The following is a 137,355-nucleotide window of genomic DNA, read 5'->3' on the forward strand; positions in this document are numbered from 1 at the left end:
GATTAGAAAAAAAGGAGTATCATCCCACTCACCAATCAGAGCAATATGTTATCTCTTGGATTCCCAGCCTCAGACTACTGAGGAATCACTAGGGATCAAACTGTTGACCTCTCAGTGACAGGATTAAAGCTTAGACACACAGCACTCCAAAAAAAACCATTAATGTTTATTTGTCATCGTTTGCTTAAAATTGACTTCTAATAAAAAGAAATGGTACACTCTTAAAAGTAATCAATGGGTTTTTTGAGTGATGCTATAGAAGAACCATTGTGTTCCATGAAGAACCATGTTTTTAAAGAGATATATGAGTATGATATCCTTTTAAAGGATAAGAAACTTTTAAAGGTTTAAAAGTACATCACTCTATCTTAAGGTTCTTTACCTATTTAAAGGTATTAAAAAACTGGTTCTTTATGAAACCAAAAGTGTTTCTTCCATGGCATTACTCAAAGAATCATTTGAAGCACCAACATTTTTAAGACTGTATGAAACCAGTGTGAACACTGCACACCTCTCTGTGTGATTTATCAATCCATAGTGTCCCTGTGTTTTTGGGAAGTGGCTTTGGAAGAAGGGTTGAATGTAGGGGGAGGGACCTTTTGTTTGGAATTGGTTTAAATTTACTGATTTTCAGAAAATCACCCCAACTTTAAACAAAACCCGTTGTTACAAAACAGTAACACTCACCGTAATTGGGTGGGTTTTGGTACTTGTCTGCCAATAAATAACACACATAAAAACATGTTTTAGTGTAGTTTCTTCTATTAATGTAATTCAACAAAGAATACACTAAATAAAATAAATAAATATGCATATTTAATATATATATATATATATATATATATATATATATATATATATATATATATATATATATATATATATATTTATTTATTTATATATAATATATAAATAGAATAAAATCTGGAGACTCCTCCGTATATGGATATGATGTATTGCTTACTTCTGGTTTAAGAGCAGCATGCGTGCACATGCGCATATGCATGTTTGTGTGTGTATGTGTTTATGAACAGCATGCTCCACTCTCTGAGATAATTGAAGGGTTGTGCATCGACTGTGTGAAAAGGCCACTGTGGAAATATTTCTCATTAAGGAGTTGGCATTTCAAATGACATTTTTGAACCAGCTTTCTCTAATTTGTCTGCACAGGCTGCAAAGATAACAGCTATTACAGCTATCTATTAAAAAAGGTTCAAACCAAGTCCTAATAAACAATTACATTTCAAAACTATTTACGCTTCTATAGGTCACAAAGCGAGAAACCATTCTAGTAAGAAAACGATATGTTCTGTATATTTATTATTACATTACTAACACTCCTCTTTTAATATTGTGGCTGTTTATTAACTTCTATATACTACGGTCCCACTATAACACTATTACAAATACATTATTCTGAAATATTTGTTTATTAATATTGCTTAAAAAAACAGGAGAAAACAAGAACAAACTTATACATTAAGGAGCGATAAAGAGATACATTTTGTATTCACTTTGGAGCATTTCTATTTGGTCTCTTCCTCATCAAAGTTTAACACAGTATTTAAGAACATCTGCTGTGTTCAAATGATGTAGAAAATAAAATTTGGGGGGAAATGTATTAAGTTTTTTACATTAATCTTACAATTGTATAATTACAATATCTAAACAGAGACTTCTTGGTTTTCTTTTTCCAATTTTCAGCTTCTTTTATTTAGGCTACACACATAAACTGCTTCCTGTTTTCCTGTACATTTTTTACATTGTATCCAAAAATATAAAAACCATTCCTCTTGGTATTAGAAGTATTTCATCCAGCAGAACTGGAAGTACTCACTCTGGCATCTGAAGATCAGTTAAGTTCCTGGGAGATTTGCAGGACTCATCCTTACACACGCTGTGAAAAAAGCAACCATATGCATCAGTGAACTAGACATCATTGTCCAAAAACATAAATGCAAAACAGTAACTTTGCTTGAGAAAGCAAATTTTCTCACATTATAATGGACAGTAATAATAAAGGGTATTTTCCTCAAATAATTTTAGAGCATTTCCTTTAATCCTTTCAACATGAAATCTTCCTGCAACCTAAGTGGCTACTTTATAATAATGTGGAATATTTGTGTGTTGAACTGGATAATAATTTGCATGATATTAATGCATGCATCTTGCACATTCATAACTCACACACTGCACTTTATTGTACATTCAGTAGAATAACATATAATGGGCATGCTGCACTTATTTATACAACACAAAACGAATAATGCACAATGCTGCAGATGATAGTAAATTATCCACTTATTCATCATTGAAAGTCCCTACCATGACTAATCTACTGACTATTGTCTATTGCTCATCCTGTGCTGCCAATAATGTCTTAAGTTTTGTAATAAAATCTTTTAACATAGATGTCAATTGAAATTTTATGTTTTTTCCCTCTCCTGTAAAGTTATAAAGCTATTTTGGAGATACATTTTTTTAATTGGAGAGCGATAATATTTTGTTTTGTCTGTCACAGAAAAAAAAAAGGACTGCCAGCCAAGCTTGCTAACTGCAAGAAATGTACAGTGTACATGTATAAACCTTGAATTTTAAGCTTTGAACCTTCAATTTCTCCAATTATTTACTCCAATTCTCCAATGTTTTCTTGTCTTTAGTAAGTGATTGAGGGAAATTATCTGACAGATATATTATTGGCAGATAATTTTGCTCTTTCTGAGAAAAATAAGTGAGAATATTGGACTTGAAAAATGAAATATGGAACAAATTAAATAATGTTAAAAGTATCATAGTATTTTAGCTATATTGACTGGTATTGTGTATTATGTATATTTTATTGCCATGACATAATTTCCTGCAGGGTGTCTGTAACATTGACAGTCTTTTTCTCTGCATTTTTCTTCCACATTATTTCACAGTTGCTAAATTATCCCTATGAAATACACTCAAGCACTTCCTCTGAAACTAAAAGGAATGAGAAAAAAAATCCTTATTGTCATTTTTATTGATAACTACACCTTGGCAGCAACAAACTTTCTCAGCCACATCATTTACATGTCAGAAACCCCATACTACACCAAATGCAGTTCTGTGGGGCTTTTGAAGAAATTCTTTAAAAACATTTATTTCTTGGTAATTACCTTTGGCCAATATCATTAAAATGTAGAAAATGTAGAAAGTGTTAAGAGTGTTACTGCATGTGTTTTTACCGTTTATAAAGACCCAGCAGAAGATTTTGGGTGATATATTAACAAAACTTAGGAGTCCTTGGATAACAGCCAATTGTGAATAGCCAGTGGTAAACATATTGAATATATTGTACCGGCCAAGGTCATTTCTCTGTTAAAATCTAAGTAAGAATGTCACTCACACAGCTTTGTACTTACAATGTAGAGTTGGAAGAGTTGCTCATTGAGTTTATTGGATCAGGATGTATATTATCACCATCACCTCTAAATGGAAAGAAGCACAAATCTTTTACATATGTTTTGGTTTAGGATTCTTCTACACACTTCTGCAACTTAAAACCTTTAGTGATTTGGAAGAAAGGCTTAGAAACACATGGTGCATTTATCCTAATTGGCTGAGGTGTCAGTTTTCATTGGCTGAAATGTAAAAACCTTGAAGGTTGCAGCTACATGTTTACTTGAGATTTTGGTGTATCAAGCTAAGATTTTATTTATTTTTTTCATTATATAATACTATAGATTTCATATTAGGAAGATAAGGAAGCCATAGTAAATAGCCGATAATAAACAGTAAAACATATTGTACTGGCCAAGGTCATCTGTCTGTAATTATCCAAGCATGGATGTAACTCGCAGAGCTCTGTACTTACACAGTAGAGCTGGAAGAGTTGTTTTTTGGGTCTACTGTATCGGTAGGTAAATTATCATCACTACTACAGGAAAGAATAAAAAACATAGACTAACTTTAATCAGGTCATGCTCCAAAATACAAACCCCAGAGATATGTAGTATTATGCAGGTATTATTGTATCTACTGGAGTCTTACCTTGTACTGCTCTGGGTCTGATTACGGTGGAAGGGCGATCCAAGAACAGAGCCCAGGAGCAGCAGGCTAACAGACCAGGCGGGCAGCATGCTGGACACTTGGAAAAGAAATGAGATTGGATCAGACAACTGCAATCCATTTATACACTATTATTACTCCCTAATTTCAACAATGCCTTCTTATCTCCTTTGCTTAAGTTTGACGTTGAGGGCCATCTAAGGGGATGGTTCTCACAGATTTGGTTTGTGTTTTTATTATAGATACAGTAAGAGACAAGGACAAAAAAACATTAGGCCAGATAAATCAATCTGGTTGTGTTGTGGACATTCTTGGTCACTCACAATGAGAGCAGTATGCAATAAATCATGTCCAGTGCCTCACTGTTAAACAGCTATATAAACACATACACACATAGGGTTCAAGTGTGTTCCTTTCCTGCTCTGTGTGAATGGCCTTGGTCTCTTGTTGCTTTTGCTGTTGAGATATATCCCACTTTCCAAAAAATAAAAAATAAAAGAAGCAGTTGTTCCTGTGACTTTGTTCTCTCAGATTACAGCTTTCATGTTTCATGTGGAGTTTTACTTATTCAGAGAACACACTCTAAAACACTGCGTTTTTACTAGTGAGAACAGTCACTTGTACTGGAAGATGGGTGATCCAAGAGGGTGATTGAGTATACAAAGCTAGATAGAGAAGCCTAAATCCATACTCAAGTAAGACTAGCAGAAAATAAGCAAATAAATTATAGTGCCTACTTTGAAGCATTTCCTCATCAACATACTTAAGTAGAAATAAAATATTACCATTTTAAAATAAGTGTATTTAATGGTATTAATATTAAATGTCCAAATGTGTTAAAAGTCCTACCCCAAGTAGGATATTTTGTCAGTTACTAAACATGTCTACTATTGGCTGGCTGTTGTTACTATTGGTTGACAGACACATCCTCAGTAGGTCAGTGGAACTCTTTTTGCTGGAGTGATGGAGCACAATTCAGTGCCTTCAGGATGATTTAAAGGTGTTTCCAGGATTAATTATTCACCATCAGTATCTGACCTCACTAATGCTGTCATGGCTAAATGCCATCAGATCTTCAGTACAATCTACCAACTTATAATATTAAGACTTTGCAGAACTGGAAGCTGTTGCCACAATGAATGCATTACCACTTAATACACATAATTCCATAATAATTGATAGTGTTTCACAGATTTTAGTTTTTGTGTTAAAGCACGGAGACACCAAAATATGTAGGAAAGAAGTCTTCAGGAAACATAAATGTAGGGTGACCAGAAGTCCTCTTTTACCCGGACATGTGCTCTTTTTTAGACTTAAAAAAATGTCCGGGAAGTTCGAGAAGTGTTTCGTTCACAAACTAGTCCCGCCCCCCTACTCCGATTGGTTCGCTTGAGTGAGAAGGGGCGTGTGAAGTTGCCTAAAACCTTCTGACTGTAGAGCTACCGTTATTGGTCGATAACCTTCTCATTTAATTGGTCAGTCTGCACGTCAGTAGTCCTTGTTTACGTCAGGCAAAGCTCATATACCTACCCTCATCTCGAGCAGCTATGCCGAAACGCAAATGTAAGTTCTCGGATTAATTAAAAAAGAAATGCCCATGTTTTGTGTAGCAAATAAAGATGTAAAGGACCTGAAAGCACACATAGGTTCAGCTAAGCATACAACGGCGTGACCAGTCTTTGTTCATTTATGTACTCTATTAGTTTATGTGCCATATTATATGTTTTTCGTACCCACCTTACTGACCACGGATAATCCACAGATGTGGACCACTAAAGCAAAATGTGGCAGGTAACATTCACTTTTAGCACACATACAGTATAATAGCGTTCCCTTCCAAGATAGACATTACATCAAACGTTTTGAGTTCTATAAAGTGCATTACTATCATGCATGTTGCTTCTGTTTGTGACTTTAATCCTGGACATGGTTCGAAAATGCTTTCAAATTTAAACAACCACTAAACCCTTTTGTCTTGACACAGATTAGGCTTAATGACTTTAACAACACTTATATTCGATTAAAAATGTTACAGTACCCAATCCTATATTTAAAGCTCTGCTAGCGTTGTACAAATTGTTGAATCACAAAGTTCCCAAACTAAGTTTGTGCAACAGTGAGTAATATACATGTGACCCTCACACAATCTGTCTAGTTATTTCCAGGAAAGTCTGGCGCCTACATACATAATTTTACAGAAAGAGACATTCCTCCTAGCTTGTTTTTCTTTATGTATTTTTTAATGCCATTATCTGGTTGGTATCCACCAAGGGCATTATCCTGATTAGTTAGCGTGGTGTATGGTATTTGTATTATGTTATGTGTAAAATCACTTGATAATTAGTTTCTTTGTATGTTTTTACTTGGTTTTCCTCCAATTTGTAATCACTGCCAATTCCACACGCTACTGCTTTCTTCCCAAACACACAATGCTCTTTCCTCCGAGACATGTGTGTCATTACTTCAGGCTGTTATAATGCTACTCGACACCCTCTTACTGAGGAGGACTCTTAACAGTTGAGTTCTGTTATGTTAGGCAACAGACACTGACATGGGCTAGCATCATGTTGAGTAATGGGGAAACAGCAAGGCCAGAGAGAGTTGTGCAATGTTTGTGGCAACGCTGAGTACAAACTGTTTTCTCAATGATAGTGTTAGATGCCTGTTAGAGTCTGAGGCCCTGTAATTATTGTATACACATATACTGTAATATTTCATATGAATATAAACCATAAAACAATAGCAGGAGAACAGATTTGATTATTCTTTAATGTACATGGGAAAACGTCCTTGTAGTTCCCAACAAATAAGTTAACACACAATTGTTTGAACAGAAAGCCAGTTTGCATTGTTACTCAAAATAAAATGACACTTTATGCATCATTATAATAGTACTATTATTACAGCACTTTCATATTTAAAAATAACTAATTTAAATCTAGGGGTTATATTTAATCAATGAGGAATGTTCATTGTGCATAATATAAACGTACACAACTTTACATATTTCATTCAAATAATTCAATAATAAACAGGAATAAACATCAAGAGAAAAATTACAACTCAATCACAGAATCAAAAGGTGAGCATTGGTAAATATATTTCCGTTCTTCAAACATATGACAGAGACGATGAATAACATTCACAATAACAACACTTACACAAGTATTCAAGACGTAACCTAGCTCAAGCAAGGTGTGGGAGAGGAACCCAGTGAAAACCAACAGATTATCATCTGCTTGTTAATCAGGTGCCTGATAACAGCAAATATATCCACCAAGCTCCCTCAGCTTTCCCCTTCCACGAGGGAACCAAAGACTCTGGCTTTATCGGAAATCGTCTGCAGAGAACATGCCCTTAGCTCTGCGCAGGATGGAGTCCTTGGAGGCATCATATGGATGCTCTTTGGAGGGGATTTCCAGCACAGCTGGGATGGACTGCATATGAGCATCAATGGCATGGCGAATCATCTCTGCAATGAACTGGTTAATGAGGATGATCCCGATGTCACTCCGAGCCAGGAAACTCCTGTTTCAATGAACAAAAAAAAAAAAAAAGACTTCAGACATAAAACCCACACAAAGACTAAAAGATCTTAAATCTTAGACCAGCATTTCACATAGTTTTATGATTTTTTTTTTTTTTTGGTCATATACACTTGTCAACAAAAGTAAGCATCTAGAGGGAATATCTGATCATTCTTATATGCCAGATCCTTATTCAAATTTCCATTCTGCTCTAAATGGTGCAGCATTTTATTCTGGCCCTTATGAGACGATAAGCCCAACAAAAGGTCAGTGTCATCTTTGCAAATTATTAAGTCTATAATGATTTCTGATCAAGTTTCGTGTGTTCTCCCCGTGGGTTTCCTCCGGGTGTTCCGGTCTCCTCCCACGGTCCAAAAACACATGCTGGGAAGTGGATTGCTGACTCAAAAGTGTCCGTAGGTGTGAGTGTGTGTCACCCAGTAATGGACTGACGCCTTCATGGTGTCCCCCCACCTTGCGCACAGTGATTCCGGGTAGGTTCTGGACTCACTGTGTGTGTGTGTATAGTGTTTTTATGTTCCACCATTCGTTCTGGATAGTGATAACATAGCTGTACGTTTAGACACTCATATTGTGATCTCTGGTTCCTATTACCGAGACACTGTAAGGATATTCAATTCTGCATATTTCTGTACATCAAACCACTCTGAGTGACCCGGGTTACGAAATTAGGTGCAATTCCTTTTTTAAGGAAGTCTAGTGTGAAGCAGCCTCTTTCGCTCTGAGGGGGCTGCGCTGAGACTGTGGCCATTTTATATTTAAACCACTACTCTTCTGCCAAGTATACTGTCGACGCACGCTGCAGTGTTTTCCTAACGGCTCGTATGTGTGTGTTCGGTTAGCTAATACTATGAGAGGAAAGGCCTTTATGTATAAGTCCTGCTCTGTACCCACAGTAAAGCCGCGCTAGCCTCGCTGACTGACTTGCGAGTCATCCGAGGAGATTAACAGTTGAAAATCACGACGCTTAGGTTACACTTTGTCTAAGATCCGTGTGTTTGTGTGTAGTGGGAAGCACGTACTTGAAGGTCTCCTCAATCTCTGTGACGCTGGTGTCCTTCTCCACCACTAAGAAGTTGGGTTTTCGGTTCTTGTTGAGTTCCCCGATTCCCCCGAGCAGGAACCCGGTACAGGTGTCTTCATCTCCGATCACGGCGATCAGCTTCCCCCGGCCCGCCATCGACCCCAAGTTTAGGCTAAACACACAAATGTTACACACAAATGCCAAAAGAAGCAGTGGCTGATCTGTTTCTGTCTCCTCTCCGGGTCACATGCTCCTGTCAGCTGAGCTCCTCTCAGGCCTGAGTTAGGGCTCTGTTCCAAATCACTTCACGTACCCTACACACTACACCGCGGAGGGAATTAAACTGCAGCTTCTGCAACCGCATTTGGCCCAGTTTCCGGGTATAAACATGCAGGTGTATGGCTGACGGTAAATGACCTTATGTTCGACATTTAGCTCAGTGTCTTGGGCATAGAAGCCGCACTTCCCTGAGAGTGCACTACAGAGGGAGCAAGGAGCCGTTTGAGCCTTACCCTCGAGGAATGTATTTCTCCCGGTGACTGACTCTAACGCTGATCGTGAGTGCTCCTTCTGCTGGATTATTTAAGCACTCAATTACTCAACTGTGTGTGTAAAAATAATATACGGTATTTATATAGTATTCATATATCTATCTCAAAGGGCAGAAATTGAAAAATTGCCTAGAATATAGATAAAAAAATTATGAAATAAGGATGAATGGATTTAACTATCTTTTTCACCGTCATTATTATTACTCTCAGTCAGCAGATGGCGCTGTGGTTATTCTCGGTTGTAGAAGAGAGCTCTACCATCACGTGAGGGATACAGCTCAAAGTAATCAGTAAAGGCTTTTCTTCGTCTCAGCCGCAGAGAGCAGATAAAATGGTATGTATTTTACTCTTTATGTACTTCATTCTGTGACTGTCACTGGGCAGGGGTCCGTGAATTCTCTGGGCTCAAAGTGCTTTCGACTGTGTATCAGATGTATTGTGTGATGTTTCAGCTGCTCGTTGTGAACATTTTATTAACTCCAGGAGGGTATTTCACAAAGAATTTCTCATTTAGCCAGATAAGTTAAGATCAACGTCCACATTTCTATTGGACAGTCCTCAACTTAGCTCTTAAGTTACATTAAATGAGAAGTCCCACTTTTTTATGGAATACTATTTGTACTTTATGTCTTTAGTTAACCTATTCAGTGTCTTCCTGTTCCTAAGTTAAATCTTCTGAAGTTTAAGCTCTTGATAAATGTGTTAGAGCCCATAAAGTACAACAAAAACCAGAATGCCCATGGTCTACGTCTCTCTCTCTCTCTCTCTCTGCCTCTCACTCACTCACACACAAATTATCTGTCGCTCTCCTCTTTTTTCCTCATGGAAGACCACAGCCCTTACACAGGGTTTGGAGAGGATCCCTGATCAGATTGGATACCTGGTAATCAGTGAGGATGGAGTGCTTGCAGTAAGTGTTTACTCTTTACAGCCTTGTATATCTAAATGGGTACAGAGCAAACATGGGGTGCAAGGTTACAAGTATAATAATGGGACAGGGCTTGTTTTTAGAATTACTTTTGTAGAATTTGAATTCTGAGAATTCACAGGTGGTTCTTTGTGTTGTCGGCCAGTCTTCAGGAGAGCTGGAGAATGATGAACACACTGCAGGAGTGATCATGCAGATGGTTCGTACAGCTTGTCGCTTTAGGCTTCATGGTGCAGCAGAGCCACCCTTCAAACGCATGTCAGGTAAGAGATTGTGTCTCCAGAGGGACCACTTTTACCTTTAGGGGTGAAAAAAGGGATATATTTTTAGTCCTCCAGTTTACAATGTAAATATACCCTAAAAGTACAAAGCTGATTTTCATGTCCATCATTGTGTTATAAATGTATACAGATAATGTATACATTATCCTTCACATATGTAAAAAGTTAAAACATGCTCTTTTAACAACTTTTAGATTTTTTTCAAATATAAAATATTCAATATTCACCCTGCAGTAACACAAGCCGATATATCTTCTGATCAGTTATATTGTTGTGGGTTTTTTTTTTTTTTGGTCTGTACAAAGGTAAACAAATAATAACAATGATATTTGTTTAATTTTGTCCACAGTGATGTTTGAGGACTATGTTTATGCAGTGACGATCTCTGGTCAGAAAGTATTTGTAGTGAAACGGCAGAACAACCAACGGGAACCTGTGAATGTCTAACAATGTCATGGAATTACACATTAATGGACTATGCGCAATCTAATAAACACCCTGATTAGAGTGCTCCCGCCTTGCATTCAGTGATTCTGGGTAGGGTCCGGACCCACCCCTGAACTGGATACACAGTTACAGATAATGAAAAGGAATGACAAATAAATTAACTTTTTTTTTTGTGGGGACTTTTTAATATTTGATATCACATTTTGCTAATTGATCATTTTTGAGTTAAGCATTATTGTAAATGCAAATAGCTAGCTGGAAGAAGTAAGCATGTTACAAGTTTATCCTAAGAGAGTCAGTACTAGAAGCACCTGTGATGTGTTTAATTAACTGTACTGAGCCCATGCGCAGGGAGGTTGGTTTGGAATTATGTTGAATAAATATTTAATATATAAACAAATTTGCATAATTGTTGGACTGTTTTTGACCTTGTCATGCTAAGCATTTTTTGTGATATATCCCAGACAAAAGGCTTCTTTCTCAAAACTTTCAAAATTACATTTTAGGATGCATTCTCAACACTGATGATATACACTGCACCAATAGGCAGCAAAATATATTGATCAATAATATCCTGTTTCACTTTCCTGTCTTTTTTGTAAAGGAAACTAAATTTAAATCAGTTCAGAAGCACATGATATGACAACATTGATTTAAGTGGGGTTTAATATAATCACACAATATAATCACTAGAGTAGAAGAGTGTAGTCAGATGTGAAGTACTCGCAGCATGCAAACCAGCATATTTTTTAAATGTAAGGCCAAGACTCATAATAGTGGCATAACAAACTCAGTTAAGGGCCATCTGTCAGGAGTGGCACTGGGGCAGTATGTAGAGGAAGAAAAGAGGAAGGTATGTAGTTGAAATGTTTCAGAACAGGAACTGGTTAGAACCAACAGACTTATTCAAATTAAACGGTTTTCTGAAAATGAAATAATTTTCCTGTGTTATTCTTCCGCTTGTTTCCTTTTTGAATCTCTGAATAGTTTTTCCCCTCTCTAGTACTGTGCTTCTGGTGTTTCTCCCATTTTACCATTTACTGGTTCAGTCACTCATAGACCGGAGTGATTCAGACTCATAGAGTCTAGCATAAGGCCTGAACAGTTCAATCCAATAAACTCAAAGACAATCTCTTAACTACCATTGACATTAATAATTGACAGCATTTTGTTACATAAATAGATGGTGTCTTAATACCTTGATAGCATGCTAGTAAAATACATTGAACAATCACTAAATTAGGAACACCTACCTTGCATCTCCGCTGAGAATGATCCACCACCAAAATCATACCTGCTCAGTGGTGGTCCTGACCATTGAAGAACAGAATGAAATAGGGATATAAAAGTATGCAGAGAAACAGATGGAGAACAGTCACAAAATGAACAATGAAAGTAGGTGTTCCTAATCCAGAGATCATTCAGTGTGCATAATACAAATACGTTTTTATTGTTGACAACTAGAAATATTGATTGGTACAAGAAACATTGTGATTCAATCTCTCTTAATCTCTTAAATATGCTGTTTTTCCACACATCTTTAAGACATATGTCAACAGTCTGTCCTAATAGGATGCTTTTTACGCAGTCTGGATGTGTTCTATTTATATTATAGGTTTGGTTTTTGCACTGACACAAATATTCAAAGCAAACTGAAAATATACAATTTATCAAAAGAATACAGTTCATACTGAAATAAACAAGAATATGGAGATACCTCTTTTAAACCCTCAAATAGGTCTTGACTGGGATTGAACATTCAGAAAAGATTAATTTCATTGATTTAATTTTATGCTAATACATATGCAGAACAAAACAACACCTTCATTGTCTCTACAGTCACTGTACTCTCTCTCAGCTCCACTGAATATGCAAGAGTATTTTTTAGTTCTACAGACTTAACACTGATGTGGTGGTGTGTTAATAATTTTTGTGCTTTTACAAGTGGATCAAATAGCAGGACTGGACATTTTAAATCCCTCATTGTCACTGCTGAGTCCACCAGCCTAAAATATCCGGCCAACAGCATCAAGTGACCACTAATAAAGGATTAGGATGACCAACACAGGCAACAGATTAGCTACCGTCTCTGATTGACATCTACAAAGTGGACCAACGAGGTAGGTGTTGAACAGAGTGGACAGTGTCTGGACACATTCTTTAAAAACTCCAGCAACACTGACCACTGCTGATCGACAAGTTCCAGTGTAATGCACAATAGCACACCACCACCACCACCATGTCAGAGTTACTGCAGCACTGAGACTGAGCCACCACCCTAATCATGCTCTGTGATGGTCCTGTGGGTGTAAGTCACTCAGATTTGGACAGAACCGCAGAGAAACACATTAGGGACTGATGTGCTTTTCATTAGATCCCATGACCAAAATGTCAATTTGGCTAACCAATTTTAACAGTCTTTAACTCCTCATTTCCATGGCCACAAGTGTGTGGCACCTAGACATTCAGAATGCTTCTACAAACATTTGTAAAAGAATGGGTCCAAATGGGTTACCATGATAAGATGCCACCTGTGCAAGTTGTGCATCTGTCCAGCTGTGAAATTTCCTCAATACTAAATATTCCACAGTCAACTGTCAGTGGTATTATAACACTGTGGAAGCGACTGGGAATGACAGAAGCTGAGAAATTAAGTGGTAGGCTGCATAAAATGACTGAGAGGGGTCAGCGGATGCTGAGGCACATATTGCGCAGAGGATGCCAACTTTCTGCAGAGTCAATTGCTACAGACCTCCAATTGTAATGTGGCCCTCATATTAGCATAGAGAGCTTCATGGAATGGGTTTCCATGGCTGAGCAGCTAGCCTTACATCAGCAAACACAATTAAAAGCGAAAACATGTTCTCTGGGGTGACAAATCACACTTCTCCATCTGGCAATCTGATGGACGTGTCTGGGTTTGGCGTTTGCCTGGAGAGTGGTATTTCTCTGACTGCATTTTGTCAAGTGTAAAGTTTGTTGGAGACGGGAATATGGTGTGGGGTTATCCTGCTCCTAACTTTGTGGGAACAGTTTGTGGATGGTCCCTTCCTGTTCCAACATGAGTGCACTCCAGTGCACAAAATAATCCAGTGCACAAAAATACTTTTGGCAATATAGTGTAGATAGACTACAGTCTGTAACTGTAGAACTACAAAGTGCTTCTGCCCTGTCATTGGAATTAAGAGAATGAACAGTGACAGTAAACAATTGTAAATAGTTTTATTATGGCTGAGCAGTGTACATTGGGAATTAAGAATTAATTACGTTGGCTTGAAAATAATTAACACATGGCCTGTGTTAATTAAAAAAAATTTGTGGTAACCTATGATATACCAAGAACTCTTTTAATTTGTGGCATTTATCACAAAGCCTGTACCTCAAACCATACTTTTATTTTGCTACCTACCGTTTTGATCGTTAGAATCAAGAATCGTTTGGAAAATAATCATTGGATCGACTCCCCTGGTCTCATTACGGAATGGAGTCGACTCCTGTATTCATGGAGTCAAGCAGCCCTAATGTTTACATACAGTCCTGACCAAGGCTAAGGAATGAAAATGCGTGTACTTATACTTTGTTACGAGTCTTTGTGGTTGATTTAGCCCAGTTTATTCAGGGGAGACGAAGGCAGTCGATTATTGATATAAACTGTGTTGGGGCAGTGGCGTACGTCACGTCCTGTGGGAGTGAGAGAGAAGCAGGAAGAGACGATGAGGAGGATGGCGATGACACGTAGCTGACAGACTTTCAATTTTCAGGTACAGATGGAGCGGGTGCAATGTGTTTAAACAACAGAGTACTCTACAGGACATGTCTACCGTTCGGCGGTTGTGTTTGTGAGGGGTGCTGTTGGGCTGAGCTGTGCTGAGGGCCTGTTATCTTTCCCGGTCGGTTTGTTTTTAGCTGCAGCTTCATTGCTGTTCAGCAGCAGATTTATACCACGCATAAGTCTGCAGTAACCAGTTAACAACCAACTCTGGTAATAACAGTCACAGTAAGGTGTTAGGTAAACAGCTCGGTGGCGGTTAACAGTTTGAGCATAGTCTGCCATATTCAGTTTGAAAAGCACATACTCCGCATTATTATGGCGAGGTCCCATTGCGAGTACCAAAACCATCCTGACGGTATTTTAACCTGATACATTTTCTCTCTTCATCTCCTTAAACTGTTGTTTTTGATGTCTTTAAACACCCAAGTGTTGTACATAGTTAACGTTTTTATTTTTTGCCAGAAGATGTATCATGAGTGAAATAAGCAATGGCTAAGTTGAAACTGCAGTGTTCCAAAGACTGTTTCAGACGAGCACATTCAGAGAATCCGAGGGTTTATTACATCACAAACCTTGGGAGCCAGTCCCATTAATTTGCGGGGCAGGGTATCTAAGTAGTTTTTTTTTTTTTTTTTTCCGGAAGAGGATTTATGTATGTATGTATGTATGTGTGTGTGTGTGTGTGTGTGTATATATAAACGTGCTCTTCTAATAGGACGTTGTGTATTCTAAACTTTTCAAATAGTTAGTAGTTAAGTGAAGTTAATAATAGCATTAACTTCACTTAACTTGAGGAACTAAATTCAACTTTAGGCTGAAAAGGATCTGTGGATCTGTGCAATGTTTCAGTGCCTAACCTGTATATATTTAGTCATGCAGTTTACACTGGCTTCTTGTTACTTTCTTCATAGATGACAATGTTCTGTTTATGATGTTTAAAACTCTTAATGTCTTAGCACTAACCTTACTGATTGTCTGAAGCGTTTATGCCTATCCAGACCAATTGATGCAGACTAACTGCAAACATCCAGCCTCTCAGCTAGTGGAAGACCATTGTCTCATAGGATACAGGTTATAAAGAGCATTTCAGAAAATATTAGGTGTTTGGGGCTTTTACGCCTAGTATAAATATTTGTTGGTTTTAGTTGCTAATTGTCCAATGTGGCTAATTTTTGTAATTTTGCTGTTATTTTCATATAATACTGTTTATATCTTTCTTATATTTTAGTTAATTTTAATGAAAATCTATTGGCCATTTTGTTACTTAAACAATAACATATAAATAAAGCCAGTGAAACTCAATTTAGTTTTTATTTTAAGGGAACACACTAAATTGTGCATAGATTCTCTGTGAAAAAGACTGAACCACATATTTAAAGCATTTATTCTAACAGTGACCAAACTTTTAGAAGTCTCTGTTGTAACAACCAGCATTGTGGTTACTGAAACATTTTCACTTCCTTTTCTACAACTTTTTTTGTAGGTTTGACTTTGAAACCACTGTAAGGTTGTCCTCACCATGGAGAAGTTTGGTATGAGCTTTGGTGGAGGCCCAAGCAAGAAAGAACTGCTTGATACTATAGAGGCCCAGAAGAAGGAGCTCATCAAATATCAGACACGATTTAAAGATGTAGTACGAGCCTATAAAAGTTTACTGAAGGAGAAAGAAGCATTGGAAGCGAGTCTAAAAGTCCTCACTGTGTCTCAGGAGGTGGATTTAACATTGCATAGCAATGATCCATCTTCTGTTGGGTTCACAAACCAAGCAGAGTGCACTATGCCCAGTGACCTCGCGGATGATCATTGTTCCCTTCATAGTGAGGACAGCTTGGATACTGCAGTTTCTGTTGACACACCTACGAGCGTGACCAGTAGCAGCACAAAAGGAGACCCTGCAGAAGAGGATCAGAGTGGATCTGGAGAGGGAGTTTTGCCAGGGTCTGCAGGGCCTAATGTAGGTCACCGTTCAGAGGAAGCAAATGGCTCAGAAAGTGGTATTAGTTCTAGCAGCAGTACTGGCATGGAGCAACCCTTGGCTTCAGCAATAGCTGAAGCAGACCGCCGAATATTTCAACTCAAGACCCAATTGTCTACTTTGACCAACTCCTTGGCTACAGTCACTCAGGAAAAGTCTAGAATGGAGGCTTCCTTCCAAGCAGACAAGCGTAAAATGAAGCAGGAGCTTGAGGAGTTGCAGGGGAAGATGGAGGACGCACACAGGCAGCACCAGAATGAGCTCCAAGCTATACAGGAGCAGCTTGCTGAGGCTAAGGCCCGTGTCATCACACAGCAGCACGAACGAGAACAGGAGCAAGGTGACCATGCCCACATGCTCCGTGAGCTTCAAAAACTCCTGCAGGAGGAGAGGAACCAGAGGCAAGATGCTGAACTCAAGCTGGAGGATGCGAGAGAAGCACTGGTTGAGACCATGCAAGCTGCCGACCGGGGTCTTGATTATGAGGAGCAGGTGAAGAAGATGGCTGAGGAGTGTGAGATGCTGAGGAAAAGTTTGCAAGCCTCAGAGACTGAGAGGAGTAAACCTGATCCACGGGTCGAGGAACTGCAACAAGAGATTGCTGACCTCAGAGCACTCTTTAACCAGCAGATTCAGCAGGAGGTTAAGAAGGTATTGGCTTAAAATATTTTTATTTAATAGTTATTATGTACTCATTTTGGACCTCATTAAAAAACTAAACTAGTTTGATTTTTAACTAAATAAGTTTTAATCACCAGCTAAAAATGTGCTTAAATTAGTGATATGGCCATATATTAAATATACATTTTTTTATGCCTTACGTATCACTGATATTGTCAGCACATTAAATATTGAAATAACTGTGTCATTATGAAGAGAACATAATCATAAAGTTTAGATGTATTTAATATAACATGGTATTTGATATGCAGAATCATGTTATGTACAGTTGTATTTCTCCATTTTTACACATAGAATCTTCTTTCTGTTCTACATAAATTGAGAACGGCAATGTAACTTAAAGATGTATGCAGCAACATTTTATATTTACACTTATGTCTGCAGGTTGCTCATGCAGAAGTGTGTTTGCGAGAGCAGGCACAGTTGGAGGAGGGTCGAGTAGCCAGTCTAGAGGAAAGGGTTTCTGAGCTATCAGAACTGCTGGGTGCTTGTGAGAAAGCCAGGCAAAAGGAACTACAGAATGCTCAGAGACTACGGGAGCGCATCCTTCAGCTGGACACAGAGAACAAGACTCTTGCCATCGCAGCGAGCTCTAGAACCGGCACCTCAGAGCTTGGAATCGATGAAACAAATTTGGATGTGAACGTGTTAAAAGACAAGCTGGAGAAAGTGAAGAAGCTGCTACAGTTGGCAGCACAGAGGTCTCAGGACCAAAGTTTGGAGATTGAGAAACTGATGCAGGGAGACTCAGGGCAGGGAGGTGAAGTTTCAGATGGAGAGAAGGCCTCTGTGCTGTACTATCAACAAGAGCTGCGTCAGCTGAAAGAGGAGTTTGAGCGATACAAAGTACGGGCACAGGTGGTACTGAAAAACAAGAACACAAAAGATGGAAATCAGGCCAAAGAACTTGAGGAAGCCCGCGACCAACTGGCCGAACTAAAAGAGAAATACATCAACCTGCGCATTCACTCAGATGAGGCAGAGGCCCAGCACAAGCGTGAGTTTGAGGATCGTCAGCAGGCTTTTATTGCCGTTCAGCAGAGCCACAAACAGGAGCTTGAGAAATTGGAGGCTCAGCACAGAGAGGACTTCTTGCGTATGGAGGAGGAGATGCACAAGCAAAGGGACCGCACCATGGCCTTGCTCGCAGAGAAGGACCTTGAGTTGGAACAACTCAGAGCCGCAGCAATGATTGGCCTCCAAAGGCAGAGTGTAAGTGATACCACAGCAGAGAGGGGGAGTGGAGTGGATGGAGAGAATGTAGAAGGTGGTGGTTCTGCATACGAAGAAAGTGAGATCATTGCACAGGCGCTAAGGCTCGCTGGCCCAAATGAGCCTACTTTATTGCTGTATGCTGAACAGCTGGCCCGGAAGGAGGTGGAGATTTCTGCTTTGCGCAAACAGAAGCATCGGCTGGAGGAAGACATACATCACTTACAAGAAAAAATAATCGCTAATGGTGAGAGGCATGAGGAGGAAGTGGGTGAGCTACGAGCCCAGCTGGAAAAGCGTATTCGTGACCAAGGCAGGGATGGAGCCAACCTGGAATATCTTAAGAATGTCATCTACAGGTTCCTCACACTCCAGGACTCTAGAGGGCGTCAGCAAACACTCACAGCCATCCTTACAATCCTTCATTTCAGCCCACAAGAAAAACAGGCTGTGGTGAAGCAACAAGCACAGAGTTGGTGGACACCTGGAAGGAGATGATGAATAAATATACTAAACTGTGGATTTCTTTATTTTGAAAAAAGACACATTATGTTTTTCAGGGTTTCTGTTGTCTGTTTTAAAATTAAACCAAATTGTGTTAATTAGCTGCATTACCCTGAATGTCACTTTGTTCTTTCTAAAACTCAAAGTTTGTGTTGCTTCTTACGTTCCCTGTGAATCCCTGTTTATAGCTTAGTCCTAACTGGGGAAAGACTTAATAGGATGCCTATGCAAGACTTGGCCTCTTGTTCCAGAGCCGTGCACTCCAAAAAAAGTTAAACAAGAAAACACTACACTATGATTAAAAAAAAGTGTTTTAATTTAACAATATTAAGCAATACCAAAGAAAGCTTTGAAGCGTGTGAATGTTTGCAGTAACCCATGAGCCTCCCATAAATAAAAACCTACCCAGAGAATCTGTGTTAGACTTGCTAACCTTGTAGAAAGAGTCATTAAATTTGCATGTAACACAGTGATTTCCCCCCATTCTTGTTTATACTCATTAGTGAGGGGTGAGCAATACGACTATTATATCATCATTCATTATCTGTAACCGCTTATTCAGTTCAGGGTCGCGGTGGGTCCAGAGCCTACCTGGAATCATTGGGCGCAAGGTGGGAATACACACTGGAGGGGGCGCCAGTCCTTCACAGGGCAACACAGACACACACACATTCACTCACACCTACGAACACTTTTGAGTCGCCAATCCACCTACTAACGTGTGTTTTTGGACTGTGGAAGGAAACCGGAGCACCCGGAGGAAACCCACACGGACACGGGGAGAACACACCAACTCCTCACAGACAGTCACCCGGAGTGGGAATCAAACCCACAACCTCCAGGTCCCTGGAGCTCTGTGACACTACCTGCTGCGCCACCGTGCTGCCCTATTATATCATCACAATTCTTTTTTTTAAGCATATTGTGTATGTCATTAGTTTTTAAGAGCATAGACCAACTGAATTTTCTATTGCAATGAAGTATAATTTGTCCTGTTTAATTGGATTTAGTGCAATATGTTGAAAGGAAGGGGAAAAAAAAGGCATTGTCTGTTTTTACTTCTAGTCAATAAGATTTTACTTGTGTAAAAATACTGGGTATTGTGATCGTATTTTTACCTACCCACTATTAGTCATAATATAATTGTTATTCTATGACCCTCAGTTGCGCTTGCACCTGCTCAAACATTTTTGAAAGCATCGGTTAATTATCGGACTGTATAACATTACACAAAAAACAAACACTAAGTGTCAGTGGTGTGATTCTCCATATCTGCTGTTAGACTTTATAATTTTCTTGTTCATAATTTCTTCAGTAATTCCATCAACATGACTGTCAGCATTTAAACAACTGTCACAATTACAGTGCTGCACCTTCTGTATCTAAATGTAATTATAAACTAGGTTTTGTGCTGTTTGATTTTTTACTTAAAATTGTTAAGTGTAACTTATCAAATGTATATTTTGAATTCTTAAATTAAAACTATTTTTCTCTGCAAGGCATTGCTGTGCATTCACTCATGAGATGCCTGTATGGTGCAGCTTGCATATGTTCCTTGCAGGTTTTCAAATGTGACAAACTGACACCAGGATCAGTAACACTTTTATTCTACCACATTTTCATAAAGCACATTCATACAGCCATACAATAAAATCCAAACAAGCTCATTTTCCATTTCTGGTGACATTCATAAAGAAAACACAAAATGAATAATTTTAATACATTAGTAATAAAAGCCAGATGTGAGCTGGATAACTTTCAAATGAGTCAGTCAAAACATGTAAGTATAATACTGGGAACTTAGTATTAAGTAATACACCAGAACTCTATTGACATTTTATTTGATTACCCAGATACTACTTCTCCCTACATTTCATTCAGATAGAAAGGTAGTCTATAATTTGGCATACCACACCACATACAAATACATAAAATACAGGGTGCACAAAATTAGATAAAAGACGTTTAATGACATGAGGTACCATATGAAGTTTGAATTTCTATTTCTATAAACTGGCACAGCTGCAGCGGTCAAATCTTTCAAGACCTGGTTCCCAGATATCCAAATAAGGCAATCACTTAAGCAGGCAGACCAACACTCAACTTATACAAAGCAATATTTACAAAAGTTTCAAGTAGCTTACTGTGAAGGTGGTTTTCTTTGTGTGACAACAATAATCATAATCGACTGAATAAATAACCTAGAATCCATAAAGTAATGTAATTTATTCATTCACAATTAAACTCTAGCAGCTTGTAGGTGGCATTTCTATGCTATATCAGTGAAACAGTGTATGCTCTAAAATAATAATAAAATCATAAAGTTACCCTTGAGGGTTGTGGCGTCAATAAAAAATACAATTAAACTGCAAAAAACAAAAGAATGGAATAGCCATTAAAAAAAAGATACATAGTAACAAAGTAATATTTCATTGTTATGGCCATGATGAGATTCTTCAAAGACTGAAGCATCATCAAGGGAGGTCACTATTGCATCACTACTGCATTGAATGGTATTTTTTCTTGTTTGTATTACTGGCTTGCTGCTGGTCACTTGCTGGCCTGTATTAAGAAAGGTATTTACCAAGAGTTCAGAGACATCTCTGAACTTTTTTCCTCACTATGGCAGGATCTACATCTACTGATGATGAGTTCCCATGACATAAGCCTATAATAGTCAAACTAAACGCTACTGTAGCTGTATTTTCTTTATGAGATAAAGTCGACACATTCATGCCTAAAAGGTATGGATCAGATTACAAGCCTATTAGGGCTGACTAATAGTGTGAATGACTGCTGCTGTGGTTCTAACCACAGTAAAATGTGGAGTGGAAACATACTCCGGTTCTCCAAACAGAAGAAGAACACTGAAACAACTCTGTTAATAAGACTTACTTAATCAATAACTGAAATATACAACTTCAGAGCAGAAAAGAGAAGATGCTAATTTATATTTTTATTTGCCTAATTTAAAGCAGCTTTTCTATGCTGTTTGATACATTTCAAATGGCAACTGATATTTCATATGGCCTGACATAACATACACATGTAGGAACTACTTTGACCAATAATAAATATTTGGTATTGCATTGTGGCAATTTCCTCAATTATCAAGGAACCCCTAAATTCTTTAGTCCATGCAATATTAATATCTGCACTCTTATTTGAGCTATGTTATGAGGAGGCAAAATTAAAATATTTCTGCCATAGGTTTAGTCCAGAAACTTTCCATATAGTTTATTTTCAGCCTAAAACATCCCAACCCACCTTCATCTAGGTCAATATTACTTGTGGATCTCCCAAGATTTTTGAACAATTTAATGTATATAATGCAGCATGATGTTCAAATATAATCCCTTTTTTTTGAGGTACCATATGAATCACTGTGGTGAAATTAGGATATAGCTGCATCATAACCTCCGTTTTAGCAAACAGAACAGGTGTTAGACTTAACATAAGACTTGATTAGAGACTAACTCAAATTGCAACTGTTTAAATCAAATATGAGAACTCAATTTTTACAGGACTGAACAGAGAACATCACCTTCAGAAGATCCCTCTTGATTTATCACAACAATACAAAGATTTTTACATCTTGCAATCTTGTGTGGCACTTGTAAATCAAACAAATGTTACCTGTTCACTTTTTCAGGTGCTTTGCTGGTATGGGTTTACGTCAGCTTTGTAGTGTGTGGTTTTGTTGATTCGCTTCCTGGTAACTGTACAGTTGATGGGCCATTGTTCGTATGTGTTTGCAAGTCTCCTTGTCAGTGTTTGTGCAATACTGTCTGCAGATCCTCAGGCAGAGAGTTGATCACAATCTGAATGTAGTTCTCCAATTTCTCCAGCAGCTCCTCCTTCATGGGAAGATGATGCTTACGAGCTCTTGACTGGAGCAAGGGAAGAAAAAAAAAAAGACAAATGGAAAGAGAAAGTTAGCTCCAACCTCAAAAATAGTAATATAAACAATATATAATTAGCAAATAGCTAAGATACTAATAAAAATAAATAAATAAATTAAATTAAAAAAAAAACAAATTTAGCACAGCTAAATTTGCCAAACATCTAGATTTCAGTGAATGAATGCAAAGGTTATAACAAAGGATTATCATTAATAGTAATAATTTGGGGAAAGTAGCTCAAAATACCACAATAACAATTTCACAAACAAATTCAGTTTAAACAGATAATCATATGATGAAACAGGCTACAGTACAAGAATTGGTTAAGCAGGCCATAACACAGGCTATAATCCAAGTGTAGATATTTTTAACATTAATTTATCAAAAAAAAAAGTGATAGAAAAAAGAATAATATCAGCCTCATTATAAAGAAAGCTGATCAGAAGCAATGAGACATGGGCTCAAAAGGAGTGAATAAAAGAGATACAAGTCTGGCAGCGCTCATTCGATGAAATGTCTATTTTGTCATAGTAATTTCAAAATCTTTAAAAAACTGTATAATGTAATCTGTATGATGTAATAATGTAAACTGTATAATTTTATCACTAACCAATTTTTCCCGTAATTTTAAAATGAGGTCTACAATCTCCACTTCTGACTTGTCTTTGGTCCAACTTAGCAGATCCTGAAAAGAATGAAAAGGAATGTTTCAGTTACAATAATAATACATATGAAAATATACAGCACTCTATAACAGTGTTCTGGCATATGTGAACATTAATAAACATGTATTTGTAAAAAGGAAACCAACCCGAAAAAAAAAATCATACAAATGTACAATATACTGTGATTTGATATTTAGGAAGTTGTTAGCAGGATCACTACTCATGAATTTACAGTTACAAAATAATACTGGCTTCAGTTAATCAGTTAGTCTTTCATTAAATACTACTGGATGTTGAATTGTAGTGTTCATGCTAATATTTTGTTTTACCACACTGACACTCAAGATATATATTTAACAACACTAAGGACACATTACTTTGGGTTCAGTACTCACAGCGTCACAGATAGCTTCTAAATGAAGACATTCAACTTTCTGTGTCATTTCCCTGTGTCTGAGACGATACCAACCATCAAAGTTAGGAGACCGGAAGAAACGCCTAAACGAAATACAACACACATACTAACACTTAATTAACACTTACTCGGGCAATTCAACTGCACAGCACTCTAATGAAATAATAAACACTGTCTGTAAGAAAAGATCAATATTCAAAGAAGTGCTACATAGTTAATATTTTGAGAATCTAAAACAATGCTATGTTACTTGTAAAGGCCCATCCAGTCCCCTTTGAGCATGGAAGTGAGTTGTGGCCCAGCATGATCCAAAGTGGCCATGAACTCATCCTGACTGAAGGGTCGGACCTGAGGAGGGGTCTAAGGGATTCATACAAACAGTGTCATCATTGATTTCAGTGTTCTATCTTTAGTGTTCTATCTATCTTTCTATTATAGACTGACTGTTATAGCTCATATAATAATTGGGTTGTATAATTTTTAGACTATGTGCTCCATCAGCTAACCTTCCATGGGGTCACAGATCTCTGCAGCGGCATCAAACTGGCCAAGTATCGCTCCTGCAAACCAAGACAAGTGTGTATCAGACGACAAGGCAATAATCTAACCAATAATTAGAAGAGATGCAAAATTATATCAGAATTGTAATGGTTTTAGCAGATGACCACTTAAAGATTTCAGACATGTTTAGACATGTTAAAATAAATACTTGATTATTTATATATTGCATGGTGTGTGTTAATGTGGACTATTACAGGTCTGCTATGTTATACCGTAATATACCATATATATGCATTCTATTTTATTTATAACCCTATAGGAATACATGTTCCATTTTTCCATAAGGCTAAGCAAGATAATCCAAATCTTTACATTTTATAAATATTTAGTAACGGCATGTGAAGACGTGTCATAAAAAAATACTGATACAAAAAAAAAGTCTTATTTCTGTATCTGTAGTATTTATATAGTGTTCTCCATTACATCCTTATTTAACAAGAAACCTGCGTGAAAGAACAAAAAGTAACAAAAGTGTCCTCACCAGAGGAATAATGAAGCTTTGTGTCAGTTCTAATAGATGACGCCTCAAGATGGCGCTCTGGACTTCTGAAGGCCTTTTCCTCTGTATTCCCTACAAAGTCAGTACAAATCACTAAGTAAGATGACAAGGAAAACTGCTGTTAATTTATTCTTTATTATCCATAGTGCTACAACTACCTTTAAGAGTCTCTTGATGAGTGCTTTGTCTTTATGGAGAAATGTTTTGTAGGCTGTGTATAGACCTTGATGTTTAAAAAAACAAGAAGAATGATAAAGACATGAGCAGGTATACATTACATACCCAATGTTTGTAAAATTAAACCACATCCTTATGCATTAAGGTCAGCCCCATGCTGAGCTTAAACTACATAGGTAAAAATGAAGCTCTGCATATTTTAAGGCATAAATGTGAACTACCACAGAAGCTCATTTGTAACTCAAGTAGTTTTGTAGTACTTTTGGTCTGTTTATTTTCATGCAGTCAGCCATCGCCTGAGTTTGGAGATATTGCCACCTTAAGTAATCCAAAACACCATTAGGCCTGGGAGCTAGCACATGGTGAGGAAATATGTTATGGATTTTGTAAAGTGTTTTTTGATTACATTTGTGAACTTTAACGAATTTAACTCTTTAAATGCCTTTAACTCCAGAGGTATAGAGATGGTATATAAATACACTTGATTTCTATAGAAATGTCTGAAGAGCAGGTGTTTACAGACAAATCTGTAAATATACAGATAATAATTTTACAAAACATATTTGTAATTGTTATTCTTTGGTATATAATATTAAGTTATACATTTCAGAAGTACCAGGTTTTGTGTCCAATGTTTTCAACTTGGCCAGCTTCTTAACTTTCACCTGCTTTGGCAAATCACCTGAAATTAGATAGTGGTCAAACATCAGCTTTGTGTTTGTAGCCACAAGAGATTCAGAAGAAGTAGCCTATAACTTACCAGACATCTTTAGCTCCCCAAGACGCAATATGTGTGGCCAGCATTGAAAGGTCTTGATGAAGAAGGGGTTAGTTACACCCAGTATTACATTAGGCCTGGAAGTAAAAATAAGTAAGAAAGATGAGAGCAAGTCAGTTGCTCCTTTCAGGGACAAAATAATGCATATCAAGAATTGTATTTAATCAAAAAATATATATTTGTGCTTACGGTGCCTGGGTCCTGGTTGTGTACTCCTTAAACTCACTGTCATGGATTGTGAAGTAAGGCCGAAAATCACAACAGTACTTCAGTGGGCTGATTGAGCTGGGAAAATAGGTTTTATTATGCATAACAATAGCAAAGTAACATCTGATATATTGCCACAAGTTTGTCCATGATGTGGGTCTAGCTCACAGGTGGCATTCTAGTTCGTTTTAAAGATGCGGAATGACACAAAATTCAGGTCAAGCCAGTCAGGTTTTTCCCAGCAAACTCCTTCTTTATGGGCTTTTATACATGGGGAATTATCAAACAAACAAAAACGGGCCTCCCAAAAACTACTGCCAGAATGTTTGATGTATACAATTCTGTAGAATGGATTTGCATCTCAATCAAAGAAAAATGCCTTTAGGGCTCAAACCATAAAAACCATGAAACACTTCGACCTATCTTCAAAACATGCATTCAGACAAGAGGAGTTCTCTTGGCATTAACCAAACACAGATTCGTCCAACAGACTGCAAGATGGCGAAATGGTGTGATTCATCGCTCCTGCTTCACAGACTAATGGCGGTCTGCTTTGTACAACTCTAGCTAAATCTTTACATTGCTCATGGCTCTCTTATGCTTGTGTGCAGCTGTTCAGTCATGGAAACCAGATCCAATCTGATTGTGCTTCCTGAGGCATTATTAAGTATTGAAACAGAGCACACATTTGTGCTCTTCATGCTACTGTCTGTGAGCTTTTGTACACATAAGTACTTACAGTTGAGTAATGCGGCTTTAGAAAGACAAGAATTTGGGAAATTGACCACCTTTATTGTTAAAACCAATCTATCAGGGTCAATAGTCTGAAGCTCTTCAAGAGGACTCATTATACTGCCAGTGTTTTCTATGGAAAGTGCTCTATGCCTGATCTTACGCTCCTGTTTAAAATGACGGTCGCTAAAATACTCAAATCAACTCATTAGTAAGAGTGTCCATAAACCTCTGACCGTGCGTTGTATTTTAGTCATTTTGTTTATTCAAATCTATAGACAGTGGTTTTGGTTGTTTTAAATGTTATTTTTCTATGCTCACACTCTTGTGTGTACAGTGCAGTACTGACAGCAAGTTAATGACCATACCTCACCAAGGCCAGGACCGTCTCTGAGGAGATGGTAGGAGAGGGTGCCATGACCACTAGTGGCTCTCCTAGCAACATCAGCTCCCAGAGCATCTGCAGGTGAATCAAGACAGACTGGAAGCACCTAATCAGGCCAAATGTAGGGCAGGTCAATCAATGATGCAATATCAGTGCCTTCATTTTTTATTTATATGTTAAACAACAGACTCAAGCGTGCAGGCTTACACTTACTTAAAAAGATCCAGCTCATGGATGGTAGGGAGAACCATAGGGGCAGGAAGTAGATTCTAAACTCCAAAGAAAAAAAAAAGGTCATGAGGTTTCATTAACCAGTCAACCTAAACATATATAACACAAGAAAGCTGAGCTCACACCTCTTTCTGACCCTGTCTGGTAGGACTACCTCCTGGTTTATCATCCTTGGAGGGAATTCTGACCTGGATGAAGAGAATTAGATGGACCACATATATTATATAGAAATATCTTTAAAATAATATTTCATTATGTTTTTGGGGCAGGTTATTTTTTTCATGAACAAAAATTTGCTTTCTGCAGACAGGTAATGTTTTACAAAAGCACTGAAACACAGTTTTTTATTCTAACTTTAATAATGAGATAACAAATTAGTAAATGAAAGGTTCATCTAAACACTACACAATATCCTCCTTAAAGTGATATTTTGTATGTTTTGAGGATGTGTCAATTTAGAGACTTCCCTTTTTTTATAATAATTAAAAAAATAATTCAGTTGCAGGAATGCAACTGAAATGCAAACAAAGTTGATCAACCAAAACATGTCTGGTGTTTTAGGTTTGCTTGTTGAGCTGTCATATCTGTCATAAATCCTGTAAACATATCTTGGCTGAACAAACTGGTTTGTGCGCACTGGATTTTTCTATAAACCAATATTTTAAGAAGCAATCCTACGCTACACTTTTCCATATCTGGAATAGAATTCAATACATTCCTATTGGAAATAAAAAAATAATCAACCTCAAGCAATGAACCAAAATGCTTAAACAGGTTTTCTTCTTGCATTGACCTATAGACAGTATACAGTAGAAGTAGGTTTTCACCTGCATGACAACCCCCATCACGGGCAAGTTCAGTGTCTGCCCTGGCACAGGTGGGGGCCATTGGTCAATCTCATTACACACTGAAACAGATTTATATACAAGCTTTGTGATTTTCTTTTTATTCTTTGGAAATTACTGAAACATACATTATATTACAGTAAAATGTGAATTCTAGGAACTCTGTCTATGGGTAAACTTTAAATTTATATTCATAGAGTTAATACTAGATTAACAAAAATTTAAGGCAAGCCAGGTGTGCTTACCTGCTTCCAGGCAAGGCTCTAACTTATCAAAGTACTCTGGAGCAATGATTTGCAACAGTGATTGGAATAGCTGTACATATGGTAGTCTGGAAACCAGGACCAGAGACTAGAACAGAGTAGCACAGTCAGATTAAGATTTAATTGGTTATGTTTTTTTTTTCTGTAGGATAATATGTCTAGGAATAGATAGAATTTTGTAGCTAATCATTCAGTAATAGTAAAAGAAAATAATTAAAAAAATATATATATATATAAGTAATTAGTTTAAAGCTAAAATCTAATAATAATGATTTAATTCAAATAAAAATAAAGCACCATTGAATTTCTATGCTGTGAACTCCATGTTCATGTCCTCTTTAATGAGCTAGCTTCTGGATTTAGGGTTTTCAGCTGTAATACTCACCTTCTGAAAATAGCCCCTTTTGACTGAGACATCTTTCACTTGTCTGAAGTACACATAACCATAGAAATGCGCCAGTTCCTTCTACCAAAAAAAAAAAAAAGAAAAACACAAAGAGAAGTGATCTAAAGGGTGATTAAAATTCAGATGTGTTAAAATGACCGCTGATATAAAAGACTCCTTCCTATAAGCTTCTTACTTGTAGTATTAGTGGCGCATCTCTGTTGTATTTGTTCTCCTCTCCAAACCATGAACCACTGACTCGTCCAACAGACTGGCGCAGCCTAAAGCTAAACTGTGTGTCTCCAAGGCAACCTGCAAAGAATTAAATCTTTGACATGTGCTGAAGTCCTTGATATGAAGATCTCAGGAAATTTGTCTCTAAAAAATACACCCACTTGGGTGGTGGATCATTTTTATTGCTGCAGTGACACTGATGTTTGGTGGTGTTAGTGTTCAGTGTATTAACCAAAAGATCAGTGGCTTGGCCAACTAGGACCGTTTGGCACCACAGGGATTTCACACTGTATTGAGAGAACACTGACAAAGTAAATCATGAAGATGCACCACAACAGTGAATTCTGTCAAACCGATGAAGCTGAGGGATATAATGCCACAGAATACATCATAACTTTATTCCATACTCGTATCTTAAACATTTTCAGGCCTCAGATTTATAAGTACATACTGTAAATAGACTTACTATTAATGTAAAGTCAACAAGGATATTTCAGTCCCATAAACTGAACCAGAGTTCTAAGCAATAAGGGCTTTACCAACTTACCAGAGTATGAATCAGGGAATGACAAGTAGCATATGCTTGTTTTCTGGGGATGGAAGTAAAACAATGATTAAATGCACTGAATGTCAACTGTTCACACAGAACATATAATCAGCTAAAAACTGAACATGGATTTTTTTTCTCTTACCTCTTTCTCTGTAAGCTTCACATCATGTGGATAGATGAGCTGTGTGATAACATCAGAAAAAGCATTTCACTACAAGCTAAACTAGAGTAGACTTGAGGATATTTTACATGGCCAAAAAGTTTGCGGAACTTGAGACCATCCAAAAACTCTTTGGAAATCAATGCTAGTTCAGGTTATTTGTTCTTTTTTGCTGCAGTTATAGCAGCTACACTTCTGGGAAGGCTTTCCATTAAATGTATAAACAATGCTATAATTGATTTTTGTATTGTATTGCTACTATTTATTTGACTGAATTCAGCCACACATCCTTATTGAAGTCTGATACTTGCATTAAATGATTAGTCCTAGAATACAAATGCCACTAAAATTCATACAAAAGAGACTGGTGGGCCTTCAACACCTCATTCATTCCAAAATTGTAGGGAGACTATATAATATACAAATTGCCTATGGACTGTTTGAAGACATAAAAAATTGCATATAAGAAGAGGTGTCTATAAACTTTTGGACATATATTGTATACCTTTTTTTAAAAGCACAATAATAAAAACAGCATGTTTAATTTTAAGGGTTAAAAAAAGAGCTTAGAATAGTTCACGCAACCAGAATGTGAGTAAATTAACGATATTTGCATGTATTATTGACAAACCACTATGTGTATAAAAACAACATGCAGTGGTGAAAGTACACGTCCACACAGAGCAGCTCTTCATTGTAAAGTTATATCAGCATCTACACCGTGAAATCCCCGTTATTGCCGTTACCTCTATGGCTTGTCCGAGCTCCAGGTCGAAGGTGACGACGCACACGCACTGGATCCAGGCGGAGAAGCGGCTCCACGGTTCTCCCGCCTCGTCCTCCGTCGCGTTGCAGGCCGCAGACTCACGCCGGGAGTCGGGCCCGTCAAACGGATCCATTACCGAGGAAAAACATCACATGTCACCGCCGCTTAGAAGATAGTACCGTCCTCATCTCACTGTCTGACAAGGACGAGCCGATCCACAAAGAGTCGACTCTGAGTAAATACTCTTAAATGAGCCGACTCCCACAGGAGATATGGTTCTTATTTATATTTATTTATTCGTTTACTTGTTTTTGTATTGTTTTTCACTGCAGCACTTGTTGTGTTTGTTTTCTCGTGTTTTGTTGATTTACATTATTTTGCCATGTTATCCCCTAAAGAATCCTAACTTTTTTCATTAATTTTTTAAATGAATTTATTCGTGATCCCTACCTCCTAAAACTCATCAATGAAAATTTATACTAACATCTAACCCTTTAAAAACAAACATAACCCCTACCAATATTATTCAGATATATGGAAGAGTCGGATCTTTATGACCTGAAACGATCTGATATGACTCGACGAGTCAGATTCACTGATTCTGGGCCAGCTCCAGTGTTATAGGACAGTGTAGTGTAGTGTGTGTGTACCAAGAAAATAATATCACTTTGGTGACCAAAATCTGTTTACACCAACGACTGTAAAACCTCAGTACATTTAAAGGTGAAGACGATTTAGGGTTATGCGCGTAATAAATATAATGTTAATGTTGTGGTATGTTTCTATGAAATGAATGCCAGTCGTTTACTTTCCCCACAATGCATGGAAATACGTGTGTGTGTTTATGTGTATGTAACAGGGTGCCAGAGTTTGAGAGAAAGACTGTGAGCGCCGCTGGGCGGACAGGGGGAGAAAGAGCGGATATTCTCTCAGTAAATAACCGCGCTTCTCTCACACTTCGCCATTTTGAATCGAAAACATGAGAGGTTTTCCCCTTCGGGTGGTGTGAGAGCGCCCGAGTGAGTGTGCGCGCCCGAGGAACGGAGAGAGGTGATCAGTTAGCGAGAGAGAGAGAGATGCTCCCTGCTCTGGAGAGATAACGGTAACCGCTTGTCGAGGCTCTGCGGCGGGACGCAGGTATTCCGAGCAACGCTGGCGAAAACTTACATATTCACCGAAAAAAACAAACTCACACTTATTCAGAGAGAGTCTTCAACTGAAGCCCGGGCCGTGAGGAGGTGAGTCCAACCGCGGAGGGCTTTAGCCGCTATCTTTCTCTCTGCTCAGACTCGGGGCTGTTGTGAGGTTAGCGCGGCGGAGCGGAGACTGGACCGCTCTCCGTTACAGCTCTGACGCGCTTCGCCAACGGAAACACGACCTAAACCAACCACAACCGAGGCCCTCACACGGCCCGCATCCTGGCACACTTACCGACCTCTACTTGAGTTAATTTACCGCAAAACTAACCCGTTTACCTGTTCAGTTAAGCAGCTCCTGTCTGCTCCAAAAGTTTTTAAAACGCCTATGCTAGTTTAGCATAGCAAACTGCTAACTGTTCCGCCGAGGCCTCGTAGACTTGAGCGGTAACTTGCACAAACCAACCCAACAGTGACCGACTCTCAGTCCCGCGGGATAATGCCAGACGTCTCTCAGTGACTAGTTAAACTAGACACTTTAACGACAAGGCTCGACTCCAGTTCACCTCTGAATTTTACCTTCCACCTTAAATGGCGTAAGCAGGTAACTGTTGCACAAATAAATGTGGAACGACACATTCAAGTTAACGTACACAGTGGCGTAAAGAAGCCAGCTTAAACCTCTCGCGTTAACGTGGTTATTGATTGCACGTTATTCTACTTACGCTACTTTTATTCAAAGCATTACGGCTTTTAAATCTGACTTTAACTGTCATGGGTTGTTTTCAGCCTGATCAGCATGTTTTGAAGTTTTTAGAGTAAAAATACACCGCTTTGAAAAATAACAGGCTACGCACAGCTGAGAATGAGCCCAAATCCAGTGAATACATCTACGTTACTTAGCTATAATTGCTTCATTGTACATTTTGTTCTCGTGGTGAACAGCTGTAATTTTCTGATGTCAGTAATTTAAAATCTATTGACATACTGTAGGTTTTATTACACTCACTGGCCAAAAAAAGTGCACATTGTACACTCCTTTCTCTTGTTTGTCAGTTACACAGAGGTGCACTTTGAGGTTCTAGTCCATATGTCTATGGTTGTGGTGAGTTAGTATGTTTTGCTCGGGAACAGATGGATCAGACACAGTAGTGCTGGTGTTGATTTTAACATTAAAATTACCTGTCACCTATGAGCTGATAAATCGGACATATGAAAAGTGCAAAATGCGTTTTTTTTTTCTTTTTTTGTTCAATCTGCAATTTTGCATGTAGTAGAAGATTGTTCTGAGCTATTTTTTTTTTTTTTGCAATTTCATCCACTTCCACTGGTTACTTTGTACTTATATCTATTAGAGATAAACAGATTTGCTGTATCAGTTTTCACAAGTAAGCTGCCCCTGGACAGGGGTTGTGCAATGAAAGACAGCTTGTTTAGGCTCTTTTAAGTCTTGCCACGACTTCTCCCTCCATGTCAGTTTCTTCGCCCTATTAAAGCCTGTTCCTTATGGCCTTTATTGTTTAAAATCACCACAGCTTTGTTCTATTTTAGTTTTCTTTCCTGTTCAGAGTTAAGTAGTGGGTCATAAGGGGTTTCTGTTGTTTTGAGCTGCTTATTGTAATATTTGCAGGATGGACAGTTCTCCATGTGCATTGTATGATGTCCGCATTAAAAAAGGAAACTTTTTTTTTTTCCTTCCTCCCTTCAGCTTTTTATTGAATACTTTCACCCAAATTATATATATATATATAAATAAAAATTTTTTTTTTTTTTTTTTCTGGCTGGACAGTTATGTGGCCTTACACAGCTGTGTACTGATGAGAGGACCTTGTCCACTTTCAAGCATTGTTCCATTCAGTTGTCATCACCAGGGTATTTAATGCTTAAGGAAACATGTACCAGCTGCCGTCTTGAGTGTACCATATGTACCTGAATTGCAGTGAGGGGTCAACACATCCTTTGGCATAAATATGTCAGATGGCATGATCTTTTTGCCTGTGAAAGATCGTAAAGCTTTATTTTCACATTAGTGTGTTTTCATGTACAATACAAATTGAATTTCACAGAAGCATGCATACTGTACAATCTAATATGGAGGAACTGTGTGTGTGTGTTTGTGCGCATGCATGTGTGTGTTTACTGTTGGCAAGGAAGTGACATTTGTACTGAGCATTGTGTGTAAGAGGAACATTTCCCCATTTGATTTGCTGTGCATAAAAGATGCAGATGCGTGTAATGAGATTTACACACATGAACATGAGATTTTTATATATATATATATATATATATATATATATATATATATATATCTCACACACACACACACACACACACTTGGTAAATGTAGAATAGAATGAAATATCTGTAACGTATGAATGCCATATTTTAATTTTGTCTTTCCTTTACCTCTGCTCTTCCAGTGTCCTTCGAAGGAGTGTGTTCTGAGGCCCTGGTGGGAAGTGGACCCCATGCTGATTAATGCCAGGCCGCTCTGTGCTCTCTGCATTCTGCCACTCAAATGCCTGTCTGCTTGTGGAGGAGGTGTAATTAAGTTTTCCTTTGTTTCATCTGCTGGTAAATAACTTTGTTTATTCAGAACATGTCATTAATTAACAAGATGTTCAAGTTATAAGTATATGTCTTCAGCATTATGCAAAATCACTTATTAGCAGAGTGTACAATATGGGAAAAAGTAAAATGTGGCCTTTGTGAAAGTTATAATATATATGAGAGTTTCTTTTTTATCAAAATGTTAAACAGCAAATGTACAGAAAATGCACTAAAACTAGCAGAAAAATAAAATATCTGTAGCTGTTAACTTTTCAATGAAGAAACTACTCTAGCTGTAGTACAGAGGTGAAATGGAATCACTGACTGCAAATAAAGCAGTTATAACTGGAAGTAAATGAGGTGACCAATTAAAAGTTGAAGGAGATTAAAGAGGTGCCTTTCATTCAGCTTGAAAGTATACAGTAACTGTCGTGTTCTCATTCACCACACATTGCATTTTTTGGGTTTAATTCATAGAACATTTATTGCATAGTTAAATTAATTGACTGTCTGTGAGGAGTGTGGTGTGTTCTCCCCGTGTCCGCGTGGGTTTCCTCCGGGTGCTTCGTTTTTTTTCCATGGTCCAAAAACACACGTTGTTAAGTGGACAGGCGACTCAAGTGTGCATAGGTGTGATTGTGTGTCGCCCTGTAAAGGACTGGTGCCCCCTCCAAGGTGGGTTCCTGTCTTGCGCCCAGTGATTCCGGGTAGGCTTTGGACCCACCCTGACCTTGAAGTGGATAAGCGCTTACAGATAATGAATGAATGAATGAATTAGTTAAATGAATTGATTGTATTGAGATAGTTGTAATATCATTCTTTTGTCATTTGTGAGCAAAATGTATTGTCTTGGGAAAATGTTTTCCAAACTTTTTTTTTTCTTCTTCTTCACAATGTTCATAACGTGACTGTTGCTTTTGCTTTTCAAATATAGAGAGGGGCATGCATTTTATCTATAGACATGCATTCCACATTTTCTCACATTTTTTGAGCTACTGAAATCTCCTTTTAGTTTATCCAGCTGATGTTATTCTAGCAGTTATGATTTTAAATCCTGAATGTTGAATTTTTAACCCTCTAGTAAGTGCACTCGCCAGCAGGATAAATCAGAACGTGCACAAAAACACTTATGCAACTCAGCGTGTGTTTGTCCTAGAAACATAATAAACATACTCCCAGAAACCATAAAGGGTCTACCTTTCTGATATATAGATGTGTAAATGTATTTTTACCTGGTTGTTATAGAGTGATAAGTAACATTATACACGTGTCTCTCTCTGAGACTCAGAACGCAACCTTTGATGGCCCACTCATTCATATGATAATCCGGCCTCTCTTATTGGAGGATTACAACAAATGAAAACAAACATTCCTTTTATTCATATAAACAAATGCACATAGTTGTGTTTTTGCACTGAGTCCGGCACTCCAAGACAGCACAGTCACGCATTTCAGCTGCCTGAGCACGGACAGCTTCATTTTGTGATGAGTAAGTAAAATATGTGAATATATTTCACTCGTTTGCTGCTGGTTAGCTTCGATGCTATGTTACTTTAGTAGTATATTCTAGCGATGGAATTTGTGAAGCTGATGATAAATGTGCAGAGACACAGCTCTGCTGATGGGGGGAGGGGGGGGTAATGGGTGCTCTCTACTGCTTCCAAGCAGTTGTCTGAAGCTCGTGTATTCATGTAGGTATATGTAGTCCGCGTCTTTGCAAAAGGGGTTAAATAACATTACAAACTGATACAAAATATGCAAAATATACATCTAATGTAAGAGGAAATTCCAGTGAGTTTTGTAAGAGGATGTTTAGCTAATCCGTTTTAAAGTCTTGCTTAATATATTTTCCATTTTGTCTGCAAAAATAAGATTTTATTATTATTTGAAAAGATTTTTAGATTAAGTTTGACAATTTATATCTATAGATTGAAAGTTTTGCCGGACTGCCTGCCAGGCCAGCCTAGAAGAGGTATATGACGCTTAATGACTGACTGACACCTAATGATTTTTAATGCGCATGCGCCAGTATGAACTGTAAATTCAGCCATATTTCACAGAGAGAAATTAAGATGGTTCCACTACACCAGTTCCCATTCCAGCTCATTAACTAAATTTGGAACATTTCAGCAGCGACCAGAGGTCCTCTTTTCTCTGGACAAGTACTATTTTGGACCTAAATAATGCATGTTCAAGGGGTCAGAGAGTTGAGAGCTGAATTGAACCACTTCAATGCTGTAGGTCCACCATCCACCACGGTGAGCAGCTCAGTGTTTTACTGGAGCCTTGAACAGAAATGTATTGAATGTTGTTGAAGTACTATTTACCATAATCTCTTTATATTATATGTCTACTGTATATTATATTCTGTTATATTTCTACTGTTCTTATATTTCTACTGTATATTTAAGTCATCTTGTCTGTCCCTATAACGACAAGAATACACGGACACATCTCACCGTTACTGTCTTTCTGATGAGTAAATTATGCAATGGCTAAATGGCTAAATGGCTAATGGCGGTCTGGCAAAACTAGGCTTCTTAATGACTGGTATTGCTGAATGGTCATGTTGCTGCTCAGTCCAAGCATATAGATAATGGGTTGTTTAGTAAATTAGGACAATCAGTGATATGCAGATTAGCTACTCTAACATTACCCATTCTTATAGATTGTCATTACAGAATTTAAACAAAAGACATGCCAGCACTTCATGCTCCACTACAGGGTTTTGTAAAACCTAAAAGTTTCACGCATCTCCATGCTCTCACTTTGACCTGTAGTTATCAAAGTGTGGTTTCTGAGGCGCTCCACACACATTCAGATATTTAAAAAAAAAAAAAAATAACGTTTGTCTGAATTTTATACAAACAGCCTTTTAGGTCACTGAAAATAGAGGCCGGAAACAGAGAAGCCTCAGAGAGAGCTGTCTCTCCTGCTCACGGTCAGTCTCTGTGTGCCGTCGATTCTCTTCTAAATGAAGTAGCTAAAGTTTGTACAGAAAGTCGCTGGTGCTACTTGGGTTTTTTGTTTTTAAAATAACTTGCTGGACGGTCTGAAAAGTCACTAAAACTAGAGGCAAAATCATTAATGAAGGGAGAGGAGGCAAAGCGCTGTGGGCGCGCACTGCCCCCCTGTGGCACTCGTTGGAACTGTTGTTCTTATCATATTATTCGTCAAGAACCGGTACTCATTATATGGGTGTTGTACCGTTTTTAATGACAAAGTATTGAGATACCGTACAACACTAGCAAAGAGTTCAGAATCTCCTGCTATTTTATCTCAGGACCATAAATGTGTGTGTGTGTATGTCTTTGTCTGAGAGAGAGAGAGCAAGAGAGAGGTTATACAGAGAGAATGGACGGTTAAACAGAAAATAAAAAGAAAGAACAGCATTTTTGAGTCGTTTGCCTTCTCATGTGGATGCAGCTATTTTCAAAATAGCTGTTGGTGTGGACGAAGATTTGTTTGAAAACCTGTTTTTAAAAATATCCGGAAACAAAGGGCCTGAGGTGAATCTTTCTCAGTATTTATATGTTCTGTTCAGTTAGCAAAAACAGAAAAGCTAAAGGTTAATATTATACTTCTGCTGTAGTGTTACATTTATTTTATTTGTTTGTATCTTTTCCGGTTAGTTAATATACTGAGTCATATTAAATGGCAAATGATAAAAAATATATTTAAAAATAATGATGGAAAGAAAGGAGAGAACTTCCAGACTGCTGTGCCGATGTAATGTAAAGGCTTGTTTCTTAAGGATATTTTAAATATTTCAATCCCGTGCTTAAAACTGCTCGTGCCCTGTTTCCAGGTCTATACTTCCTCCTGCAGCCACCACCATGTTCTGGAAGTTTGACCTGCACACCACCTCCCATATTGACCAACTGCTGGACCGGGAGGACGTGACTCTGAGGGAGCTGATGGAGGAGGAGGATGTGTTGCAGGAGTGTAAGGCCCAGAATCGAAGACTCCTTCTATTTCTCTCCCAGGATCACTGCATGCAGGAGTTGGTCACCCTGATAACAGAAGAGCCCCCTTCTGACCTGGAGGAGAAAACACGCTTCAAGTGAGGCATTTTAGCTATGCATTTTGTGTTAGTTTGCATAAATATAAATTGTAGCTTGCTGTCTCAGGTCTCATTTGTATCCTTAGATTTGATTTGTAGATTTTATATTATTCGACTTAACAAACGATACTAACACTCTGCTGCAGTTTTATTAGACTAATGGCAGCAATAGAACTTTACAATAAATGTTAGATGATAAATGCTGAGGTGCCATAAGTGTTTGCTGTACATTTTGGAGCTAGGTAAAATTTAAGTAATTATCTTGATATGTATTTATAAAAGTCCTTATTATAGTCTGTATCACCCAGCCCCATATAATTTGGTTTGAGGTTTGTTTGTTTAGTATTTACTGTCTCCTTTGTTGGCTGTTGATGCTGCTAATGTTCACATGACTGAGTAGTTATCATACGTTGCTCCTTCTCTGCTTAAAAAAAAAACATTATCAACACCACAAACATTGTATGCAGAGATTCTTACATTTTTACATTTTTAATTTTAATATGCCATTTTAATCAAATCCACTCATTGTCTTTCAAAGCCTTACAGGGAATTAATGCCATCTGTGTATAAAAATAGAACTGAAACCGTGGTCTCTAAAAATTGGCATTACATGAAACCTAGATGTAGATAGTGCTGAATATGTTGAGTGGCTGTGCCCAACAGTGAATGTGGGTATTTTATTTTATGTATTTATTTAATTAATTAAATAATTTATGTAATAAGCTATAAAATAGACTGCATTGTGATCTAAAAATACATCTTTAAAAAAAATAAACTTCTCGGTTCACTTAGGTTTCCAAACATCGCCTGTGAACTCCTCACTTCTGATGTATCCATGATTAATGACAAGTTGGGTGGAGATGAATCTCTGCTAGAGAAGCTCTACAGTTTCCTTGAGCAGGACCCACCCCTCAACCCCTTGCTGGCCTCATTTTTCAGCAAGACCATCGGTAACTTGATAGCTCGTAAAACAGAGCAGGTAGGCACTCGGGATATTGATTACATTGTATGTCTCATTATCTATACAATCATAATTTAAATTTCCATTGAAAAACCTTGTTAACTATCTGTGGGTATGATTCTTGGTCTTAGACTGAGTGGGTTCTCACAGTATTAGCAGGACTTAAGTTGCAATAGTATAATAGTTGTCAAATGAAGTCAACCAGATGTATATTCAACTACAGTAAAATATATGGCAAAAAAAAAACATTTAATTTAGGCTCAGACATTCGGGTACACAGAATAGTTTCTAAATTTGGGCCTTGTCTTTGGAGAACTCCAATATGAATATAGCTTGCAGTCAGAGCAATATATAATTAGAAACACCTTTTTACAACTATCAACAGTGTAAGAATTGTGCGTGTCTGCATCTTTAGGTGATTTCGTTTCTGAGGAAAAAACACAACTTTATCAGTTTGGTGCTGAACCACATAGATGCATCAGCCATGATGGATCTACTCCTGCGCCTCATCAGTTGTGTGGAGCCAGCCCCTCTCAGACAAGATGTCCTCAATGTAAGGACACAAACACCTTTTTAAGCATTGCTGCATGTTCAGCATTTCGTTTTGTTTCTTACATTTCTGATGTTCAGAAGATCTGTTATTCATCTTTTCCAAAGAATTTACTAGTACTGATTTGTTTTGAAACTCAACTAAATAAGGACGTCAAACTACTGTACCTAGAGATGCTAAAGGTTAAAATCTCTCCCTTACATACATATTCACTTAGTGTTAAAGAAGCATTTTTCAGCACACCTTTTCCATTGATTTCTGTTAATGGTTGTTTCTGTGAACTGTAAGTCTTGTCGGATGGGTAGTTGTGGCAAGAATATTTAGACTCAGTTTCACTATATTTTCAGCGGTCTCTCTCTCTTGTCCAGTTTTCTACTGACCCAGAATTTTTGTGGCAGTTACACGTTACATAAGTTTTTGGCACATTTATTTGCAGTGTCACCAAATTCTGCTTCTCCAATTTTTTAAATTCTGGATTGCCTGCTGCTTTTTTTGTTTGTGTTGTGCTGAGTGCAGTGGAGCACACCAAATTGAAACTTCCTGAAGTTGAAATGAACACTTAAGCATCTGTTTCTAGTACTTTGTCTTTTGAAGAAATGCTGAATGTGGCATGGACCCAAAGCTTAGAGTGTTTTCTGTCTACAGTGGCTGAACGAGGAACGGCTGATCCAGAGGCTCACTGAGCTCATGCATACAGGGAGAGATGAAGAGGTGAGCACATCACTAGCTGACATGGAAATCTTTTCTAGATGACAGTTTCTTGGTTTGCATCTCTATTGTGAATAAAAAGCTACAGTATATGCCCAAAATTTAAAAACCTTCTGCTCGTTTCCAACAGTAACTTGCTTTGAAAAACGGGTCAGGGTTAGAGTCATGTTCTGAGATTCATTTTTCATCAGTATTGATGAGATATTAAGATATGTCAGACTGAGATGCTATCTCATTCTCTGCAGAGACAATCGAATGCATCTCAGACTCTTTGTGACATCATCCGTCTCAGTAGAGACCAGGCCAATCAGATGCCAGAGGCCACAGAGCCGGACCCTTTACTGTCCGTCCTGGAGTCGTAAGTTGGCTTGCCAGTTGTTTTTGTTGTTGTTATTTTTGTATCCTTAATGCTGTTTTTAAAGTATTTACTTTAATATAATATTTAAACTGACTGCAATCAATATAACGTTTATGCCAAACATCTGTTAAAGCCAGCATTATATTTATTATTTAATGTTGCACTTATATAGTGCCTTTCTAGAAACCCAAGGACACTTTACAATTGACACTCAACATTCAATCAACACACACACTGGCTAGAAGCAGCAGCAAAACACACACAGCATACTCTAAACCAAGAACGACTGTCCACCTGTAGGACTGCATGGGGAAACTAGAGTTTCACCCAGGATAGAGTGCCAATCCATATCTGGGCACACACATTCACTCATGCACATACAGACATTCATTCACATACACACTCATTTACATACACACTAGGACAATTATTAGAGAAGCCAATTCACCATGTTTTTTGGACTATGGGAGGAAACCGGAGACCCCAGAGGGAACCCATGCAGCGCTGAGAGGCGAATGTGCTACCCACTAAGCCACCGTACCTCCAATGCTGTCAGCATTGACCTGAGTATCAGAATTAATAATTGGAATAGATTAGAATGAAATTAAATCAAAATATATAACAGTGATTTGAGTTCCTCTTTCGTGTCTCTCCATTTTAAAAAGTTGGTCTCATGAATCTAAATTCTTGAAAGTAGCGTTTAGAGCTGTTTTTACTAGTAATCTAATAAGTAATTGTTTAAAAAAATGCCTAAAAAATTACAATGACTGAATGAAGTATAACAAACTGTAAATTTACATTTTAGGAATTTGAAAAAGGCTTGATTTATCACAAAAAAATCAATAGTACCCTATTCAAATTATGCATATTTGTTGCCCATATAAAGCAGTCTTTACTACAGCCATGGGCACTTAAAAAAGAAAAATAAATAAATAAATAAAAGCACATGGTAGGGGTGGGTGATATGGCCCTAAAGTAATATCATGATATTTCATGGCATTTTGACAATAGCGATATTCTTGGCGATATGAAAAAAACAAAGAAAATAAATGTATTAATTCAACACTGTTACAACAAAATTAATTTTACATAAATATTATATTCATTTAATTATATATTTAATTTCTTATTTAAATTATATTGTTACATTTTATTTTAGTACAAATCTAACAATTTCAAACATTCAGAAGAAACAACAAATGTGTAAACATCTGCTTATTTTGTAATTAAGCATAACTTACGAAGATTCTGACATTGTATAAAAAAAATTTGAATATTGATATTTTATTTCCAAACCACTTTCACATGACTGAAGTCACTTGCTTTTTGGAGGAAACGCAGAGAATTTCCACCATACCTGTCACCATGCCTAAATGATTTGCATAATGAATGTACGCCATATTACATGGCATGTAATATGCCATGTACATGTACATGTAACTGCATTACATCATTATGTAAGCATATCAGAATATAACTATATTGATTTTTTTTTCTTTATTGTTTAAAAACATTTTGCAATATTATTGCATACGATACGATATGGCACAGCCCTAGTACATGGTTAGACTGCTGTGGAAATGTCCTGTGTGGAATATCTTGGAAAAGGGAAAATGTAAATGAGGTAAAACTCAAATATTGCCCAGAAACCAGGAAATGTGTGTCTGCCCTGGTGGTCTTCTTTGCTAAAGGTTATAACACAGAAACAATAGAATGCAATCCACCAGACTTTTAAACTGGGGACATGTATTCATTTTTACCTGGAGCATGTCGATGTGCTAGTGGAGTTTATGTAAAGGCAGTAAAAGTTTGCTTATTCCAAAATGAAAATACTACAGTAATATGATGTTCATGTACTGTCCAGTTAGCACACACAAATCTTATTTGTTCTGTTTAGGGTTTAATATACTGTGCCTTATCAAATGGTACATTTTTGCGATAGTTATTCGTTCATTCAATGCTGTGAAAAATAAAATATCAGTTTTGACTGAAATGAATGTCCTTGATATGCACAGACACTATCACAAAGTTATGATTTTCTGAGTTTTGAGAAAATAAATGTGATAGCAGGTCACCATGCAAAGTAGATATATTATCTTTCATTATTTAATCTATTTGTAGAGAAGAGAATGTGACGCAGCTTTTGAAGAGCATGTTTGAGGGGGAGAAAAGTGAAGCTTCTGTTGTCAATGGAACTCAAGTGCTTCTTACATTACTGGAGTCGAGGAGGTCAGGGTGAGTCAAACAACCTGAGCTAGTCCACCTGTCTGCATAACTAAAGACTAATTTGTTGTTCATGTCTTTGTTTATTCACATTAATGCTCATGTAAATATTTACTTTAAATTAGGGCTGATGTGTTTTTGTTTCAGATTGGAGGGTCTAATGGAACTGTATTCTCAGGGATGTGAAAGGTCTTACACTGTCAGTGGCAGTATTCTACGTGCTATTGAGCCTCATCTAAAAGACTTCCAGCAACTCCTACTGGACCCTCCCAAGGTAAAGTGATGGCAATATACACGAAATTTAAAATTAAAACCCAGGTTAATTTTCCACTTTGTAATAAGCATTGACTTTATGAAAAGACTTCCAGTTTCTTCTAGACTGTCCATTGTGGTTTCAATCAGGGTTGTGCAGTGGTATTATGTGTTTTAAATGGTCACAGCAAAGAATTCTCAATGACTAGATTCAGTTATTTAGGTTAACATGCCTTGTTTTGTTTGAAAAAATAAATTGCTGTGGCAATAGTGCTCAAAAGGCTTACAAGCAGCCTTTAAATTGTAATCTTTAAATGTATTTACTTAATTTCTGTTTTTCTTTTTCTCCCATGGTATTGACCAGAAAAGTGCAATACTCACAACCGTTGGCGTTCTGGAGCAGCCGCTTGGGAATGCCCGCCTTCATGTGGCCAGACTTGTGGCCTCCCTGCTGCAGACCAGCGACCACAGCATCTGCCAGGAGCTCTGCAGGCTCAATACAATGGACCTGCTGCTGGTGAGTTTAATATTACTTCATAGCACACCACTTAACACAAGACATTGTTGTTAATATGCTAATACACATTCTCATTTCATATTTACTACATGCAACTCCTTACTCAGTAAATCTCTGGTACTCTCTGATGTCTCCCGTTTATTCATTTCCATCATTTTTCTAATGCAGGAATGTGTTTGTGGCTGTGGTTCTGGTGAGGTTTTCATTCAAAAATAAAAAGCAGTGTGAAAATTGCTGACTTTTGCTCACAGGATTTATTCTTTAAATACACCTGGAATAACTTCTTGCACTTCCAAGTGGAGCTGTGTGTGGCATCAATTCTGAACCACTCTACACATACGGGTCTCCAGAACCACGATGAGACTGCTGTTCCAAGCTCTGACAGCCAGAAAGAAGAGGGAACTTCAGATCCGAATAGCAGTACAGACCCAGCACGCACGCCTGCTCTTGATGCCTTGGTGGTCAATGTAAGTACTGTAGTGTTTGGTATAGGCCAGGAATTTTTAAGATCTAATACATTATCTGTTTAGGTACTATAATACTATGATTGAACCAGTAAAACAGTAGCTGTTACAGAATAACTGTTCAAAAAAGTCATATCTCTAGTGGTTTCTTTAGTTATTCATTTGTAATTTTTATGTTTGTTTTAACCAATAGAGATTTTACATAAAGCATGAAATTAACTAGCGTTATTTTTTTCCATGTATTAAAAAAACAGATACAATTAAATAATTGATAATGATTCTAAAACTTTTTTTTAAATTAAACGTGTGATAAAGGTAGTTATTTTTGTCTGTGTATATTCTCTAGCTTTTTCAGCAGTGTCGTTTGGTGCAGAGGATCCTGGATGCCTGGGAGGAAAACGACAAAATTCAGTACAGATTGCATCAGTCTTTCATTTTTAGTAGGTCTTTGACAGTGTTAAATTTGGCTTATGTTTGATACCTGTGTTAATTTTGTCTGTAGGGCTGAAGGTGGCACCAGGAGAGGCAACATGGGGCATCTGACAAGAATTGCTAATACTGTGGTTCAGAACCTGGAGAAAGGACAGGTGCAGTGTCAGATTAGTAATCTGATTAAAGGTAGGTTTACATATGTGTTTTTCATAAATGTAAGTGTTTTACTGCTGACATTAATTCTTGGTTCATCTTTACCATGGTAGCACCATAATAATAACATTTTGGTTTATGATTTATATTTATCTCCATTTATTTGCAGAACTGCCAGAGGACTGCAGGGGGCGCTGGGAGAGTTTTGTTGGCGAAACTCTAAGAGAAACAAACAGGAGAAACACAGTTGACTTGGTAAAACGACATACACATACAAAAGTTGTATTTCCCTGTAGCTACATAAATGAACCCCAAAGAGGCATGCCATCTCAATGAACCCCTGCTGACATTGCCATGTTCACAACGGCAAATAAAGAAACAGTTAGCAAATCGCATCAAATAATTATATTAACAACAAATGTAAAGTAAGTCCTTGACACATCACACATTGCTTGCTGATATTAGGCACTCTGTGTGGCTTCTTATCAGAAGGAGTAACAAATAAATGAATGTTAATTACCTCAGTATTGCATTTTTACAACATGCTTTTAAAGTCTAATTATTATTTGAATTAATGAATGTGAAACTCCTTGTTTCAGTATTTTTGGTGAATGCCTCAGAAAAACCATAAGGTGGCATGCCTTGATTTAATTACTATTAAATCATACTTTTGCTTTAACAATAGATTAAAATTGAGGCACAAATCTTTGCTGCTTTTGCCTGGAATTGTGGATGTAGGTATTTCCAAGTGGTTTGTGTGTTTACTTAAACCTCTGGTAATGAGAGAAGAATGATTACTGAAAGTAATCATTTAGTGCAGCTGTTCTGTTAGCACTCTGTTTCTAGTTTTGATTTTTGCCCGCATCCTTATATCCTTATGTTTTGACTATTGTCTGATTTATTGTTGCAGGTGAGCACGCATAACCTGCATTCCTCCAGCGAGGATGATGACATGGAGAGTCCCTTCCCCAATGATCTGTCTATCCAACAGGTAAAACTTTTTTTTAATTTATTTTTTTATTTATCTCCTGTTACATTCCTTGATCATTATTTTATATTTGCACTTCAGGCATTCTCTGATTATCAGATCCAGCAGATGACTGCCAACTTTGTAGATCAGTTTGGCTTTAATGATGAGGAGTTCAGTGAACATGATGAAAATATCAAGTGAGTGATCTAGCAGTTTTAGTTTATCTCAGAGCACTCATAATTGCCATTTCTTTAGAATGTTGTACAACACCATCTGATGCTTAGTGTTCTCTGTTTTAGTGCAACTTTTGATCGGATTGCTGAGATTAACTTCAATATTGATGCAGAAGATAATAGTGTAAGTGTCTGCATGCATGTGTCAAACAGTTAAAAATATTTTTATTGCATTCTATAGTTAGAGCTTGAAAATGCCATTGTAATTTTAGGCCAATGCTGCTGCCTTTGAGGCATGTTGTAAAGAAAGAATACAGCAGTTTGATGACTGTGAAGAGGAGGAGGACATTTGGGAGGATAAAGAGATAAACTATGCAACTCAAGTGAAATCCCGATCTAGGTATACATTCTGTTTATGGCTCAAAAACAGTTATATTTTGAGTAATGAGGAATGTAAAATTGAAATTTTTTAAAATTATTGTAATGAACTGTGTACATCCCTTAATGGCTAAAATGGTCTTCTGTTTATCTCAGGTTTGGAGTCTCCTCAGACAGCTCACCTAAGGGTCCTGTAAGAAATGGACAACGGGGCTGCGGGTCGGCCTCGGAGGAAGAGGAAGAAGAAGGATCTGTTCAGCCCTCCACAAAAACAGCAACCAGCAAGACGACTGGATCACCACAGACTTCACAGAGTAAGTCTTTCTTTGGACTGTTAATCACCAAATTATGTGTCCTGAAGCCTGCTCATTTACTGAATTTGGAGCTCAAGAGTAAATCTCTTAATTTCTGTGTGTTTTATAGGTCAAGGCTGGACAGCAAGTTTTGGTGAGGCAGAAGAGAACTCTTCTAGTACCTGGACATCTGCTTCTGAGCAGTGTAGTGAGGAGCAGCAGGAAACTGGTTGGGCCACTTTCACAGAGTTCCAGCCTTTCACCAGGTAAACTAGGCTTTCGTCTAATTTAGAAAAATCAGCTAGGATCCAGTTGTTTCTTTTGCTAATTTCTAGAATTATTTTTAAATATAAAATTAATATTTGTCCTAGCAGCTCAGAGTCCAGTAAATCTGAGTGTCAGCCAGAGCAGAGCCAAGAGAAGAAATGTGAGTATTTGGGGGTTTTGTTTGTTTGTTTATAAATACATAGATTGTAAATGTAATAAGTAAATAAATAAATAAAATATCACTTCAGGCACAGAAGAATGGGAAGTGGGTGGAAGTCGCAAAGCTCCTCTGGTAGCCTCAGATAGCAGCTCTTCTGGAGGTTCTGACAGCGAAGAGGAGCCAGGAAACGACAAGACTGGGGGCTCTCCTAAAGAAGTTACCAGTCACAAAATAGCAGCCCACAGGTACAGTGGTGTATCACGGGAAACTATGTCTCTGATTTTGTAATAACTAAAGATAAACCAAATTCTTGAATTCTGGTCTTGTAGTGAGGTGCCTGCTGAATCAATGGAGAAACTCACTATTACTGATGTGGCCCCAGTAACAGAGTCATCAACACCCATGGAGGCTGAGGCATCCAGAGGTGATTCGGAAGATACCACTGTGACAGAGAAGAGGTATGAGTCTTTTAACCTGTCAACATGCGAGTCTGTTGCAAAGGTATTGCTCTAAATGGATGTACATCTGACATGTGTGAAACATCAAGTGTATTTTGTCATATTCAGGACACAAATGAGTTATTAAGGGTTTGGAATCTCTAGGCACCTCACAGTGTGATTACAGTCAGATATAGGGTGCTCTAATGCAATTACAAAATTATTTTCATTGGATCTTAATGCCTCTCCAGTTTCTAATTCTGTTAGTGTAGCTGAAGTTTTGAACTGTTGCTAATGTATGGGGACAACTTTTATGATAGTAGCTGCTAGAGAAACTAGATTGACACATGCTAGAAGTTAATCATTGAATTTCAAAGCCACATTTCATATTAAAGCAACACGAGTAAAATTCAATGAATCATCACAATGATTTTGAAGTTTTCATTTTAAAGGGGACATATTATATCACTTTTTAAACAAGTTAGAATAGGACTATGGGCTATACAAAATATGTTCATGAAGCTCTTTGCACAAAATCACTCTCACATATAGAGATCTCATCAGCTCTATTCTTGCCAGTTTCTGTTCCTTTCAGAATGAGCCGTTTAAGGGCTCTGTCACTTTTATGCAAATAAGCTGTTGCTGGCCACTTCCCACCCATCCCATGTTTGGGAGTCAACTAGAATTGCTATATGTGCAAAAGTATTAAAGGAAAAAAAAGTGTTTATGCACGCAATAAGGCTATTTAGGTTATGTTACATTTTTTTAAACGTTTAACAATGGAAAATTTAATAAACTGAAATTTAACCAACCTCTCCTAAGTAAACAATGACCTGGGCTATGTTTACTATTGTTTTGTGACTTAATTGTGATGAAACCCTGCAGGCATTAAAGTAGATCCTGCTTTATTATTTATTCCCCCAAGCCTTTCTTCCATTTATATTAAATTTCTGATTGTAGTTTAATTCACAGAGGATCCATAATACTTATATAAAACCAGACTGACATTGTGGGAAATTATTCACAATCTTTCCAGGGAGAATCATTACTCATCTAAGGGTGCATTTATAATGATCTTTTGATGGTTTATGACACATTTAAACATTTAACCAAAATGCAAACAAATTCATATATATTAACAATTCAGATTATTTGGCAACGGTGAAAACATCCCTGAAATCTCTGAACTTAACAGAGCTTGTGGATTTTAAGTATGATATTCTTGAGAAAGTCAATATGAGCTTGTTACCCTGGCTAGGCTTTCCAGTTGCTTGAAGTAGTGTGAATATTGTTTAACTCAAAGGCTCAGTTGGATAAATGCTTTTACAATCCTTGGCAAATTAATGCATAACTAAACTACGATAAAGTCTTATTACTCTTGGAACATAAACATTTCAAACAGAATTCAAGGCATAGCCTTGAAGTAAACATATAAAATGGTATAAGAAACACAGTCTTAATAAATGACTAAAACGTGATTTTAAAAATACTTTCAGCATTACAGGCACATAGGAAAGGAAAACAAAATTAAACCTTACTGCTCCGAAAAGGCAAAAAGAAACCAGAAGTGGAGCAGACTATTAAAATCCCACAACAGCTTCATACTTGGTCTCTCTGTTAATAGTTTGTTTTGAATGTAAATCAAAATAATCACATTCATTCATCATCTGTAACCACTTATCCAGTTCAGGGTTGCGGTGGGTCCAGAGCCTACCTGGAATCATTGGGCGCAAGGCAGAAATACACCCTGGAGGGGGCGCCAGTCCTCCACAGGGCAATCAAAATAATCATGTAGATTATTTTGTATATTTATTATATTAAATTTAGAGCTATTCATACTTCTGTAGTTCATAGTTTGAGTATCAAAATATAATAGTGACTTAAACCAATGGTTTGCATCTATTCATTTGGCTATGTAAGTAATTTCTTAACATATTGTAGTTAAACTCTGATGACCTTGAGGGGCCCAAGCATGTTGTTTTGTCACTGTGTCGTTGTACAGAAAAACTTAGACCCTTCCTCTTAAAGTTTTTAAAAGAGAGACTGAGAAGAATGAGTGAAAGGAGGAAAAGAAAAGCCTTCTGACCTGTATGTGACACAGGTATGCTTGGGCTATAATGAGGAAAGTTTACTAGCATATCGCTCATAGTTTGTTGTCCCATAGTCTATACACTTGTAGCCCAAACCTAGTACTTTATTGTTCACATCTGCCCAGCAGGAGTCCTCAGACCACCACAAAAGCATCCTGATAACAGCCTTCAGGAGGACGTCTCAGTTTCCTGAAAAACAAATATACACAGAATCATCTCTAAGGCCTGAACCAACAGAATAATCAGAAGTCCAAGCCCCGACTGAAAACTGTGGCATGGAAAAATCCTAGGATATTAATAGGCAGACACCACAAGAGGACCTGGGGTCAAAAGGGGGGACTTTTTTCCCCATAAGGAGACAAAAGCGAAAAATAGAGTATAGAACCGGAATAAAAAAACTGTTGTGATTGGGATTTTTAAAAAAAAATAAATCTAAAGTAAGAATATATATATATATATATATATATATATATATATATATATATATATATATATATATATACTTTAATAAAATTAATAAATATTTAGGTAACTTGTTGCAAATAGCATTTGCACATTCCATCAGATGAACAACAGTGGTATTTTATTTTTCGTATTTGAACTTTTAATTTCATTATTATTATTATTTTTAAATAAAACAAAATAACAGGCTGGAATCAGTTCAGCCTATGATATTAAACATTTCTAAGCATTCATGAGCAAAAGTGCATTAATGGGAGATAGCTTTATCATTTGTAGATTGTGATTTGATTCAGACATGGGCTTGTAAATGAATGACAGACTGGTTTTACAAGCTTTTACAGCTTTTATATTTCACCCCTAGTAAAAGTTATCAAATGCTAACTTTAATTTTAAGTACACTTTGAAATGTAAATCTATTCTGACATTGGTCTTTATACCAGGATGGGAACTGTTATGAAGAACCAGTTCTTAAATAAACCATTTCCATGAAATGTTTATATTTATACTTGACCTGATTCATATTGAATGCATTGATATGGAACAGGGAATTTGTGCAGTGGATTATAGCAGTTGTGCAGTTCAGGATGGGGTTAGGTTTTCCATTGAACAAATGGGCCCCCCCCCCTTTTCTGAACATGAGTAGACTGTATTAAAATATTTGTTCTGCAATGGTATTTTGGTCTCATTAATTACTGTCCTACTTTTCTTACACATTCTCTTATGTTCCTCTTGTTTTCTTTCCCCCTCAGAGCTGATGGACCCTCTGAAATCACGCCCAATGGACCGATTTGAAGGCTTTTAATACAAAGCCAGATAAAAACCTGGTCAAACCCACTTTTGCCGCTTCCATTCTTAACCCCCAAAACCTCAATACCACTTTCGGTGTTAAAATAAATGATGCTGCCATGTTATTGGACCTGGATACTGCCAATCAGCACCCGCCATTGCAGGAAGACAAGGCGAGGGGCATGTAACGCAAACCAGTAACCAGAACAGTGCTCAGAGGAGTTAGTCTTTTTAATCCTTTTAACTTTTTATGAAATATGCACAGTTTTAATGTAGCAGTGATCTTTCAGTTACTGGATCATTAAGGATATTTCAAGTGGTGGTGTATTATTATTATTATTACTTTTTATTTTTTGGGGTTTTTGTTCTCTCACCCCCCCCCCCCCCCCAAGTTTTTGGTGGAAGTTTCACATGCAGGCAAACCTCTGACACTGGGATATAAAGGCCCTCATAGGAAAGCACAGGTTTAATTTCTATAATTTATGCCTTAACAGGTCCTCACTCAAATCAAAGTGTTGTTGCTTAGTAAGCACTTATGCAAGCGTTCAGTATATTTAAGCACAACTGAAAAGTATTAAACTTCAGTCTTTATTAAATAGTATCCTCTTGATTCGGAATAATTTTGTGCCCCCTTTTTACACCACCCATAAAATTATGCAGATTTGAATGTTGTCAAGTGGGGTGTTTTTTTTTTTGTTGTTGTTTGTTTTTTTTCTCCTTTTATGGATTGATAATCCAACTTTGAAATAGTGTCACTGCTTCTCCTCTTGTGTGCAATAATGAAATTTGAAAATTTGCCGTTATAGTAAAATTTTGATCCATTTGATAACCTAGTTAGTAGGGTTTATTTTTTTATTTTTTTTTTTGATGTTGCATGCAGAGCATTATAAATCAGCACATACAACTGGTTTCTGTTGGTCATTTCTAGGACTTAGGCTTGCATTGTTTTGTTTGTTTGTTTTGCCCCCCCCCCCCATCTTAAAAAGCAGCCAAATTCTGTGTATATTGTTGAACTGGCTGCATAACTAAAAAAAAAAAACAGTTTTTTGGAAAAGCACTTTTGAGGTAGACATTAGCCTTAAAATCAAAATCATTCACACAGGGAAGGGATGTTGTTCCAATTCATTCTTTACAAGTTGAGCATTTTGTTAATAATTTTCCCCAAAATATATTGCTGTATGTTTGCAGCCAGTGTACATTACAAATGGAACTTTTTTTTCCCTAGCAGAGGCAGGCACAAGAAGACAGCTGGAACGGTCTTAAGTACATCAAACCTCTATGATCTCTATACGGACAATGCTGTGTACCCCAAGAACAGACTGATGTTAAAGCAATTCTTCATTTGTTCCCCTCTTCTCAATCTGTCCATAGCTTTAGTTCGAGCTCAGCCCTGTAGTTTTCTTCATGGCCATCATTTTTTTCAGGAACTTTTGGTCTTTGAGTTTATCATATCTCTTACAAGTTTCAGATGGTACCAAATCCATTGGATTGCAGAATAGGGATTTTTGCATTATTTATTTTGCACTTAACAAGGTGTTAACGTGGAAACCTGTGCACCCTTGATGCAGTGTAACACCGTCATTGTAAGCTCTTAAGTTCTCTGCCTCAGGCGTATGAAGCCTCAGTCAATTCTGCTTATATATCTGACATTTTCAATAGGTTTGTTTTCAAAGCCAAAAGTATGTGTTGCCTTTTTTCTTATTTTTTTTAACTGTATATTGTTTTAAAGACTTATTTTTCACTTTAACCAACATTATTTTACATATTGTAGAGATACTAATTTATGTGATCTTCAGCAACCAAAATACTGCTTTCTGTTCAATTTTGCTCTGGTGTCTGGCCTGGTTCTGTGTGTAGATCAGTTTTAGACCCGCATATCATAAGCTTCATGACACAGGCTTCAGCTCCATACTTTTATCTACGAGACAAGTTTTTCTCTTTTGAGTTTTCAGGTCATGCATTTGTTTGGTTCTTTTTTCTTTTTTTTCCTCAAGGGCTGCAGTAAATAAGTTAAAAAGTTATCCTTCATTTTCTTTGACTGATCACCTGATGCAGTAGAGATTGCTTATTGTCTCCACTTTAATACAACTTATTAATAATCTTCAAGAGTTTCAGATACACTCTTAGAATCCTAAAATACCACACGGTTTATAGCCACTACTACCAGGACTGGGATATTTTGTCCCAGTTCGATGTGCAGGACATGGTTGTTCCTAAACAACCATGTTTAGGAATTGCTGCATAAGTGGCTTTATTAAGTGTTCTGCATTAGTGACGTGGTGCCTGTGTCAGGAAGAAAATGTAGCATATTGATGCCTTGCTGTCCATGCTTTATGAGCCATGAGTTTTGACAAGACAGTACATCTATCAGACTTGCATGAGAGATACTTCCAAGGCCATAATGTGTCACAACGTTGCCAAGATACCCATATGCTAACCTTTGAAATCAGATCAATGCAGACACCATTTTCTGCAAACCTCCTCCTTCAGAATGTTGCCTGTTTGTCTGGTTTATCACAGTCACCAGATCAGTGTTTATAGCAAATCTCAGATGTTCAGTTCTGGCAGCAACATATTAGATTTAAGTAAAATGTGTGTCAAGTTCAGGTTTTCACAGCTTAATTACTGCAGCTTTCAGTGGCTAGTATTTTTTTAATTATTTTATTCATGCTTTAAAACTATTCTGCAAGTGTAGATTATGTATTTCTACAGTTGTAAGGTAATGGAAAAAAATTTAAATCAGTCCCCAACCCCCACACAGTATGTCTTTTTGGGGAAGCAATGTGGAACTTAGAGGGTGGTGCTGATGAAGCAGATCATTAATATAACCACCATTTTAATTCCCACAAGAGGAAAACAACAACCATTCACATTGACGCCTGTATAGACTGTGTCTATACATCACAATGTTAACTACAACTGTATCTATATATTTTGCTAGATATTTTCAGATTTGTTTGATAAAACTGTTCCATATCAGAAATGTAATAAATCTGTTATCGTAAGAACTGAACATACTATCGGAGTGTAAGGGCTGGTTTTCTAGCCACAGACTATGATAGGGTTCCTTGCAGAAACTGTTACTGAGATGCAAGCCTTGGGAAAAAGGTTTGACAACATATATAATCTGAAATCATAATATGATGAGATAAAAGACACTTTTCATCTGCTGTTTAAGCCCTTTTAATTGGTTGCCCTTTGTGTACCAGCCGAACTGCGTATGAAAGTTCTAATTGCCTTATGAAATATCAACTTGCATAAGTTGTATGTCCAAATGTATATAGACTCCCCTTGGTGAATTTAGCAACTTCAAGGTTCGCTCATTTTTAGAAGAGTAGAAGACATTACCGTAGTAAAAGGGGCAAATTATATATACCTTTTATTTCAGAAAAAAAGTTATAAACAAAATAAGCAGGATTTCATGAATAACATATTTGGCCACATGATTTACACCAAAGAACTAGAACCTGAAATGTACAGTATGTGTACAGGTAAGGGGAGTCTTAAGTACTAGATAATCATTTCATGACTACAGTGTAATTAAAGAAGTATTTCATGAATTATGTGCAGGGTATTATATTAACCACTGTATTTGGCATAAGTGCCAACCAAATTTCTTTTCAAGATAAAGAGTTTTAGGTTCACGTGGTATTTTGAAAAATATACAGGATTTATATATGTGGTGTTGACATTCCTGTCACTATAAAGAAATCTGGTGTGACAAGTGTGTCTACATGACATGTTTACATGATTAAATTTAGAAATATCTGTGGAATTCACCTTTGTCATGTTTGTTCTGTCTAAATAAGTAGAAATTTAAAGGTTTTACTGTCTTCCCCTTCCAAAAATAACCTCACATTACATTAATCCCGCTACACATTAAAATTGCACTAGACCTGCACTGACTTTGCCCTCTAGCAGATGTTAATTCCAGCCCAGAAGCCCTGCCCATTATAAACAAAGAAGTGTATTGCAAGGCCACAGGAGAAACAGGACTAAAAACAAGTTCTCCAAAGCTATAGGTTTGACTCTTATGATAAGGTTTTTGTTTTATTTCCTGAAAGGTGCAATGTAGAAGAACAGGTGTACCCAGGTCCTATGAGGGTTGTGATCCTGGATACCAGTCACCCTGCAGAGTTGAACTCCAACACTGACCTAAGACTCAATGCAATGAAAGCTTTCAAAAATCAAACACTGACCCTCAACTAGTCTTAATTTCACCTTTAAAAAGTACTCCACTGTGATTCTACAAATACTGCTACTACTACTTTTCTTAGTCGACCATCAAACAATTCTGGCTTTGTTCTATTCAATTCTATTATTTAATAAAACACCAGAATCAGGGAGATGCCACAAATGTTTAATGAAGGACAAGTAACGTTTCCAAACACAAGTTATTTTTACATATTACAATGAAAGGTCTTAAAAAAAAGGTCTTTGGAAGCTGAAGGACAATAATTTGGCTTCCGGCTGGCTTGTTTAAGATAAAACAAGGCACACTGTTGGTTTGAATTTGAAATCTACCACATAATATACAGTGCAGTTAGAAAACATAAGCTTCCATGGGTGTTCCATTCTTAAGGTCAACTCAAAGCAAACCAGTCATGACATACAGACAAGGCACAACACGGGACACGCAATACAAGTGTGGCTTTACACAAATGTCAAAAACCCTCAAATGCCACACCATCTTTACAGACGCTAAAACACCACCTTTTTATTTAATTTATAAAATATGTAATACATTACACACAAACTTTATTATAACAACCTCCTTGTTTCTACACTCACTTTTCAATCTCAGCTCCACTGACCATCTGCAGCACTTTATAATTCTACAGTTACAGACTGAAACCAATCTATTGCTCTGCATACTTTCTTTGTCTCATTTTATCCTGCTCTTCAGTGATTAGTTTAACACCCTTAGTGTACCTGCTGGATGGAGAATAGGATGAGCACCACAAACTGTGCAGCAACAGATGAGCCATGTCTCTCACTTTACATCTACAAGGGGGACAAACAAGTTAGGTGTGTCTAATAGAGTGGACAATGAGTGGAGTCTTTAAAAACTCCAGCAGCACAGATGGAGTACTCTCTGTAACTTTATAGCTATAGGTGCTCCTGTACGGCCAGTGGAGCTGAGAGAAAGAAAAGAATGTGTAGAAACAACAAGGTTCTCATCATGTTATGGTTGAACCCTGCTAATCCCATCTGGTCAATTCCTGCCACATTCCTTTCAAAAATGAAACCTTGTACCTCCATTTGTCATTATTGCCCATTTTGTATCAAAAATAGAAAATGCCACCAACCAATTCAATTGTGCCAACATTACATGAGAACTTTGCTGACAGTAATTTCCCAAAATCAGAAGAAAAAAAAAAAATCACTATATATTAACATTGAATGTAAATCATAAATTTCCTTCTCCCAAAAAAAATTTACATTTGGACTTAAAAAGCTCTGACTGACTGAAAATATCTTAAAAAAAATTATTGGTTTAGATTACAAATATTTCTATAAAAAGAGAAAGGACAAGAAAACAAAACATATCTGACATATATAGGGATTATAAAATAATCATTTAAATAAAAAAAAACAACAACATTAGGACAGCAACAGAAACCCCTGCAATCAAAAATATGCTCAAACAAAGGCTGTGTTTCATAATGATTCTGTACATCTCAGCAAGGAGACACAATGACTCTAAAGGTTTAGGGGTTTACAGCAATGTTCTCAGTTCCAGTAGAGGAGGTGCCTTGCACTGAAGAAAAACAACCTGCAGTACCAACAGGCTCCTAACTACTAGACACTGAAACAACTGTGGAAGAGTAAAGATACCGTGTTCTCTAGGATATTTGCATAGTACCAACTAGCTACTGAAAATGTATAGAAATGTATAAAAATATATTGATGTTTATTCATTTTAGCAAATGACTGGCCTCTAGAGTTTCCAGTGATGGAGCAGAATGCGTTGGGTTTGTGGATGCCAATAAAGCCTATAATCGGTCCCCAAATAACATCCAAATAAATAAATAAATAAATATAACAAATGAGGATTGTTGCCCATGTTATCTACATCTTTCCACTCACGAACAAACTCTCTCACACAATCAAGTGACAACAAATTTATATTTGGTCATATTCTCTGCTACAAATAATCCCTTACAACCACCCAGAGAATACAACAACTTATGAAAGACTCCTTCAGTTTGCTCAGACCCAAGTGTTTTCACTTTTATGTTTGAAAGTATAAATCTGAACTGCATCAGTGGTGTACATAGATATTTAAGGCAATGAGGAATGGGAGTGTGGCTTGGACCAAAGCGCAGTGTCTTAAAATGTGCCCCAATGCAATAAACGTCAACTATTCTAATGGTTAGCTAGAAACTTCATTACCTCCATGCTACCATAGCTGTCACAAATTGTGTAATGCAGCCAGTATGAGGCTGTTAAAGCACAAATTTTAGTCACTGTTAAAAAAAAAAAAAAATGAATATATATTTTCCTTGGCAGTGGTAATGATTCTGATTAATATAACTTGATGTATCCTGTTATTGTATCAATCTAATCATAAAAACATGTTAAAATTAATTCATTTTTAATTTAATTTACAAATATATATATATATATATATTTTTTTTTAAAGGACCAATTTTCCCAAATTTACAAAATTAGCTTTATACTGCTGAAGATATTAATTTTGAAAGGGTTCTCTTTAGCAAACTTTTCTAATGCGCTCAATTCAGTAATCAGATACACCTGAGGAAACACAACCCACATGACAAAAGGTTCTCCTGCATTGTGCATGCAATTATGAATATCCACTAGAGAAGCCTCCAAATATTAGATAGTACTGCTTTAACATTACAGCTGATTAAATGCCATCACAGTGTACTAGGCCTTTAGCCAGTTTGTAGTGGCTTAGAGAATCCATACACAAATATAACAACTTCTTCTAAAAAAAAATAAATGTCACTTTCCAAAAACTGAAAAAAATACACTGCCCAAAATCCCACATACAATCTGACATGTAGCCTAAGACAGCAAATGACTCATGAAACCCTGTGCATATGGGGAAAGGGGATAAAAATAAATGCTAATGTTCCTATGTAACTGCCTGTACATCATTTCACATTATGTCAAACACGACCCAAGACTATTAGTACTATGCATGCAGCTGTTGTAGAAGTACTTAAATGCTTCACATAAATATTTTCAATATTTGGAATATACTGCTGTGACTAATGTTTACGTGTGCTCTGTCATTTCAGTCTTTAAAAAAATACTGTCTTCCGCATAAACAATATTAACCTGCCCTTTTTCTACTCAAAAATGTTGGGTAAAATTAAATTAATCATCTTAACTATATTGCTGTGTAAATGCAGACCATATTTATAATAAAAGGAATTTACTGACAGCACTGGGGTCATGATTATGATTGTGATTAACAGCCTAGGAAAATAATATGGACATGTATAATTGAAGAATAAACGTAAACAGCCTTGCAAACACACTGAATAACCCAATTTTGGTTCCTCAGTAAACTGAAATGTACAGAGGAACTAATGCTAGTTGTAAAAGCAAATAGCCTGTTCTAACAGAGGAAAAAAAAAAAATTAAATAAAAACAAATTAAAAAAAAATCACTGCCATTATTTCCAAACACAAAATTTTGATTAATTACTAGACCTCAACTGGTCGTCTTACGATCCATTTGCCATCCATTTAGTGGTGAAAGTTCATGGAAAGGTGTGGAATCTTTCTTTGACTGGGCACAAAGGCCATAGGTCACTGGGTCCAAGATGGCTGACCAAAATCCATAACCTTAGTCTTGTCTTCGTGGAATACATCCTTCCATTTCCAGAACTTCTGGCCAGCCTTCATACTTGTTGCTCTCTGCATTGTTCTTGATGTACTAAGGACAATAGACAAAATTCATTTTCTTTCTCACAAATCTATTATTTTGAAATGAAAAATCTAATAAGGAGTTATAACGTTGTTTGACATTTTTTGTGCAAAGTGAGTTAGACATTTGCATTGCATTATTGACATGCATTCTGAGACATGTATCAAGAAAACACAAAAGTTCTTGCTCAGAAGTCACAGACAATGTGTGGATTCCTGTGTTTAACTGGAATTTATTTACTGAGTAAATTCACCTGCTCAAAAGGACTCTTTGTTTTGATCCCTTTTCCTCCAACAAAGATCCAGTTGTCTCTGAAGCCCAGTGAGTTTATGTTTGAGCTGCCCAAGTCTGATATCAGTTTTCTTGCCTCATCATTAAGCCTGTTACAAAGGAAAACATAAGCAGCATTAAAAGTTATCATTTCAAATCATCAGACCTTCAAAATTAACTTTAGACTTCATGTTGCCAGAGTAGGGATGCACAAATTAGAACCTCTGCAATTTTAGCCTTTATAATGAGAAAAAGGTAAGAGCATTCACACTGTATTTGAATGCTGTTGCTAAAACTATACAAAATAAAAATAACAGAGCACTCACAGTGGTAATATCCAGTTGCATTGACATTTAAATAATTAATTTTTTTCTCTCCGTTTAAATATTTTAAATGCCCATTTGAATATATACAGAATGTTATATATATTGTGAATTTTGTGTATTTCATGTGTACATTTAACCTAAGATATGAGCTAATAAAAATTCATGATCAGTACTGATCAAATAGGTTTTTTGTTTGTTTGTTCTAAGCAGCCCATTAATTCCATTTCAAACTCAAATATACCTAAAGACAAAAACATAAAGAACTGCAAATTATAAAAATAACTAAGTTAATCAAATGCCAGCTCTGACAAAAACAAAAAAGGCAAGAGCACTTACTTTGTAGCAGAGTCATCAAAAGTGGCCATCATGACAACTGTTCCATCCTCAACGCTCACCAGAAAGTTGATAAGTGTGTTGACATCTAGAGAAAGTCAATGTCTATAATTCAGAACTGCTTTACACCCACTTTGTACTACTGTAATATGCTATCTAATGTCAGCAGATTTTATTTTTTTTAAGCTGCACTGGATGCAAGCCACATAAATAAGACTTAACACATACATGGCACTTTTGCTTACCTCCTGCCCACATGTCAAAAAAATCAGTTTTGATGAGCTCGCCAGTCCTTCCTGTAACAAATCATCATTAATGCATTGCACTGATTAACTGTGACGATGGCTAACTTAAACAGTCTTCACAATTAATGAAAAAGCAGATCCGTACCATTCACCAGAGCAATGTTCATGCCCCTTCCTACATTGTTCTTTACTCCACTCATCAATCTGAGGACAGAAAAGAGATTCATTCAAAAAGTGATCATTAAAGAAATATTGTTACACAGACATTAAAGGTAAGTAGTAAGATGAATCAGCTACTATTTTCTGTGCTCTTCTGAGCACAGACTGTTTGTAGCTAGACTGTAGAGACTTATGTCGTTTCCTCCCTATAACGTACATGGGTGTCTTAACCACAGAGATGAGTCGAGACATAAACTGAAAGATTCCCATTCCATGCCTGTATGCCATGGTTAATCAAGCATTGCAGGATAAAAACATGAGCCTGCGCAATCTAGCCAATCATTCTGACTGGATCAGAGTTAGCCCCGCCCATTGACGGATGATGGATGAAGTTGACAGATTTAATTATTTCATAGTGCAAGGCTTCAAGAGGCATAAAATTATATATAAACAGTTAAATAATACAATTAAAAAGTATACATAAAATGCACATTTAAATAACAAACCAAACAATAATTTAAGATTCTATTCCAAATTTAATGAAATATTTAATTAATTTTAAATAATTATTTCTTTATTCATTTAATTAAATAAATAAATTATTCTGATTGTACACTTTATGAAGCTATGATTTGAAATACACTACTTTAGATTTACCAGACACATTAGGTATATTTGCACAAGTGTCCGTATCCAATCGGTTTTGCCGATACCAACCTGAATTTTACTCAGTATCAGACTGGAAATGAAATCTGTTGCATCAAACACCACTAGTTTAGAGGAAGATGTTTGAGGTTCAGCCCTAGTGGTGTGGAGGTGCAATTGCAGAGCAATAATGGCACCAACACAGAAGTATAGACACTCACAACAGTCAAGTGAACACAGAGGAGCTCTGTGAGCGTCTATATTTTTGTTGGTGCTATTGCACCTCCATACCATTAGGGCTGAAACTCAAACATCTTCCTCTACACAGTGCAGTACACAATGTAGAGGCGTATTACTTTTATAAATCTTTACAAATGCACTATTTAGGAAGTAGGTTGTTGTGTGGAACAGAGTATAGTTTACATGAGGTGACAGGAAAGAAACAAATACAAAGCCACCACGTTTTTCCCACGTAGTCCCCACCCCCCCAAGAGGTCTGTATTTTTCCTTATTTCAAAATTTTTAATCATTCCAGACCTCCACAACGTTTGAGGAAATCTCTCGCATGAATTTGCTGCTGTCTGCGGTCTCTAAAGTGTGGAGAACAGGAGTTAATGTTCCTGTACTTCTCTGATTCAACTTAAAACAATGTCCGTCTGACTACTGACCTATCAGTAGTCACTGACCCTTTATCATTGGTGATTCCAGGTAGGTTCCAGACCCACCACGACCCTGAACTGAATAAGATGTTACAGACACTGAACGAGTGTTTTCGCTTGTTGCTTGAGGAATCTCTTGACATTTAGTTGTTGACCTGTAAATGCTACAAGATTACATTTAAAAATAAAAAAGTGGGGTCCATAAATAACAACCAATGTCTGATACCCTTCAAATGACATTACTGTCTGAACGTCATGGGACACTTTTTTTTTTTTTTTTGTTTTGGGGTGGGTGGGTGTGCACTTCACAACAACTGCCAATTACATTTTAACATGGTTTAAAATGAGCTAAAACAAGCTCACACATCAGGCATACTTACATATTGTCTTCTAAGCAGATTTTGGGTCCCACTACACTAGCAGCTCCACTGGCCATCTTGAAGGAAAAATGGTCTTCGGGACAAGGCTTGGATAGATTGCATTTGTACCTTGATTGCTTTGTAGCTGTAGAAAAAAAACCTTGTTTCTTATACCTGAATTCATGTAATACAATTTGACAGAAAAACAAACACTTTCAATGAAGGGTCTGAACAAATGTACCACACCCTCCATAGCTTTGAGACCTGGATCCTGTTTACACAGATTGTGCAATACTTATAGCTACACTATAAAAACTTTCCTTTTTCTTTCTGTGGCGTATCTGCTAACACACCCTGCCCTCTTCAGTACATTCAAAATTCCGTGGCGAGAGTCTTAACACACTCTAAGAAATCTGCCTATATCACCCCTGTCCTCCACCAGCTTCACTGGCTCCCGGTTTACCAAAGGCATCAAATACAAAATCCTGCTGTTGACATTTAAGGCCTTACATAGCCTCCCCTTCCTCCCATCCATACACATACAGGTGCTGGTCATAAAATTAAAATATTATGAAAAAGTTTCTTTCAAAAAGTAATTCCATTCAAAGTAAAGCTTGAAATATATCAGTCTGTGTGTAATGAATGAGTATAATATACAAGTGTTAATTTTTTTAATTTGATGATTATAACTGACAACTAATGAAAACCCCAAATTCAGTATCTCAGAAAATTAGAATATTGTGAAAAGGTTCAATATTGAAGACACCTGGTGCCACACTCTAATCAGTTAATTAACTCAAAACACATGCAAAGGCCTTTAAAAATCTCTCAGTCTAGTTCTGTAGGCTCCACAATCATGGGAAAGACTGCTGACATGACAGTTGTCCAAAAGAGGCAAAGGGAAGAAAATGATGTGTTAGGGGAGGAAAATTATAATATAATAAAAAATTAAATTTTAAAAGTTAAATTATAATAAAATAAAACAAAATGTACAAGCAATAAGGATAACCACACCCTGGAGAGTATTGTGAAACAAAACCCATTCAAAAATGTGGGGGAGATTCACAAAGACTGGATTGCAGCTGGAGGCAGTGCTTCAAGAACCACCACACATACGTATGCAAGGCATGGGTTTCAGCTGTTGCATTCCTTGTGTCAAACCACTCTTGAATAAGAGACAGTGTCAGAAGCATCTCGCCTGGGCTAACAACAAAAAGGACTGGAATGCTGCTGAGTGGTCCAAAGTTATGTTCTCTGATGAAAGTAACTTTTATATTTCCTTTGGAAAGGCAGAGGAAGAGAGGCACAGAATCCACGTTGCTTGAGGTCCAGTGTGAAGTTTCCACCGTCAGTGATGATTTGGGGTGCCATGTCACCTGCTGGTGTTGGTCCACTGTGTTTTCTGAGGTCCAAGGTCAAGGCAGCCATCCACCAGGAAGTTTTAGAGCACTTCATGCTTCCTGCTGCTGACCAAATTATAAAGATGCAGATTTCATTTTCCAACAGGACTTGGCACCTGCACACAGTGCCAAAGCTACAAGTACCTGGTTGAAGGACCATGGCATCCCTGTTCTTAATTGGCCAGCAAACTCGCCTGACCTTAACCCCACAGATTTTTGTGAAGAGGAAGATGTAATACACACCAGACCCAACAATGCAGAAGAGCTGAAGGCCACTATCAGAGCAACCTGGGCTCTCATAACACCTGAGCAGTGTCACAGACTGACTCCATGCCGCATTGCTGCAGTAATTCAGGCAAAAGTAGCCCCAACTAAGTATTGAGTGCTGTACATGCTCATACCTTTCAGTTGGCCAGCATTTCTGAAAATCCTTTTTTTGTATTGGTTTATAATTGGTATATAATCATCAAATTAAAAGAAATAAACACTTGAAATATCAGTCTGTGTGTAATGAATGAGTATAATTCACAAGTTTCACTTTTTGGATGGAATTCCTGAAATATATTAACTTTTTCAAGATATTCTAATTTTATGACCAGCACCTGTATACCCCACTGCGTAAACTCAGATCAGCTGATTCTGGCCTTCTTCTGACAATCCTTAGATACAGGCTCTCTTCAATGGGTGGCAGGACTTTCAGCGTTGCTGTCCCCACATTTTGGAACAAATCTTTTCTTATTGTAAAGCGTCCTTGGGTGTGTGAACTATATATGTGTAACATTATTATTGCTAAACATAGTATTATTACTTAGCCTGGCAAAACATTATACTACTAACACTAGATTTCCTTAAGAATTTCTAAATATTACAGACATCAAATGGTGATATGAAATATATAACACAAACTTAATTATATTAATATGGGTAATTATTAGTGAATAGTGAAAGTTTGAAAGTAGCAAACTGGCAATACAGGGGGGTACTTAAATATACTCACTAGCCTCCTCTGTGGGTGTATATCTTGCTGTAAAGAAGGAAAAAAATGTATCAATAAGGCTGTTCTTAAATCATATTAGCTAATAGCAATATGTGGAACATAAATACAAGCACAAAAAAAATTTTTTTTGCTTAATAACTGACATCATGCCTGAATTACAACAGTAAATCTTTAGTCATAAAAGTACACAACCTCAGTTTCATATAATTGCACGTGTAAATGTTTACTCTGGCCTAACCCCTATTCAACTAATGAAGTTGACAAGCTTTTGAGCTTTAACAGGTGTATAATGAATCAAAGAGATGGCTAAACCCTACAATGTGGTGGACAGCTTCATTACAGACTAATGGAGGTCATAAGGTTGAGTATATTTACCAAACAGTTGTCCCAAATGCACATGAAAATTTATTTCTATGAGCTCAAAAGCCAGGAATACTGCCAGAAAGAATACAGAGGCCAACGCTGCCAACTTTAAGATTCCTGAAAGAGAACACAATGACACTGAACTGAAACACAACTCTCAGCTTAAATCCACAACTTAAGTAATCAAAAAGACCAAGATAATAAATTAAAATTAAAACTGACCTCCGGCTCTCATCATGTTCTCTAGGATGAATGTCAATGCAGGTAGGTGAGCAAGAAGATACTCAAAAACCTAAAAATAAAAAATAAAAATGTTGGAACATGTAGAAAATAGCAACATACTAAAATAACAAACTTTGCCAACTTGCTCCATATACTGGAGCAGTAATCAAAAGAATAGTTTTCCCTTCATATTCACCAAATTTCTCTCACATATTATTGTCACTTCTTGCATAAGAGTTTGCTCACGTCCAATGTGAGAGCAAGCCTGAGGTCCCTGGGTCAGTGTTTTAGCTCATTAATCCACATTACACTTTCTATTAATATGTTTCTATGGAAAAAAAGTTTAAGACAAAAACTATACATTTAGGGGTGGTTTCCGAGACTGGTATTAAGACAATATCCTATTTTCAAGGGAAAATTTGAGCTAACAGATCAAAATCTGTTTAGTCCAGGAGCAGACTTAATCCCTCTCTGGGACCTTAGTAAATCCCTTAGTAAATTTTCTCTTTTTAATTACAAGTTAGTTTCTGGAAATAAGATTCCATAAAATGAAAAAGAAAAATGTCTGGAAAAACTTTCTGAAAAGTAATCATCTACATTTACATTATTGATAAAACCCAAAAATAGGAGCTCATGTCCCTATATGTTAAAAGGGAAAAAAGTATACTGTTTTCATGTGCTGTGTTAGTGGTGTGATGTTTTGCTGTTTTGTATGAATTTCTTAATAAAAGTATATTTAAAAAGCAAAATTATGAGCACTGATTTTACTAAATTGGTCTATATTAAGCCATGTAAAAGGAGCAATTAAATAAAATTATTGCAAATAAGACTCTCAAAACAATTATATTTGATTAGGAATACGTCAGTCTACTGTATCACATCTGCATCTTTCTGTATTAATGAATGAATGTATAATGTATGAAATGAATATAGAACCCTGAACTTCCCACATCAGCCCTGAAGATACTGTTGCCTTTTTGCATCCACATATCTGCAATGTTTTTAATGCCATTAATTCTATCATGAGTAGATTTTTTTTATATGAGAACACTATGCCTGAAGTACTTAGACCTATTTTCTCTCAGGCAAAATAAAAATATGAACACTCATTTGTGCAGCATGCACGTAGATATTTACCCCTCATCCTTAAGTGTACCCAGTGTGCTCATGGACCATTTTGTGCCAATATATTCAGAGCAGTCAATATGTCATCTCTGCTACCACTCCCCAGAACTTGAGACTGCTGAGTTTGAAGCCAACCTGTAAACCAGCTGGAGTTGTATGTTTGTTCACAGCACACTTGTGAACAAATGAAAATGAGAAGAGTGGCTTTAACAAATTCAAAAGGTCTAAATCTACAATCCTTCCTGTTTGACAGGACTAACTGCAGCTATACTGCGCTGACAATTCTAGAAAATTCTGGAACCTCATAAACACACAGGATAAAATGCAATTCTAAAGTTGTCAACAGCAAAATATAACTATACCACATGCACATACCACCCTCCCACAGTCTGTCAAAAATGGCATAAAATGTTGTCCAGTGCACAACTGTAAAAAGATCAATGAGTCTGTGCTAAATCTATATTAAACATGTCTGTCCATGTCCATGTAAGGGACCCACTCAATGTAGCATAAACTGGTTCATTCAGGGAGTAAGAAAGGAGTGAAAGGGGGTTGGATCTCAGCACGGCGACTGGTGAGCAGAAATGGCTTGTCTTCTGGCAGCAGAACCAGTCAGTCCATTCGCCGTGCCGTTTTATTAGTGACATCCACTTCACCAGCAGCTCTCTGCCAGTTTTATTAGTGATCACGCTTTATTTACAGAGCACTGGAGGGGCCACTGGTAAAAACAAATTAACTGCTTTATAAAATTAAATTTTCTAGTAAGCAAAAAAAGAAAAAAAATCTATTTCAGCCTTTAAGTGAATATACTGCACTGTTTAAGTAAATTGCATACATCATCAGCATCAGTATCATCTTTTCTGCTACTACAAGGAGCCCCTAAAATCCTATAGTGGAAAAATATTTAGAGTAGGGCTGGCCCCAAACATTCAGCTGTTCATTCATTGGGTGGGTATTCTGTTTTATATTTTGAGATTTGGTTATTGTTTTTGTTGGATAAATGTGGCTATTGATAAGGGCAACGCTACACTCCATCTGTATTCAGCCTCGCCATGTCCTGAACGAAGCCTAAAACAGCGTACCACCCTATAACAATCTACTTACAATGAAGCGTGACGAATCTACAGTTCATTATGTCAGCTTTGTACCTCAAATTAGACGGGACCACGTCCACAAAGCTCTGGTTAACTCATGTACTCTGTGCCCTTAGTCACACCATGTATGTGCAAGTTAGCGGGAGCTGCAGCACAGACTCTTTATGAACGACTAACACCCTTAACACACACAGAAAATGTATGTTTGTAAAATTATGTGATTCTGTGATTAGTTCACTCAGTTTAATAATCCATTCCTTAATTTCCCCTGATCTCTAAATAATATTTTTCCACCATAAGACTTTAGGGGCTCCATATAGAAGCACACAGCAATGCTCATATGAACACATATGACTCCACGCCAATCATCATCACCATCAGAAGCGCACAGTGCTACCCACTCGAACAAGACACAGAAAATAGAATATTTTTTAATGTAATATATCTCTTAAAACATTGGTTTGGGCTACTAGCTGTGTGTCAGCCTCCCTGTGAGCATGGATTTTAAGTTTTGTATACTCCCAAAATGCATATTTGATTGAATAAATAACCCAAATTAATAAGAACTATGTACACAGTCAGAAAAACAGTGGTGGTACCGTAAAGGATACATATTTGTACCTTTAAGTACGGAACATAACTGTAAAATATAAGTATAGATTTTAAATCTGTTTTGATTAAATATACTCCATTTCATCTCCAAAACTTAGTTTATGCTCTTCTAGTTTGCACAGTTTTATATCTTACAAAGATTCACTTCTCCTTCTGTAGAAGAGAATGTATTGTAACTGAAAGTTGTACTTTCAAAATTGCATTTACATCGTTTGTACCTTTAGTGACAATAATGTACTTCTACCTTACAATTTTTTCTGAGTGTAGAAACTAATAAAAATAAACTAACAAATGTATAAATTAATAATGAATAATACATGTAAAAATTAAGTTAATCAAATACATTTTTAGCCTCAAATCTGTGTCATATGGACCGTTCTAAAGAAGGAATTTTACAACTCTTACACCTTATAATGGCTATTTTACTTTTGACAGGGCGAGCAGCCCTTGTGTCCTTGACAACATTAAGCACTGGTAACTATTATTGGATTTGTTTGTTTGTTTATTTATTTGATCTGCAGGCTGTTTGAGTGTCAAGCAGAAAAGATAATGACGATGATGGATGCCATTTGCTTAAAGAGTGCAGTATTCACTTCATAATCCATGTGTGATCTACTGGTTCTGCCGTCAGTCGCCACGCAAAGATCCAGCCCCAACTGAAAAGAGTGGAACTATCATCTTATGTGCAAATTATGAACGAATGAATGTATTAATTATCTTGTATTAACATTAAAAATCAATGTTCTCTGCAGGAGAGAATGTTCACTAATCAGCAACACTGGAGAAAGTGTGGCTCAGTTTTACACACATGCACGAGTAAATACTTACTCTTTTCAAACACCAATTTCATGAATGTGACCAGCTTTTAAGCTCTGCGGATTAATATCTACAGAATTTAAGGAATAATGTTAAACACAGGCTGAGGACATTTACCACACATTTCCTTCCATTCTTAGCTCCTATAACACACCTAACCGGCATGGGGTGATCACAGTTATTCGATTTCAGTAATAACATTTTTATATATCAAATGTCATTGTTAGTACCTATACTTTGAACAGGAAGTTGTTAGCTTATGACGTGTGTATAAACACTTTGTAGAGAGAAAGCTAGTGATAGCTAGCAGTGGAGTAAATGGTATGTTTAAAAAAAGCGTATCGGCAAAAACACACGCGTTTAATGTTTCTACACTTAATTAAAAGAGAGTTATTACGAGAGAAGCAGAACAAACCCACTCTCGGACTATTCTCGTTATGTGTGGTGTCTCTGCTCCGTGGTCAGTTGATACGGCTAGGTCCGCTTTGCTGACTCCGGCTGACTGAGTGGCTCCCTCCGTGCTCCCTACATAGTGAACTTCGTAAGAACCACATCTGCATCAAAACAGTGCAGTGTTCGTGCAGTATTGAGGTGTATGCATGTAGCTAAATCCCAAATGACACGTTCAGCTATAATAATACCTGCTGTTTGGGTACAGGATTCATAATAGTTAGACCAATGCTGTGCACTATGTAGGGAGCCGTTTGAGACGTAGCTACAGCTGTAAGTCCCTACTTGCTCAGAGCTTACACCAATTTAACACAGCGACACCACCACTGAACAATAAACCACGTGTTTATCAAGGAGAAAGTCGGGAGGGTAAACAATTAAAAAGACGGCAAAGGCGCTGCTGGGGCTCGTTTCCTCATAATGAACTGCGTTAGGATCAAACTGCTCGGCTCCCTCAGCCAGAGGTCGACAGCTAACAAATTAAACACATTAAGGAATACATTAAATACGCGCTCCAGAAACATGCTAAATGTCACGGCTGTTTGAAAAACTTGAGAAAAACCAAACCTGAATTAGCTCGTTCAGAACAACAGAGTGCCACGAACACACCGCCGAAATACAGAAGACCGCCACAGTCCAGATGAGGGCGAGGAGCACGTAAAACTAAACGTGGGCGTGGTCTTACTGAATGACAACAAGACGGGGTGTGGTCTCCGGTAACTGACAGCTCACAGAAGGACAAAAAAAAACCTTTCTCCAAATCACTCTGATTTGCTGATGTGGTCTAATTCAATAATGATAAAACTCAAGTGCTATGATAATGACACCTGAGGCAAAATCACTGCAAGCTTAATGAATAAAAATGAATTAAAAAATATTTATTATCATCATCATTACCATCACATTTAAATGAAGTCTAAAATCCAAACTTTTTAGGGGGTCTCTGCATGCTCCAGTAAATAAACAGGTTTATTAAGCATTTCTTCATATTTATCAGTTCATATAAGGCAGTGTGCATACAATGTAGGTGCTCCTAATGTGATAACCATTCAGTGTATAACAGTTGATGGAGCTAATACATTACAATATCACTAGCACCACAATTCCCATATGTAGTGTGTCCTATGACAGCCCTTGGGTTGTTCATTCATTCATTCATTCATTATCTGTAACCGCTTATCCAATTCAGGGTCGCAGTGGGTCCAGATCCTACCTGGAATCATCGGGCGCAAGGCAGGAATACACCCTGGAGGGGGCGCCAGTCCTTCACAGGGCAACACAGACACACACACATTCACTCACACACACCTACGGACACTTTTGAGTCACCAATCCACCTACCAACGTGTGTTTTTGGACTGTGGGAGGAAACCGGAGCACCCGGCGGAAACCCACACCAACTCCTCACAGACAGTCACCCGGAGTGGGAAACGAACCCACAACCTCCAGGCCCCTGGAGCTGTGTGCCTTGGGTTGTTTTCATTTTAAATTTTTATTTGACATCTGTGGAGCTTGGTCTTTAATTGTCTGATTTAAAACATGGTGTTTAGTCGCACGTTTCAGCTCTCTTCCTATTGAGTTCCATTGAAAAATGTAAAAATAATTGTACAAATGATTATGCATGTTCCTGCTGAAATTAAAATATATTAGGCAATATTTTTATTTATATAGATGTTGGGTCATGACTCATTTCCATCAAACTGCAATCTCTGATTTTGAATTTTAAGACCATGTAATGAAATGTGCTCAATTTTACAGATATTAAGGTTTTATGTGCTGACTTAATAACCACTTTGCCTGTAGGAGCAAGTACAATATGAAATCTTGCAGATGCCGCAATCAAGATTCAGCCTGATTCTAAAACATGAAAGTCTGGATGTGGATTATCACCTGAATGTTGCCCAGCAAGAAATTTCCTCGGCCACAATGGTATCACAGCACATAAACATTCCAGTAACTACTTAATAGCCTACAGCATTTGATCAGCACATCTAGCTTGACTGATCATTCTGCTGATGAAGTACAGGGGATGAAGTTACAAGGTTTGTTTTTCCTAATTTAGTGATTGTTCAGTATAATAGTGGCCAAATCTAACCGGACCTGAAGACACGCTGGTACACTCCCGGTTGTGGGTATCCGTTCACCTATATTCTTTTCTAACTTGACTCAAATCACATCCAGCATATGATAAATACTTACATGATATTAATATTGTGTTATCGAATAAATGCCCAATGCAGGTGTTTGGTCTCAGAGCTGAAATAGGAGCGCTTGCTGCATGTCCGGGGGGGCACTGAATTGTCTGTCCCTCGAGAACTCATTAGCCAATGGGAACACACTACAACAAACGGTTACGTTGTGACAACATATTTTTTTGGTGCCCACGTCATTGTCTTTTTGGTTGCCACAACATTGAAATGAAATTCCTCAGAAGGTTGTGAGAACCTCCCAGAAAGTTGTCAGACAACATTGTCACAACCTTCTGAGGAATTTCATTTCCTCAGACAAAAGTTCAGAGCCAACAGCTGGGAGACCTGTGATGTTTAATCTTGCACCCACTAGAGTTCTGGAGGTGGTACTTATATATTTGAACTAAAAATAAAACTTGGGGTTTCCCCTCCAGGGTTTGTCCTCGCCTTGCACTCAATGATAGGCTTCGAACACACCACCACCCTGAACTGGATAAGGGGTGACGGATAATGAATGAATTAATGAAATAATGAAACTTGGGAGTGTATGTAATGTAAGTGAATGTAAGTTCACTTCTGGCTTTGGATGAAAAAAATAGGTATGTTAACAGTGTTGTCATTGTATCCCATATTAGAACACCTGTAAAGACAATACGTGTCTGTACGTTTTTCTACAGTGCAACATTTTATATTAAATCACTCGAAATGGTTTTGATTAAACATTAGCATTGGTTATGTTTTATGTATTGACCAGCAGATGGCTGTCGACGGCTTGGGTGTATCTCTGGTGTACAGCACATATCCAAGCAAGGGTATAACTTACTTAGCAATCTTCGGTCTGACTACAGTCAGAGCTACCGTTATTGGTCGATAAACTTCTGTGTAAACATTTCATTGGTCAGTCTGCACGTCAGTAGTCGTCCACCCCCCTCCAAGATTTATAAAGAAATATTTGTAAACATATATGAACATATATTTTAAAGCAAGATTTGTTTCATGCTTACCTAGAAAACATTGATGAAAGAGCAGGAATTGGCGACACCATGTGGTAAAAATACAAAAATTGCAAGTAAAGGCGTAAACCATGCTCACACGTATAAGTCCATAACACAAAGATTTAAAAAAGAAGAAAATTAAAGAAGAATTAAAATTAAAATGATTTTTGTCTGGTAATAGTTGCATAGAATTACAGGTTTATAAATAGACAAGAGGCTGATGCACTGTGATAATGTTTTTTTGGCACTACTAAGATCTAGCTAACACAAATAAGGAGTCAACATGTTTTCAGAAACCTTGAAGATTTTTTTAATGAGCCAACATAACACCCACTTGTGTTTCTTTGTAATGCCACAACTGAGGCACCAAGCGACACATTTTTCCTCGCCTCGACCTCTGAAACAAGAACTTATACCACACAGCCTCAAAAGCTTCTCTTATTTTATCCACTGTCTCCACCTTCTCAAGCGACAATGAACTTGGAAGCCCCTCATTAAATATTCACGAGCTTATTTGCATTGACCATTTATTGGTAAATGTGGGTGTTACAGAGGCGGAACATGAGGATGATGCACCTGCGCACGTTTTGAAGAAGACTGTGATTTATAAAGAGAAAGCAGCGTCCAGGAGTGTGTACTCACAGTTTTATAAATCTCTTTTTTGGGCGCATGGTATATTTTGGTGTTTATTTCACTCCAGAATCCACGTTTTATAAATAACGTTTAATAAAAGTACTCTCTATCTGTCTTTGTTACATTATTGTGCTTGAAAAGCACTATATTGTTATTCCGCATCTTCTTAGATTTTATTATAATTAATGTTATATAACTCTTCACTACCGTTGGTGACGTCACTGTCTATAACTGCCACTGAGTCTCACAAACATCGCACTTGGGCCCTCCTCTCTCACTGACACACTCACCCATCCCACACAGTCAGTTTCTCTCTCTCTCAGACACACACACACACCTCACTGACCAGACAGGAGAACTAGTTCTACAATTACAAAATATAGTCCGTCTGTTGCTCTGCATCCTTTGGTAGCCCCCTTTCCCCTTGTTCTTCAATGGTCAGGACCAACACAGAGCAGGTATGATTGGGGTGGTGGATCATTCTCAGCACTGCAGTGTGTTGGTGCGTTAGTGTGTGTTGTGCTGGTACGAGTAGATCGGACACAGCAGTGCTATTGGAATTTTTAAAACCCCTAGTGTCACTGGACGTAGAATAGTCCACCAACCAAAAACATCCAGCCGACAGCGTACATGATCCATGAACCACGCCATGGTCAATGCAAATAACCTCGTGAATATTAAATTAGGGGCTTCCCAGTTCATTTTCGCGCAAGATGGCAGAGACAATGGAGGACCAAAAGATAAAGTAAAAGAAGCTTTGGAGACTGTGTGGTATAAGTTCTTGTTTCAGAGGTCGAGGTGAGGAAAAATGTGTCGCTTGGTACCTCAGTTGTTGCATTACAAATAAACGCAACGTGTAAACAGTGTTAAATCGGCTCATTAACCAGTCATCATCGCTCACCAAACAATCTCCATGATCTCTGAAAACATGTTGACTCCTTATTTGTCAGTTAGCTAGATCTTAGTGCCAAAACAGCCATTATTACAGACAGTGCATCAGCCTCTTGCCTATTTATAGACCTGTTATGTACAAGTTACAGCTTTATATTTACTTTATATTTAATATTCTGCATTTTTAAAAAGTTATTAAAACTTTTAAACAAGTGGGTGTTAATCTTCCTTAATTCTTTAATCTTTAAGTTATAGATCATGGGTCACCAATCTTATCCACAAAGGGCCGGTGTGGCTGCAGGTTTTCATTCCAATTAAGGAGGAGCAAGACAGAACCTGTTCTTTAGTACATCAACATAGGGATGCAGACTACAGCTTTGTCACCTCGTTTTTCATCCAACCATGACCACAGTTGAAGACCTAATGCAAGCTTCAGTTTTCTATTATATTCAGTTCAGTTTCCTTGACCTAGAATAGGTGGACCTTCACATGATTCACACTAGCCTTTTTTTTTTGTCTTGTTTGATGGTCTGCACCTAAGTGAGTGTAGGCCCTGACATGGTACAGTCGATATGGGCATTGCTTCGGAAGATGATGGTAGATGTCACTGCCTCATCTGACACAACGTCTTTATGTCCACTTGGTGATTCTGCAGTGGCTGTGTTGAAAAAGTTTTTTATTTCTACTGTCACTGGGGAAGCTCTGCTCCTCAGATTGGATGGGCAGGAACGATACCCTCATCTGTTTCAACTAGCTATGCCTGTGGTCATGCAAATGAGGGTTTTGGTATACACTCATTTTTCGCTGTGGTTTGACCTCTAAATCATTGCCCTGGAGGTCATCCATTTTTCATAATGAGTAACATATTGTTGCTGTCCAATGAAAAACATGTATCTCCAAAAATGTTACTGTAGAATGAAAAAAACCTTTTTTATTACCTTTCAATGGAATCAATGTAAAAAAATAATGTTGTGTGAGGTTTATAGTTTTGGTTTGTTGTATTGTTTCACTATTTGAAATGTTATAAATAAACTGGATTTAAAGAAAACTGAGTTGTACAAAATCTGGGAAACTGATCAGGTATGCAAAGCAAAACGTCTATCACTGCCAAAATGTGTGCAGGTGTATTTGTCAGGAACAGGAATAGTGGTGTATTTGACCATTTCACAGGGATTTCACAAACATTGTGTACATTAAATGCACTGAAGAAGTATCAGAAGGAAACGTTTGATGAAGAATGATAAAGTGAGGCCCTGTGCTCTGATAAATCACTTTTTTTAGTCACAATCACCCAAAGTTTGAGACAACCCTTACGCAAGAAGGCTGATGAATTATGTTTGAAGTTGTGATATTTGTTGTGTTCATTTTTCAAGACAAAATATGCAATAATTTCACGTTTAGAAATTAAAATAAATACACAGTCTACATATATAATGTACATTTATTTTAAATGTGTGACAGACACATCAAAACCTTGGTCTTTTCCACATTTTTTCAAGCATATGTTCAGGAAAACATTTCTAGCAGCTGCTTCAAATACAGTGTAAAGTACAGAAGTGAGATGCATGTGAAAAGGAATGTACTGAAGATAATATGTTGGGTTTTGCCTGAAATAATTTACTGAACTAAAAACTAAACAGTGAAATTTTAAATAAATTATTTGGCTTATTGCTGCAGCAGTTCTTCCAGAGAACAGTGCATCACTCATTATCTGACAGATCAAAGCTGTTTGGAAGCAAAGTGCAAAAATCTCACATGCTCAGACCAGCTTGAAAATTCAGAAGTGGCTCAGTCAATGAGATCCTAAAGACAGCAAATATATAAAATTAGTGTCACTGTAAAAAATACTGGAAATGCATCATTTTGAGCCTCTGTAAACACCAAATTAGTAAAAAGAGAGAATTACAAATGATTAAGAATTAGTAAAATATGTGCATTTTTTATTCTCAAATAGTTTTTTATTATAATTACGTTTTAAAGTTTAAATCTATTTGCTCTGTGTATTAAAATTAACCATTAAATTGGCTTAAATGAATGCTGCCATACTCACATCATCTGAATCCTCTTGGAAGCTGTCTTGGTTACTGCTGGGTCCACTTTCAGGACCGATGCAGGGCTCCTCCTCATGCCGCTGGAGAGCAGAGAAACGATATGCTGTCGACCTGCAGAAGGCAGAGTGAGGACAGTGTGATAAGTACGCCTGCTGGGGTGTCCAAAATCAACAATGGATTATATAACTGTACCTTTGCCTATGGTTTGTTCTCCGGACTGTTATGGCAATTGCAGTAATGATGGACAGAACGACAGTCCCCACACTGACACTTATTACAATCCGCAACCACACCTCATCCTGTAAATCAGTTTACAGTTAGCAAATCATTTCAATTGTTTGCTTAGGTCTTTTTGTGTATACGTATGTAAACACCTGTCCTAAAATATTTCTGTAATCTTTTTCACAATTTTTTCCCCCACTACTAATATTCATAGCATAGATAGATCATGTCTGCTAGGGAAGTTGAAATTGTGGTGTAAGGAAGTGGCTAGGGATGCCACAGTTTTTAAGTAGCATGTCATGGTATGGGAGAGGGGTACAGGAGCTACGACTCACAACTTTAGTTGAGATATTTAAATGTGCAAAGGTCCGTCATGAGATGATTTTGTCAGGATCGAAGGATGCAGTGGTTAAAGCAGCAGCGGCAGTTACAACAGCAGGAAGGAAGTAGAACCCACGATTGGCAGTGCAAGTAGCCAGGAGCTCATTAGAGCTACGGGATGTGATTGGCCAAGTGCAATGCAGAAGACCATGCCCTGGGTCAAGTGATCCATGGAAATCTTTTAGTAAGGCAACATCACCAGAGAGATAGCAAATGATGACCAGATTTATTCGCGATCAGGAAAAGGAGGCACGGTGCGCAACAGCAGCATCACAGGCAAAACAAGGCCAGTGGCTTCGCTGGGAGAATTTAGAGAAGCGGAATATCACTTGGAAAGAACTGTGGGCAATGGAGGCAAGTCATATTAAGTTTTTGCTTGGAGCAACTTATGACATCCTTCCTACCCCACAAAATCTTGGAAAGTGGGTAGGTGGAGACCTTATGCTGAAGCATATTCATATCAGCTTGTAAGGTTCGTTTGTCACGGGGGAGGTATACATGGAGACATAATCAGGTGCTAAGGGTTTTAACATGTTTGTTGGACAGCAAACGCTTAGAGGTAAATGCATTGATGAGTGGTAGTTGTAATAAAGTGATTGGGTTTGTGTGTGAGGGGGAATGTATTCCAGAGCATGCATAAGCTATAAATATTGGTACATGGGGTGAAGTACGAGATTGGAAATTACTGGTGGATCATAAATGGCCACAGTAACCTTTATAGCCTTTGAACCAACAAACAGAACTGAGCCTGGTGACCTTAGGCTCACATGCATTACAGAGCATCCCAATTCATTCATGGTTTTCTAGGGTTGTGTCATAGTTATATAGAGACTGCCAGCAACTCTTTCAGGTAAATCCACATTATCAACATAGTTCTGAAACAAATTGTGATGCTAAATGCTGGGATATAAGATTCAATAACTTGTTAGCGACATTACAGTGCCAAAAAATACAGACAAACTAAAGTCCTAACACTAGCCATGCACTATATAATATTACACACCAGTTTCTTAATATGATGTCTTGAAGAGGGAATATCACTGGAGTTCCCACAGTACTCCTTGGATGCATCCATTCGACGTGGGGGACGGAAACCACCTTCACACTTATCACTGGGTATCTTACGATACCTGTATGTAATGCACAAAAAAATAATGGTGGAGATGCAACAATTCACTATGTACATTAATTATTACAATGTTAATGTCATAGTGAAAAAAAAGAAGTAACTTAAATGTTGCACTATGTACTAATGTTAAAGTTCCTATTGTCCATTTATTACAATCTTCTATATTTTCAGAACCACATCTGTGGGTGAAATAAAACCCGATGGTACAGTCCATACCCTGTTGTATGAAGCTCCTCTATTTCTTCGTTTAAACAGACCTTCAGTTTCTTGTCTGTGAAGTCAGACTCTTCCACACATTCAGAACTGTTTTCATGGTGATAGTAACCATAATCACTGTCAAAAGTATTGATGGACTTGTTATTGACAGAATTTACACTTTTCTCTGACATTATTCCTGAATTAAACTTGCATCTAGAATGTATTATCTCCCTACCACATGTAATCTTCCCTGGTACAGAGACATGGACTCTGCTGCTTGTTGACCACATAGCTCCGTCCATTTTTGCAAACAGACGATTTCTTCAGCCTCCTAAATGTTTCCTTGTAGCCTAGGACACATCCTTTAGTCTCTGAGAGTCTTTCATCATCAGAATGGGCCAGCCACTCTACATAGTCATCTTCCCCACCTGCGGCATATAGAAAGAGTGCAACATCATAAGACCATAAAACCAGAAGCAAATAGATATACTCTTAGGCTGTGATTACATTTATACACAGGACAGCTGTAACATTAGATCCACATCCTTGTTTGTACACTCACTGCCCACTTTTCAGTGTAACATACTACAGAACTGAAATTTATAGTTGACTATAGTCTGTCCGTTGCCTTGCTCTGCATACATTGTTTACCCCGTCACCCTGTTCTTCAATGTTAAGGATCCCAGCCAAACAGAGTCAAGAGCAATATTTTATGGACCAATAATATGCCAATCAAACCCAATCAAAATCAATTAAAGGTAATCCAAAATGAAAGCCAAAAACTAAGGAACAAAAAAAAGCCCCAAAGCAAACAGATCAACTGTCAAAAGTTCATGCATCTTATAGAGAGGAGTAAATTTTCATGCATCCTATAGAGTGGAGCTGTATTCCCTCCACCCTTTGGATGTTATTGAAGTGTGCTCACAAATTCTCATACTTGATGGGGTAGAGTACATGGAACCATATTGTGAAAGGTAGGTAGATAAACACAAGCTTAAAACTGTTGAAGGCTAACACAGGTTTTCTTAATTTCCTCCATTTGGGTACTTTCGTGTGTATCATCAGGAAAAGTGCGAGCCAGTTAGTCAGTACAGTCTGCTGCAATGGGTGATGTGCAACCCGAGTTTATTTTACTAATGACCCATATACAGTATATGTGCATTGCTCAACACACATTTTTGACTGTTGGTGCTTGTGTTCTGGTCACATTGCTTTACAGTAGCATCATGATGTTGTATGAGTAAATACTGCCCAGATAAGAGAGTGATGGCTTGCTGCTCTCACAGATCTTATAATTTATAATTTGACTTATAATTTTCTTAAAGACTATGGGTAATTATTCATTTCATCTGAGTAATTCTAGTTAACATAACTGTATACCATTATCATAGCAATGGTTTTGGGTATTTCTAGAGATTTTCATTCATTGTCTGCAATCGCTTTTCCAGTTCAGGGTCGCAGTGGGTCCAGAGCAGTAGTGATTGCTCTAAGACTGCAAGGGAAGCTCAGCTTCCCCTAAAATGTCAAAAAATAAGTGATCAAATATATACTGTTGTGTGTAAATGTCATTGAATAAATGTGCACTACAACGTGCTCAACTTTTATTCAGAATCTGCTTCTTATCACTGGTAAAGACGCGGCGTTCCTCTCAATCATTCCCGCAGCTTCGGTGCTTTAAACAGCGAGGACGCTGAGCGCCCACAGAGTTCAATAGCGAAGCAGCGAAGTGCAGCAAAACGAGACGTGTCATTGGATAAATGCTGGGCTTTGTCCCGCCCATCGGACGCTCAGCGTCTCTGGAGGTCTATGGGGCAGTGGGCTGTCCTCGGCTGGCCCGGACGCTGAGCTTCTGCATGATGATTGGATGATCTGTCTGAGGCTGAATCCCTTTTTGATTGACAGCGAAATGAGTGAATCAGTGATCCTTTGGTGTAAAGATCCGTGGGAGCATTACATTTTCATTCTGTTCTGAGTTGAACCGGACACTTTCCGAAACCTCTTAGCGGCATTTTCTTTGTTAAAAATGACTAGCAACAAATCGAGCTTCTATTTCTTGTGGGGTTTTTTGTAGCTGCTTGTGTTTGGAGACTGACTTCTATCACTCTTTCTGACTTCTATCGCAGTTTCTGTCCAGCGGGTGCTGCTGAGCCACCCGTCACAAAGCACTCACAGGCGGACTCACTTCACATGGGCCAAGGCCGTTTAAGCAGCCTAGCTCTGCTGGCCATTGAGAGGACACTAGTCAAGTCCTTGGAAAAGACGCCTTGTTGTTACGACAGGGTCACAGATCATTTTCTTGAAAAGGAACGGAAGGTAGAATTTACGTATAAATAAACCGACACATTTTATGATGTAGGCCAAAATTGAGCTTCCCCTCCTTGAAAGACCAGCATCCGCCACTGGTCCAGAGCCTACCCAGGATCACTGGGTGCAAGGTGGGAACACACCCTGGAGATGGCTTTCTAGAGATCCGTTTTTATTAAAATAACACTATGGCACAGGTTCTGAATGTACTGGATGGGCCCTCTTCAATTAGCCTTTTGACAAAGATGAAGTGAGGTAAAGCTAGATTGTCTCATTGAAAAATATGAGGACAACTGTGTTTTGCCCACTGTCATTGCTCATTGTCATTAACACTAAACAAAAATAATTAAAATTAAACAAACAAACACTCTTACACTCTCTGGTTAGCAGGTGCTCAAAGTCAATTGTAACTGCAACCCACATAGGCTGATCATCGCCGTCTGGTCTGTAGCCAAACACACTGATGTTCATGGTCTTACTGCCAGGTTCGGATGCCAGGCCAGCAATAAAGAACGGCTGATCAGTGAAATTATAAATCTTCCAACACTGACCCTCGTCTGTGGAGATCCTGGAAAAAAATAGAAATAAATTGGGACACAGATATCATTAGATGATTATGTCATGTATGGTCAGAAATCCATAACGTGATTATGCCTCATTAAATGTAGTTGTACAAATATTTTTTTTCAAGATTATGCTATTAAACATCATTCTCAAACCAGGTCACACTTCAGACAAAGGTTCTAAAAAAGCCTAATGCCTTTACATATTCTGAACATTGTATAGATAAGAATAAATGCCTTTAATAATGTATGAATTCAGGAAAGCAATATTATGACTTCACATAACATACGTGATATTCTGGTGCATTAATATATAGCTATCACAAATGTATTCAAGAGCAGAGATGCATCATATTTCATTAGGCATCCATAAAAGCTTAGTTTAAGATCTATGACAGATTGTGAGAAATCCCCATCACCCATGTGTAGGCACAGCAAACCTTACTTTATAGAGTTAACTGTCCGGTCTTTGTGAGCCTCTGCAGCCACTATCAGGCTGCCTGAATCCAGAATGCTGTAATAGTGGGGTCCTCTAAGTGTGCCAATCCAGTTGTATCCTCCGTCTGAAGACACATACACATCTGGCTTAGATGCTGAAATGGAGTCCCCAACACTACCTGCAAGAATAAAGAACACAGGTAATTGACATATGTGACAAATGCAGGATGGAAAATCTATGTCTACATTTAAAAAAAATAAATAAATACAATATCTTTGCCTAATCTGAGGCTGTTACAGCTACTACCTTTCTAAGAAGACTCTACAATAAATGCTGAAACATTGCTGGGGTTTTGATTCAGCCACAATAGTTGCTTAAGTTTTAGGTTAAATAGAAGGGGTGTCTAGATACTTTTGGGAATAAAGTGTACGTACAGTGTGCCGAAAAATAATTTGCCTCTTCCCAATTTTTTTTTGCTTTCCAGGTAGTCCAAAAAACCTAGAACATCTAAAGTACTTCAAGTACTTCATCAATGAGAGAACTGCAAGGCACAAATCATTGCTAACCAAAACAATAAAAAATCTATCAAAGCTTGTTTTGCATTTGCCAAAACAAACAGCTAAATAACCTACAAGGTTTTAGGGATAATATTCTGAGACAAGATAGAAATGATGGCAGGGTGAAAGACTAAATCTGGCATAAGGCTAACACCCTATTGCATAGTAAGAACATCACACTAGCAGACAAAAAATGGTGGTGGTAGTGTGGATGGTCTTGGGTTGCTTTGCTTCAGCAGGACCTGGATGACTTATAACTGAGGGAACCATGCATCCTGCTCATAATCAGAAATGCCTGAAGGAGAATGCCTGCCCATACACAGCAGGAAAATAATCCGAAGCACACAAGAAAGTCCAAATTTGAATGGCCCAAAAGAAATAAAGTGGTTGAATCCCATTGAAATGTTGGTGAGCAATTAATGCTTGAAAATCCTCCAATGTGCCCGAATTAAAGCAATTCTACAAAGAAACGTGAACCAAAATTCCTCTACAGTGGCGTAGAAGACACATTGCAAGTTATAGTTAGCATCTGATTGCAGTTTTAACTGCAAAGACTGGATATCCAGTTATCAGGTTTAGGAGGGTAAATAATTAAAACTGTAATTTATATTTTCTCTTGTTGTCTTTAAATTTAGTTTGATGATCTGAAATTTTGTTTGTTTGTGACAAATATGCAAAAACAGGGAAGGAGGCAAATAGCACTGTAAGTTATGAAGTCATGAGAATAAATTACTGATTTCTGGGTTAGTTCATGCCCTCAGAATATAAGGTGTTAGGTTTTAGTGAGACAGTTACCATGGGCAATGATCAGGCCTATAGCAGAAGAGTCTGACAGAGGCAGCATGGGAGAAATCCCGCTGTAAAGACTGTGCTCCCCGTGAATGTGCAAGTTACACTGAAACACGTAAAGAAAGAAATATATCACCACCTCTGTAGTCACAGTATTAACTGCTATGTCTGATAATACCGAAATGTGTGAACATACCTTTTCAACGCTTTTTCCACATTCAACATTTTCTGGCTTTTTTAGTGGTCCCCATTCTCCACCCTTGTTAAATGTGATGACTGTAGAAATTCGGTCATCTGCAGCAAACAAAATGTGGTAGTGTTAGGACAGCCCATCTCTCAATGTAGCTTAGTCTGTCAGCGGTGCTGTTTCTTGTTTCTTTCCCCACATGCTGTCTTGCCCTTGTGTTATTTTAGCCACGCCCCTTGACCTAGTTACTCATTTCAAGGTGTTTCCATTTGCCCTGTCTTCATTATCTCTAGACTCTAGACTCTAGTGTCTAGACTCTCTGAGTGTGGGTCTTTTGTGTGGCACTTCTAGCTTTAGTATTGTCCTTACGAGTTCTCTGTTTTTGTCCAGATTTTGTCTCTGCTTGTCTTTCTGGTTCTGATTTTTGATCTGAATCAAATTCTTTTTTGCCTGTTTCCTTTTCTCATTAAAGGGGACATATTATGAAAAAGTCACCTGAGATGTGGCTCATTTTTTTTATTTAAAGGGACAGTTTCTGAAAATCGTCAATCTAAACAGAGCTGTTTAGACAGGGGGAGAAATGTGCATTGCTGTGTAATCCTAGTAGTATTTTGACAAAGCCGGTCACAGATATTTTATTAAGACACCTGTCTTAAAATGGTACAAAATGACACATTTAATAGCTTCTCAGTGGCTACTTGTCAAATAGCATTGAGCTTTCAGTGTGAGGATGGAAACAAACACCAGTGAATGTTTTAAGGTATTCCCCTTTATTTTTAAATTACTACTTCTTTGGAAGCTCCTGTTTTAACTTATTTCCTATCCTTATGCTAGTGAAATATCTTAAATTAAATATGCTCATACATATCTCCTATGAAAGGCATGTGACAAGAAATGTAATGACTTTTACACAGTACAGTAGCAAGCATATATAACATTTAATATTTCAAATTCTAAAGTTTCAATAAGTGCCACATCTGAGTTTGTAAACAATATATAAATTGAATTTGATGGAATAAAAATTGTTGTGCTTTGTTATGCTTTTGTCAGTTCTTAGTCAAAACATTTGGAAATACTAATTTCTGTTGTCATATCCCTTGTCAAGGATTATCAGTCTTAAATAATTCATTAATTTAACACGTAATTATGTAATAACCTTTGACTAGTAGAGCACTTAAATTTTAACTATACTTAAAAATGTTGGTGTATGTTAGAAGCCAATACCCTCTTCCAGAACATTGGTAAGATAGACACCCCTCATTGAAGTCACATTGGTAAAATCACTCTTCCTTTCCATTCCAAAGAGGTGACGCTCTAAGGACTTAGAGTACAGGATGCCGCGGTCATCTGAGGTGTAAATTGTTCCAAAATACGAGCTTTCTACAACATTACAGATCACACACACACACACACACACACACACACACACACACACACACACACACACACACACACTGCTGAGTCAGTTGTTAATCTCTGTTTTGAGATAAGTTACCAGCATTATCCACACTCAAATCACACATACTCACACAGATTTGACCTGCATTCTACTTCACAAGTAATTGTCAATACTAAGGGAACACTCTTAAAGACTGATTTAGAAGAGAAATTAATGACAAATATAGAATGCCAAGCTAAATTCTCTCTGTGTGACTGGGTAATGAAGCATTCTCTTGGTTTGATATGTGAGTGTCATGCTTCACTCCATTTGTGCATGCGGGTGAACCCTGATGCACATATCAATGTGTCAGCTATTCTGACAAGGCCATAATACCACATCTTCTGTATGTTAGATGTAAGAGAAATCCATTAGTCTTATCTTGAGCCTGAAGAGCCAGTTGATTGTTCTTTGCTACTGGTTGAAACAAGCTGAATTGTCAGTATTAAGAAGAACTTGTGTAACAAGAATTTAGCAACACTGAAAAAAAATGAAGTGTGAAAAAAGAAGTGCTAAAACATCAGCACTATGTCTATGTATGTGAAAGTGACTAAAAATTTCAAGTCTTAAAGGGGCAAAACTTGCAGGTGGGTCCAGCTTATTGTTTCATATATTTATATTGACAGACTGTTTGCAGTATTTTTAATTTTGCTGTATAATAAACTTTAGGATATAATAATCCTGGGACTTTAACATATTACATTATTTAACCTAGTAACAAATGGAACACTGGACAAATTGACCATGTGAAAAATAATGCTCATCTCTGATTGGCCATCAGGTAAAAAGGAAAAATTCCAAACAAATCCATGTGTAGAACAGTAGTTGCAGGAAATTAGTCAGAACGGCTGAAAGATGCTTAAAGGTTGTTCTTTTACTGAGTATCTGAAAATGGATGCTGTTTTAATTTAATTTCTGCCTATTATAATAATATAAAATTATTATAATAAGATAAGATTTATCTCAGCCCTTAGCTGCAGGTTTGAAAACATAGCAACTGTAAGAGTAAACGGACAACTCAAGAAATGTTATGCTGTATTACGCTTCTAACATAGCACAAATAAAGGAAGAATAAGAGTGGGGATCATAAAGAGCAATATCAGATAAGCTTTTGTACCTCCGGGGCTGTCAACGTGTATAAAGATCATGTCTTCATCACCATCCAAAAGTGAGTAGAACTGCAAATAAAAGTAGGAACATGTGGGCATGATAATGAGAGAATCAGATACAGGTATGTGTGGGCATGTAGGAGTGTAGAAATGTGCCTGTGCCTGTGTGTGTGTGTGTGTGTGTGTGTGTGTGTGTGTGTGTGTGTTTGTGTTTGTGTGTGTGTGTGTGTGAGTTTGTCAGCCTCTTCAACCTTTGTGAGAGAAAGTCTCTTCATTTTGCTGTATCAGCAAGATCATGTCTGACATAAACCGGAGCCTACATACTCCCAAATAATGGGTAAACAAACTATCTGCATGTGTTGTGGGTGGAGGATATATCATGTGAATAAAGGTATTAGTGGAGTTACTAGCTGTACTTTGAGCTCAAGGGCAGAAAATTCACTGTATTTTTCATTTGTGTGTTACTGTGACTTTTGCTTTTTTGTCTAGTCACACTCTCCTACCTGCTCAGAGGAGGCAGTCGGGAGCAGAGCTTTGCTGAAATGATCTCCATTATCCGAGGATACATATATCACCCGAGGAGAACCCTACAAACAAAAGCCACAAGATGAATAATACAACACAACACTGTTTTTTTTATAATGCTCGTATGTTAAAGGCGAACAACACAGTATTGGAATTATTTGTGAATAATTATACAGCCAACATATAAAGAAAATCAAAGCGTAATTTCCTCATTACTTCTCCATTCTAGAGATAGTGATGGTGATAGAATTCAGATATCTGATGGGTTTAATACCTATTAAATTACACATTTTTAAAACAGGTATGTGTGGGCCATTAAAATCCAAAACATAACCCAAGGTATTCACTAGTATTCAGTAGTAGCACAATTAGTAATTTAGTAATTAACATTTAGTAATACCACAAAAATCAAAATAATTTAGGATGCTGTGTAAAACATAACTTAAAACATAATGTAATTTGGTTCAAATAATTTAAACCCAATATGTAACTGAAAATTGTTTATATATGCCCATTTTAAATTTGATGCCAGAAACACATTACAAACAATTTAGGACAGAGCAAAAAAGACACTCAACGCTGCATCCACAAATGCAAAGACAAAAACAAGATCCAGGAATGCTGCCACCTTCTCTGTGCCTGAGTTCACTTGAGATGGACTGAGGTGAAGTAGAAAAGTGTACAAATCAAAATCAAAATGAGTAAAAATATTTTTGAAAATCTTGGATGCCATGTCCTACAAGCTGAAGAGGAGAGTGACCACACATTTGTTGTAACCACACAGTTCAAAAGCCAGCAGCTGTGATGGAATGGAGGGTGCATTCGTGCACATGGCATGGGAGACTTGTGCATCTGTGAAGGCACCATAAATGCAGAATGCAGAATACAGGATTTGGAGCAACATGCTGCCATCCAATTTCTTTTCTGAGAAGACCTTGCTTATTGCAAGACAACGCCAATCCACATTCTGTATGGATTACATACAGCAGCAGTTGCTGGCATCAAATTCAAAATTAATATCTTTTCATAAAACAATACAGTTTCTCAGTTTCAAATGAAATGTTGTCTTTGTGTATTCAATTAGTTATTGGTTTTGGAAATTGGAAATTGAATAAACACATAAGCCTTTCCAACTTAAAAGTCAATAACTTGAATAATAATTTAAGAAGGTCTCCACAATATTGTTGGCTTACTGAGAAGCAGTATGTCAAGTAAATGTGAATTAGGAAAACTTCAATCTAATCTAACGCGGGATTCATTTAGATAACCTAAAATTTTAAGGCACCTAGCCTCAAAGATTTTTTAAGTTGACCTGATGAAAAAATCAAAAGAAACCAGCCAAAGCTCAATTTTCTTAAGCTATTAAACACTGTTAAATTAATTAATACTATTGAACACTGGTTTTCCTTCTGCTCTAAAGTTAGATTGTTGCTATCAAAACAACAATATATGTTTTGTGTGTTTACTATTTTGTGTAACCTGCTGAGTGTATTTTTCTCTAACCTCTTTCTCCAAGACAGAGGTGAATAAGAAGCGTCCGATGTAGCCGAAGGTGAAGATGTTCTGTGCAATGGTACTAAATGTTTGGCCCAGGTCCTGTGTGCGTCTCAGAAAAAGTTCTCCCCGTTTATCTGCTTCCACTTCATATTTTACAGCATTTAAAATCCGGACAAAACACAGAAAAACATAATTCACACACATTCAAAATGCAAAGGTTCCATTTGTTCATCGTTTCAGTATTTAGTGACATTGCCTGCTGTAAATACATAATGCAAGTAATATATTGGTTACAATCAATCATTTTTTTTACTTTGAAAAAGTGAAGTAATTGAAGTGAAAAACTTTTTCCTCACCTGTGTTTTCAGGGCTGTAACTGAAAAAAAGGGTGTTGTCTGGCCCCCTTCAGAAAACAAGACAGAAAAAGAGAGAAGAATTGAAGAAAAATAAAAATGCAGTGCTGTTCTGAGGAATGATCCTTGGAAAATAAACAGGACTGAAATATCATGGCAAGTGCTTAAAGGCTGAGGATCATCAGAATTACATCAAATCTTGTAAAGATAAAAGACAATAATTGTTAGGGTTTTAAAAAGATTGTAGATCTAGAGTTTTAAACTTACAATATGAAAGAGTAGACTCCATCATGGATTTTAGACCAGCTGTTTCCAAAGTCTTGTGAAAGCCATAGACCACTCTAGAACATTGTAACAAAACTGAAGCTGTCATTGCTGTTTCTGACTGGAATTAACTAATGAATTTGATCCAGCTGTGAACAAGAAAATCACTAAACTTGGCTGGAGGGTGGCCCTTCAGAACCTTAATCAATGACCCCAGGATTATAAGTCTCAGGGAAAGGTTATAAAACAACAATGGTTAGGTATATAAAGCAAATAATTATGTACATGTCTTGATATAGTAAATATGAATTAAGCAGGTTGTTGCTACACACTGAGTTGCTTTAATTTTAGGCCTGTTTTCAGTAATATAGTATAAATTCTGCCATGTCTTATTGCTTCAAAGTTGGCTGTGTTACACTGTAAAAAGAAAATAGTTGACCAACTTAATTGAATTGCTTCAATAGGTAACAAATTAAAAAATTAAGTTGGATAAACTTAATTGAATTACTTGTTACCAATTGAAGCAATTCAATTAAGTTGGATCAACTATTTTCTTTTTACAGTGTAACCGCCACTTTAGTTTTCCCAGGCAAGACTACATGGCAAAAATATGTACATGTTTTAGGTACATGTTAGGCACACAGTAGTATGATAAATGAGACCATAGCCACTACAAGGTTTAAGTGACCGATTCTTCTGATTTAATTGTATAATTACTTGTTCAGCTGTAAACTATACAAGACTAAATCAAAAACATATTTTCATAGCAAATGAAAGTCTCCCATTGACAATATATAGCAGACATAAAGGGGATTAATATGTAATTTTCACCCTTTGCTGTGGTAACACCTTCAAACTTGGGATATCTTTAGGACACATACGTCAGGTCTTTACAACCTTCTAGTTAACCCTTGACATTGTACATGGGGACCATATTCTCATGTGCAGTAGCTGAATTCCCTCATTATAAAGAGTTTCTGCAAACATGTGGATGTATTATTAGTAGTAGTATGTTATTATATAGTCAGTTTGCCTGTCTTTTCTTAACAGAAGCTTGATGAGACAAAAGGGCAACTCACATCTGTGCCAATGACCAGCAGCCATTCTTGGTTCTGGTCATGGAAGGTTATAGACTGCGCTGGGTGGAACGGCAGTTGCACTGATTTAAATGTCACCCCTGAATCGACTGAAGTGAATATTGCTCCTCCTGGGCTATGGGTAATTGGCAGTTCTGAAATTAAAATCACCTACAAAAATACCACCACATCTGTGAGAGAGTTGTATGCATCAGGCAACACAAAAGAATAATTAAAAAAGAAGGCCAAATAGACTGGCAGATTGTAACCTTCAAGTTGAAGATGAGATACATTAAATATATCCATGTAATCCAGTTATACTGGGCCAAAGTCAGACAAAGATCAATTGTTTGCCATGGCCATTCTCTAGTCTCTCATGTACACGTGCTAGGGTCTCTTTTGAAATGACTGTTACAGGAGTTCTCACATACCACCCCCCTTTCCTTCACACACCAAATAGCGGTTTGGGGCTGTGGAGAGACTGTCACAATAGAATGGCTTATGTAAGCAGCCACCAACTGCATCACTAAAATAGTGACATACATAACCTGTGGTTTACTGACTGAAGTTGTCAATGTTATTTCTGATTGGATGCATGACTCACTTCACTAAGGTGTTCCATTAGTTAGAAAACCTTTCTGATTCATGCACATACCGTCAATGACTTGAAATGCAAAGTCCACTTATTAACAGGTCTATTTTTCAACAGCTATGCCTTGCATTTAAATTATTCATTTATTCATTCACTTATTTTCTTTTCCCCGTAATCCAATTCAGGGACACGGTGATTATGTTTAATTATGTTTACATTTAAAGTGATTTTTTTCATTTCAATGTTTTAGGGACCCTTAATATTTGCTGTAGAAAAGTCAGAGAACCAGTACAGCTGAAATGGTACTAAGTACTATTTATTAATTTTCTAATACTAACAGGACTCCTAACAACTGCTCAATACCTGTCTGACCAGTAAAACTGTCACAATTAGATTAGCTGTTCACAAATGTTTAATTTTTGAGAGACAGGTGGTGTCTGTGTCCATCCTTCCGCTCTGATCGATTTAAAGGTGATTTTACTGACCATTTTACTGCAAATATCATACAGTTTATACTTACCTGATGAGAGTTCCCTGGGCTTACACATATACCAAAGTCCTTTTTTATGAAGGAATTGTTAATGGCATGGGAAATATCAAGAAATGATTTTCCATAGTCATCACTGCAAGGAAAATGGTCATATCAGGTTATGAAATTCTCAGTAAATTAAGCAATATCACCTTTAATGTTTACTAAAGAGGTATTACTTTGGGAAACCAGAGGGAAAAATAATAGTGATGATGATGGTGAAATAAAATCCCTTCTAAGTCTGTGCACTAACCTCCTGTAAAGTCGAGATGTGCCTCCTTCATATAAAGATTCCAATGGAGCACTGACTGTGGACAACACCAAAATGATCTGGCAGGGGATAGAGGGGATTACTGAAGTCAAAATAGGGGTTAGAATACCGGTTTCTATGCCCAAACACCTTGGAGATAAACATCTTGTAGATACCAGATCCAATAAAACATCAAAGAAAAAGAGACGTGGCTATTTTAACACTTCATCTCAAAAGAATGTGTTACAGCGTGTACATATTTATACGTTATATAGCTGCATACAACATTTGTGAATTAAATTTCAGGAATAACTTACCCCAGTTCCATCCCCTACCCATGTGAGACTAAAAGTAAAGCCGTCGTCACCGCGAAACCCTGTCTTGAAAAGTAAATGAGAACAATCTTACTAAGTCTGACCTTATCCAGGGTGTATGGCAGTTTTAAATGTGAGTATACTTATGGTTATTAGTTAGGCTGTTAGCATGTCAAAAGCATCAGTAAGCTAGTATACCAAAAGAGCAACAGTGAGGTGATTATTGACAAATAGTGAGCCTGTCAAAGCTCAGTAGTCTGTCTGTTTACGCATCTTACTGTGTCTTCTCCTTCAGTAAATTTAATATGTGAGAATAACTATATGAGGTGTAAAATAAGGTTTACCTCGTATTGGTTTCGGTTCAGAATCTTGTGCTCTTTGGGGCTGAGGGCGGATTTACAGGCGACGAAGTTGGACTTGACCGCCCAGCTGTCCCTCCTCCTCCGCGTGTTCGCGAGCCGCTCGCCGGGGAGAGGTCTGGAGAAAGAGACCGCTTCACTAAACACCACTAAGCACGCCAGGGCTGACACTGCGAGGGTCCAAACCATTCTTGTTTCCGAGAAAACTGTGAAAACTTTAACCGAGTCTGAGAGGAGCTGAGAGTCTGCTGGGTGTGGAGGATAGGACTGAGTTCTCTCTCAGAGACACCGTCCCTTCACTGAAGGAGGAGGGGACCCACACGTGTTAGCATGTTACACATCAGTCACACCAACACCCATCCAACAGGAAAGTTTCAGTCCGGTCAACTGACACAACACGGAGGTGGACACAGGAGGTGGCTCATCCCACTGTTCGTCTGAAATGAAATGTAATAATTGTGGAGTGGTCCCTCTGGAGTCAATATGAGCCAAACAATGCGCTTGTAAAACGATATTTACCACTGAAATTACACACTTGTAATGGCACGTGACAGTGTGAAAACAAACAAAAGTGTTCGTTCATTCATTTATTGTTTGTAAGCACTTATTTATTTCAGGGTTGCGGTGACAAACCATTGTCAGTGAACACAGTTCATTGATCCGTTTACAAGTGCAAGTTAAAATTATACCTTACAAAGCGAAAGCCATATATCAAGAACACCCAGAAATGTCGCTTGCTTCTCTGGGCCCGAGGTCATCTGAGATGGACTGACGCAAAGTGGAAAAGTGTCCTATGGTCTGACGAGTCCACGTTTCAAATTGTTTTTGGAAATCATGGACGTCATGTCCTCTGGGCCAAAGAGAAAAAGGACTGTTCAGATTCAAAATTCAAAATCCAGCCTCTCTGATGGTATGGGGGGTGTTAGTGCCCATGGCATGGGTAACTTGCACATCTGTGAAGGCACCATTAATGCTGAAAGGTACATACAGGTTTTGGAGCAACATATGCTGCCATCCAAGCAACGTCTTTTTCAGAGGCCTTCCTGCTTTTTTCAGCAAGACAATGTCAAGCCACATTCAGCATGTGTTACAACAGCATGGCTTCATAGTAAAAGAGTGCGGGTACTAGACTGGCTGCCTGCAATCCAGACCTGTCTCCCATTGAAAATGTGCAAAATACGACAACAGATACCCCGAACTATTGAGCAACTGAAGTTGTACCTGAAGCAAGAATGAGAAAGAGTTCCACCTACAAAACTTCAACAATTAGTGTCCTCAGTTCCCAAATGCTGCAGGTCTCAAGTGAGTGGATATTTGCAAGAAAAAAAAGTTTATCCGTTTGAACATTAAATATCTTGCCTTTGTAGTGTATTCAGTTGAATATAGGTTGAAACGGATTTGCAAATCATCGTATTCTGTTTTTATTTACGTTTTACCCAACGTCCCAACTTCATTGGATTTGGGGTTGGAGCATGCAATATATTAACTAGCATTTATTGCTTGGTGCAGGCTTAAGAAATTTAGTTAACATATATCATCATATATAAGGCAAAGACTAAAGAAATTATACAAGAAAAACCATATAATTAATAATACAAATACAATTATATAATATTCTAAAACAATAATAATAAATTGCAGGTTCCTCAGACTTCACTGGATAAAACTTATAAATTACTGTCACTGAAAACTAAGCAAGTTGAAACACAACAAAAAAGGACTTAAAAATTAGACCAGTCACATATCTACACTACTAGTGAATAACATCAGTTATTTCAACATCAGTTGGTTAGAACAGATTGCATGAAACTAACTGAAAGAATTATTGCAAAGAAACCTTTAAGAAACGTGAAAAATAAGAGCCTCCTTAACTTGGACTTAACTGAAACCCAAGTCTTAACTGGACCCAATAATGCATTGGACATGTTTCTAAAGTCTAATCAATGGTAGTTAATATTATGTACTAAGTTTACAAGTCTGAAAATGTGGTGTCTTCTCTGGTGCCAGAGATAATGATCCATGGCCATTTAAACCAGCAGGGTTATCTTTCTTGCACATTATATTTTCATCAACAATTATCAGATGTGTGCAGAACTTTGCAGTAATTTCAATCCAGGACATCCATGTTCTGGGCATCATTAGATACATGATGTGGAATAAAGATGAAATTTAAATAGCTCAACACACCTAATTTAAAAAGTGGGTACTCCAAATTTCAACACTAAATGCCATTTTTAATAACTACTGCAGTCTCAGCCTTTTAACCTGCTAAACAGAATAAGAGCAGATTTATAAATCAAATGTGGTCTCAAACACACCTGATGCAGTTTGTTGATTGTGACATTTGATAGCATGGTAAAAAATATGGCATGGAGTTGTTCCAGTGTTAAGAGATCACTGGCTTTCACAAAAAAGGCAAATGGATGCTGTCACTGGCTGCCACCAGATTACTGAGGAGGAAGGTGGTTAACTAACTCAAGTGATGGCAAAAGACCTATAAAAAAGAATTAGTGTCTAAGGTTCCATTTTGCACACTAAGGGTGCTTTCAGAGATACGTTGTTTGGCCCGGACCTACAGACCAATCTAACAGGTGTGAAAGGTGCCTCAGATCACAGTCTGGGCCAAAGGACCAAAATTTGGTCTAAGAGTTCAAAAGTGTAAAAACCTTTCATTTAAATATAAATTCATTACCACAATCATAACATGCTGCCTTAAGTTAAACCAGTGCATCATCAGTGAACAGTGAGCACAATTTGATATTAAATATTTTATACTTCTAACCATCATGGCTTAGACTCAGTTAACCATTATATTGTTCAGGCTTGCAGCAGTTTTGTCTTCCTAATTGTGGTTGGAGACTGAATGTTGAAATAGAACATAAGGGTATTTGCATAACCCCAGTTTTCTGTAACAGAACTGAAGTATCTCAGCACACTTCCCTCCTTGCATTTCACTTGGGGAAGAGCATGCTTGAGAATGATGGGTTAGGGAGCTGTCGCCATTTATAAAGGGAAGTGGGCTAGGGGAATAGCTACAGGTGGGCCAAACTGGACCAAGGCACACCCAGTCAGCGATGGCTAACTCCCCACATGAGTTCAAGCATGTGAACACACTAATCCCAACTGTTCCATGCACATTTCTGTGACTTGGATTTAAAGTTGAAGTGTGAGGAGAAGCAAGGGGAATGCTAGTTCCCACAAAGTTTTACCAAAGCCCCACTAGTAAACTTCTGAATCACTGGTCAGTCAACAATGCCAGAAGTGCATTGGTGCTTTTGTTGTCTGTCATGCAGTGTGGGTTTCTTCTTTCGTGGCTTTGCCTATGAGATTTACATTATAATAACCTCACAACTTCTATATAATTAACTATTAAACTGTACAGCTGTCAAAATGTTACTGCTGCAACATTTGAGGTGAAATGGAAATGTTTGATTATGTGTTTGTAGTATAAACAGAAAAGTAGTTTGGTAACACTTAACAATAAGGTTACATTAATTAATGCCATTAAAGTCAATATTATTTTCATTCATTATCTGTACCCGCTTATACAGTTCAGGGTCACAGTGGGTCCAGAGCCTACCTGGAATCATTGGGCGCAAGGCAGGAATACACTCTGGAGGGGGCGCCAGTCCTTCACAGGGCAACACACACACATTAACTCACACCCACAGACACTTTTGAGTCTCCAATCCACCTACCAACGTGTTTTTGGACTGTGGGAGGAAACCAGAGCACCCATTTGGACACAGGGAGAACACACCAACTCCTCACAGTCACCCAGAGCGGGAATCAAACCTACAACCTCCAAGTCCCTGGAGCTCTGTGACACTACCTGCTGCACCACCGTGCCGCCCCGGCAATATTATTTGATAAGATAAATTAAGTAATAACTATTACTAAACAATTAAGTTACAATTAAAAATTTTGTAATGACAAGATATAAAAAATCCACTTTATTTTATGATTTTATTAAATCTGTTTTTTTTTTATTATTAAATTGGTGAACCTTGACTAAGGATTTTGCATGTAAACAACTTCAAACTTTCTAGATTAACTGTGCCTGCACTGCAAATGATGTGAGTGACATACAGACCGGGTGCGGGTGTCAGTCAGCATTAATACCTTCATTTCCTTTTTTGAATTGTGTTGCAGGCAATTATTCCATGATACTGTTTCATTTGCAAAACTGAAAGAAGTTGGTCAGTGAAAACATCAGAAACCTTTGTGCATTTGTCAGATGAAAAAAGGGTTCACAAAAATCAACAAACCACACATTCTTATTTTTAAATTGTATTTTACAAACAGTCCAAGCTTTTCAGGAAATTTGGTTGATATTTAAACTTTCTGAATGTGTAATGGAAACCTGCACCAAAACAATGACAGATCGCCCAAACAAAAGTTAAAAAAATTACAAAATTGCAATATGAAAAAAAAGACAAATTTTACATATAAATAACGTTATGTGTTTTAAAATAGTTATCTGAAAATTCATCAGAGTTGCTAATGGGTGCATCAGGAATAAAAAAAGAAAGTACAGTACATGGACCCTGACTGGTCTTTGGCACAGTATAAATATCTGTAATCCCAGAAGGTCAAATTGGTCAGAGGTCAGGTAGGCCATTGTGCGGTTCAAGGGGTCTTTCTCTGTCCTTCTCTCTCTCCCGATTCAGTGGCGTGCTCAGCTCCTCCAGCTGCTGCTGTTGACTGTTCTCCAGCTCCTCCAGTCTCCTCCTGAGCACTGAGAGCTCCCTCTGGTGCTGCTCCTCCTAGGGTGGAGACAACAGTGTAGGGAAGAATTTAGCATAAAGAGTGCAGAAAATAAGAATTTAATCTGGATTTTTTTAAAAAAAAAAGTTCCTATTCCTTATGACAGAATAAAATGAAATTATAAATTACCTGCAGATTAGAGAAGCTGGACTCAGGTCCTGGGATGAACAGAGAGCTGGGTACAGGTGTGGAGGAGGGATTGATTCCCAGCAACAGTTGCCGGAATTCATTGTGTCTCCTCTGCAGCTCCTTCAGACGCCTGCTCAGCTGAGCTTGTTCTTCAGAGTATGAAGGATTTCTAAAGTACACACACAAAGCATAAAATTAAAAATCATATAAGCTTCCCATTAATAAATATATATCTTGTATTGTACGGTGTTTAAGATTGTACTTCTTTGCCATGCGATTCTCTATTTCCAGTTCTTCTATCTTGGCTTCCAGCAATTGAATCTTATCCTGCAGTTTCTTCTCTTTAGCTTCAGTCATGGTCTTTCTCTACAAAATAATTAAAATGTGTAATAGCATAGTCATTCTACTCACCATATAATATTGACATCTACTTTATTTTATATTTACTCACTCATTCTACTAACCATATAATATTTACAGCCAATGGGAATCGGACATGGGAATGCACTTTACCTTTACCGTATAGCCAAGTGAGACAGGACATTTGGGCAAAAATTAATACGTGCAGAACATAATGAAATTTTGAGAAAAGACTTGATTGCATTTGTAAAAGCATGAATTTTTAAAGTAGTGAGGGAAAGTTTGACTAAGTTTCCTGTAGCAATTCTTTTGAACGGTTAGTTTAAATTAATCTGATGTCCAATTCATTGATTCAGTGCTCAAGCCTAAGTCATTTCATTTTGTGGGTTATAATAAATGTAACTGAGATAAATCACAAATGTATACAATGCCACAGAACAGTTTTTAAATTTTTAATGAATTCAGTCAACTCTTAACATGTACTCTCATACATTACTGCTAACGTTATTGACTGTGCACTAGTTCAGTGTTCTCACTGATTGATGAAGGTGGAGGCTGGGGTAAGAAAATAGATATAATTAGGAAATATAAATTTCCTCCAACATAATCACATATCAGATTGTGTTTTAGAGAAGGAAAAAAGTACCTAAAATTTGATTAAAAATGAAAAAGAAGCAAGTTATTTGTATTTTAAAATATTACGGCACAAAGAATGAAAGAAAACCAACAAATAAATAAAAAGTTGCGTTCTGATTTTTCAGTTTGGCTTCGACGAGCAAAAAAGATCTTTAAAAAAGTGTAAGTGAACAGCTTTTCTCTGGACACAAAACTAATGCACAACAGGAGTTTGGTCCAATTTAAGGGAGAATCTGAAAAGAGACTGACCTTCTTCTGAGCAGCTGATGCCCTCTGCAGGCGCTCCTTTGCTTGAGTATATTTCTCCTGTAGCTCTGCCTCTTTTTCCTGGAGCTTATGTTTCTCCTCCAGCCAATCCACCCGCCTCTCTTCCACAAGCCTTTAACAGAGAGGAGGATAACAGTACTGTGCTTGTATCATAAAACTGTAAAGCAAACTATTCACAGAATAACAAAGTCTACATGAGGTAATTAGCAAGAGTAACTTTTCTTTTAGAGATGCCGATGACGAAGAGTGAAGTTCATGTGAATTACCTCTCTGCCTCTTGCTGGATTCTTTCCATTTGTGAGCGAGCACTCCGTAGCTCTTCTCTCACTCTTTCCAGGTTTTCCCTCAGCCTAGCATTTGACTCCATCAGCTCACTTTCAGAATGAGAAAGTGTGTTGATCTGCAAATGCAGGTCTGTATTTTGCTGAGAAACAAGCAGAAACAGCACCATGTCAAAGTTAGGTTTCAGTAGTCAGACACTGATTTGTTTTTAGCCATTCTATTTTTTTTGGTGTTTATGAATTTGGCACATACTTGTCTCAGCTCAGCATTCTCTGCCTTCTGTTTCTCCAGCTCCTCTAGTTGCATCCCTTGCTGCTGCACCTTAGCTCTGAGACACACAGGACACAATGTCATTACAATGTCAAATAATGTCAAACTTCAGGGGACTATATAACGTTTATTCACATAGTTCATATAAGGATTCTGCACAGGATTGTCCCAAGTATTTGGGTCAAATCAAGCCTGAGATTATTGTCCATTCCAGAGGGATCACAAACCTGTTGGGATGCTGTTAATTATATATAACAGGTCAGTGACATTATCGGGTTTAAAAAGAGCATCTCAGGGAATGACTGTGTAGGCAAACAATTAAATAATTCAAGAATTAAGTGGCTCAAAAAAGCAAAGAACCTGGGTATTTATCATCAAAAGTAATAAAATCACAAAGAAAAGACCAAAAACCATTATAGGCTGGCTGTGATGTTCAGGTCCTCATATGGCACTGCATTAAAAAACGATTCACACGATTCTGTTACTGCATGTGCTCGGAAAAACTTCGTAAAACCACTGTCTATGAACACAGTTTGTTGCTGTTTCCACAAACGCAAGTTAAAACTCACCAATGCGAATCATATATGGGGTCCAGAAACACTGCCTCCTTCTATGGGCCTGGACTCATTTAACATGGACTGAGGCAAAGTGAAAAAGTGTTCTGTAGTACAACAAATCAAACTTGGAAATTATGGCCACCACATCCTACATGTTGAAGAGGAGAGGGACCATCCGGCTTATTATAAAGCACATAGTTAACAAGCCAGAATTCGTGATTGTATGAGGGGGCATTAGTGCCCATGGCATGGGTGACTTGCTCATCAGTAAAGGCACAGTTAATGTAGAACAATACATGCAGGTTTTGGAGCAACATGCTGTCATCCAGACAATATATTTTTCTGGGAAGACCTTGCTCAATACCATGAAACCACTCCATATTCTGTATGAATTACAACAGCACTGCTCCTTGAAATGAACTTCAACAAAAATCTGTTAATGGGGAAAAATTAATTCAGCTCATCTTAGTTATGCATGTGAATGAACAACAAGGCAATGGGTTAAGTTGATTCAGCTTTTAATGTGGTGTAGGACTTTCAAAAGAAAGTATTAGTCAATCAACATACTTACTATAAAGTATGAAGAAGTTACCTGATGTTTTGCAGTTCTTTGCGAGCTGCTTCCTCCCCTAGCTGAGCAGAGTGGACACGGTCCTCCCACTCCTCTTTTAGGGAGTTCCCGGTAGCCTCCTGGAGAGCCCTCTGCTGCTCTAGCTCAGAAAGACGATTCTCCAATTCAAGCCTGATTCGTCCACACACAATCATGAATGTAAAACATAAAATCAATTTAATGAAATGAACGGTAAAGTGCATCATCTGAATACCGGGCAAAAATCATTGCGGCTTGTGGGCATAAGATCTTACTTCTCCTCCTGAATAGCTGTCATTTTCTGTATCTCTTCTTCTCTTGCAGCCTGCACCCTGCGAATCAATTCCCGCTCTTTCTCCAAAAGTAATTCCTTATTTCTGTCCACAGTTGACTTCCACACTTCAACATCAGAGTGTAGAGCTAATGCAGAAAGAAGGAGGAAGTCTTTCTTAAGAATGTATCAGCAGAGAGAGGTTTTGAGAATTTTTTAAGACTTTTTTTGTGTGTTTGGAAAGAAAAAAGGCTGACTATAATAAAGAGATGTAGAAGAGAGATAACAGAAGGCTAAAGTTTACCCTCCACATGAGCTTGGAATGTGTCTCGCTCCCTCTCCACCTCTCCTCTGGCTTTCACACACTCCAACTTCACATTAGCCAACTCCAGCTTATGAGTATGCTTCATCCCTTCAACCTGTTTTAATTTAATGCACTGTGAGTGTCTAAACAAGGGCAAAGAGAAACAAGCCTAGATTTGCCGGACAGCCATTAGCCATATAGCCATTCTCAGGATTTTCTGGCATTTCAAAAACAGGAAATCCCAAAATACATACCCTTGTCATTGGAGAAGCTTTGGTGCTTCATATCAATGTCTTTGCTTACAATAATAACATATAATAAAAAAAAACTGTTAAATTAGTTTATCTTGTCAGTTGCTGACATTATGTGTATGATCATGGAAAGCCTATTATTTTCTGTTCATACAAAGCTACATAACTGAAGTGTTGAGATAACATTAAAGCAACTCATTTACAACAAGATAACATTTAAATTTCTAAAACCAAGCACCTTAACATTTACCAAGTAATCTACACTTGATAAAGGAACAGGGCATCGCTGGAACTAGATATTTATTGGATGAACTAACAACAGACGGTGTAGTGAAGCCACCTTAAGTTCTCTCTGTGAAATACGGCTGACTTAACTGTTCCGACTCGCGCATTTCAACATTGGGTGTCAGTCAGAATAAATGCCTCTTCTATGCCAAAATATATTTATAAATCCTGAGATGAAAACGTGGTCAATATTACAGGATTCACAACGAATGTCGATTTTTATTTATTTATTATACTTTTTTTTTTTTTTTATGTTATATGTTTTTATATGTTTTTTCTGTAAAAACCCACCTGACTAACAAGAGTGTTGATTTCTCTTTCGGCCTTGTGCAGTTTGCTCGTGATCAGAGTGTTCTGCTCCTGTGTCGAATGCAGCTCTTTCTCCACTCGTTCCAACTGCAAGCGCACAGACTGCTTCTCTGACTACAACATAAACATATACTACAATGAGTTTTATCAACAACAATCATTTATTTTATTTATTTCTTAAATTTTTGGGAGTAAAATGACTGCCTGCAAAACAGACAATGACAATCACCTGTAACAAATTCAAATGATGACACAGAATTTTGTCAATTTAGTCCGTTTTTGATTTCAGTTTAACTTATCAAGATAAAATATATTTAATATTCCAGACATGAAACATTTTAAAGATGATTAACCATGTAAGACTTTTTTAAAACAATTCATTAAATGATAAACAGAATAATTTAATTTCAACTGACAATTCACCTGCTAATTATAAGCAATTACAAGTTAATCAGACTTTATATGAGGTCACCATTCTAGAGAGCTTTCTGTGCATCATTCTAGAAACATTTTACAAAGCACTTTTCAATGTAAAATGCTAGCAAATTACAATCAGTTTACACTGATGTTTTTTATAATAAAAAAATTGATTACAAACTTTGCGTATATGTTCTATAAATAGAACCCATCTTGCCACTCACCTCCAGGGATTTGACTGCTGCCTGGGATTCTGCGAGCTGCCGAATCTGGATTCGTTGCACATTTTCAGCCTGAGCTCCTGAGCTGTCCCTCTCTGCGCGAAGCTCAGACACCTCAGCCTCCAGGCCACGGATTCTCTGGTGCAACTGAGCTTTTTCCCTCAGCAGAGCTTCTACACGCTTCCCATCTCTCACAGGGTCACTGACCTGCAGCTGTGCACTCAGCTCCTCTTTATCCCTCTCTAGACGTGCCAGCTGAATATTGGGAAAAAAAATATTCAGACACAGGTACACTGGGACTACCCCAAGCATCATCAAGGTATAACCATAATTTCATAGAGCCTCTTGCAGCAATTTGAACACGTAATGCTTATTGTTTTTAAATAAATTTACCCTTTCGCAAAATAAAAAACTTTACTGCAAAATTCTAGTTATTTGCTAAGTTTAACATTAGGACAAAAAAATAAAATATGAAGCATGCTTTAACTGTTTACAAGACATTTATATCCATTTACAAAAATAAAAACAACACTTTACCAGCAGAACATAAATAATTAAATAACATTTGGGAAACATTTGTGAGAAATATAATACTATATGTAGCACAGTATACACAAAGCAAGTACAGTTACAAACATACATCAGCACTGTAACGCATCCTCCTCTCCTCCAGGACACGCTCATGTTCCTCTCGCTGGTGATCAAACTCTGATTTGAGGAAGGTGAAGTCATAACGCAGCTTATTGTATTCAGACCTATACTTCTCTGCTTCCTGTAAAAAAAAAAACAACATCTTAATAAAACTATGTTCCAAAATTAGTATTAAAATTAATACAAAATACCCCTCACACGTATTTAAATGCAGACACAATGTTTGCATGCCATCAAACATCATACTTTTTAAATAAAAGTAAAAGCAGATAATCAAATTAAAAAAAAAAGATATATTATTTTTTTGATCAAATTTTATAGAAACAGACTGACATTTTTTACAAACCATTAACATCTTCAGTAACAACAAACCAGGATCTTCATGTGTTTAAATCATTTTGGATGTACAACAGGAACAACATATCACCACTTCTAATACCAAACTATTTTCACTCAAATTTAGATCCTTAAACATGCTTAAATTATGAATATTAGAGAGTGAGAGAGACAGAGAAAGATAGATATATGTATGGTTATCCACAGTAAATATGTAAGAAATTAACTCCAGGCAACAAAGGTCCATTTTTCCAAAATTCTTCATTCTTGGGACTAAACAAAAGGTGGGCAGAAAGTGTCTTTTGAGGCATGTGTGCTTGTGAACAATTTATTTGACTTTGGATATCCAAAGTCACATAATAACACATATTAGTTCCACATATATTACTTTCGATCTTAAACAGCAGTAACAGTAGCCTATTTTTTACAGAAGAGTTTAAAATTATGAAGTCATAATGACGAAGATGCTGTAATGCAAGCATCTTGAAATGATCTTACATCTTCTAGTTTACTGAACCGTTCTCTGATAGGAGCTTCCATCTCCTGCTGGACCTGGGCTTTCAAGAGCTCCATCCGCTGAGGGGTCATAACCTACAATACACAGATGCATAAACAATATAAATATAATAAAAAATAAAAATAAAAAAAAAACATATAATAAAAAAAAAGGAAATTAAGAGAAACTAGGCAAGCCTAGTTTTCCCAGTCTGCCATTTGCCTTATAGCAATTGTTACAAAGTGTTTCTGGCATTTCAAAAAAGGAACGCCCAAAATACACACCCTTGTCATTAGTAGGTCTAGAGAAGCTTTGGTGCTTCAAGTCAATGTCTTTGTTTACATGTATTTTTTATTATGTCATTGTGTTATACAGAAAATATGGAGGGCAGGACTAATAAATGCAGAACTGAAAAAAGGTGCGCAAATTTTGTTCATAATATATAACACCGGCATCAGTGTTTTTCTTGTTTATTTTATTCATTAATAAATACTAGATGATCTACCACAAAGAACAAAGAAGATCAAGAAGATTAAGGGGTTTTATAAAGTTTTATAAACACACTAATGTCACAAAATGTCTCCCCACCACTTCCCTTTACGATACTTCAGGCAAATACACACACACATGAAATAAGACAAATTCAGCAGTTATATGTAAATATTGCCAAAGTCTGAGCCGTCCTGCTGACCTTGTGAACAAATCAACGCCGAGCCAATGCTCTGGCCAACACAGTCCCAGAAGGACACACAAACAGAGCATGTTCATGTCTTATTTCCTGTTATTCAGCCATGGCTTGTACTAAAGAACCTACTGTTCTATGGTTCCAGCTGGGAAAAAAATTTCTGCTTTAAGTCAACAAACCAGTTTAAGTCAGTGGAAAAACAACAAACGATTCCAAATTTAGTTCACGAACTGGAATGTGAAATATGGCTGAACTAACAATAGAAGGTGTAGTAGTTGTCTCTGTGAGATATGGTTGAACTAACAGTTCCTACTCATGCATGTGCATTTCAACATTAGGAGTCAGTTAGTCAGTCAGTCAGTCAGTCAGTCAGTCAGTAAGCAAAAACGACTAGGCCGACCTGATGGGCAGTCTGGCCAAAAAAAAAAAAAAAAAAAAACAACTAGGAAGCTAGTATTCTGGTCGTATTAGTGTCTGGTTACTGGTGCTCTCTGAGGGAAAATTAAAAACAATGATGTACAAAATATACATTGATAACCTCCACATGCACCAACTGTATGCACCAGTAAAATAGTCCAGTCTCCAGTCTCTGGAGAGGTTTTATGTTTATATTGTACAGTCACAAAATAATAAATAAATAATAATAATAATACTGTTATTTACGTACATATTTAACATAAAACATGAATTATATATTTCATAATATGTATTTTACAAAGTTTAATTATGAGTAAGCTTTAAATGTACATATTATATAATTTATAATAGAAATCTTGTTGTCACATTCTATGCCCTGTTGAAGCCTATGAAACCTTATCTCCCTATAGCACAGGTGTGTCTAACTCCCTCTAGAGACTGGAGTTTAACCTCTTCTAACACTCTCAGATCAGCTCATTAACCTCTTTGTTAGCTTGAATGAGGTGTGCTAAATGATGTAGAAATTGTTAAATGAACCTCTACAGTGATGTGGCACTCCACAACTAGAGTCTAACATTCCTATTTTATGTTGTCTTCCAATGTCCTCTGCAATTCTGGAAAATATGAAACTTGACTCAGAAACAGGAATAGAAATGGTAACTTAAGGTGGAATATGTCAAGTTTGAAACTGAATTATTCAACGTAAATAATGCAAGCCAAAACGGCAGCCTCAACCATGAATAAAATAGGCTTCCCTCACGTTATTTTTAAAAAATTAGTTGTTTTCTCTTATGAAATATAGTAGATATTAATGCAGACCTTCTTAAGATTCTTATCAAATTCCATGGTTTCTATCTGCTTGCTGACATCAGTTTCCCTGAGTAAAAAAAGACTACAACTAAATTCAGTGACAACAGGGAGGTTTCTCCACAACCTTGAAGAAAATATCCTAAGTTGTCTAACAGCAGCGAGTAAAATATAGGTGAATATAGATGCACAAGTCAATCATTCATTCATTCATTCATTGTCTGTAACCACTTATCCAGTTCAGGGTTGCGGTGGGTCCAGAGCCTACCTGGAATCATTTGGCACAAGGCAGGAACACACCCTGGAGGAGGCTAGATGCATAATTCTTTCCGTTAAACATTTTCAGTACCTGTAATTTGAGCTCCTCAAGCTCACGGGTCTTATCCAGCAGTTCTCCTCTCAGCTCTGCCAGCAGCAGCTGCAGCTTCTCCTGACCAGCCTGCTTCTCACTCAGCATCCTTTTCAACTCTGACTGCACCCGGGTGTATTCGCCCTGCAGCCTACACACACAATCTTAGGGTAAACCCAATATATCTTGTGGTTTACCTTAACATGGAATTTCATTTAAAAAACCCTCTTGGCAAACAAAGACTCTTGTGGCAAATATTCCCAGGCATCATGCAAAATTATAAAACTATCTTGAAGTATTATGATGCTATATTTAATATCAGGTTAGAAAACTCTGAAGAAACAACCACCCTATAGACAGAAAGCCTAAATTATCTGCATCACAGTAGAACAATAGTATTGTACCTTGTGTGTTCAGCCTTCAGGGTCTGGTAGTTGGTTTTGTGATTCTCGCAGCGCATCCTCTCATCAATGAGCATCTTCTGCAGCTCCATGTCAGAGCTGCTGAGTCCTACAGGCCCCCCAAGCAAGGTAGGCACTCTCAAACTCCCACCAGCTTCCAGGTTGGGAAACATGGCAGAGGAAGATGGGCCTGCTGCAGGAACACTCATTTGGTTTGCGAGGAAGTGAAAATGAGTGAAAGTAACCAAGTAGAGTAGATTTTATATGTTCATCTCAACCAGTGGAACCCATTTGTGACCTCGACAAAGGAAGAGTCCAATCATGCAACACTTGCTCTCTTTAGCCACTTTAGACAAGAATGAATTTGCAAAAGATTATTGCCGGTTTTAAGAGAACACCCTCATTGAAGAGAATGATGCCGATACTAAGAGAAAAATCAGAGAAGAATGAAGCTCCTAATCAAGGCAAGTTGAGTATAGAAGCTCCTGTTACCAAGGCAGTAAGAGTCCCAAGTGGCTCTCAAGTGATTTCCCTCTCAGCCACTCAGCTTGCACAGTCACTCTCAAGTGATTTCTCTTCATTTTCTGTTGTGGAAACGTAACATCAGCCAAGCACCAAAGGGCAAACAAGGAGGGGTCCCATGTTGTGCAGGCAACTGAAACAAGACAGCTGGCAATAAGCCAAGACATAAGCAACTTATTATTTTTCAAGGTTGTATTTTAATGATAGTTCAGAATATGAAAAAAAAATCTAGATTTTTAAATGCATCACAGTGCTGTCCAGTGAAAGAGTTAGAACTGATTTCCAAAATAAATGATCAATTAATTAACAACTAGTCAATCAACAAAAAACCTTTGAGCGTAACAATATTATTTGGTTTAAAAATAACATAGATATATAATAGAATTCAGAAGAAAACAGAAATACATAACATCACAATGCTTTATAAATCTACATGTGGACAGTGTTTGTGTGTTACCTTTTAAGGTTCCATAGCAGGGGTTCTTCAGATCCATACTTTTACTTTTAGATTAAATATTTCAAAAGCACCCAACATTTTTGGTGACAAATATACACTATGTTCTGCATATGACATGCAGCACAATTTTACAACAGAGTGGCCATCAATTAAACTCCTAATCCCTGTTCATCAAAATAACGTATTTAGAAGCTGTTTCCCATGGAAAAAAAATCCCTTAAGTGTTGTTTAGATGTAGTTACACATTCATTCAATATGCACATATCTATGAATATTCAATCTGCCCCCATCTCTATCTCCACTTAACCCGCCGCCCTGCAAGCTGACTGTATACGTTATTTAGGGATGAGGTGTTAAAAACCATGGCTGTCTGAAACTGCCCAATTGAGACCGTCCTTGTAAAACTGCATTTTTCAAAGCAGAAATGCTCAGCTGTGGTAAGCTCACTGTTTACTTCAATCATGATACATCTTAAAACATATGTAGTATAAAAAAACACAATAATCAAAAGGACATGGTAACAATTTAAGAAACCTGATTTTAACAGGAGGGGGTCTTTAATTGGCCATCTCTACTTGTTACAGGAGAAAGATTGCACTGTAAAACAATCGAGAGACACCGAGGACCGTTTCAGAATCGCATTTAGAGGAATAAGTCTAATGAAGAAGCTTCCTCCTCTGACTCTGCTCTCTGAGACACACTGAAGAGCAGTGTTTACTACACGTTGCTACACAAAACAAAAAACTGTAGCACCTTTACCAAATCCTTCAAAGAAGAAGGCAATCTAATGCCACTTCTCAAACAAGTTCCGACAGAGACCTGTGCTGTGTTTGAACGCGGCGCCTTTAGCTTGACCTTTACACTGAATCAGGTTCACTGAGCTCTCTTTACTTCAGCCACAAACTGGCAACTTTTAGTGACTTTGCTTAGCTCTGGTGTTAAAAAAAAACTGTAATAATATGAACTCGGGCAAAGTGCGAGGGTGTTAAAGAAGTGTCTCACATTGTTAAAGTAGAGCTAAATTAGTTGCAGCCGTAAATATGAGCTACGTTATCATTACCTCCAGAACTGTTTCACTTAGCAACACAGTGTCGTCCACATCTTCAACACGACCCACAGATGGCACTTCAAAATAAAAGTCCACAAATCTGACTATCAAATGGTTCCTTACTTCCTTACTCCGCTACCCATGTTGACTGGGTCATGACATATCGGCCGCTACAACATTGAATGTCTGACATAAAGCCATGTATAATCCTTCCATGAGCTGCACAACTTCCTGTTTATTATTTAAAAGTAGAAGCCACCGCTATGTGCCATTTGCAGGGAGTAAACAGGCACATAGTTAAAATATTTGAACAGCAGGGGTAGTAATCTATTACTGGTTACCCACTACTTAACTAAAATTGTAATGGGATTACTTTACTCATCACATCCTGGAAAATGACATCTCAAACATCATTACTTTTAAGTTACATTCTAAATCAAACACACTTGAATAAGATCAATGAACAAATCTGGAAAGTACAAAAATGATAGACAATAGTTATTTCCATATTTTATTTAGGAGCATATAGCAGTAGCAGCAACAACATTAAACATGCATAAAGTACTGTCACTATGTTTGATGTTACTGTTTTCTCGGAAAAAGCCTATTGCTTATGTATTTAAGTAATATAAAATAGTCAAATAAAACTTAAGTGGTAAAAAAATAATAAATTAAACAAAAAACAAAACATATAATTAGTATTACAACTGAATGAATTATAAAAAACAAATTCATAAATTAAAAGTTACGGAATTTTCAAGGGGTTATTTTTAAACATGCATCTGCCTAAATCTATGCCCTGGGGGGGAACAACCCCTCAGAATCAATTTCTGAAGAATTATATTTGGTTTTACTCACACACACACACACACACACACACACACACACACAGCTACGCTCGTTACATTCACAGTCACAAGACACACTATGCGGGCGTTAGTGTACGCAGAAATGACACAGAAAAGCACTTATCAAATGTTAATGTTATTCAAATTATATTTTATATAAAAATATGAGAAACGGAAGGAACGTAGTCTTTATTTGGATAGTAATTGTAAGACCCGCTATCCATTCATAACTGCCTCCCAGAGTAACGGCGTAAGAATATGTTTTTAAAACCCTTTTAACTACGATAAATGTTTGCCATATTCCAGTAATTTAACACCAGATGGTGCCGTCGTGCCGTGTGACATACAAAGCCAGTATTCAAAGGGAAATTCATTCAACGGTGTATTCAGACCCAGATATTCAATTTTGCACAGTGTCTCCATAGAAAATAATGAATTTAAATTAAATTGACACTTTTGCAGTATGTGCACATAAACTGAAGGTCACCTTGCATAATATACAGGTGTTGTTCATAAAATTAGAATACCATGAAAATGTTGATTTATTTCAGTAATTCCATTCAGAAAATGAAACTTGTATATTATACTCATTCATTACACACAGACTGATATGTTTCAAGTGTTTGTTTCTATTAATGTGATGATTATAACTGACAACTAATGAAAACCCCAATTTCAATATCTCAGAAAATTAGAATATTACTTAAGACCAATACAAAAAAAAAGATTTTTAGAAATGCTGGCCAACTGAAAAGTATGAACATCAAAAGTATGAGCATGTACAGCACTCAATACTTAGTTGGGGCTCCTTTTGCCTGAATTACTGCAGCAACGCGGCATGGAGTCGATCAGTCTGTGGCACTATTCAGGTGTTGTGAGAGCCCAGGTTGATCTGACAGTGGCCTTCAGCTCTTCTGCATTGTTGGGTCTGGCGTACTGCATATTCCTCTTCACAATAATCTATGGGGTTAAGGTCAGGTGAGTTTGCTGGCCAATTAAGAACAGTGATACCATGGTCCTTAAACCAGGTACTGGTAGCTTTGGTATTGTGTGCAGGTGCCAAGTCCTGTTGGAGAATGAAATCTGCATTTCCATAAAGTTGGTCAGCAGCAGGAAGCATGAAGTGCTCTAAAACATCTTGGTAGACGGCTGTGTTGACCTTGGACCTCAGAAAACACAGTGGACCAACACTAGCAGATGACATGGCACCCCAAACCAACACTGACTGTGGAAACTTTACACTGGACCTCAAGCAACGTGGATTCTGTGCCTCTCCTCTTTTCCTCCAGACTCTGGGATCTTGATTTCCAAAGGAAATGCAAAATTTACTTTCATCAGAGAAAATAACTTTGGACCACTCAGCAGCAGTCCAGTTCTTTGTGGAAGCAAGACGCTTTTGATATTGTTCAAGAGTGGCTTGACACAAGGAATGCGACAGCTGAAACCCATGTCTTGCATACGTCTGTGTGTGGTGGTTCTTGAAGCACTGACCCCACATTTGAATGGGTTTTGTTTCACAGTCCTCTCCAGGGTGTGGTTATCCCTATTGCTTGTACACTTTTTTCTACCACATCTTTTCCTTCCATTCATCTCTCTATTAATGTGCTTGGACACAGAGCTCTGTGAACAGCCAGCTTCTTTAGCAATGACCTTTTGTGTCTTGCCCTGCTTGTGTAAGGTGTCAATGTTCGTCTTTTGGACAACTGTCAAGTCAGCAGTCTTCCCCATGATTGTGTAGCCTACAGAACTAGACTGAGAGACCATTTAAAGGCCTTTGCAGTGTTTTGAGTTAATTAGCTGATTAGAGTGTGGCACCAGGTGTCTTCAATATTGAACCTTTTCACAATATTCTAATTTTCTGAGATACTGAATTTGGGGTTTTCATTAGTTGTCAGTTATAATCATCAAATTAAAAGAAATAAACACTTGAAATATATCAGTCTGTGTGTAATGAATGATATTCTAATTTTATGACCAGCACCTATAGTTAAAGCCCCACTTAATGGCAACACAGAAGATTCTGGAAAAATGGTTCTCTCTGGTTTGTTTATGTTAGCATGTTATGTGTGTTTAAAATGAGAGGGAAAAAAATCTTTTGTACATGGTTTAAGTTTAAGTTGTTATCCACTGCCTTTTCTCTGATGATGATAGAAGAGAGAGATTTTTCTCTGGGTGCTTTGTGTTCCCTCCAATGATACAAACACATGTTGGTAAGTTGACTGAATGGGTGAGTTTGTGGTGTCCAATGACTGACTGGTGCCCTGTCCTGGGTTGTAGTATTCCTGCTTTGTGCCCAAAGATTCTGGACTCCAGACTCACTGTCACCCTGATCAGGATATAGCAAAATAAATGAATCAGTACCATACTTTATTAATGCTTGTGGCTGAATGTAACCCTGTCCTCACAGAAATGCCCCAACATGTAGTGTAAACCCTTCTCAGAAGAGCAGAATTAAATAAATAATATTTGGTTTTACCCAATAAACTATCATTTATTAATTAATGAACTGGACACTGAATTAATCACAGCGTCATGTCAATCCATGAGGAGTTTAAGATGTTATTCAATTTGCATTCTTAATGCGTGGGGTTGCTTCAGGTGCTCCAGTTTTCTACCACAATCCAAAAACAAATTCTGGTAGATTAGCTGCCTATTATGAAATTGCCTACAGGTGTGTGTGTGTGTGTGTATGTGTGTTGGTGTGTTAGTGGATGATGGCTTGCACCCAATGATTTCAGGCAGGCTCTGACCCCACCAAGACCCTAAACAGGATGAAGTAGTTAAGGAAGCTGAATACATTAATTAGAAGGAAATTAAAAGACATCAGTACCCTTTGTGTAGTGTTGATAAAGCTAAATTGTGATGCATATTAAGGAACTAAAGCTTTCTGTGAGTTTATGTTTGCAATAGAATTTATATTAGATCACAAAAGAAGATTTAATGGAGCTCAGTCACCACAGTCCCCTCTGAACCATTTAGTAGTTACACCACTCACCTAGACACTTATAAACTACACTGAAGTGAAAAGACTTTGCCTGGTTTCCAGTTGTTCTTATATGGATATTTTTAAAGCTTTTGGGTGAGTGTCTATAAATAATTTAATTGTAGCTCTTGGCAAACAAATCTTTGGCATTTATGCCCCCTGAAACTGAACTGTATGATGCTTATTTTGGCCACAAATTTGAATACCCATGTTTGTATTTCAGCAAAGTTATGTTAGTATATGTGTTTATGTAGTTAGATGTGTTTTTGTTTGATTTTCTGTGTGTTTTTAAAAGAAGGAATATAAGAAATTTCTGGACTTCCTGTGCTTTTGGGACTAATCTGGAATGTTTCATAGTTTATATCACCTTCCTGGGATATACAGCTCCAACAGGCTATCAATATCATCCAAGTCTAATATATTTCATGCTTCATTCTGTGTGCATTGTGTTAAAGCAATATCTGATGAACTGAATAGCCCTGGGCTCTTATGTGCTTATGGAACCTTCCTTTAGAAAAGCTTTTCCTGTATTTAATCAATCAGCCTCCCTCGGTCTAATAAGTCTGTGGAAATTTTTACTGTGTTTCCAGTCTTTGTTCTACAATGGGTGCTCTGTAGCCAAAACAAAGCTAATTTGATTGGGATAGCCTAATTTTATTGTGAAAGCTGCACAAGAGCTGCCTGATTTGGGTTTTAATTAATGCAACTAATTGAACTGTTTCCGTTTAATTGCTTAGCATCAGTAAAAAAATAAAAATAAAAATGAAAGACTATGAAGACAAAACATCTAATGTCTGATCCAAAGAAGAGACAGAGAAGACAAAATGGTTACATTTTCATACACAGAGCAACACTAACTAACTTGATATTCTTTATAACCATGTCTTTTTCAATAAGCACTAAAAAGGAAATAATTTGAAGCACCATGGTTTTCACAAGAAAAAAATCTGATGGACCGAAAGACAGAATACAGACCAGGATCACAAGGCTTTTAGGGGCGCATGGTCCTATAAGCATTGACTAAGTGAGCTTTCAGCTAAACAAGCACCTGTTTAGCATCTGTTTCAGTTCAGTTCAGGCTGGAGCTAACCCGCTGGCTTGGCTAACCCACCCCCAACCCCTCAACCAGCTCCACCCATCCACATATGTTGACGATATGGTAGTAGTCCACAAGCCCCCTCACAAATAAGCTGTCCCTCCGGATATTACCCTTTCTTGTTGCAAACCAAGATCAAAAGGCATTTTCCACAACATATATGAACAAATGTGTGTGCAATTATGGCAAAAGCCAGCAGGACTGAATGTGTTAATGGATAATTACTCAAGGCACCTGGACTTCAAGTCTTTAATAGTATGCTTTGAATTTACTATCTTGTGGCTTGCTTCTATCCATGGGTTGAAATCACATGATATTTATTTATTAATTTTTGGTGTGGCCACTGTATTTAGGACCATGCACAACACCAATGTAAATGGATGGGAAAGATGGATACATTTCTCACATACAGCTCTCTTGCCTGTTCCGGAGAGAGTGTTACAACACAAAGAAGCAAAAACGACCACCGCCTCTTTGCGTCACGGGGCATAAAGGAGTCCACAGTGTAGCAAAACGCGGAGAAAAAGAGGATCAAATGGAAGTTTGTTAGCACATCAGATTCAAATGCATTTCTCTGCTCTTCTGTGCAAATATGATTTTTTTTTTTTTTGTAAACATTAAAGATCATGTTTTCTTGTCAAATTAGTGCCTAATTATGGTCCGTTTTATTAGTTTTATCATCTGTGTTGTGCACGATGTAGAGAGTGGTGGAACTACTTTGGGACAAGGCCTGAGCTCCTTTTCCGTCTTAATTTTAAGGTGTAAATGAGGACTAAAAGTGTTGACAGAAACAATAAACAATTTAAATGTCACAGTTTTTATGCGAGATGTGTAGCAGGTCCCAATATGGCAGCTGTGATGGCATCTGCAACCCATGGATACAGTATCATTCAGTGGTAATGTTGCTAAGTTGGTGCCATTATCAGACTCAGGTGAGTCAGTCAGCATTATTAAACATCATTATTCAGAATTTCGAAATAGGTAATGTATTTAGTTATCTACCAAAAAGTGGGTAAAAACATCCTAATACTTTACCAACTGAAACTGAAAAGTTCTGAAAAAAAAGAAATTTTATTAATAATTTTTACAGAACTCTTGATCAGAAACTCAAAGGAACAAATACATTACAATGTTTTACAGAGGAACTAAAGCAGGGGTGTCCAATTTTCCTATATTGGAGGGTCAGAGTACAGCACTGTTTGATGACTTTCAGGCTCAGTCACCCCGTTAAAGCTAGGAACTAATTCCAAAAATAATTTTGAGCAGGAAATATCAGCAAACTGTGCAGCATCAGGTGTTTGGATAGCGTAGTGACCTGCACTTGCAAGATCAAAAGGTTTAATTTCCCCATCCAGGCAGGAATGCTACTGCTGTAACAATACAATTGTAAGTTGTGATGCTAAATACATAAATGGATATGTGTTAGGTACTCAGAGACTAGAGCTGGACCCTTCTGCTGCACAAGGTTTTTCTTTCTGAAATGACGCAGATGGAATCAGATTTGTTCTATGGAAAAAGTTAAAAGTTTTTGAGGAAAGAGCAGAAATCCCCCTAGTAGAGTTCTGTCTTTAACTCAGACGAATAATCTCAAATTTCTTGGGCTGCCTGTTTCGCAGAGGGCTGGGCAGCAGGTTGGGCTCTTCGTCTGTTTCTGCGATAAGCTCCTGTGCAGTGGAGTCCATACCCGTCTGCTGGCCCAGCTGCATGTCTTTGGGACACTCGGCATTGTAGGTTTTGACATAGCTCTCCACAGGCCAGTCCTGGAACTCCTCGGGCTCACTGCACACTAGGCCTGTGTGGACAACAGCTGGGTGGAGCTTCAACCAGTATATAAGGTAGTGGATGTTGTAGTCACAGACCCAGGGGTTGTCCCCCAGAGATAGCGTCCGGAGGTAGTACAGGTCTTCAAGGATGCCATAGTTGAAGTTGTGCATGCTGTTGTTGGAGAGGTCCAGCTCTTGAAGGTGCAATAGGCCTGCAAATGCAGCTGTGGAAAATGGAAACAAAGAAAATTTGAGCAGATTCCAGTCCAGTGGATCTGTGGTTAATTAACTGTCAATCTAATTCATGAATGTTTCTGACTTTATGCTATGTTTAGTTAAATATATTTTCACCACATTCAAAACTCTAAGCTGGAGCTTAAAAAGAAAATACATTTTTAGTTGTTTTCTTTGTCCCCATTTCTGTATTCATAAGTGTCTGATAGGGCTGGGCAATAATTCTATTCTATTTCAATATATATTATTTCAATGACAGTGATATAATTGTTAAATATATGTTCAATATTGTAATATACATTATTTACAGCATTGATCTTTGACAGATGTTTATTACAGGACAATTCGGTCAGTTCATTGCACTCATTTTTGTTTGATGTTGATGTCATGTTCCTTCATTGTTCTTGGCAGTTTTTCCAGTTGCTTTTATATTGTTCATGTCCATATTGGAATTATATTTTAGTTAACTAAATTTTGGTCATATCATCCAGCTGTAAATGACACAGTAAACCACGAAACCAATAGAAGGCTCCTGTTATAGCTGCATATATTCCATATGACCCAGAGATTGTGGGAATTCAGTTCAGTGTTCAGCTGGGCATGCACCGCTTATATCGTCTCCACAGAAAATCAGAATCAAAAGAGATGTTCTGGGGCAGTTGCACACAAGTTTATGGCCACCCTGCTCAAAGCCAGGTGTCGCTTAGAAGGGAATAAGAGAAGCTCTATCCAGTAACTTTCTGATGAGCATTTAATATGTCTGAATGCCATCAAATACACCCTGCTATGTTAAAACACTTTTTGTATAATCTAACTAGAAAAATGGAAGCTGTTTTTGCAGCCAAAAGGGAACAAACTTTCTCCATACTCATATTTCTGAAGAAGCATTGGGTGAGAAGGTGTCTACAAACATTTGTACAAATAAAGTTTCCTGATGTGCATGCAGCTAACTGAACATTTGAGCCTAGAAGTGTGGGAAATTCAATTTCAGCATCTATGTACACACAAACGTCAATAAGTTTTAAGGCAAGCAACTGAAAGAGCCTGTGTGTAACAGTCTGACCATATCCATCCATCTTACCACTCAGGGATGAATGAGCCTCTTGTTTCTATTTCTTTTGAAAAATCAGAATATATTCAGCCGCCACTATTCAGAGTCAGATTTCATGGCCTTGGCCATGTTATAAATATATCAGTCTGAATAGCTGGCTTGTTTTTGTTTTTTGTTTTTTTTTGCATTTTTCACAAATTCATTTTGCTATAAGATACGTTTCTGTGAGAGACTACTCAGTGATGGGACACATTTAAATGGTTTTATTGAGAGCAAAACTGGGATCTTACTCAACTTTGTAAAATGATGAAATCATTTTTGAAATCTGCAGCTGAGGGGAGACATGTCTGCTCAGCAAGAAAGTACAAGCTTGTGCTTTTAATGTGCCCTCAGTTTTAACAAATCAACGTTAACTTTTCTGGAGTGGTAAATTTATATTTCATAGATCCATGTGGCATCCTGAGGCTTTCAAAACTCCTGTGTTGATCAGTGTGCATAACCCACACTTAGGACAAAGACACAGAAAATTGTGTCTCTGTCTGTGGTCTTAAAAAGGCCCATGCCCAGGTGTATGGCGCTGGGCTTTACTGGACCTGGGAGGTGTGCACCCTCTCTCTGCTTGATGGAGGTGCTCAATCCCTTACACATTATGCCCTTTGTGGTTTGATTGTTTGTTTTTCTGTTTATTTTTGACAGAAACAATACCTATCATACAGTTAAAGCTGGGAACATTAAGACATGGCTTATATAATTTAAGCAAGATTCTGTACAGACCATTGGGCCATTTGTAGCTTGCAGCCATCATTCAGTTTCCTGTAAATATTCTAGTAAATATCATTTGAGAACCCCTTTAGTCTGTCTAAGAGCAGACCAACAAAACTATTTATTTCATAAACACTTTTACAGTCATAACATTCAAGTCACCTCTTTGTTTCTGCACTCATTTTCCATTTTATCAGCTGCACTTTCCATGTCAGTGAAATTAGGTCTACAATTACAGACCGTAGTCCATCTAATGTTCTGCTCTGTTATTAGCCTCCTTTCTCTGTTTTTCATTTGTCAAGACATTCTGGACCACCACAGAGTAGGCATGATTTGGGTGGTGGACTATTCTCAGTCCAGCGGTGATACTGAGCTCTGCTGGGTCTGATCTACTCACACCAGCACAACACACACTAACACAACACCACCACATTAGCATTACTACAGCACTGAAAATGATCCACTACCCAAATAAGGCCTGCACTGTGGTGGTCTTGTGGGTATCCTGGTCATTAGAACAAGTTAAAAATCGGCTGACAAGTAAGCAAACAGACAGACTAAAGACTGTAAGGCATTTGTAGAACTACCAAACACACTTATATGGTGTATGGAGCTGATAATACAGACCATAAATGTAGAAACAAGGAGGATCTAATATACAAAAAAAAAAAAAAAAAACATTTTTAGGGGTCTTATTTGTTTTCTCTGCTCAGAATATCAGTAAGAGTTTGTTTAGTTACCTGTGTCAATACGCTCCAGACCATTACTGCTGAGGTTCAGAAACTTCAGGTCTTTGATGGCCACAAACTCCTTAGGTCTCAGGTGTGTTATGTTATTGAAGGACAGATCTATTTTAACAAAACTTGCTGAGATGTCAGTTGGAATAGTCCTCAGACCTGAAACAAATACAAAAGCAATATGTACTGAATGTTGATATCTTTTTTTGCATTATACATAGCTAAATGCTAATGAGACTAATTTAAAGGTATAATACATTTTGAACTTTCCTCTAAAACATTTGAACCTGGAGAATTACAGTCAACAAATAGGTAGGTTAAACTCTGTGAAGAAGTGGCCTATACCATTGTTTTTTTGAGGTTTTGGAGTTTTGACAAAATGTTGTATGGCAATGGTTTCCCATGGAATATGTGGCACTTAATAGACTTCTTTGTTTTTCAAAATTATTTCTAGGAGGCTTGCCATAGATGGAAACATCTACCACAGTAATTGCTGAAAGTTCTATCCAGTTGGGTGAGCGTTGGTGGTCTGTAAAAGCCTAAATTTATTCTCATAACACTTACTGATAATGGAGCTTAAAAAAGACAGATTATGTATGACGTCCAGTGTTTATAGAACAGAGGGCTGAAACTAAGTGCTGAGCACAAAAGAGGCAACAATAAGTGGCAATGGAAATCTCCCTTTGTTTATTTTATGAGTATTCTTGGCTTTGAGTGTTCTTCATCACAGGCTGCAAATATTTTTTTGGCTTTGTTTATTTATGACACCATTGAATGAACTGCTAAAATCTTTAGGGCACTATATTTTTTAACTGAAGCAGTTGTGGTCCACGTGTAACATCAATCATTTGGCCACATAAGGAAATGTTATCAGGAAGTGACCATGTGGGCTGAAGAATCAGTGACACATGTTAAACAGTCAGTCCATCTTCTTCCCAAGACTTCCCTTCATCACTTGCCTTTTGGGTTAATGTGTGCTCCACTATAAACTGAACATCAGAATGATATGCGAATGTATTTTGACTAGAGCATTTAGCCCAGTGTTCATTCTTCACACCGTGTCTAAACAGCTTCTGAGTGGTTTGTATGAGAAAGTACAAGGCTTTGTTTCAAATGAGGGGAAAGCCTGCAGATAAAATGACCAACACAGATTCATTACACTTATTGCCAACTCCTCCAAGTTTCCTGTGTGCTGTTACACTTTTCTGCTGACAAAAAGAATTCCCTAGCCAGTTATCTATTAGATTCCCAGCACAAAATGACATCACTCCACTAGAGACGTCTGGAGTTTCACAGCCGTTTCTCTCCGTTTCCTTCCATCGCTGACTCACCTTTTCTGAGAGTGGCAGAGAAATCCCAGATTCCCTGTAATCCAAACGACTCAGTCCATAAACACAAGCTCCTATATCAAGCTGGCTGAGATTGATATGAACAAGCCTGGCTCAGGCTGTAATACATCTCGCTAAGCATACAGCTCTCTGTTTGGCCTCCATGTATTTCAATACCACCAACCTAGAGGATAAATGCGAGCAGGTGTTTCCTAGCCACTGGTTAGTTTCAAACTTCCACTAATATAATGCCACTTTACAGGCCTGCGCACCAGAGGAGGGTGCCAGTGCCCACCCTGTCACATCAGATGTGACAGATACTCACAGTAGCTGGCATTGCACACACAGTGATGGATTGCAATGGAGGCCATCCTACTCTTCCTGAGAGCCAAGTCAGTTGGGATCGCTTGGACTCCCAAACAGAAGCATGTATGTTGTTTCATACATCAGTCACATTTCATTGTTATTCTGATTTTAAAATAATATAATAAGAAAAACTTAGCAATTGAAGAAAGTAAAAGAAGCACAAAACTAGAGAGAAAATAGTTCAAAAATGCACACAAAGCTCAAATTCAAATCAACAACACATCAAAAATTATGGATTCACCACTCTAATAGTCTATACTCATTGTCCATTTATTCCGCTCCAGTGACCAAACAGGAACTCTTTAGTTCTACAATTACCGGTTGTTCAACAGTACATCTGTTGTCCTCCATACTTTGTTTGCCCCATTTCGGCCTGTTCTCTGATGGTCAGGACCACCACAGAGCATGTATGATTTGCGTTTTGGATCATTCTCAGTGCTGCAGTGACACTGATGTGGTGGTGGTGGTGGTGTTGGTGGTGTGTTAGTGTGTGTTGTGCTGGTACGAGTGGATCAGACACAGCAGTTGCTGCAGTTTTTATTACCCACCATGTCACTGCTGGACTCAGAATAGTCCACTAAACAAAAATATTCAGCCACCAGCATCCTGTGGGTAGTTTTTTATTAATAGTGGTAGTGGTATATTTTTTAAATCTGGTTGAAACATAATAATATAGCTCTGACATCCATTCATTATCTGTAACCTCTTATCTAGTTCAGGGTCGCGGTGGGTCCAGAGCCTACTTGGAATCATTGGGCGCAAGAATCCCACGCAGACACGGGGAGAACAACTCCTCACAGACAGTCACTCGGAGCGGGAATCGAACCCACAACCTCCAAGCCCTGGAGCTGTGTGACTGCACCACCGTGCCAGTATATATATATAAATAATATACTGGCACAGCAGGCACAGCAGGTGGCACAGCAGGTAGTGTCGCAGTCACCACCTCCCACAGTCCAAAAACACACGTTAGTAGGTGGATTGGTGACTCAAAAGTCTCCGTAGGTGGGTGTGTGTGTGTGTGTGTGTGTGTGTGTGTGTGTGTGTGTGTGTGTGTGTGTGTGTTGCCCTGTGAAGGACTGGTGCCCCCTCCAGGGTGTATTCCTGCCTTGCGCCCAATGATTCCAGGTAGGCTCTGGACCCACCGCGACCCTGAACTGGATAAGCGGTTACAGATAATTAATATATATATATATATATATATATATATATATATATTGCATTGCGACCAAAAAACTGTTGTACATTATTTTGCTAGTCCCAGTGGAACTGTGGGGGAAGATTTTGGAGAGATTATGTGCTATATGAGATGTTAATTGGCATTTTAAAAAACGATGTATATGAAGCAATGATGTAACTCTTTCCTTCAAGAGACAATGCGGTAGTGTGTAAAACATAAAAATGCTTTGTTGCCAGGCTGAAAGTTGACTGATACATTTCACTGCCTCGAACAGACTTCTTTCCACGGAATGCTTCTATTTTGATCAAAGCATGTCCAGTGTGGACCATAAATACATAACAAAAAGCAACACTACAAGAGAATATCGTTGAAGCATCATGGTTAGGAGTTATATTATGGAGGGAAACACAGGGGGAGCTTATTTGGGATTTACTTATGCTTTATTGCTGATGTGTTTGAAATACAGTATGAACTTAAGGTTTTGTATAAGCTATTAAGTCTTGATATCAGCTTGAATGTGGTGTTTATGTGGCCTCTAAAAGGAAGACCAGATGGTTGAGCTGGAAAACATAGCTCCATTTTTTCCCAAGGAACTTATATTTCATTGACATCCCGGGATGGTCTGCCAGTTGTCTGTTTCCAGATGCTCAGATGCCTTTCTTCTCTTGTAGAGTTCCTTTTACCATGTACATAGTTGGCAAAAATGTAAATCACAAATTTCAGGGAGGAGAATGAGAAATCAGGTATAGTCTTTATATCTGTAGTTTATTAAATATTATGCACAATCAGTGTGAGAAAATCAAAGTAATTAATACAACTCCAGGCTCCTAAGTGTTGCAACTGTCTATATGTTGACTCTATAATTTAGTGATCAAAATTGTGGTCATCGATGCTACTTCAAGTCCAAGAAAGCACAACTAGCCTTGCACTTCTGGCTAGGGTAGCCGTCCTTCTCCTGTCCTTTTATTTAGCATGATGTTAGCTTTGTGTCTGTTAGCTGAGTGGGTTGTTAGTGTTCCACCAGTGTTTTGAACAATCCAATGATGTGTTCATGCTTGAAAAAATGCTGGCTGGCTTCACATGTCTCAGAGGACAAGAGTGCTAAACTTCACACCCCCACAGACTGAAGGAAACCAGGGTTAATGGAACTAAAAAAATACTTAAAACTGGGGAGAAAATGATATCTACAGGCTAGGATTATACTGTTTTCATTTGCTGGTGTAAAAGTATAGCACACAGATGACTTATTTGTTAAAAAGAAAATTTAAATAACTTTTTAAAATGAGTCAGCAATTTCATATTACTGTAAAAATGCCATTTATTGCTGATTTCTTGAACCATCTTTAAATGTAAATAGGAAAGCTTTTAGTTTTTAATTTTAACAAATTCATTTCATTTCTTCAGCTTGCCTGGGGATAAATTAAAGCCAGTCAATGTGAATAAAAATACATCCTCTGAGAATACAGCCTCTGTTGCGGCTATGCCGAGTCCTCTACTGGTCTACAGCACTAAGAAACATCTGAATAATGGGATGGAAGATTCTCACGAGAAACGGGTAACGCTTAACGGCGCATGGCTCACAGGTGGATCGTTGTCTAGCTACAAGAATAATCTGGCTCGGTATTCCTAGTACAGACATTATATTACAGAAAGAACAAGAAGGAGAAAATGAGAGAGAGAGCAAGTTGTAGCATTAGGTTTTTGTTGCCCTTTTTCATGTGTTGCAGTGCTAGTTAGTGATAGTGTTATATTCAGTTTTTGAGGGTTACTGAGCAGTGAGCCAGGGTTTGCAGCTGCTAACTTTAGCCGGATTAGCTCATTTTTTCGCGTTAAACATTGATTTTGGTAGTAAAATTCGCCAGTTGCTGTGTGAATTAAAAGGCTGAAGTTACACTTTGTGTCAGTGGAACCCAAGCTTTGTCAAGGACAGTGTAATAATCTGGTTTTGAGGGTTACTGGTGAATGAGGGCAAGTGGTAGCGCCAGCTACATTAGCTCAGTTTTTAGAATTAGACATTGATTCTCGTAATAAATACTATTCTGTCATGGTCAGCTAGAGTACCACCGAACTTACACTTTGTCGTTGTAATAATATGGTCCGGTGGGTATTATAAGTGATATATGGGTTTTATCACACAGTCAACATTATTTTATTTGATTACACACATTACACCGGGCTCAGCATCATCTAGAGCCCAGAGAGCTGTTCGATACTTTTGTAATCACTCAGTGAGTGAGGGAGAGAGAAACTGCATTCCAACCCTAGGCTGCAACCGAGCTTGGCTGCATTTCTTTGCCTCTACATCACAGAAGGCTGTTCCATATGAAGGATCCTTCGTAAACAGCCAAGAAATGCAGCCTACGTTTGAAGGGATTTGAATAACACAACAGACGTATCCTTCGTGGCCCTCAGTCACACACAATTCTCTGCACATGTAAGGCATGTTGGAGAAAATAAATAAGACACGGCGAAAAACTGACATTCAGAGTTCGTATACATTGTAAAATAACAAATGAACTACATATTTTCTCTGTTCCTTATTTAATCAGGATATTGGCATGTTACAGTACCAAAGAAAGCATATATTTAGTAGTATGTTATTTTTAATCCCAGTTGAAATGTAAAGGTTTAAAGATGAATTTTGAGTGTTTATAGGTTAAAATATGAGTTTTAATATTTTTTAAAATGGTATTGTCTGGCAGGATAATATTAATTTGCAAATACAACCTCCTTAAACTGTTCCATTTGTGTGACTTGGTTACTAAGAAAGAGTCTTCATAGGACTGTCCTACAGAGGACACGTCCTACCTCGGCTGCAGTCTAGGCTTTGGAATGTAGCTAGAGAGAGTGAGTGGGAGGTGAGTGGGAGTGAGTGGGAGAAACAGCGAGAGTGTGTGTTAGTACAAGCCCTAAGAGCTGGTAGTGTTTAAGTGAGTGAGCGAGCAAGTGAGTGGATAGAGATGTGTGTAAGACTTGATTTCACAACAGTACTATAAACGTGAATTATACTCAGAAGAAGGAGGTGCTCAGGAGACAAAAAAATCCAATTCTTACATTAAAAGACGTGGAGCTTCTGAATGTACAGAAAGTCCTAGATAGGTTACAGACCTAATCAATGTATTAGGTTTTCTGTAAAATGTTAGAAATCTGAAACAGCCACAAGCCTCTACAAGAAAAATATATAGAAGCTTCAGATAAAACAAGAGTGGTTTTCTACAGCCTTCAGATACATTTAGTTTAGATTGCCCTAAAGTATCATCTAGCCCAGTGCTAACATAATACTGAAAAGTGATGAACGAGTTAAAGAACGAGAATTAAAAGAACGAGTGGCTTGTTTTCTTGTTTTGACATGCAGTTATGTTCCAAAGCATATTGTCCAGCTTGGATATTCATGGTTTACTGTTGTTATACTCAATATGCAAATTTAATATAAGAAATAACATAAGAAAGTGAAAAATGAAACTCCATTCTGAACTGCCAAATCTCATCACTCATCAAGTTGGCTACTTAAAACAAACTTGAAACAAGCAGGTAGTGTCACAGTCACACAGCTCCAGGGACCTGGAGGTGTTTAGTGTTTCCTCCAGGTGCTCCAGTTTCCTCCCACAGTCCAAAAACACACGTTAGGTGGATTGGTGACTCAAAAGTGTACATAGGTGTGGGTGTGTGAGTGTGTGTTGCCCTGTAAAGGACTGATGCCCCCTCCAGAGTGTGTTCCCACCTCACGCCTAGGGATTCCGGATAGGCTCCGGACCCACCGCAACCCTGAACTGGATAAGCGGTTCTAGACAATGAATGAATGAATAAATGAATGTATTTGTAAGCCTTAGTAAATACTGGATTCTAAAATTACATTAAAGAAAATTTTCAGAGACTTTTACTGCTATTTTCTTTCAGCCTTTAGGAACCTGATTGGTTACTTAAAACTCAAACTTGTGAATCTATCTTCTCTATGAAGTAAGAGTTTACTCACCCCAGTTTACATAACCAAATAGTTATTCCCTTTCAACCAACACAGAACAGTTAACACAGTCAACAGAATAAACCCACTCTCACCTCTGCCCCTGCAGTCCAGCAACGGTTTGGGGAAGACGTAAGTATGACACAATGATGTTGCATCAGGGTGCTTTTGTATCCCAGGTGGCCTTGGGTGACTTTCTGGAACCTCCTCAATTGGAGAGCACAGCAAATCTGCATCTATGTTTTTGAGCTTCTGTCCCCATAGGCCTGATGGCTCTGTGCACTTGGCAAAGGTTCCCATGTTGCGGTTGCTGGGCACCTGCAGGAAGCGCACTAGGCTGTCAAGCTGACAGTTGCACTTCCAGGGGTTGTCGTGGATGCGCAGGTGTGTGAGCCGTGGCATAGGGATGAACATAGCCTCGGTGACAACCTGCAGAAAGTTGTGCTGCAGAAGTAAAGTGGTGAGCTTGTTCAAACCGCTGAAAGCCCCCTCCTCGATGAGTGAAATCTCATTCTGCTGTAGGTCCAAACTCTGTAGCTTCCGGAAGTGGCTGAAGGTGTTGTCCTGCAGCACCTGGATCCTGTTCCGTGCCAGCAGGAGGTGGTCAATATCCTCTGGCCATCCCAGCAGAACAGCGGTCAGATGAAGATCCTGGCAGTCTAGAAACTTGTGTCTATCTTCTGTGTATTCCTTGCAGTTGACCACAAAGCGCTTTACCGCACTGGCCCTCCCTTTACCTCGTGTCCTCTCCCGCCTTTTCCGGCCTTCTCTGCGTGTCTCTGTCCCTCCAAGCACAAGAAGCAGAAGCAGGGCGGTGAGAAGCCGCATGCTGGAAGCTGCAGCTGGCCCACACGTTTAAGCTGAATCAATGGAGAACGCTGAGCAGTTAGTTGCAGTCCCTGATCAGAAACAAATAGAACACAGGGCTTTTGAAACAGTGGCACTGATGCTATTGAATCATCATTGAAAAAGAAAAAGATAATAATAAGTAAATTATTTAGACTGTGTTGAGGCATAGTCTAGGGTGACCAGATCTGAGATGGTGAAAAAGAGGACACGTCTGATGAGCTCTCGCAAGAACTTACATTTACGTTTTGGCATACCTGCTCCAGATGAGGGTAAGTACATGAGCTTTGCCTGACGTAAACAAGGACTACTGATGTGCAGACTGACCAATTAAATGTTTACAAAAAATGTTATTGTCCAATAACGGTAACTCGACAGTCAGATTGTGTAATCCGAAGATTTTAGGCTACTTCACTACTCCCCCTTCTCACTCAAGCGAACCAAACGGAGTAGGGGAGGGCGGGACTAGTTTGTGAACGAAACGCTACTCGAAATTCTATGTATACTCTAGAAAAACAAAAACATTTGTGAAATTCCGACCGGACATTTCTTTGAGTCTAAAAAAGAGGACATGTCCGGGTAAAAGAGGATGTCTGGTCACCCTAGCATACTCTGAAATGGGACTGTGTGTGGGGATATCAGTTTTTTGTTTTTTTTTTAACTAGGCAATGATTCACCCACCAATGTCATGCTCAAAAAAGACTACAAACCCAGTTCTGGAAAAGCTGGGATTAAGAAAAATGCTTTATTTATCTGAGAAATGTAACAATCAAAATGATTTTAAAGCATGATGCAATTGAAGCTGTAATACAACCCAGTGTTGCTTTAATATAGTAGGGTTTGCTACAAATAGATTTAGTAGCAATTTATTGGTGAAGTAGAAAACTATTTTCTCTATATAGGTAGTTTTGCATGGCATGCTGTATATATGGTATTTATTTGATTCTGTCATGAATTTGAGGCTATATCCATGCTGTTCCTTCGGGAGAATTTTAGAAGAATCACCAGTAGAGCAAATTGTGAGCAGTGGAGTTGCATTCTGGGTAGCTAATAGTACTCTCCCATATATTGTTTAACAATTTTCTCTGTCTCTCAGTCTGTGCTAAATATAAAACACTCACTACTGTCTGATATTTTGTTAAGGTGAAATTTCCCCATTTCATTTCAATTCTTGGCTGAGCAAAGTTGTTATTTCATAAAGGTACAAACAATTCCATTTATGGTTTCCTAATCAATAGAACAGCAACCATGTTGATAGCATCAAATAACATGACATCAGTGATGTACCAAATGTTTAAAACTTTTTACAACCATTAAATGTTTGTATTTTTGCTAAAGAATTTAAAGAATTGCTTTCTTTATTGGTTACAAAAATACAGCTTGTAGCTTGTTCATTGGCATCATTGCTTTATTCTGTCCACAGACTCCCAATGAATGTTTCCACTGTGGGCCGAAGTGGTGTCTGTTTATGATTTACCACACTAACGATGACAAATCACTAACGGTGACTCTGTTTTCTGCTGCAATGGCAGTTGGGCCTTCTCTTGTGCTGCCGTTTCGGTTTGCCCTGAGACACTATGAATCATAGGCCCCATGTGTGATGTTAGGCAGCAGGCACAGTCACACTGCCTGCCAAGCCACAACCTCCTCTGGCTAACTGCGTCCAACTGTATCCAGATCAGCTGGCTGTGATGGGAATACATTAAGACACATTGAGTTTTTCCATTTGGCCAACTCAAGTTCAGCAGGTGTTAATAAGAAAGATTTTTCTATGATCTGTCTAACTGAGCCTGTTGACTTGTCATTGTGCAACCGAAGATGGACAGAGTGAATTAAAACTCAGCTCACGTCAAAAAGAACACAAGCTCTTTGCCAGCATGTTCCTTTGGAAGGTGAATCTCCGTGCCAGACCATTTCAGTGTGCACCTCAGTCTAGTGTAAACCAGGCTAACCCAAACAGGCATTCCAATGGTGGGGCTTTGGGGGCCGTTCAGGCAGACTGTGTTCTATGGACACAAGAGCTTGATACTGTAGGCATGACTGGGCCAGAGTAAACATGCTGGCATATGAAGAACACATGGTGAGATGTGGATGTATTGTCTGGAGCTGAGGGAATGCAGGCTGGAAGGACCCAAAAGATTGGACACTGGCAGCTCTCAAGCACTGTGCCCATTTCTATAATGTAATGACTATAATGCTAAATGGTTTTGCATTAACTCACTCTTGCTCTCTCTCTTGCTCTTTCTCCCTTTCTCTCTCACAGACACACACACACACAATCTCTTGTTTTGTCTTTGGAGCCACAAGCTATGATGTAGCACTGTTTTTCTCTATTAAAGATTGTGTGTGACGCAAAAGCTCTCCCATGTATTTTACTCAGCAAATTGAGAGATTCTAATTAATACATCATCAAAATTACACTAGATATTGTAATAGAGATTATTATAATAATGTACAAACTGGATTCCAAATAAATCGGGACACTAAAATTGTGAATAAAAACTGAATGCAATGATGTGGAGATGGCAAATGTCAATATTTTATTCGTAATAGAACATAGATGACAGATCAAAAGTTTGATCTGAGTAAATGTAACATTTTAAAGGAAAAATATGTTGATTTCAAAATTTCACAGTGTCAACAAATCCCCAAAAAGTTGGGACAAGTAGCAATAAGTGGCTGGAAAAAGGAAATTGAGCATATAACGAACAGCTGGAAGACCAATTAACACTAATTAGGTCAATGATTGGGTATAAAAAGAGCTTTTCAGAGTGTCAGTGTCTCTCTGAAGCCAAGATGGTAAGAGGATTATTGATTCCACCATTGTTGCGCAGAAAGATGCAGCAATACCAGAATGGTGTTACCCAGCGTAAAATAGCAAAGACTTTTAAGTAATCATCATCAACCGTGCATAACATCATCAAAAGATTCAGAGAATCTGGAACAATTGCTGTGCGTAAGGGTCAAGGCCGTAAAACTCTACTGGATGCTTGTGATCTCGGGGCCCTTAAACGTCACTGCACCTCAAACAGGAATGCCACTGTCAAGGAAATAACAGAATGGGCTCAGGAATACTTCCAGAAAGCATTGTCAGTGAACACAATCCACCGTGCCATCCGCCATTGCCAGCTGAAACTCTACAGTGCAAGGAGGAAGCCATTTCTAAGCAAGCTCCACAAGCTCAGACGTTTGCACTGGGCCAGGGGTCTTTTAAAATGGAGTGTGGCAAAATGGAAGACTGTTCTGTGGTCAGATGAGTCACGATTTGAAGTTCTTTATGGAACACTGGGACGCCATGTCATCTGGACCAGAGAGGACAAGGATAACCCAAGTTGTTATCAACGCTCCGTTCAGAAGCCTGCATCACTGATGGTATTGGGTTGCATGAGTGCTTGTGGCATGGGCAGCTTGCATGTCTGGAAAGGCACCATTAATGCAGAGAACTATGTTCAGGTTCTAGAACAACATATGCACCCATCTAGACGTTATCTCTTTCAGGGAAGACCCTGCATTTTTCAACAAGATAATGCCAGACCACATTCTGCAGCAATCACAACATCATGGCTACGTAGGAGAAGGATCCGGGTACTGAAATGGCCAGCCTGCAGTCCAGATCTTTCACCTATAGAAAGCATTTGGCGCATCATAAAGAGGAAGGTGTGACAAAGAAGGCCCAAGACGATTGAACAGTTAGAGGCCTGTATTAGACATGAATGGGAGAGCATTCCTATTTCTAAACTTGAGAAACTGGTCTCCTCTGTCCCCAGACATCTTTTGAGTGTTGTAAGAAGGGGGGATGCCACACAGTGGTAAAAAATGGCCTTGTCCCAAATTTTTTGGGATTTGTTGATGCCATGAAATTTTGAAACAACATATTTTTCCCTTAAAATGATACATTCTCTCAGTTTAAACTTTTGATCTGTGATTTGTGTTCTATTCTGAATAAAATATTAGATGTTGGCACCTCCACATCATTGCATTTAGATTTTATTCACAATTTATTTAGTGTCCCAACTTTTTTGGAATCCGGTTTGTAAAAAACAATGATTTCCTTTGGTTAGTTTGTTTCACACTAATTATTTATCTCCCTTTCAAAAATACAAGGAAATACTAGAATTTTAACTTTAATAAAAGTTTTACTCAGTAGACACTACTAATGTAAACATAATCCTAATTCCAATGTGTTAATCTTACAATTTTTATTTTATATTTAACTATTATCTTCAGTCTTAAGAATGGACATTTGTGATTAATCAAGATTTATTGTAGCATATTTTGTGAATAATTAGGGTTTTTTTTATTATTGACAGCACTAAAGTAAATTTAAAAATATTTTCTATTTTGACACATTTCTGTTCATCATTCCTGAAAAGTTCACAAAGTAATAGGCAGCTGCTGTTGTCATAAGATTTAAAATATCAAAACTTGCATTATTCACTGGTTCTCAATCTTGGTCTTGGCGATGGGCACTGATCTGAACAATTTAGAGATTCCTCTCCTCCCAACTCACCTAATGATGGTGTGATGGACTGAGGAGAAAACTACAAGTAGAGCAGTGGCCCACCAGGATCATGATTGAGAACCACCGGCATAATCCAATGAATGAAGTCATTAACAGAGATCTGGCATGAAGTGCTCCATTATAGAGAAATTTACTGAGGCAGAATTGCCCAGAATGTTGGCGTTAGGAACCAAACCAAATATCTAAAGCATTTAATTTCTCAGAACACTACAACATGACAAGGGTAAGAATACACATCCTAAGGTTTGAAATGTTGTTTTGTAATAATTTTAAAAAAGGATTTCTTGCCTAAAAGGTATTGTTAAAATAACTAAAGGGTATTGTTATGCAGTCCTTCCAAATGAGTGTGATATATTACAGGAAGTACAGGGGGGCAATGTGGCTATAATATGGGCAGCATTGGCTCCAATTACAGTAAAAGAAGAAACCTTGAATGATGTCAGAGGATATAAATTTGAATGATAGCTAACCTTTGGCAGAGTTAGAAGAAACCACAAGATGTGCAAAGGTTTACATAGTCAATTAATAGAATAATAAGTCAATTAGTCTGTTTTCAGAAGTAATTGGCGGCCCAGAAATCATGCTCATAATATACATAGCTCTGCTAGCTGCCTGGCCAGCCTCCTAATGTAACAGCTCCTCCCCATACTTCATTACGCTCTCCCCTCTCTCAATAATTCACTTCTGTGTAATCACAGCACACAGGTTTATCAGCAGATGTTTCTGTTCAAAAGCTACTTCACTGCACAAGAACATTATGCATCTATAATTCAGAGAAATGGTTTTCACAACTGCTTTAAGGTTAAGCTGTAATGTTGCCAGAAGGATGACAAGGCCTTTGGCAAAGCTAGCTTCTGTGATAAATGACACGTTCCTGAGTGCTTAAAGTTATGTTCCTTTACGGCTGTTTTCACAGGTGAAGCTCACAGAGTCATTTGGAGGATTAGACTTACAATGAGTGCTCCACTTCAATAAAACTTGCTAATGGTGACATACTGCATAAAGTATATTACACTGATGTAATGTGATGAAATATCATCACAAGTTAGAGTTAAAACAACACTATATATAAACACACTTATCTGATGTTATATAGAACACTAAACAGAGTTTTACTGATTGTATAACATTTGGTGAACACTTCAGTGAATGTGTAAGTGTGATGCTCTATAATAGACTGGTGACATGTTCAAAATATATTTCTCTTGGTGCCAAATGATTCCAGATTTCAGATTATTTTCTACAAGTGAAGGTCCAGGCCTTTTTTTAATAGCAAAGAAGACCTAAAAGTTTTGAATGTAGTGTGCCAGATTGAATATAGTTGTCGTCGTCATGTACACAGCATAAAATATACTAGGTATAAGAAGTATGACTACCACATTTAAATTCATATAAACAGACACACACATACACACACAGTCTAGCCTCTCCTGTGTTAGGTTAATTTCTAGTTTCTATATGTTTTTGGCTTTCTCAGTTGAGGTCTGTTGTTACCAGTGTTTCCATGTCCCTAGCCTTCTCTCTTATGGTTTTTTATTCTCTGTGTCTCCAGTTTTCTGGCATTCTGCATTTTGGTTTGTGTTTGTGGTTTACAGTTGTTATAATTCCCACATTTTCTGTTCTTATGCTTCTAACTGTCCTTGTTTTGTTATAGGTTTTTAAAAGGCTCTCATCTTTCAGTAAGTGTATTAGTTCTCTTTATCAGTTTGTTATTCTTGCCTTGGTTTGCCTTCTGTCTCTCTCTTTGGTTTTCTCTGTTTAGTTTGAGTTTCTTAGATTTCACTGATTTTTTTTGTGTGTATTTAGTTATGTTGCTCAGAGCCTTAGATATTTTTGGTCTTTGTTCTTGCGCTATAGTTTAGATGATTGTGTTTTCTTGTGCTTTTCTCATTCCTGTTCGGTTACTTTGTTAATTATGTTTAATAAAAACATCCTCAAGCTTACCTCCATTACTTCTCATTTCTTGTATCACTTCATGGTACATACATAGCTAAATATACCCATTTACATTTTTAACACATTATTCTTGATAATGAACGTTAGAGTAAGAATTACAGCTCTTAAAATTTACTAATTTTCTGTAACCACTTTGTGATCAAGGGTGCACACAGATGTAAAATTTTCCACGCATAGCTTGTATAATCTTCATAGAAAGACATGAAACAGAGGGACACCGTGGAGCAGCTCTACATAAGCCAGAAATCATCACACTTGATTGCTATGGGTTTAATTCTCCCCAGGATGAATTACTGAGCAGTGGAATTGTGTTCTCTAGAGTAATGTAGCACCATCCTATACCTTTGGGATTATTTGGTGTGATCCAAAACATATCATCATACATCCACACCAGTGCTCTCATAGCTGATCCTCAATAAAATGTCTCACCATCCATCCATCCATCCATTATCTGTAACCGCTTATCCAATTCAGGGTCACGGTGGGTCCAGAGCCTACCTGGAATCATTGGGCGCAAGGCAGGAATACACCCTGGAGGGGGCGCCAGTCCTTCACAGGGCAACACAGACACACACACATTCACTCACACACTCACTTTTGAGTCGCCAATCAACCTACTGACGTGTGTTTTTGGAAACCGGAGCACCCAGAGGAAACCCATGCGGACACAGGGAGAACACAGCGGGACTTGAACCCACAACCCCTGGAGCTGTGTGACTGCGACACTACCTGCTGCCCTACCATGCCGCCCATGTCTCACCATATAATACTAAACTTTCTCTGGAAAACAAAATGCTAAAAATGCAGCAATTAACAAATGTAGCTATTAACATCATTAATTTCCAGAAGAAATTTCCCAAAGGGGGGGGGGCGCAGCACGGGGCATGAACGAGGCATGTCTGGACACTGCTAGCACTGCCTAGTTCCCAGAGTGGAGGGCTTGAACATATTCTTATCTACAAATGAGGGTCACTAAAGAAAACGTTTGGCAACCACTGCTCTAAGGTGACTGACAAATATAAACACAGGTACATGGGAGCAAAATGGGGAAAAATCAAACACAACACTTAAAGATGATACTCAATATGTTGACACAGACAAAATACATTAATCGTGTCACAATTAAAAATTGCGCCCACCTTAAAACATGTGACGCTTCTGAACATAAACAAACCAGAGAACAGCATTTCCACACAATCGTAGACATGGCCTTTAAGTAGTGCAGTGTAATTTAAGTACAATATGCTCCAAAAAAGTATAGTTTATCACTACACAAAAAATTTCACAATGACAAAATTAATCACAATTAAATGTTTTTATATTGTCTAGGCCATGCCTGGTATTATCTTTGGCTTTTAATAGCCATAGAGCAAAATGAGCTGAAATTTTTGTGGCTTAGCTAAGAATAATTATAGTTATTGACAGAATTAACTGAGAAGGTTGTTGGATGAATACAGCTGAGTTCCTTTCTTTAGTTCAGTTGCAGATAAATATGAAAGTTATTAGCTCAGCAAATCTGAGCACAGTGAGAGGATCTACTGGGATTTACAGAGATTTTTTTCCATCAGATCACACTGTTGTCTAAGTAGGACTAGTTCATGTTTTCCCTCTATGGGTTATCTCGCTTGAACGCTCTAGAAGATAAACAAAAAACAAAAACACCATACTGTTCTTGCTGGCGGGTCAAAGTGCAGCTTGAGTGGGTGAATGAACGAGCAGACACTTTCTCTCTCTTTCTCTCTGAACTCCTTGGTCTACTAAGTCACAATGTGTAGAAGCAGGGGATTTAGCATGTTCTGTGTTACATAAACTCTACAGAAGAAGCTGCAGGCACCAGCAGGACTGGAGCAGTAGCCCAGAGCTCAGTACAACACAGTCCTTGTGCCTTGCACTTAAGCCTGTGCTTACTTTAATAAATCGAGTGCTTAAAAGTTCTAAAGGGAACTGAGAGACTGTTCACAGTGCTATGAAAAAATATTTTTTTATTTTTATATTTACTTTTTTTTTTCCTTGTGACCACTGAGGTCTTGAGAAGAATTCATTCTAGCTCACCACATTCTCCCACATACAAGCACACCCCAGAGCACACAAGCACACAGCCATGACCAAACACATCCATCAGCAAAATTAAGAGAGAGAGAGAGAGAGAGAGAGAGAGAGAGAGAGAGAGAGAGAGAAGTAAAGATAAAGCAGCATGACAAAGAGGTAGAACAAGGGGGAGGCAGGGAAAAATGGGCAGTTAGAAAGTGGGGGGGGGGTTGAGGAGAGAGAGAGAGAGAGAGAGAGAGAGAGAGAGAGAGAGAGAGAGAGAGAGAGAGACTATAAAGGAGGGAGAGCTCATATAGCCTCCAGTGCTTAATTAAAACCATTTGAGCTTTCCTGCTAGGAAAAGAGAAAAAGGGTCACACGAGCACTATTTTCATTCAAGAGTCCAGCTGATCACACAAAGTCTCAGACCAACATCCAACATTATGTTGCAATAATGTAAAAAACTGAAAAGGAGATAAATAGAGTCACTTTTCTTCCTGTACAGATATGCCTCATTCGGACTTTAACGTACATTCAGCAGACACTACCAAACCCCCCACCATTAGGAGAACACAGCTGGAATGACATTAATCCTTGTGAAACTGCTCCCATAGTCTACAAATGTCTTCTGTACATAACAATGACACTGAATTTAAATAATATCACAATCATATGCAGTTCAGATCATTTCAACTCAGATATGTGCAGTAAATATCAATACAATCCAATTCAGTCCCATCCAATTTCCCTAGCGGTCGCATGGTAATTGCTTTATTGAGACAATTAATCAGTACAGTTTTGTCATATTAGTCATTTATATTCCATTGTTATTCATTCATACCATAGAAACAGTAGTACTTCTAGTCATGCTCCTAATGTGTAAGAACAGCACACCATTCAACACACATTTCAGAGTGATTACCTGAGGCTTTTCCTTGTTACTCCTCTGAAGTGAACTTTTGGAGAAGCACCAGATGTATTTACGCTTTAAGTGTGCACACGCTCACTAAATCAGCCCTCCACACAAAGCCCGACTTTTACGAATGCCCATGCTCCAGCAGAGTGGATGGGGTTAAAGTATTCTCTTGCATTCAAGAGGCATTGTACTGTACAGCTTTGAAGCTAATGTGAGAGTGCAGACAGAACATACAGTGTCTTCTACTGCACTGTCGGTGCTGGGGACAATTAACCCACTGCCTTCCAACACCCACATGCAAAGATTAAAACACACGAATGTACCTGGTGACAGGGAAGCTCTGTCAAAGCGTCATCCAGTGAGAGTATCCAGGTCTGTTCTGTCTTTGTGCTGGATGCTGGAACCAAGCCTGCTTGCTGAGCTGTGCCCGAGAGTGTGGAAATGGGTCTGAGTGTGTGTGTGTGTGTGTGTGTGTGTGTGTATACGTGTATATGTGAGGGGCTATGAGCAGTCCGGTTTTAAATTACAGCGAGACTCCTCAGTGCAGTCAGCCTAACCCCCATATTCAGCAGAGGAATAGCTTGGCCCGCCTCCATACGAGACTACTATTCCCTCTGCACTGGGTAATTGTGTTAATTTGCTTATGGCAAAAGACAGATTACACTGGGAAAAAAACTGATGCTTTGCATTTTATTCGAATCAAGTGTGTACTTCATTTCCACATGCATTAAATATATCAAAATGTATACTGCTGAATGTATGTATAGCAAGTCAAAGTCAAAGGTTTGGAAATTATGTGCACACCATATCAGCCAAGTGAAATTCCATTCATCTCTTCTTTTTTTTTGCATTCCGACTCATTGTTTTTTTGTTTTTTTTGGGGGGGGGTGTGAAATATGGTTTTGCAACAAGAATTTGTACCATATGTGAATGCTATCTTTGATTTCTCTGGTTGCAGCATCTGTTCTGAAGTTTCTGCTCCAGAATGATCTAGTGTGTACAATTAACATAGTGGCATAAATAACATTCCTTCCAAAAGATAAGACTACTGCCTCTGCGCTCTCAAGCTTTTAAGTCTGAGGTGATGGGGAATGCAGTGTCCTTGACTCTGTGCTATCTTCGGCACTGGCCAGTTTACACAAGTTAATGAGCACCCTCATCCTTCCCACTGCTCTCCTGTGAAGCAGAATGAAAAAAAAAAGTAAAAGTAACAAGCTCCGCATTGCCATGGGATCTCTTCAGTCATTGTGTTTCCAAAAGCTATTTGTAACTGTCTCTAACTGCTCCAAATAAGGAGCAGCTCTTCTCTGGCTAATTCTACAAAATAAAGCATGAGCACCCAAATCCCAGTGTTAGTAGACATGCCTAATAATGAGTAAATTGATTTACATTTACATTGTGAACATAGATGTTCAGGTGTACAGACACTTTTCCTTTTAATCTCCACAGAAAAAAAATATTAAAGGTACAAATGAGCTTATGATCACCTTGCTCTGTGTCAAGTGTTGGTGGTATTAAGCCACCCAGCAATGAGGTGTGGAGCAGGGGAACTGCATTCTGATGGATTCAGATGAGAAAGGATGAACTAGAGTTATATTTGTGATCCAGAAATTATCTTCCAACATCAGTCCCTGATCTTATTAATGCTGTCATGGCAGAATGCCATCACATCCTCACTGCATGTTCCATATCTAATGTAAAGCTTTTCTGAAAGAGAAGGTGCTATTATTATAAAAGGTGGAGTGCATATTGCAGTCTTGTAGGTTATGATGAGGAGGTGTCTACAAATGTTCTACTATTTACTGTATTTCTTACGTCACCCAACCCGTTTAAAGGAGCACTATGTAATATTTTTACCTTAAAATGCTGATGCTTCACTGAAATGTAAAAGGGAGTATATAGCCCCTTCAATTTTAACTATTGTTTCAGATGCTATATTTCCCCCTGACTTACTCTTTTGCACTATTTGATATATTTTATATGTAATATGATGAATTGTAATGCAAATGTATTAATAAAACAGGTTGTGAAAGAAACACAAGTTACAAATCCCAGCATCAGATTCTACTTCTCCATATACCACCTTGACTGGCTTCTGTTAATATTTATCTCTATTCATAAGTCATCCCTTATCTTAAAAGATAAGTCTACAATTCAAGTTGAAGGTAAACAGACACAGCCGCAGTGTTTTTTCTGGGTCTGTGCTCCAACAAAAACTCAGTTTGAAGTGGAACATCAGCAATGGGGTTAAAGTGCAGAGAGTTAATTTTAATCTAATGTCATTTACAAAATTGCCGGTGCCAAATAGGAAACATAGTCCTACATGGACTACTTGATGCAAAATCATGTTTATTATTTAGTTGTAATCAACTGTGTGAAGACTACAATCCACAACCATGGAAGTATTGTACTGTCTAATGAGTTTTGCAGTTTTTGGCTGGATCTGAGTAGTGCAGATGCTTGTACTCACTTCAGAAATCATCCTGCCGTTGCTGTCTGCAGCTGTCCGCAGTCAGATCATAAATGAAGCGATCCTGTTCCACTGGCAGTCACGCCTGCCCATGCCACTATGTTTCATGTGTGTATACTGGATAATAAACAGTACCTTTTCACACTTTCCATATTCCATTAGTCTGGTACAGGTAAGGTCTTCATCTCTGTTTATGAGGCATTGTCCTAGAACCCCCAGAACAACCATTATTTAGCAATTTTGGTAAATGATAGTATGATTTTTCTGTCTTTCCTCAGAGGACATGACAAGACATGATATATTCTTTTTGTACTATTGTGTAGACTTTTGACTGCACTGTAAAATGTCATTAATTAATGAATGGTTCCGTAAATTCTTCTACCACATCAGTTTTGCAGTGGGTCCTGAGCCTACTTGAAATTGTAAAAATTCCATTTTAAATGGCTGAATAATTGTATTCATAAATTTGATTGAACAACAAGCTTTAAAACCTCTGGGAACCCATTTTGAAATTTTGTGGGGGGGGGGGGGGGGGGGTTTGGTATAATTTCTATACTTGTGTGTTATGTGAAAAATTCAGCAAAGTTTAAATATAAAACACAAAACAGAAATACGATAATTTCTCCTCAAACATGACCAGTACTGCTCTCCTCTCAATGTAGAATTCCTAAAAGTTGGTAATGCTTTTGTCACTATTACCCTGACCAATCACAATACACCTCCTGTCTGAATCTAAGAGATTGGTGAGCTAAAGCTTAGGAGCTATTAGTAAACGAGTTAGCTAGCCAGCTATTCACCAAGCTATAGAAGGGAGTGAAAGACATAAACAGAACAGAACACAAAACAATACAGAACGAGCGTGAATGGATTGAGTACAGCGGAGATAGCAGCAACATGCGGTCGGTGTTTTTAACGCTGTATAAGTGGGTATTTCAGCACTTGGCCGGGTTCGAAAAGTAGCAGTGGGGAATGCAGATCCACTTGATCGGCAGTACAGCAGAGATATTAACCACACTGGGCTGGCATGTTCAACAAAGTAGCAGCGGGGGTAAAAGCTCCAGACACATAAAAGACAAGACGTCCGTAGGTTCACACATGAAAAGCTGTATAATGCCAATTCTACCTGCTTTTGCCATTTTATTTTGTATCTTGCGTATAAAGACACCAGCGGTTCAGAGTAAACCCCCCAGAAAAAACCCACAACTGCTGTTTCGAGGTTGTGTGTTGCCATGGTAACGTAAACAGCATTCTGTTCTCCAGTGATAGAGAGCTGTCAATCACACACGGTCATTAGTATTGGGCCGTTTGGGACAT

General features: G+C 37.8%; 9 protein-coding genes across 20 annotated transcripts; 3 read left to right on the forward strand and 6 right to left on the reverse strand.

Moving 5' to 3' along the window:
• Positions 1–6,792: 6,792 nt before the first annotated feature.
• atp6v1f (ATPase H+ transporting V1 subunit F) lies at positions 6,793–8,931 on the reverse strand. The gene is made up of 2 exons (XM_066668423.1): positions 8,606–8,931; positions 6,793–7,563 (listed from the first exon to the last, which is right to left on the reverse strand). The coding sequence occupies exons 1-2, from the start codon at positions 8,761–8,763 to the stop codon at positions 7,362–7,364; spliced, it is 360 nt and encodes a 119-aa protein (XP_066524520.1). The 5' UTR covers positions 8,764–8,931; the 3' UTR covers positions 6,793–7,361.
• A 108-nt stretch (positions 8,932–9,039) lies between these two features.
• On the forward strand, positions 9,040–11,184 carry lamtor4 (late endosomal/lysosomal adaptor, MAPK and MTOR activator 4). Of its 2 annotated transcripts, none has more exons than XM_066668424.1 (5): positions 9,040–9,164; positions 9,369–9,492; positions 9,988–10,068; positions 10,208–10,349; positions 10,717–11,184. In XM_066668424.1, the coding sequence occupies exons 2-5, from the start codon at positions 9,490–9,492 to the stop codon at positions 10,812–10,814; spliced, it is 324 nt and encodes a 107-aa protein (XP_066524521.1). In that variant the 5' UTR covers positions 9,040–9,164; positions 9,369–9,489; the 3' UTR covers positions 10,815–11,184. The 2 variants fall into 2 exon arrangements, with proteins under 2 accessions (XP_066524521.1, XP_066524522.1); XM_066668425.1 differs by having other exon boundaries at positions 9,055–9,164; positions 10,232–10,349.
• Positions 11,185–14,344: 3,160 nt separating this feature from the next.
• Positions 14,345–20,408, forward strand: gcc1 (GRIP and coiled-coil domain containing 1). 2 transcript variants are annotated; one of them, XM_066669480.1, is made up of 3 exons: positions 14,345–14,575; positions 16,070–17,212; positions 17,627–20,407. In XM_066669480.1, exons 2-3 carry the CDS (start codon positions 16,106–16,108, stop codon positions 18,950–18,952), a joined length of 2,433 nt encoding a protein of 810 aa, XP_066525577.1. In that variant the 5' UTR covers positions 14,345–14,575; positions 16,070–16,105; the 3' UTR covers positions 18,953–20,407. The 2 variants fall into 2 exon arrangements, with proteins under 2 accessions (XP_066525577.1, XP_066525578.1); XM_066669481.1 differs by lacking the exon at positions 14,345–14,575 and adding an exon at positions 14,605–14,941 and having other exon boundaries at positions 17,627–20,408.
• Positions 20,409–20,558: 150 nt separating this feature from the next.
• Positions 20,559–31,489, reverse strand: dennd6b (DENN/MADD domain containing 6B). Of its 2 annotated transcripts, XR_010802175.1 has the most exons (21): positions 30,694–31,489; positions 29,930–29,968; positions 29,785–29,827; positions 29,200–29,315; positions 29,004–29,084; positions 28,601–28,706; positions 28,338–28,417; positions 27,636–27,698; positions 27,493–27,548; positions 27,263–27,385; positions 26,145–26,240; positions 25,938–26,032; positions 25,794–25,859; positions 25,159–25,223; positions 24,983–25,072; positions 24,447–24,500; positions 24,191–24,300; positions 23,921–24,023; positions 23,471–23,545; positions 22,595–22,848; positions 20,559–21,520 (listed from the first exon to the last, which is right to left on the reverse strand). XR_010802175.1 is itself a non-coding variant. In XM_066667755.1 (20 exons), the coding sequence occupies exons 1-20, from the start codon at positions 30,844–30,846 to the stop codon at positions 22,726–22,728; spliced, it is 1,737 nt and encodes a 578-aa protein (XP_066523852.1). In that variant the 5' UTR covers positions 30,847–31,489; the 3' UTR covers positions 20,559–22,725. The 2 variants fall into 2 exon arrangements, 1 of the variants encoding a protein (XP_066523852.1); XM_066667755.1 differs by having other exon boundaries at positions 20,559–22,848.
• Positions 31,490–31,614: 125 nt separating this feature from the next.
• ppp6r2a (protein phosphatase 6, regulatory subunit 2a) lies at positions 31,615–54,969 on the forward strand. 5 transcript variants are annotated; one of them, XR_010802174.1, is made up of 25 exons: positions 31,615–31,951; positions 34,270–34,423; positions 38,208–38,462; positions 39,255–39,441; positions 39,839–39,976; positions 40,619–40,684; positions 40,927–41,039; positions 43,161–43,274; positions 43,410–43,536; positions 43,879–44,031; positions 44,283–44,498; positions 44,842–44,906; positions 44,998–45,113; positions 45,250–45,335; positions 45,991–46,071; positions 46,150–46,247; positions 46,350–46,407; positions 46,496–46,623; positions 46,758–46,915; positions 47,025–47,160; positions 47,266–47,321; positions 47,410–47,566; positions 47,651–47,779; positions 51,060–51,317; positions 52,322–54,965. XR_010802174.1 is itself a non-coding variant. In XM_066667751.1 (24 exons), exons 3-24 carry the CDS (start codon positions 38,236–38,238, stop codon positions 51,100–51,102), a joined length of 2,652 nt encoding a protein of 883 aa, XP_066523848.1. In that variant the 5' UTR covers positions 31,615–31,951; positions 34,270–34,423; positions 38,208–38,235; the 3' UTR covers positions 51,103–54,969. The 5 variants fall into 5 exon arrangements, 4 of the variants coding, with proteins under 4 accessions (XP_066523848.1, XP_066523849.1, XP_066523851.1 ...); XM_066667751.1 differs by having other exon boundaries at positions 51,060–54,969; XM_066667752.1 differs by having other exon boundaries at positions 31,615–31,850; positions 51,060–54,969.
• Positions 54,970–55,416: 447 nt separating this feature from the next.
• Positions 55,417–69,717, reverse strand: fam3c (FAM3 metabolism regulating signaling molecule C). 2 transcript variants are annotated; one of them, XM_066667757.1, is made up of 11 exons: positions 69,644–69,717; positions 66,117–66,278; positions 64,980–65,049; positions 64,770–64,874; positions 64,395–64,421; positions 62,019–62,142; positions 60,321–60,379; positions 60,176–60,226; positions 59,934–60,018; positions 59,255–59,381; positions 55,417–59,010 (listed from the first exon to the last, which is right to left on the reverse strand). In XM_066667757.1, exons 3-11 carry the CDS (start codon positions 64,993–64,995, stop codon positions 58,921–58,923), a joined length of 684 nt encoding a protein of 227 aa, XP_066523854.1. In that variant the 5' UTR covers positions 64,996–65,049; positions 66,117–66,278; positions 69,644–69,717; the 3' UTR covers positions 55,417–58,920. The 2 variants fall into 2 exon arrangements, with proteins under 2 accessions (XP_066523854.1, XP_066523853.1); XM_066667756.1 differs by lacking the exon at positions 66,117–66,278.
• A 5,545-nt stretch (positions 69,718–75,262) lies between these two features.
• Positions 75,263–91,155, reverse strand: si:dkey-159a18.1 (sortilin). Its single transcript, XM_066668467.1, has 21 exons — positions 90,896–91,155; positions 90,555–90,617; positions 90,241–90,317; positions 89,979–90,081; positions 88,870–89,037; positions 87,794–87,867; positions 87,530–87,576; positions 87,180–87,316; positions 85,655–85,738; positions 85,160–85,220; positions 83,829–83,984; positions 82,614–82,711; positions 82,424–82,523; positions 81,078–81,249; positions 80,444–80,637; positions 78,001–78,193; positions 77,784–77,900; positions 77,442–77,568; positions 76,028–76,134; positions 75,835–75,946; positions 75,263–75,587 (listed from the first exon to the last, which is right to left on the reverse strand). Exons 1-21 carry the CDS (start codon positions 91,097–91,099, stop codon positions 75,573–75,575), a joined length of 2,409 nt encoding a protein of 802 aa, XP_066524564.1. The 5' UTR covers positions 91,100–91,155; the 3' UTR covers positions 75,263–75,572.
• A 3,916-nt stretch (positions 91,156–95,071) lies between these two features.
• cep83 (centrosomal protein 83) lies at positions 95,072–107,125 on the reverse strand. 3 transcript variants are annotated; one of them, XM_066669977.1, is made up of 16 exons: positions 107,007–107,125; positions 104,971–105,636; positions 104,567–104,717; positions 102,311–102,403; positions 101,466–101,597; positions 100,829–101,080; positions 100,170–100,301; positions 99,343–99,457; positions 99,043–99,187; positions 98,771–98,920; positions 97,604–97,679; positions 97,336–97,493; positions 97,052–97,181; positions 96,069–96,172; positions 95,807–95,975; positions 95,072–95,676 (listed from the first exon to the last, which is right to left on the reverse strand). In XM_066669977.1, the coding sequence occupies exons 2-16, from the start codon at positions 105,174–105,176 to the stop codon at positions 95,512–95,514; spliced, it is 2,178 nt and encodes a 725-aa protein (XP_066526074.1). In that variant the 5' UTR covers positions 105,177–105,636; positions 107,007–107,125; the 3' UTR covers positions 95,072–95,511. The 3 variants fall into 3 exon arrangements, with proteins under 3 accessions (XP_066526074.1, XP_066526073.1, XP_066526075.1); XM_066669976.1 differs by lacking the exon at positions 107,007–107,125 and adding an exon at positions 105,947–106,997; XM_066669978.1 differs by lacking the exons at positions 95,072–95,676; positions 95,807–95,975; positions 96,069–96,172; ... (4 more) ...; positions 99,043–99,187; positions 107,007–107,125 and adding an exon at positions 105,947–106,997 and having other exon boundaries at positions 99,332–99,457.
• A 5,889-nt stretch (positions 107,126–113,014) lies between these two features.
• lrrc17 (leucine rich repeat containing 17) lies at positions 113,015–134,038 on the reverse strand. 2 transcript variants are annotated; one of them, XM_066669095.1, is made up of 4 exons: positions 133,895–134,038; positions 123,399–124,202; positions 116,472–116,627; positions 113,015–113,908 (listed from the first exon to the last, which is right to left on the reverse strand). In XM_066669095.1, the coding sequence occupies exons 2-4, from the start codon at positions 124,129–124,131 to the stop codon at positions 113,490–113,492; spliced, it is 1,308 nt and encodes a 435-aa protein (XP_066525192.1). In that variant the 5' UTR covers positions 124,132–124,202; positions 133,895–134,038; the 3' UTR covers positions 113,015–113,489. The 2 variants fall into 2 exon arrangements, with proteins under 2 accessions (XP_066525192.1, XP_066525193.1); XM_066669096.1 differs by lacking the exon at positions 133,895–134,038 and adding an exon at positions 133,578–133,729.
• Positions 134,039–137,355: the final 3,317 nt, after the last annotated feature.

Source organism: Hoplias malabaricus, chromosome 4, assembly GCF_029633855.1.
Source record: "Hoplias malabaricus isolate fHopMal1 chromosome 4, fHopMal1.hap1, whole genome shotgun sequence".
Classification (NCBI taxonomy): domain Eukaryota; kingdom Metazoa; phylum Chordata; class Actinopteri; order Characiformes; family Erythrinidae; genus Hoplias; species Hoplias malabaricus.

Excerpts from the sequence above, each read along its gene's own strand:
- atp6v1f (XM_066668423.1), bottom strand. The coding sequence starts at position 8,763 with ATGGCGGGCCGGGGGAAGCTGATCGCCGTGATCGGAGATGAAGACACC. Across the intron at positions 7,564-8,605 it reads GAGATTGAGGAGACCTTCAA|GAGTTTCCTGGCTCGGAGTG; the intron begins GTACGTGCTTCC and ends TCATTGAAACAG.
- lamtor4 (XM_066668424.1), top strand. Across the intron at positions 10,069-10,207 it reads GTGAGGATGGAGTGCTTGCA|GTGGTTCTTTGTGTTGTCGG; the intron begins GTAAGTGTTTAC and ends GAGAATTCACAG. Across the intron at positions 10,350-10,716 it reads ACCCTTCAAACGCATGTCAG|TGATGTTTGAGGACTATGTT; the intron begins GTAAGAGATTGT and ends TTTTGTCCACAG.
- gcc1 (XM_066669480.1), top strand. The coding sequence starts at position 16,106 with ATGGAGAAGTTTGGTATGAGCTTTGGTGGAGGCCCAAGCAAGAAAGAA. Across the intron at positions 17,213-17,626 it reads TTCAGCAGGAGGTTAAGAAG|GTTGCTCATGCAGAAGTGTG; the intron begins GTATTGGCTTAA and ends TTATGTCTGCAG.
- dennd6b (XM_066667755.1), bottom strand. The coding sequence starts at position 30,846 with ATGGATCCGTTTGACGGGCCCGACTCCCGGCGTGAGTCTGCGGCCTGC. Across the intron at positions 29,085-29,199 it reads ATGCGCCACTAATACTACAA|AAGGAACTGGCGCATTTCTA; the intron begins GTAAGAAGCTTA and ends TTTTTTTGGTAG. Across the intron at positions 25,073-25,158 it reads TCATCAAGAGACTCTTAAAG|GGAATACAGAGGAAAAGGCC; the intron begins GTAGTTGTAGCA and ends CTGACTTTGTAG.
- ppp6r2a (XM_066667751.1), top strand. The coding sequence starts at position 38,236 with ATGTTCTGGAAGTTTGACCTGCACACCACCTCCCATATTGACCAACTG. Across the intron at positions 43,275-43,409 it reads CTGGAGTCGAGGAGGTCAGG|ATTGGAGGGTCTAATGGAAC; the intron begins GTGAGTCAAACA and ends TTTTTGTTTCAG. Across the intron at positions 44,499-44,841 it reads TTGATGCCTTGGTGGTCAAT|CTTTTTCAGCAGTGTCGTTT; the intron begins GTAAGTACTGTA and ends TATATTCTCTAG.
- fam3c (XM_066667756.1), bottom strand. Across the intron at positions 64,422-64,769 it reads GCATTTGGGACAACTGTTTG|CAAGATATACACCCACAGAG; the intron begins GTAAATATACTC and ends CCTTCTTTACAG. Across the intron at positions 59,382-59,933 it reads TTTGATGACTCTGCTACAAA|GCTTAATGATGAGGCAAGAA; the intron begins GTAAGTGCTCTT and ends CCTTTGTAACAG.
- si:dkey-159a18.1 (XM_066668467.1), bottom strand. The coding sequence starts at position 91,099 with ATGGTTTGGACCCTCGCAGTGTCAGCCCTGGCGTGCTTAGTGGTGTTT. Across the intron at positions 85,739-87,179 it reads CCTCTGTCTTGGAGAAAGAG|GGTTCTCCTCGGGTGATATA; the intron begins GTTAGAGAAAAA and ends TTTTGTTTGTAG. Across the intron at positions 82,524-82,613 it reads GTGGAAAAAGCGTTGAAAAG|TGTAACTTGCACATTCACGG; the intron begins GTATGTTCACAC and ends TACGTGTTTCAG.
- cep83 (XM_066669977.1), bottom strand. The coding sequence starts at position 105,176 with ATGAGTGTTCCTGCAGCAGGCCCATCTTCCTCTGCCATGTTTCCCAAC. Across the intron at positions 98,921-99,042 it reads ACAGCTATTCAGGAGGAGAA|GCTTGAATTGGAGAATCGTC; the intron begins GTAAGATCTTAT and ends TGGACGAATCAG. Across the intron at positions 95,677-95,806 it reads CCAGCTTCTCTAATCTGCAG|GAGGAGCAGCACCAGAGGGA; the intron begins GTAATTTATAAT and ends TCTCCACCCTAG.
- lrrc17 (XM_066669095.1), bottom strand. The coding sequence starts at position 124,131 with ATGCGGCTTCTCACCGCCCTGCTTCTGCTTCTTGTGCTTGGAGGGACA. Across the intron at positions 116,628-123,398 it reads GCTGGACTGCAGGGGCAGAG|GTCTGAGGACTATTCCAACT; the intron begins GTGAGAGTGGGT and ends TATTTGTTTCAG. Across the intron at positions 113,909-116,471 it reads TCTGGAGCGTATTGACACAG|CTGCATTTGCAGGCCTATTG; the intron begins GTAACTAAACAA and ends CATTTTCCACAG.